This window comes from Poecile atricapillus, chromosome 1 (assembly GCF_030490865.1).
Source record: "Poecile atricapillus isolate bPoeAtr1 chromosome 1, bPoeAtr1.hap1, whole genome shotgun sequence".
In the NCBI taxonomy this organism is placed as follows: Eukaryota; Metazoa; Chordata; class Aves; order Passeriformes; family Paridae; genus Poecile; species Poecile atricapillus.
Window position 1 is genome coordinate 151993652 of NC_081249.1, and position 144179 is coordinate 152137830.

Here is a 144179-nt window from a genome sequence, read left to right on the forward strand (position 1 = left end):
GAAGTAGGCAGATGTAGGCTGGCATTTAAACTGTTACACTCTCATGACAGTTCTGGAGTAGTCAAGGACACACAAGTAAATGTCTAGGCTGACATGAGTACCCATAATGTATTTTAATAACTGGAGGGCTTGGCAGGTGTGTAGAATTTACCAATTTTCTATTTTCTTCTTTTTGTTGCTCATGTTAAGGTAATTTAAAGCTGAAGTCAGAAGGGTGAAGCACTGTGAGGTGGAAAATATTTTTTACCTTAATATCCAATCCTACAGATCTTATGCAGGTAAATATCTAGCCTTAGAACCAAAAGGGTATTTTTCTCCAAGCTAATAATTTTACCATTCCTGCAATATGACTTTAGTTGACATTAAGCACATTTATTAAATTTCAACATGTTTCTTGAGTTATCAAGTAATTTCATAATTTGACCATTTGATTTGCAGTGTAGATAAAACTAATTGTATTGACAGGAGTTTTTGAGCAAGTCAATACAGGGGCACTGGAGTTTAAGAATAGAAAGGATTTCATAGCTCATCAAATCCAATTTCCTGGTGCCACAGGTGGTCAAGTGTTTCATGTTCTACTGTTGTTATATTTCTGGGAAAAATAAACATACAGTTTCCTAATTGTATCACTTCAAGACTTACAAGTTTTGCTGCTACTTAAGATTCTCAGTTTCCCTCTCTTTTCACCTACCTAGTGATCCATATTGAAAACTGAGGCAAAATATTCATTGCATTTTGAATATTCAGTGCATTTTGAACAATGCATGGTTTATCCTCCATTGCTCCTTTATCTTCAGTGAACAGAGATGTCACTTAATGTTCTCTTAAATTTATGTGGATGACAAACCTTTTGTTATCTATTTTTTTAAGATTAATAATGTTTGATTTTCAGTAAATCTTATTTCATCACTATACTTCACATTACTGATGTTTAGGTTTTCTTGCTAACCACTATTTGGTTTAATTAATTCTAATTTCATGAAATTAACCCTTTCTTTTGAAGTCAATAAACCTGAAGACTAGCTTCTATTAATCCACCAGCTAATCAAAATATCTGTATGTGATCACATAAAAGGTTGTTTTTATGACCAGCTATTTAGCGCACATAGCACTCCAAAAATCAAATGCTAATCAGTTCTAAAATAGAATCAGCTCTATTTGATTCAGTAATCATTCAGTATTGTCTACCACATCTGGGGATAACTGATTCTGAATATTCTTATTGACACTTTCCTCCCAGGGAGCGACACAGAAACTGATCTGTCCAGCAGTAATTTTTACTATTGTGTTCCTAGCTAATTTATTTCTCCTTAACTAAAGCTGTGGTTCCACGGAACTAAAAGACAGTTTAAATGTTAGATCCTTTTGTCTTTCAAACCTCCATCAGCTCCAACTACATTTAATTTTGTCCCTAGTATCTCCAATGATGGAGACCTCACAACATCTCTGGACAACCTCTTCCAGTGTTTTACCATTTTCAAAGCAAAAAAGTTGGGGATTTTTTTCCTCATCTTTAGGTGAAATTCCCTGAGCTTCAGCCTGTGCTTCTCGCCTCCTGCCCCTGCAGTGGCAACCGCTGAGGAGTCCAGCTCCAGCTTCTTCCCTCCCTGCCTCCCACTTCAAAACGTATTTAAACACATTGATCAGATCCGTGCTAAGACTTCTCTTTCCGAGGCTAAACAGTCATAGCTCTTTGAGCTTCTCCTCACAGAGCAGATGCTACTTAATCATCTTAGTGGCTTTTTGCTGGACTCATTCCAGTATTTCCAGCTCTACCTTCTACTGGGGAGCCCAGCAGTGGGCACAGTACTGAGAACATGTTTTATTTTCTCCATATCTGTTTTTGTTTATGCTAATTTTACTAATTCCATGAAAGGAATTATTTCCATTTAATGAAAGGCCAGTTTTAGCTCCTGCATGCACACATATACCTTGGAACTGTATTGCACAATTTAATGTTTCAGTGATGTCAGGAATATTTATCTATCACTCAGAGGTCACCTAAGCTAGCAAATGGCACTGGATGTGCAAAGTCAGAAACTCAAAACTCACATATTAGACACAGCATGTGCAATTTTATATTACATTTTAATTTTTCACTTCTATATCATCAGAAACTTCTTTTAAATTGAAACAAATGAATCTACAGGAAGAAGGTGAAGAGAAGGGGAACTTTCTATGGAGTATTTCAATCTGTAGATTAATTAATACATTGATTCCATTTGAGAGCCTGAATGTACCTGTCTTCCCACTGAGATACCCACTGTGCAATCAGTGGTAATTTAAAAATCAATTGCTCTTCTGTAGTAATTAGGTTTGTCCATTTAAACAGATAAAATTGATAGAGCCGGCAACTAATTTCAAAGCAGGGATTCTTAAGGGATTGCTGAGATTAAGAGCTGTGAGCCAGCAGCTTGTGGGTTTTTCACTCAACAAATGAACATTCACATCCACTGGTTTGTCTATAAGTTTCAAGTACATTACACCAGATAAGAAAATTATTTTGAAATATTCTGCTAAACAAAGCAAAATATATTGCTAGACAAAGCCAAAAAGTTAATGAAAGTGATTCTTAAAGGTACTGAAATATAATCATTCTTACATCTCATAGAATTAAATGTGCTGTCTTTGAAATGTCATCATATTCTCTCAAATTTCTCTTTCTTTTCCCTATGTTTTGTAAGTCTGGCTGAATAAAGTTTATTTTCTCAAAAATTTCATTAAAAGTTCATAAAAAATTTCATAAAAAGCATACAGAGAGAATTTACAGAGCTCTTGACACACAGTGCTTAATCAAATAAAATATGATACTTGCGCATGTAGAATACATATTTTTGAGATTCATTAAACAACTATCTTCCCTCAAGGCAATTCATTGTTATGCACCAGAGGGCTTTAAGATGGGCTATTTAGGGAAAGAAAAAAAAAAGCAAAAAAAAAGCAGAAAATAGGACAAGAGAAAAATGAAGAAAACTAAGACTAACATGAAATGCATATTCACAGTTTTAAAAGCCTTTGCAATTTCCTGCAGCCCTGAGGTGGCATTAATTGACACATTAGCAAGTTATATACTGTGTTATGTGTCTATTTAGCCTATAACACAATAAAAATAACACCAGGGGAATCGCTGTAACACATTGCATATACAGCTTGCGTTTAAAGTAGGGAACACCTTTCAAAAGCATACAAGAGCAGATTAATGATAATGTGTTGCAGTTAACTCACAGACTGTCCCTGCAACTCATGTAATTGAATTGCCAACTGTCAGCTTGCAGAGGAATCTTCATAATATTTTAAGGCAAAATCTTATACTTCCTAAAAATTAATGGCAACAGAAATTCATTTGAATGAGGTCTGGCTTTCCATATCAATAGATTACAACATATACCCACAAAAAGACTAATCACTCATTTTCTGCTAAAATTGAGACTGAGATGCTAATATATACTCCAGATAGTGTATACTATCTTCTTCTACAAGAAGTGGAGCAATATGCATTTAGAATAATAACATAAAAGGATTACACAGCTTATGTTCTTGTGTAAAATTTTCTTACATAAATGAAGGAACAATTCAGCCTTTCAGGACCTTGAAATTCAGCACTAGCCAGTGAAACTGTGCTTTTGCACTTTTTTTTTTTTTTTTTTTAATTTAAGGGGAAGTTTAGGAATTTTTTCATTGTTTATTTTTTACATTTCATCTTCTTCGAAAAAAAAAATTAAAAAGGATCTTGTATGTAACACTATAGCTATCACTAGAGCTAATTCTGTATAACCTCTCAAGCACCAGGTTAGATTACAATCATGCAGACTGTTGCACTATGTTCCTGGTTTATTATCTGTTAAATGTAACCTTATCTAGATAAGTAAAACAAGGATAATATGTATACCAAAGCATGCACACCCTGAATATTTGGCATATTCTTAGCATGTAGAAAACTGCTACAAAATGTTAATATTAGTGTGCAGGGAGAATGAATAACATCTGTGTGTGGAAACATCAGAAAGAAAAACCAGCTGGAGAATAGTTACAAGAACGGTGTGTATCCACAGTACCTCGATTAACAGGTCATCAAGATCGCAGCACATATCTACCTACAGCTTTGAAGCCCACAAGATGAGGCAAAGGGCAGTGGGTAGATCCCAATGACTTGCTGAAGTGGGGCAGGATTGTGAAAATAGGTGTGATCAGTTACAAAAAGACATATCCACAACCAAGATGTGGGAAGAAGGCATGAGTGAATAGCTGAAATCAGTTTAGATTTAAAATGAATCCACTTTCCACTCTTAGAAGCTCTTGCATTGTTGCTACAGTGTTGCAACATGATTTCCTACAAACCCCGCCCATTTTTTCTCTGGCGTCATAAAAACATACAATTGACTCCGTGTGTTTGCAGTGTTTTCTACGAAAACATATTGAATTAATTCACCTGCTTTGTTATAACTGAGCTAGGGTTGAATCTAGTGTTTTTGGATTGTGCTTTGTGGTAACTTCCAGAACTACACAAGAAGATTCTCAGCTGGTATTCATTGCAACAGCTTCGTTAAAATCAAGAGAGCTACAACAATCTACACCAGCTGTGAATCTGCTATACTAGTTTGTTACCAAGCACATACAGAACTCAGCTGCTTGTGTACTTGCTTCAGACCACACCAGAGGTTTCATGAGCAGGCTGCTAAGTCTGGATATGCTTTAAAATTAAATAGATGCTTTAAAAAGAAAAAGATACCTATTGAGGTGATCTGCAATTATTAAATGATGAATAGTATTTCTGAATAGCTTTATGAGATGCATGTGGCAATTTTTATGCACTTTTTATAGCTAGGGGGACAGCTAGAAGCCTAAGTGACTTCCCTTGGTCATATAGTGTTCCCAAGCTTTCAGCTCTAGGCTGTCCCAATCCCCATTTTAACCACAAGACTTGGCTCCCTTTCAGGGAGGTTAATATGTGACTAGTTAATATGTTGGCTAGTGAAGCAACAATCAACACTAGCTAAGCTGTTTCCTTGAGCATTTCAGCTTAAATGGAAATAAATTGTGTGTTGTAAACTAGGTCAGATGTAATTTATACCACTGGTGTTGAGAATTATTTGATTTCTAACATTGCTAAGCTAAGAAGCAGTGATTGTTCTATAGACATTTGTTTCTAGGTATCAGAAAAGGACATTTCTAGGTATCCCAAGAACAGTTCTTCACAGACACCAGGGCCTTCAAAATTATCCTTAGGCTACTAAATGCTACCAAATTCTCTTTCATTGATGCATGCAACATTCATGAGTAAACGATTACTTTTTTATATATACAGCAGTTGTTTGGAGTTTCCTCAGCACAGATGTTTTCTACTGAAACTCCCAGTAGGACTGGGAGAGAGGATTTAACAGCCAGAGCAGAAAGACAATTTAAGTTACTGCAGCCTTTTTAAAACTTTATTCATTTGCATTTTTGATGTATTTTGGTTCTGTTCCTCCTCCTAAGAGTCAGAACCTAGCCTCATCCAATATACAGCGATGGAGTGTCTGTAAAAGGACAGCTGGAAAAAGATGAATGAGCTGGCAGTCATGTTTCTCTAAGAAATTAATGTTGTACATGCAAATAATTATTTGTTTAATTTCTGCATGAGAAAGGAAAATAAGCAAAGCTCTTAGGAAAATGCATCTGTATGAAAAAAAATAAACCTCTTACAAACTTTATCTCAGGGAATGACTTATTTTGCCTTCAGTGGTGCAACTTCACTCACAAAAATGGTCAAATCAATTATCTGATGTTTTAAAAGGTTGTGTTTGGTGAGTTGTCCTCTTTTTTTAAAAGGGAAAAGGAAAGCATAGAAGACATCTACTGGTCCTCTGTAATTCCTGATATGGCAGATACCTTTTAAAAAATAGAAAAAAATCTGCAATCTGTCTTTATGTGTTTTCAATAAAGAGTTTAAAATTTTACTAATAGAGTCCATATTGAGCTCTAAATGCAGGTGGCTAAGTCAAAAGTCTAGTGACTAGAAATTCTTTGTCCCAATGGGGACAAGGTAACCAGCCTCATCCATGTCCTTGTGTTTTATTAAGACATTTATGATGAATCTCTTACACTTTGCTGTGCTATTTGCATATACTTTTATGAGGCAGAATCACAGAATAGTGTGATTTGGTTTGGCAGGGACCAAACCCAGATTATCTCGTCTACCCCTTGCTGTAGATAGAGACATCTTTCACTGGACCAGGTTGCTTAAAGCCCATTCAGCCTGGCCTTGAACACTGTCAGGGATGGGGCATCCACACCTTCTGCACCAGCACTACCACTCTCATTTGTGCAACGTGTATTTCTTATGTCCAATCTAAATCTACTCTCTTTCAGTTTAAAATGTTTGCTCCTTGTCCTGTCACTATAAGCCTTGGAAAGTCTGGCAAGCCTCCTTTAAGCACAGCAGGGCAGCTGTAAGGTCTCCCCAGAGCCTTCTCTCTTCCAGGCTGAACATCCCCAACTCTCTCAGTGTGTCTTCATAGGAGAGGTGCTCCAGCCCCTTTTCGTGGCCTCTTCTGACTTGCTCCCGCAGGTCCTGTGCTGGGGACCCCTGAACTGGATGCAGGACACAACTGTAAATGGTTTCTGTCTTTTTCTGTGTGTCTTCAGCACTTTGCCGGCCATTCCTCTGAGGTAACCCCGGCCAAGCTGTGGCCCCCAAGGGAGATCTGGCTACTGCTGGGCACGCATCCTTCAGCTCCACGAGCTCCTGCCCTTGTTTGTTCCCTCTCTCCGGCAGAGGAGGCAAACCTGTCACATTCGTGTGCACGCGTTATTGAAGGTGTTTTTAAAATTCCCGGGCTAGCGTCTCTTTTCCCCCTTCCCTCCCCGGTACCATTTCCTGGCCTTTTAGCCTGGTAGGTTTGGCTTTACGGTGCGTTTAACACATAACAAGAGTATAACTCTGCCATCGTGCTTTGCTTGCAACCCTGCAACCACCGGGAGTTGGTTATTTGCTTTTAGCCTGCTGAAGTAGAAAATTCGTCTTATTAGTACGGAACAACGTGCCACACCAACTAAGAATTCATCAGCAGGGCCGGGGGCATTTTCTGCCTGGCCATAAATGAAGCCTTCCCCGCCCCTCGGCCCGGCCCGGCCCTGGCTGCGGCCCGGCGGCGGCGGGCGGGGCCGGATTGCGCGGGGGAACGGAAAGCACCGGCCCGGGTTTCCCGCTGTCCCGGTGCCATCCGGGGAGAAGGGTTCCGGCGGCAGCAATCCCGGGAGACATGAGGAAGGTGGAGGTGCGGTGGCTGCTTCTGCAGGTCGCTCTCTTCTTCGCCCCCGCCCGCTGCCCTTTCCCTGGGCCGAGCGGTGCCGACCCCGGGGCTCCGTGGGGCCGGGCCGCGGGACCGCACGCAGGGAGGGGGCGCGGCGGGGCCGGGCGGCCCTGCAGGGACCCGCTGTGCGCTGAGGGACAGCCGCCCCGGGGCGGTGGTGTCTGTGTGGGTGTATATGTGTCAATGTGTGTCTGTACGGGTGTCTGTGTGTGTGTGGTGCGGGCTGCTGTCCCTGAGGGCCACCTGCTTTTAGGTTCCTAACTGTATTTACGTGCGTCCTCTTGGGGGGGTGTTGGTGTCAGCCAGAGGTCTCAGGCCCCTGAAGCAGAACGTACATTTGTTAAACCGGGCCTGCTTCACTATTATGCATCTTTTACTTTGTTTGGCTTCACGAAGTGTATCGGGAAGTTACAATGAAAATAGGAGAGAATGAAGTGTGTTAGCTTTGAGGAGCCATAATGCCTGATGTTGATTTCTGTGTAACTGGGGAGTGAAGGTTCCATTTCTGATGTGAGTTGTTCTCCCATTGTAGCAATCTAAACTTTTCTCTCGGGAGAGCTGATGAGCAAATCCAGTGGGCAATGTGTTTGTCTTGGTGCTCAGGTTCCTCTCTCTCTCTGGCATGCTGTGTTTCATAAATCAGCAGCTAGATTTTCACTTTCTTGTTGTGTCATTAGTGTTATTGGAGGTTCCTTAACGTTTCTTCACACATCTACTATTATACTTTGTTTTCTTATATAATTGTTTCTAGGAAATTATAAGCATTAACATGCCTCAAGGATTTGAAGTTATACTAATAGTAATGCAGAGGAATCCTGCCTGGCAAATTTTGAAATACATTGAATTTTCGATTCCTAAATTAAGTGTTTTGAATTACAATAATGAGTCACCAAAAAACAAGCAAGAATGTATTATTTTGTATAGGGTCAGCTGTATGGGTGTGGGAATTTGAGAAGTACAACCTTCTTTGCAGACCTCCAATGCAGGCAGAGCAATCTTCCCACATAACTTATTTGTATTTCTTTCATTAAGAAACAGCTTGCAGCTGTAAGGATGATAATATACTTAAATCCTTTCTATTGTAATTTGAAGCCATTTTCATTCACAACAATAAATGGTTTGGGAAAAAGCTAACTTCTGTCATCCTTAAAAGTGATTCTTCTGCTTTGTCTTGCAGGAGGTATGTGTGTTATTTTTTTATGTCTCCTCTTTTTTAACCTAAATGTTCCCACTTACTTTAATCTTTTCTTGTATATTTTGCATTTAAGCTCAGGTCATTCTTGATCCTCTTCTCTGAATTCATTCATTCTGATCAGTTCAATGTTTGACTCAATTTGAAGGGCAGTATTCAAAACTGGATAGACTACTCCAGCTGAATTCTAAACAGTAGTAAGTAAGTAAGGAGAAAGATTTATGTCCTCTCAAAGTTTTACATCTGTTCACTCATCCTGGTATGGATGGTAGCCTTTAACATATACACCTTCTGTTCCAACTTAGACTCTGGGTCTTTTCTGCACCAGGAGATTATTCTGTCCTAAACTGAAGAGCTTGCTTTTCTTCTTATTTAAGTACCCTCTTCCTGATTGCTTGTTTGCTAATTTGTTGGAGCTTTTTCTTTAAATAAACGAAAAACAAAAGCAAAACCAAAAAACCACAACAATGTGAACTTTTCTGATTAATAAAGCCTGGATTAGAATTCAGAATTTTCTTCCATCGTGTTTTCAATTTGTTGCAGCTTGTTGCCACGTGTAATATTAGGGAAACAGCTAATCATTAAACAATACTACTTAGGAACGTCCTCTCTGAGCTTTCAGTGGCCTGCGTAACTCCTTGATTCTATTTTTCTGCATGACCTTGCAGCCAAGATGAAAAGTAGTGACAGTGTAACATTAATGGACCTTTGCCATAAACTAAATCCTTATCACATAGTGAGTTAGGACAAGCCTCTGTACTTTCAAGGCTAGCAGGAAGCAATATTCTTCCAAGTTTGTCTTTTGCTCTTTGATCTTCAGCAGCAGCATGTTTATTCTTTAGATATTGAAGGCACAGAGCACTCTGAAATAGACATGGAGATGCCTGTCCTTAGTAAATAGGATTTGAAAATATATTTGGGCCGCACAGTAATGCCCATCTTGGCTCCTTTCTCCTTCCCTTGCATCCCCTTAGTTTAGCTTATCTGAGCCTTCAGTCTTTCACAGGGCAAGAAGATCACAGCAAGAAGCTCTGCTCTGCTTTTGACACCTTGTACTACAGAGCATTTTCCTCATTCACCAGATAGAATCTTAAAAAATTCATAAGCTAAATACAAAATCCCTTGTGTAATATGCCACAGCTGTCTCTTACTTCGGACTTTTTTCTTTGCATGTCACTGTAGTGTTTGAGCATTTTCCTGATGTGTAAATTAGGTCTGTATGACAGTATGTTAACTGAAATTCATCACTCTTTACAGTTCTTCCTCAGGAGGTTTTCTTTCCCTGCTAATAGAGGCTGCCTTGAGCTGCACAGAAACTCAGCATAGCAGAGTCTTCTCTCCTTTCCTCAGCCTGCCTGTCTTTAGCTTCGTGGTAGCACAAACTAGAAAGGATGTGGTGTCACACACTTACTCTCTCTAAACTCCCATCTTTCACATGATGTGACAACTGGGAGGAATAGGGGGTCTCCTAAAAGTGTTGTGTTTTCTTGCATCTTCAGAAGAAGACTGAAACTGAGTAGCTGTTAAAATTCTACAGGAAAAGAGAATTGGAAAGGAAAAGTTGACTTTCTCAACTGCTTTATCTACCCTGAACTGTTTCAGTGAGATTAAGAAACTCCTCAGTGTAGTGACAATCATATCTGAGGCAGACATCCAAATGTTCCTTATTAAGACCCACAGTTACATAGGAACATATCTGTTAGGGGGGAACAATTCTACCTTATGACCAGGTTTTCTTTCTATTATGCTTAAGAAAAATCTTGATTCACCAGATATTTTCAGTCTTTGTGCATGTTTCTTGAATCTCATTGTAACTTGCTTTCAAATACAGTAGGCTTTTATTCTTTGCAATTACTTTGAATAGACCCTTTGGATACTTATGATTTTTTTTTAAAATAAGGACGTTATCTCTTTGTGAAGTGGCAGGGGTTTTGGAGACACTGAAAACATTAATTTTTTTATTCTACTGGTATGTTGAATGAATATGCAGCTTGTAATAACTTTGAGATACACAGGACATTTCTACTAACTACAATTTGTCATAGTTTGATAATACAACTCACAAGTGCTGACTGTTACGCTCTTGCTTTAAAGTTTGTTCCCTTCATCCCTTTTCTTCTGTATTGGTAATATCATAGAGGTATTTTTAGTCTGTTGTTTGTAGTATGCTTGTGGGCTGGAATACTTAATCTGTCTACACATGGGTTGGCCTCACAGTGGAAGGTTTGAGCTAAATGTTTGTTTGAGGTACTTTATAGCTGTTCCTATGAATATTTTAATAACTTCCCATGCACTCAGGAGCTTGTGAATTATTTTTTGTAAGTCATTGAGCTGAGACACAGTAGCTTGCCCAACAGTGTTCCATGTGTAAAATTCCAAGAAAATTAGAACTATTTAATTTTTTTGGTTTAGACTACAATAATAATTGTGATGAATTATGAGAACGACCTTGGTATTCATGATGACTTTACAATATATGCATGGTTAGGTATCACAACCCTGATATTTTAGCTTTATGGTGAGATAACAAACATGGCCTGTGTTTTCTCCATGTTCTGGGAGTTGTCTATGTAATGGTTATAGTTTGTAGCTAGTGTGTTGCTCTTGCTGACTGGCTCCAGCATTTGCCATTTTGAGAGAAATCAAAATTTATTTTACTGCTGGATAAGTTGATAAGATGCAGAAACATGAATAGTAAATTTAACAATATACTGAAGCTAAGTGTTTTTCTTTTCACTAACACTGCATTAATTGAATGTATTTCTGAAGTGCAAGAAATCTTGCACTTATGAAGATCAGAGAAAGTTCTTCTTTCTCTGATCTTCATAAATATTATATTTGGGAATTAGAATTACTGCTGTAGAGAAGGCATTTATTACAATAAGTTATTGAATTTTTTTAATTAATATTATATAGCTGAACTGTGTATTATTTGGAAGAATAGATGCAATTATTTATAGCACAGATGACTTAAACTTGTTTTTCTTCTAAAAAGTAACCTGTTTTTTCTGTATCATGTAACATAACTAGTGATTACTCTGTTACAAGGAAAGTATTTTATATAGGAAACAAGAGACAAACTTAGCAATTATGTGTTAATATAGGCTAAATAATACTCTCTTTCTTATTTTAGGGACCAGTGGGATTTAAGAATCTCTCTCCTAAGAAAATTTGCTGCTTCTACAGCTTTGCATCTTAGTGTGCACTTGATGATTTCACTTGAAATACTTATCTGAAGAAATAAAGAGTAGGCGAGGTATAATTACCTTTTAAAAATGTTAAAAGTTCAGCATTGTGTAACAGCTGTCAAGATACCCAAGAAAAAGCCATATATTTGTGATATGTGCTATAAACAGTTTGAAACTCCATCAAAATTAGCTAGGCATTATCTCATACACACTGGTCAAAAGCCATTTGAGTGTCATGTATGCAATAAAACATTTAGGCAACTAGTCCACCTGGAGAGGCATCAGTTAACCCATAATCTGCCTTTTAAGTGCATTGTTTGTTATAGAAACTTCAAAAATGTAATCACTTTCTTAAAGCATCAGCAGCTTCATAACGAAAATTATGAGAATGATACAAAGCAAGCACAAAGCTGTGTGAATCCTGAGCAAGACAGAGTCACTTGTGGCATATTTCACTGTTCTGTGTGCTGGAAACCCTTTACAACTGAAGAGAGGTGGATGCTGCATCAGTGTCTCAAGTCAGATCATCTACATGGTGCCAGAAGGAGGAAGAAAACTCACACTTGTGAATCATGTAACAAGACGTTTCCATCAAGATCCAAGCTAGAAAGACACTTCCTTATTCACACTGGCCAGAAACCTTTTAAGTGTTCTTCATGTGGCAAATCTTTCAGACAGTCAACACACTTGAAAATTCATCAGCTCACACACACAGAAGAAAGGCCTTTTCAGTGCTGTTTTTGTCAGAAGGGATTTAAAATACAGAGCAAACTCATGAAGCATAAACAGCTCCATGCCAGAAATAAGACTTTCCCCAATATTGTATGCAAAGCAAAGACTCTTAAATATCCCAGACCTCACAATGTGTTGGAAGGAAAATGGGATAGTTTTGAGAATGCTGATACACAGGAGAATGACCCACATGATGTGCACTCAATTTATATTGTACCCTTTCAGTGCCCATCATGTGAGCAGTGTTTTGAAACAGAGCATGTTCTAAACTTACACAAATGTTGCTATTCAAAAGACAGCAGAAGTTCAAATAATGGTACAACAGCAGGCAGACACACAGTCAACAGGAAAAATAAGACCCTGATGAAAGTGAAACATACTGGAGGAAAGGCAACAGATTTTTCTTTGATTGACAGAAAAAAAATTAAATCAGGTCACGTTGGAAGTCCTGACCTGGTTGCAGCTAGAGATCAGTGTTGTGATCAGCATGTGTCCACTAAACCTTCCAAGGACTGCCAGAGCAGGCGTGACGTGCACAGGTCAGCTTGTAATCGGATGAAAAGAATGTTTGCTGTGCCATTACCTCGGCAAGAGTACCCACAAGCTCCCGACTTGGGCAGTAATTTAAAAGGTGTGCTTCCTAGTGAAAGCATGTTAAATATCGATAATTCACTGGATAATAAAGATGATGCTTTTTATGGTTCATCAAATGATAGTTTTTTTGATAATCCAGAAGTACTTCACTGTGCTTTTTCATCTTCGGCTAAAAATATACATAACAGACACAAAGTGTGTAAATGTGACAGATGTGAAAAAATTTTTCCATCTTCATCCAAACTTCAAAGACATTATCTTATACACACGGGACAAAAGCCCTTTGGCTGTAATGTTTGTGGGAAGACATTTAGACAGTCAGCTCACTTAAAAAGACATCAGCTCACCCATACTGAAAAGAGAGCCTGTAAAAGCCCCATTTGCCAGGTAGAATTTGAAAACCTGAACAAACTTTTCAATCATAGGGGAGATCACACTGAATATAAGTCTTCTCAGCCTGTGGGTTATTCAGGTTATTCTCAAACACCTTCACAACCATCTGGCTTTCAAGAATTTGAGCTGATTCAGTCAAACCAAGCAGCTGAAATCAAAGTTGAAAACGAGTCAGGGGATTTTGTTGTTGACACCAGCAGTAGAAACCCACAGCCGTATTTGTGCAGTAAATTGTTGGAAACAGAGCAAAGCTGTTACAGCTATTGGCATGATTTTTCTGAAGGTACTGGAAAAATTGAAGCTGTTAACAAATTATATCAATGCAGTATCTGCTTTAAAACTTTTAAATCTCCTTCTAAGCTTGAAAGACATCACCTAATGCATGCTGGACAGAAGCCATTTGAATGTTTAGTTTGTGGAAAAAAATTCAGACAGGCCCCACATTTGAAAAGACACCACCTTATTCACTTTAAAGAGAGCTTAAAGCTTAGTTCCACTGAGGAACAAGCAGAGAATGTATTAGTTTTATCAAAACGGGATAACGTTCGATGAAATAATTTTTAAATTTTTGGTTGCATAATTATAAAAGATTTATATTAGGCCAAACAATTAACTGAAGGGGATTATATTCTCTGTTACAGAGATGACCTGGTGAAGTTAATTTACTGTCTTCAGAACTGTCTACTTGATATAATTTGTGAGATATGTTGAGATGTTTTTTAAAAATGCAACAAACCTACACACACACTCTTTGCATTCTCTTCGGCTAAATTAATTTATAAATACACATTCATTTTGTATCAATAGTGTTGCAGGAATTTGCAGTGTTTCATGGATAAGATAATTATCACTGAACATAAAGTACTATATGGGAAAGCCTAACACTTCTAAACTATCAGAAAAATAAAGAGAAAAAGTTAATTTTGAGAATATGAAAAAAAAGGGTCCTTTAGTTTCTTCTGGCTCCCCATATGTTCCAAGCAAAGGTTTCTTGCTGTATTTATCCAATACTTAAAAAAAAAAAAAGGTTATTTTTAGATAGAAGAGAGTAGAAAAAGGGGGGAAAGTTCAATGAGAAGAATGTTGATGTGTTACAGAATATTCTATTTTCTATAGGATAGAAAAAAACAACTGCTTTTTTATTTAGACTTAATGTACTTGGAGAGTTACGTAAGGAATTAGATAATTTCCCTTTTTATATAAAATACAAGGAGACAATATATTAGACAATATATTAGAATTTATAATCAATTTATCCATTTCACCACTTCATTAACTCCACTTCCTTGTAAACCCCTTGCCTTACATAGTATTTTTGGCCAATTTATACTTTACTGAACTATTTTTCTATAAGAAAAGAAGACAAGAAATTATCATTAAGGTTACAAATGGGCTTCCTCTCTGTTCAGTCTCCTTTCTTTCTAGCATACATAGGGAAGCAGTAAAAGAAATGTTCTCTAAGATGTGATAATAACTCAGATGAGCAGTTTTGTCAGGAAGTTATGTTCTCATTACATTATAAGAGACTGAAAATTACTTTTAGCTGAAATTAAGTAATTCTGATTTTGTATTAATAGAATCTGTAGTTACACTTTCTGGTAAGTACATGGTTTTGTCCATTGTGCATGTGGGGCTGGCAAGAAGTGCAAGTGCAGTGGAGCTTCGTAGATAGTGAACGAGAATGAAGTTTGTTTCTTTTTGTTCTCTGAAAAAACTACCTTTTAGGATACTTTCTTTGTTATGCAACTTTTGAATAGTTGAATCCTGAAGTTCTTATTCCTGTTCCTAAATTATCTGTAAGATATCTGTAAGATACATGACATTGTTTTTAGTATTTAAATATTTATTTAAGTAAAATGGGTTTTTGTTCTTGTTTTTTTTTATTTTGAAATAGCATGAACTTTGTGGTTCTTGGTGAATATGAAGGGTAAAAGGAGTTTTGTTTTCGTACATGTTATTCCATTTTCAGCAACAATAAAACCAGGAAAAATACTCGAGAACAGTTTGTAGTTACTTTGCTTTTTGTATGACAAACAAATTCGGTATATTAATGATGATTATAGTTATATATTGAGATTTTTTTCTCCCTATGTAAATTGTTTCATATTGAAAGACAAAATGCTGTATAAAATGTTTTGAAAGCATATTGTAGAGCTCTTTTAAAATACTTGTAATAAACTATTTTATTTATATTGTACTTTCAGAGCGTGCTTTATGTGCAAACCAGAGTTTTGAAACTACCTAACATTCATTATGCAGAAAAGACTGCATATCAAAATAACTTTCTATGTTAGAACAATAGGTGCGGTTTCAGATATTTTTTGTTATAAAATATAAATATGTTTAAAGATAACATCTTTCTTAAGGAGTTTATTTAAAATTTTTTAAAAAAAATAAAAATGCTATGAGAGTAATGTTTAGAGAACACAAAACTTTCATGTTTTGAAAATAACAATTTTGGTAAAATGAAGGGAAAGTAATACAAAGAGATATTTTTGAGGGATGACTAGACATTTGTGGGAAGTGTTACTCTGATGAATTTGGAACGTAATGAAATCTTTGGGCTTGGATTTCAGAGCCACAATGTCTGTCTGGCTCTCCATCCCTTCATAAAAAGTTTTGTGTCAGTATAAAATCATGATTTTATGGGGATTATTCCACAAACTAGCTAGAAGGGGGTTAATGGTTTCTAAGAGTCAGGAGAGAAAAAACCTGAGGTTGAAATCCTGCCTTTTGCAGTTAACAGTAAAATTCTTACAAGTGTCTTTGAGAATTTGAGCTAGAACAGTTTTCTGTGTTCACAGTAACACTTCTTGTTCATTAGTATGTCAGTCATTTTCCATAACACTTCAAGGCAAGTTCAAGCCATCAATCTTTTAAGTATCTTTGGTGGCAGAAACAGTGCCTGTGGTTTTGTTAGAATGAACTGATGGCTAATACTAATGATCTGATAGTACTGAAGTAGTGGATTTTTTGAGACTGTGCAGAACCAAAGCATATTCTACAGAGGAAAACAGGGGTCCTCCTGTGTTAACAATGAGCCCCTGCTGAGGAGGACTTCTCCAACAGCATGGGTTTAACACAGGTTGTTCTGTGTGGAATAGAAGGGTCAAATATTTTAAAACAAGCAGGAAAAAAAACAGTAACAGGGATTTTTTGGGAAGACAAATTATGCAACTGCAGTACTAACTGATCACATCATCCATTTTCTGTCTAGATGTGGCTATGAATATCTTTAAAATGTTAATTCTGCACTATCATTGCAGTGTGTCACAAGTGAGTGTTTTAGGTGGCTCAAGGAATCACCGGCAAAGGTAACATCAAAAACAGGTTTAATGTAAAAGTGAAAGTGCAACAAAGTTTGCTGGCAAAATTCACTGTACTACTTATTACATGGTTAAAGCACAGAGACAAAACTCAGACCAGAATCTAAAATAAATCAATCTATAATTAAAATCAGCCTAAAATGTGTGTGTGGAGGCTGGTGATGGGATGGGCTTAGGATGGGAAAGGGTAAGGATAAAAGTAATAAGGGGACCCTCCAATTGAGTCACAAGATTCAGAGGGGAGCCCCTTGCCACACTTAGCCCCAGATTTGACCAACAGTTTAGGCCTAAAGTAACAGCACATAAAAGCACTTAAATTAAGTAATTTCCAAAAGATTCTGTAGAATTTATATAGCACTACTACAGCAATTCACTGTCCTAACTCACAAATTTAACACTTCAGTGTCCAAGAGAGCAACATTCATGCTATGTTTGCTTCAGCATATTAACTCACACACGCAGAGAACTAAGGAGTATGTTCAGGCTATATACATGTGAAAACTTCCCTCAAGTTCAGTGAAGTTTTCATGTCAGATGCCACTGCATCTTCCCAATGGGCAAAGGGCTGAGCCTGTGGGGTATCAGCCCAGGCTCTAGCAGCAGTGTTCAGAGTCCTCAGAGTGTAGGAAGCTTGAGAGTTCCCCAGCTGAGAGCCATCCCACTCAGAGAGCAAGTGCTGGTTGAAGCCCCCTGTGGTTCAGGAGAGCTCCAGGACTGCTGTGTATAGGGTTGCTAGAGAGCTGCCTTTAGTCACAGTAACTTTCCATCCTGGATGAAATTCGGCTCAGTAACTTTCTTTGAAAGTTTGGTAAAAAAAATTGTTCCACTTGAGTTGTTATGCAGGCAAGAAGAATTAGTTCCCAAGGCTATTTGTTAAAGAACAGGAGCTTGTTAGAGAATAAGTTCCCAGGAAGAGACTGTGTTTCTGATAAGCTCAAGAGGAGCTCAGCCTCAGTGCTGTTTGTCAAGGCCAAGGAACAATTCTCTGGCCTGAGGTGTGGGTGGGTGGGTGGCAGCTGTAACCCCACACAAGGTTTGCAGAAAGTCAAAACACATATATATATGTGTGTGTGTGTGTGTGTCTGCAGAAAAAATCAAAAGAGGAAAAAAGCAATAATAAACCATCGAAAAACTGTTTAATCACTGAAACTGCTTTTCACTGTGTGCTGTGTTTCTCACTTGGCTGTGGTCTGCTCTCATACACTTGGAGCCAGCAAGAACATCAGTGAGGCAAATAGGAGATAGACACAAAAGAAACTTAATTGAAATTAATGACACCTTAGGCTTCAAACCAAGATGCTGGATCTAATGTTTAGTTTTCCTAGCTGCCTCCTAGTATAAATGTAAAACTCCAAAAGTCATAATCTCTGAATAGTAGCTCATTTGAGTAACACCTAGGTACAGCTGCATGACTCTTAAATCAATAAAGACTATGGATTCAGTCCATAGTAATGGCCCCTTGTAATGATGTTGAAAATGCCCAGACCTCCTAAATAACTGAACTGGTAATGGTTCATATTCCTAGCACAAGGTTTTGTGGATTTTTAAAGTGTAAGCTTTAACTTAATAGCCTGGTTTTATGGTCTGATGGCTGTGGATGAGATGTATCTGAGAGGCAGTTATCATAAGGAAAACTGAAATTACAGAAGTGACTTTTCTATGCTCTCCTATAATGTTCTTTCTCCAGGTTAAACAGATACATTGTATTTCTTCATATAATGACTACTTCTGTCAAGCATCTTTTAAATAGCTTTTTTTTAGCATCTGTTAAAAAAAAGTGAATCTTCAAAGTCCAAGCAAGTGAAGGAGAAATCAGTGTTATGACAACAAAATCACTCACAAATGAACTGGTATCTCCTTGTTATGAAACTATTCTAACATGAAAGTGTTATTATGTCAATGCTGAGTTATCATGGGTCTCTGAATGCTGTTTTACTCCTGTTCTCTGCCATTCCAGTTCCTGACTGCTCTCAGGATATCCTTCTGTGTGGTTTGACTGTTATACACCTGACATGATTTGGATATGTGGCTGAAATTTTTCTTCTTTGCTGGAATCCTTCCAGTGTCCCTGGAGCCAATCTGTATGGATCGGTGAAACCCCACCTGTGAGTTCTCGTCCAAGAGTCACAGAGCTGGCTGTTGCACGTGTGCTGCCATGGCGTGCAAAATAGTGCCTGAGGATGTGAGTGCAGGAAGATGTGAGGAGCTGACTGGTGGTGACGTAGAATGTGGCCTGTCATTCTCCACTAAGTCATCTGGGTGTGTAAGGTAGTAGGAGCACATGGATATGGTGACTGTCCAGCTTTGCCTGTGGCACTGGAACGTGCCTTGCTGACATAGTGAAAGAGGGGAAACAGAATTGTGTGGCCACTGCTATTTAAAAAAGTAAAAGACTACTCCTACACTGAAGAAGCCAGCTGTGCATGGTATCTTCCCTTTTTACTCCTAATGTACTGCACTCAAATCCTATTGACATGAAGGTAAACACTATCTGGATGCTAAGTGCCATTATTTTATCCGTGCAATTTTTTTGAGTAATAATTTTAATCCCTAGTATGTGTTTGCGTAAGTAGCTTACTGAGCTACAGAAAAACAGGTGATTCCCTCAATTTCTAGTTTATTTTGTTTCTAAGATGACCCTGAAAACACAGCAGAGCAGAGAGATTCCTGTTAGTGACAATACAGTCCTACTGAATGAAGCAGAAATCTGCTGAGCTATCTAGACACCGAAAGTGTAGCAGCCAGTTTGAGTATAATTTTTAAGATCAAAATAGGTTAGGATTTTTTCATGACACTGAGAGCAACCTTGGATCAGTATCTTGGCAACCTTGTTTGCTGTGGAGTACTATATCTTGTATCTTATACCCCGGGTCTTAAAAATAGCAGGTACTTGGGTTGTGAGAATAGCTCCAGAGGAATCCCCTCAGGTGTTGAATAATTTGTCTGATGCTAATGCAATTAGCAGAGAAAAAATATCTATTTGCTAATAAGCTAAAATGATATTTTGAGTAATATAATTGTTTATATTACAGTAGAAGGGGTTTTTCAATAAAAGGAATTACTAAGAGTCAAAACATTTTTTTGGTATTACACAGGTGTGAATTTGCTGTTTTCAGTAGGTATTCTGTTTTATTGCCATTTTATACTCCTTTAAAATCCTAATGCTAATGGAAATGTCTACCAAAAACCTAGAAAATGTAGAGAAAAGCAAGGATGAAAGCTTTAGGAAACTGGAGCTAGCTCTTAGCATCCTAGAATTGCTGTCTTGATTGAGTTTTACACTACATATTAGATATGTAACAGTTTTGTCTGCAATGTGTATTTTTTTTCCTTTATTGTGAGAAAAGAGACATGCTCAAAAACTTACTTTTACAATGATGCTGCAAATAGACCCAAATTTCTTTAGCACTTATCATGCCAGCATTAGAAGACAGGAAATTATTTACCTTAAAATCTCATTTCAATGATGAAATTTCTCCATCAAACAGATTTATTTAATATTCATTTTTTTTTTCTACATAGAAACTTTATCACATAAAGGCTTCTCACAGGATTTTTAGCAAATTTTGCTAGAGCTTTTCTGACCACTGATCACAACTTCTTACCACTGTTCTCCCTCAGCTGGCAGGAACCTAGCTAGAAGTCTCCAAAGAGAATTACAATAGTTTAGATTCTGCTCTAACTTGAGCTGTTACCCAAATGTGAGCCCAGCAACAGAAAACTAAGAATGACACAAAGTCTCCTCTTTCACCATCTCCTTCACTAGAGGCATGCTTGCTATTCTGGGATATAAAAGCAGCTGGGTTGCTGAATTAACCATATTTTCTTCTAGTCATGAGCTCAGAATATCCATTGAAGTTGCTGTAAGTTTTGCACAAAAATCAAGGGCAGTACATTGGCCAGAATGTGTGCTAAATAAATATTTATACACAAATCAGAATGCTACTGATGGCTTCTTTACACTTTAAAATTCTAAATATTTTAAGAAGCATCTGTTACTAAACTGAGGCATCATTTTTGAAAGTACCCATATTTGCTGAGTGGAAGTACACATATTTAATGAGATGAACACAGTGATAAAAGTCTTGGACTAGAAGAATGCACATAAATAAAATAGGAAAACCAACGTGACATGATTGAATTAAAGCTGTAATGAACAGACTGAACATTTAGTTTATATGAATATTAATTGCTATGAGGGGTGAGCTATAACCAAAGCAATAACCCCCCGTCATTGTGCCTAAACTTTCTATATTGTAAAGGATTCCTCTAATCTTTTTTGAGAAGATTTTCAAAATTTTATTTACCTGAAAGGAGGTTTAAATCAATATATTTCTTCTATAATTTCAACAGATAAGAGACACAGAGATTTCAGATCTTCTTTGCTTAATGTACATATTATTCTATTTATATGCCATTCATCCCCTCATTCCTTTCAAAAACTTATTTTATAGATATATATTCATACATATAACTTAGCAAGAAATATTTCAAAATATTGCATATTCATAGTCACTTTCTGCCTTTGGTTAGAAGAAAAGCTGTACGTGCAAGTTGGTATATATACATGAGGCATGATGACACTTGAAATTCTCATATGTGGAGATTTCGGCTTCAGAGCTTTTCAGAGGGATGCCTCTTGAAAAATCTCATGTGTATGTGCAAAAGTCAATAAACTAAGATAAAAGCTGATTTTAAAGTGATGTGTTCTCCCAAGATTTACAGACTCACTTCACAGAAAGCCTAGCCAACATATGGCTTAGTGTCACTCAGGCTGAGATTCATCTGCTTTAAATTAAGGTGTGCAGTGTGCAGTTAGGTACCTCCCCAAAGCTAAGTGTACACATGGAATGGAATGCAGTGATGATATTAGGCCAGGCAACACATTCCCATACAGCAGTGAGTTGCATCCCAGATATTTCGACCCCCCTTCCTGAGAAGCATAGTTCTATTAAAAACCACCTGGACCACCTCAATATTTGTAAGTTGTACACAGAGAAAGCACCATTCAGCCATCAGAACTTAGCTGGTTTTGACTTTCTGCACACAAAACATGGCTGTCAGAACGGCTCACTTTCAAAAAGGGAATGTAAATTTCCCTTGGCCTCTGAGTTATGGAACACATGGGCCAAGAAACACTAAGGGTATTCAGTATATGCATAAAGGAGAAAAAACTACTGTTGAAAGGGGAAGTAAAGCCACAGTCAATGATTTGGGAAGGAAGAAGTGTCTCCATCTATCAGGCCCCAGTATCTCTATGAAGAAGCAATTGAGACCAAAGACTCAACAGCCTTGGTCATGTTCTGAAACTTTATGCCCAGCTTGAAACTGTACAGGTGGACAAGGAGCAAAGGAGCCCCTGGATGGGAGAGCATGGGGAGGTACAACAATGCTGTCCATCAGTGAGCCGCTTTTCTGTTTTATGAGAGCGGTGTTAGCATGCCCTCAGCTATGAGGGAACAGGGTCTTCACCCTGGAAAGAAATTTTGAAATCTTCAATTCCATCTTATGTCAGGGGGACATTTGTTCTGCTCCCCATGCCACCTGGTCTGGTGACAGTAGGGTTGTGATAGTAGCCTATCGGCGATTGAGAGACTGGAACATCCAAGTCAAGATCAGAAGCCCATTTTATTGCATATACGAGGTGCATATATAGGGTTTTACTTGTATGGCACTTATAGAGGGTTCTATTTTTGGTAACAATTTCTCATTGGCTACACATTCTCCATGACATCACTTCACCCAGTAACATTATCTTATCACAAAGTTTCACGTGTTTCTTGGTCACTTACTGCCCAGGGAGCACTTACCTGTGCACTTATCTGTGCACTTATCTGTGTCCCACAGTTTCTGTTCCATCAGACCTAAGATATCAGGCTCCTTTTTCAGTTCCACTGTACCTCTCTGTTTTATTCCCCATAGTAGCCACCCCATCATTCCAAATTAAAGAGCCAGGAATAGTCTGCTGCTGTGCTGCAGTGACCAGGCTGGGGCACATGGGGATTCACCTATCCCAGCAGAATGCTTCCTTGAAGGAGAACAAGTCAGTTGTCCACCAGACAAGATGCCTGCCCATAATTTTGAAAAAGTTTCATGATTAGATTGGATAAGATAATGCCATTTTGCATGCTGAGTACAGTACTGGTATTTCTAACCTGCTTTGGAACACAACTTTCCCACCAGAGTATACAAAAGTGCAAGAGGATATCCATAGAGACTCTGCATCTTAGTGCGGAGTTTATTTATGTCTAAGGAGCTGAAGTCGAAATCTCTGTGTGCTAGACAGACAGTCAAAAGTGAGACAATGTTTAAATTACAAGTATGACCCTGCTGAATCTGCTGAATTCACTGGTCATGTCTCACTGATGACCCTAAAAGAGTAACAAACAAAATCAACTAATGCTTGAAATCTTTATCTATGAATTGTCTGGAGTTTTCATTGCTAGGAATTAATATTTTCTGTGACTCTAGGTAGAATCTAAAGTAATCTAAAAGGTAGAAAATAGAGAACATAGACTCAACTGCTGCTGATTATCACTAGGTACTTCTTTTTCTGGTGGAACTGTGCTCAGGAGAGTATAATAGAAATAAAAGCAATGTCCAGCTTGGCTTACATGGTTTACAAAGAAAAGGAGAAAAGCATATTTTTCCTGGTTACAAAAGTATAGAAGGGGAAGCATCCAAAACAAGAGGAGTTAATTACACAAGAAAGGAGCATGGAATATAAATTGACCAGGACTGTATGCAGCATAGAAATGAATCATACTCTTGAAAACTGCATCTACTCAAATATGTGGCTTTTAAATAATGCATGTGTTCATGAATGAATTAACAGGTTTTTGAAAGGAATATTTGATTTTCTTGACATGTTAGGCCAATGAGTATAGAGAGATGGAGAACTTCACAGAAGGCTGCTGGGATGATGGGGTACAGGGTTTTATTTCTCCTCAATTACAAAGGAATTTGGAGTGGAAAGTGTCAGATGTGCCTCCACTCTGGGGGAAACTGAGCATAGGAATTCAAGAGACCAGTCTTAATAGACAGTTGTGAGCTGGGGTGAGTTTGCAGATGGGGACAAAGGTACAACACTGTGTCATTATTCTTGGTCTCACCACATTTCTTTAAAGGTTCCCCTGTTCTTGGGGATGAAAGCAATGTATTTTTCCAAAGTGCTAATTTATGCTTTTGTTACTCATCTGTAGCCCTACTGTCCCAGCACTCTCAAAATAAACAATACCCTGTATAGAGAAAAATTCAATATATTATTTATAGGGAGGGGATCTTTGCCACTTTGACATTTTCACCGAGGAATGTAATTATACTGCCTAACATTAGGCATCTAATATTAGTTTCTGACATCAGAACCTCCTTCAGAGAATGAGAGCACTTAGTTCTGGTTTGCCCTTTGGAAGGACCTCTGTTGCAACATTGACTGTACTGAGATTGAAGACAACTGATCTACCCACTGGGATACCCAAATGCCAAAAGTTAGGTAAATGTGGATTCCTTCTTGAGGTTTCAAAGCTTTGATAACATAAGGAAATTTGCGGGTTTTGACACAGGCCTGATGATCCATCATAACCAGAAGATTTAGGTTAGCCTTGCAAGGCTGTTCTAGAAAATTCACAAATTTTTTTACAAAATTTACAAAGTCCAAAATGCATTTGCCTCTCCTAATTGTCCCACCTTAACACAAATCAAACTTTTGGCTTCCATCTGAAAGCCAGTTCAGAAACTTTCCTATTTTCACCCTATAAGTAATGAACTTACATTCCTTTGTCCTTTCTAATCACTGTTTTGTAGCTTCAGTTTCAGTCCTTGTTATTTACAAAATTTGATACTGGTACTTTTGTACCTTTTAAATTTTACAGGTTTTCATCTTTATGGATCTTCTAAAGTAAAGGCATGCAGTAGGCATATTTATTTGAATGCAGCTATTGTCTGATCCTATCCAAGGTACTGTCATTACTTTTCCCATTCCCATTGTACATTCTAATTCAACTTCAAAAAGAATATTTAGTTTAACCTCTGCTTGAAGAAATGAAATGGAGATCACCTTGATATGAAAACAAAGGAGGTCATATTCAAACAGACTTCAATAGGACCTGCCTGGAAGTTTAAAGTATTCAAGTGGCAGGTGATGGATAATGAGCCTAAAAACAAAGCACCGTAACTTCCCTGGGGAGCCTGTTAATTTCCTCCTTAATTAATCTGTTTACCAAATAGAATAAGTTAATTGCAAAGCGTTCTAAAGCATTACCGAACTGTTGACTTCCTTGAGCATACAATTTCCCCCTTGTACCTTTGCCTCTCTTCCACACATATCAAGAGATTCACGGAGTATTCTGAGTTAGAAGGGACCCCATAAGGACCGTCCTGTGCAGCTCTTAAGAAAATGGCCCTCATTACGGGCCTGTGGATGGGACGGAGCGCCCAGCCATGCTCAGATGTCGGTGGCAATTGTTTGACGTTAAAAAGAGTGTGTTTTTTTCCAAGTTAGATGGACAGAAAACTGCGCTCTAAGTGACACATAAAACAAAAGGAGACTCCCTAAGCGGATTCACTGAGCGCTGGAAGGCTGAGTGCGCTGACAGCCCCCTTCACCTTTTCCCTCAGCCTTTCAACAGCGACTCCGGAACTCCGGCCGGCTGCAGGGAGGGAGCTGTAGTGCAGGGAGGGAGCTGTAGTGCAGGATGGAGCTGTAGTGCAGGATGGAGCTGTAGTGCAGGATGGAGCTGTAGTGCAGGGAGGGAGCTGTAGTGCAGGATGGAGCTGTAGTGCAGGATGGAGCTGTAGTGCAGGATGGAGCTGTAGTGCAGGGAGGGAGCTGTAGTGCAGGATGGAGCTGTAGTGCAGGGAGGGAGCTGCAGTGCAGGGAGGGAGCTGTAGTGCAGGATGGAGCTGTAGTGCAGCAGGGAGCTGTAGTGCAGGGAGGGAGCTGTAGTGCAGCAGGGAGCTGTAGTGCAGGATAGAGCTGTAGTGCAGCAGGGAGCTGTAGTGCAGGGATGGAGCTGTAGTGCAGCAGGGAGCTGTAGTGCAGGGAGGGAGCTGTAGTGCAGGATGGAGCTGTAGTGCAGGGAGGGAGCTGTAGTGCAGGGAGGGAGCTGTAGTGCAGGGAGGGAGCTGTAGTGCAGGATGGAGCTGTAGTGCAGGGAGGGAGCTGTAGTGCAGGATGGAGCTGTAGTGCAGGGAGGGAGCTGTAGTGCAGGAGGGAGCTGTAGTGCAGGATGGAGCTGTAGTGCAGGATGGAGCTGTAGTGCAGCAGGGAGCTGTAGTGCAGGATGGAGCTGTAGTGCAGGGAGGGAGCTGTAGTGCAGGATGGAGCTGTAGTGCAGCAGGGAGCTGTAGTGCAGGATGGAGCTGTAGTGCAGGGAGGGAGCTGTAGTGCAGGATGGAGCTGTAGTGCAGCAGGGAGCTGTAGTGCAGGATGGAGCTGTAGTGCAGCAGGGAGCTGTAGTGCAGGGAGGGAGCTGTAGTGCAGCAGGGAGCTGTAGTGCAGGGAGGGAGCTGTAGTGCAGAATGGAGCTGTAGTGCAGGGAGGGAGCTGTAGTGCAGCAGGGAGCTGTAGTGCAGGAGGGAGCTGTAGTGCAGGAGGGAGCTGTAGTGCAGGAGGGAGCTGTAGTGCAGGATGGAGCTGTAGTGCAGGAGGGAGCTGTAGTGCAGGATGGAGCTGTAGTGCAGGGAGGGAGCTGCAGCGGCACGGCGGGAGCAGCAGATGGCGCGGCCGCCGTCCGCCCTCCCCTCAGCCGCTCCAGCCCTCGCAGCCCCGGAAGCGTTCCCGCCTCCGCTGCTCCCGGCCCGGAGATCCCTCCCTCGGCCTGGGCTGGGTTGGCAGTGCCGGGGGATACGGCCTGTGCCGGGCGGCTCCATGGCGGCGGCCACGGCCACGGCGGCGTCCTCGGCGCCGCCGAAGAAGATCGTGGCGCCCACGGTGTCGCAGATCAACGCGGAGTACGTGACACAGGTAGGGCCGCAGCCGGGGCTGGAAGGGACGTTCTGGCGGCGGCGGCGCCTCGGTGTTTATATAGCCTTTGTAGGCCGTGGGTGATGGGGAAAGGGTCTTTTTTGGTCGTAATTGACGAGAGATGTACGGCTCTGTCACGTACGAGAGGGTGTTTCCCCCCGCGTTTCCTGAGCGGCGGGATTTACAAAGCAGCGCTACCAAACGCATCAGTGCAATACACTATAGCGCTCGGCTATAAGGCATGTTTTAACATGTGAAAAACTGCCCAGAGTTCCTTGTTGGTGAAAGTTTAAAGTGATTTTCTATAAGTAGTTCTTTAGTTTGTTTGTTTTTGGTGTTTTTTTCTTTTTTTCTTTTTTTTTCTTTTTTTCCTGGAAATCTCGAATAAAGTTGCACAGGAAGCTCTTGGCATCATCGCTCAGGAATATCGGTGAAGTGATGGCTGCAGCAAAGAGCCTTAAAGTGCTAGACTTTCATATATAGCCCCTAGTTACTTGTCAGGTTCCTCAAATAAGCGTAATCACTTGTCATTTGGGATTTGCAGTTCCTGAAAAATCATGGTTAATTTTTGATGGATTTGTTAGACATAACTTAAGAATAGAAAATGTTTGTTAGATAGCAGTCTATGCATCTGAAATTTCTCCAAAGATTTGCATTTCTGTTGAAAGAGGTTTAGGCATAAAAGCCCTAAATGGTTGATAAGTATTGCTGTTAGAAAACAATTTTGTTACTCGTAGTTAACATAATCTGAAATTAAGCAAGATACTAGTGAAATGAACTTTGAGGATGGGCAATGTTGTAGAGATGTATCATTGACATGAAAATGTATGTATTTAACCTTTTTTTTTTCCTTGTGCAGTTAGCAAATAAATACTGGGCTCCACACGTGAAGAAAACATTGTCTTTTGATGTAAAGGTAATTACTTCTACTGGAATTTTGTTGGGGGTGTAAAAGAATGTGGATCAACCATTCTGTCATGTGCCAATATTTAGTGTTGCTTATTTTATATGAGACTATAGGAGACTGCTTGGAAGGTCAGCTGTTACTTGAGACACTGTAATTTGTTATGTATTTGTACTTTATAAATGTAGGCACTGTTAGGAACGTGTGCTGTAGCATGCCTTTTATTTTGTTTTTTGTTATTTTGTATGCTTTTCAGTTTATTTTGGTCAATAATTCATGAGGGCAAAAGACTGTTGAACATCTGGTTTGAGGCTGAAAGATGCTTGAGGGGATTTTACTTTTAGAAATCAAATAGGAATTAATAATATTCTTTCTAAATAGAATGGTGTTCTTTCTAAAAGCTTCTTTGGTGAGCCTCCATCAGACAGCTTTATTGCCATTCTGGTGGATATGTGCATTTTGAATTTTCAAAATTTGGCATGGTGTGTTTGATTTTGTGTACTGTAGGGTAAGTTTCTTTTCCTTGTGGATGTTTGCCTAAATCTCCCTGTTTAGACTCAGTTTATTTTGTAGTATTTGTGATAGAATTTGTCTGTGATTGTTAGAACTGTAGATTGTTAGGATGTACATAAACAGCTGAACTGAATCTCCACGTTATGTGATGTCAAAGTGTGCTTGTTTCAACTTAAAGTGCAGATTCTTTTAATTCTTGTTGGAAAAAATATTGAAAGTATTATAATAGCAGTAAGCAAAGAGTAACTAATTCAGAATAAAATGTATTAATGCATTTTGAACCACATTAGTGGGTATATAAAATTCTCTAAAAATATTTTTCCATAGGTCATTGAAGATGTATATACAAAAGAAATTGTCAGGTCAAAGTAAGTATGCCTGTTGCTTTCTCTTATTTACCACCATTCCAACATTATCCATGCTGGAATTGTTTCTAATGTTTGATACTTTAAAACTCATCTATATATTGAAAGTAGATGAAAATTACTCAAGTACATTTAAGTAATTTAATCATTATGGTATTTCAAAGTCTGATTGTGGTAACAAGAGAGTTCCTAAGCCCATAAACCTTAAATGTGATGGTTGGAATTAATATTTTTCAGACCCTTTACCTGGTAGTCTGTTGGCTTTCATGTTGGTTTTGTTGTATAGAAGGCTGATCTCTTCTTTTGTCACTAAGGAATGTAAAGGAAGAAAAAAACAAAAAACTGTTGCACAGTGCACTGCCTCTAGCTTCCTTCTCTGTTCTGGCTGCTGTTACTGGACTCATGAAGCAAAAGTCTAGTTTCAGTGAATTGTACTGTTAGATGGGGGAGACAAAGCCAAGATACACTGCATCCTGCAGCTCTCTGTGCAGACTGTAGCTAGAGCTTTTTGGGAAGATAGAGCTCTGCAGAGAATTCTCTGTATTATTCCTGTATGAAAGCAATCTAAGAATTTGTCATATGGAGTCAAAGCAAACTTTCATTTCCAGTCACTAAGAAAAATATATCATTATGAGCAGATTAAATATATAATTGTAGTTTTCCAGGAGACACTCTCAGCTGCTAGCAGTTCATATCATCAAGGCTATTGGAAGTGGTGACTTCATATTTAAAAGACCTACATGAATTTCTTTAAAATGTGAATTTCATTGCTTAATGAATCTCTATGAACTTTAGCTTCTGCAGTATAACAGCAGTTGCTTCTGCATCCAAGTAGTTGCTCTTGTATGGAAATGTCAGGACAGCAATAATTACTGAGTGTTTCTAAAAGTTACCTTATACAATGAAATAAGGGAAAATGTAGCCATTTTCTGTGCAGCTTTGTGTGGGAGGCTTTCTTTCTTGTGTTAATTGATTAATTTTTCCTTTTCAGGTTTGCGATTAGAAAGATAATGCTTCTTGAATTCAGGTAAGCTAATGGGAGGGAAATTTGGAGAACCTGTAAAGGTGAGAAGCAAGTGCAGGGCAGTAAGACAGTTTGAAGGTAGTGTACTCATTCATACTAAGTAAGGCCTTGAATTGTGTGCTGAGGAAAATTAAGTGTGGAGAGCTTCATTTAAAGAGCAAAGAATTCCATAAATGTAAGTAACATGTCAGAGTATCTTGTTTTATGGTTCTCAATTTCTAGTGGAAGTGGAGCACCAAGAAAGAGAGTATGAATGAAATAAGTGAAAAACTGTTATTTAGAATGTATCATTAAGCCTTAAATCAGAACTCACTGAAATCAGAGAAGTTTTTTGATTATGTGTCTTACCATGAAGTTAAAAATGAATTGTGCTGCAGCAGCATCATTAACATTTTCTTTTCTTAAAAAAGAATGGAACTCTATTTAAACAGTAGTTTACAACTGCTTTAGACTTTCCTGGAAGAACTTCTAGAGTATGTCTAAAAAGATGTAAAATAATAGTTGTAATATGTACTTAAAACCACAATATTTTATGTTCTGTTTGGCTCTTTTATCTCAAATCTTAAGAAAAAATACATGATGTTTTTTGTCTGAGGTACATTCTTTGTTTCAAAAAAGCTCAAGTCCGTAAGTTAGTACCAGTAACTACAAAAGGACAAACTTCCCTCGAATTTTTGCATCTTAATTATAAAAAGTGCAGAAGAGAAAATGTAAATTATGGTTAAGGGTTTGACACTGACGAACAGCAGGCAATGGACTTCTGGAATTTGTATGTCAGCAGTAGCACAGAGTTAGAGGTTCCTGTCCTTTCTGTGAACATTGTTCATGTCATCAGTTACTGAGTCTATCAAGTTTTGCTTCAGTGACCTAGATGAGAGGTAACTTGAAGAACTACTCACAAACTATGAAGATGGCTTTCAGGGGTAGGAGATAAAAAACACCTTGTGGGTAACTGCTTTTTTTAAATGAGTGACAGATTATGTGGGTGGCTGCAACTAATGAAATACTCTTTATCTCTTCACAGTCAGTACCTTGAAAATTACCTATGGATGAATTATTCTCCAGAGGTGTCCAGTAAGGCATATTTAATGTCAATCTGCTGTATGGTGAATGAGAAGTTCAGAGAGAATGTCCCTGCGTGGGAGGTAACTTATTTCAATTGCAGCTAGAATTGACTTTGATCTGCAAGTTGCAGCTTTTACAGTGTGCTCACTTACAGTGACAAGGTAGAAGAGCTTGTAGTGTTAAAAGGAAATGGTGCCTCAGCTGGAATATCTAATATGGTGTTTTAAACTTTGTGTCCTTTTTTGGAGAAAGTAGAGGACAGGTGAAAAATTACTTGATCGCTTCTGGTGTGAAAGCCCTTGGTTCTGCTGTGAGATGCTGAATATTATCACCAGCATTTGTTTTTTTTTGACACTTGACAGAGGCTGGGTATTTGAAGAGAAGTTTTTGCTCTGATATTGAAAGAAAAAGAAGGATTTATGTATCTGTATATATAAGAAGGCACCACTGGAAGTCTTGTGTGTTACCCAGTAATGTCTTGCTTAAAACTTGTGAATTTTGGTTTCCAGCTTTTTTAGCTTTATACTCAAAGTCTTACTCTTCTTTTGTGTACATTATTTGGTTGGGTTTTTTTGTTTAAGTTTTTTGTTTTGGGTTTTGGGGTTGATTTTTTTGGTAATAATAGGTTTAGAAATTATTTAATGTTTTTCCAAACATTCCAGGTTTTACAGGCTGTCTCAACAGCGGAAGTCTAGCTGTACATTTTATGCAGTCATCATTTCAGAAGCACACTGACTTCAATGTGTGCCATTAATTGAGTGCTGGCAAAGCACAAAGGTTTAGTAACTTGCTTTAGTAATGTATGCTTTTCTTCTGGTATATGTGCTAGAAGTAAAATGACAGGTGCTTGCTGTGTTCCAAGCAGCTTAGTTACATTTATTTGATACATGATTATCCTTGTAAAGGAACTATTTTATCTTGGTGATTATTCAGTTTATCTTTTTTTCTGCTCAGGTAGCTGAATGGAACTTCCAGGACTATAATTATTTTCTGGTGGTTTTTATTTGCTCACTTTTTGCATGTCACTTAGAGCTGCCATAGCTTTGGCCAAAACCTACCATTCCTTCCACCGGGGAGATTTTAGAGTATTTCTGTGCAGTCACCAGGTGAACATTCCCACAAGACTTCAGCTGTGCTTCTTGTTTAGTTTGTCCTGTGCATCACCTGTTATGCAGAAGGTGTATGGAGAGGATCCCTTGTCAGGAGGATATCATTAGTCTGTTTTACTTGTGCTGCCTGGTCAGAATAAATGAAAATGAGAAAAAATAATCCCTTCTCTTATAGATTTAAATGAATTTAGAGAACTTCAGCTATGTTATGTGAATGAAGATTGAAATTATTTGTATTGACCTGACTCAAAATTGCCTTCCTCTTCTATTCCTAGATATTCAAAAAAAGGCCAGAACACTTTCCTTTCTTTTTCAAACGCATACTGGAAGCATCGCTGGTCGAAGATGAGAGTGAGTACTCTCTGCATGAACAGACAGTCCTGCTGCTTTTCCTTGATCACTGCTTCAATAGTTTGGTATGTTAAAAGTAGCTGTAAATATTTCCAGTGTGTTTATGTTGCTCTGTGTTAACAGCAGTTTAGTTTGAGCAATTTCTTCCTATAAGGCAGATGAAGCAAAATTCCGATTTAAAGAAGACACGGTAGCAGAGGGCTTTTACCCTCTGTTTTGACTCTTACTTTATCTCTCTCATCACATTTGCTTTTCTCCGACACAAGGTCATAGATAAGACTTGAGACTGTAGGATTGGCAGTTAGACAATTAAAAGACAGGATTTAGTACAAATTTTTTCTTTTAAAAATAGTACTTTAAAAATTATATATTTATATTTGAAAATATTTACATTTAAGCTTTGTTTTTAAAACAGATTAGTTACTACTGTGCTCTTTTTAGTTTGCCTAGGAAATAGCGCAAAAATTATTTCCATTGACTATTGAGAACAACAGTGAGGCTTTTTTCACTTTTGAAACCAGGTTTAGATATGATTTTTATCTTCAGTTCTTGTGAGTTAGTTTTAAGAGAGCATTAGAGCAATTTGTGTTCTCAATTTATAGTTAAAACAGGGTTATAGATCCTAAGGAGTAAGCAGGAAGAGCAATTTACAATTACAATTTAGCAATAGCAATTTACATGAAGCAGTGCTCTCCAACCTCTCTCGCTACTGGACTTTTTCCTTATTTGCATTGCACATGCGGTGTATTATTCAAAATCAAGGTCTGTACAAACAACAGAATTCTCTTAGACAAAACAAAATAGAAAATGTATTATTTGATTTTGGGATTAGCAATGATTTTGGGAGCCAGTAACCATCTTGAACTTTGTGTGTATAGTTCATTGAGATGGTATTTTTCTGTAGTGGCCATGGGACAATGCATCCTCATTTTAAATGGTTTGATTGTTACTACAGAATCCTTCTTGTAGGGCACATTTCTAATACAACATGATAGGGAAGCTGGTGAAAATATGCCTGTAAAAGCATACTGTTACTCGAAGGTGCCCTTTTTTGTGAAAGGCAGGAACAGTCACAGTAGTGTTTTAAGTGAAGAGCACTGTAGTTTGAAGTTTCAGAGTGCTGAGAATGGAGCGTTTGTCCATGAAGACATACTTAAGATGTTAATTGAAATTTTTCAGTTGCTCCGGAAAGAGGGAAAATTTTGTGGATCCAGATCACAGGCATAGTTGGAGAGGCTACATTTGAACTGACATGGAGAAAATTATTTGTTTCAGACAATGGAAAGAGTGTAGAAGAAGTGAGAGAAACTTGATAAATTAAGGGCTTCAGGAGACAGTAGCTTAAAAACAAGTAGAGAAAACACAGTGAGTTCAAGAGTAAGAAATGACTGAAGAAGGACTATCAGTTCTCAGCAGCTTTTGTGCTAAGAATGCTTGCATGGATGGGGCCCCTGGTGAAGTATTAAGAACTGACAGCCTCCATGAAAAGAACCTAAAATACAGAGGTGCCACTGGGTAGGGTTAGGTCTAATCTAATAGAACAATATAAATATATTTTGTCAGATGTTAATGTACATTGATGTATTTTGTAAGACAGAAAATCATATTAGAAAACATAAGAATGTTTTTAAAATTTTTATCATCTGTAACTTTCTAACAGGAGGTGGATTTGATCAGAGGTCAGGTGCAGCAGCTCATTTCCTTGCCGATGTGGATGGCTCTACAACCTGTAAGCATAACACTGTTAACTGGCAGAGCAGTTTCCTAGGCATTATCCAAGTTGTGTGAAGTAAATTCTCATGGAATTCTGTTAAGGAACTCTAATATTTACAGTGTTGCTATGGAATTTCAGTTTTGTGTGCTTTGCTAAATTCTTTCCTGTTTGTTGCAAATTTCCATATAATAATGTTTATATGTAATTTTTCAGAAAATGGAGCTTTTTTGTTTATTGCTTCTTCAAGCTACAATTTGTAGACAAGGCCATGAGATCACAGGGAGGCAATGGAGTTGTCATCTAGTTGTAGCTGGACTCTCTAGCATTATTATGTTTTTGTTTTACAGTGATGCTGAGAATAGCCAGAAACAGCTCTTTATTTAAGTTTGTTATATATTTTTTAATAATAAGACTGGAATGTATTTTTATCTCATGAAAACAAGATTCCTTGGTGCTGAATATGATTTTAACTTTTCAGAATCGACTGGAACAAGAGTTGAAAAAGACACCAAAACTAAAAAAATTCTGGAATCTAATTAAGAAAAATGATGCAAAAATGGATGAAGAGTCAAGAATGCAGTATGTACAGAAGTATTTTTTTCTTAATGCATTAATTGTGTTTCAGCTAAAATAAGTCTTTTCAATGAAATAGGTGTTTTCTGAAAACCCATGGCCAATGAGGATTGATCATATGTTGCCTCCTGGAAGCTGTTCTGTTTTACAGTAGTATTTATGCAAAATACTATTTTAGAACTTTGTATTTTATTTGGTCAGTGAATTTGTGATATCAAATCTTAAAACTGAAGGATGAAAGCATAAAAGAATATTCATGTAGCTACTCGCTTTTTTTTATGACCTTTAGCAAATGTTTAGCTCTTAGGCATATAGCTTATGCAAGTATTTCAATAAATCTGTGTCCATCTCACCAAAATTAAGTGTTCCAGTGCCTTTGTGTTGTAATGTGGTAAGGTGTAGGAGAAGACTTTTGTCTCTTTGACGCAGTAAGAAGCATGGGTTGTTGCCTAAAAATGTAGGCTGCTAATCTGTCTGCCTGAATGCAGAGAGAAAAGTTATCATCTAAACAGCTTTGTGTTTCAAAGCAACCTACGACCATTATATGAATTTTGAAACAGCTAACTTTGTATTAATGAAAGTTGCAATATACATCTAGTCTGCATTTAAGCGGTATTAATTTTTTTTGTCACATGTCCCATTTTAGAGCATATCGAGAGAGAAGATTTCTTTCACAGCTCATTCAGAAATTCATTTCTGTTCTGAAGTCAATACCTGTCTCAGGTAACTGTGATTCTTATGTTACTTTGGTAATCTGTGTGAAAATCTTTTTGTGTTGCTGAAGGAACTAGTCCTTCGGATATCAGCCTGAGGTTGGGGACCTTGTTCAGGCTTGTAGTGAAATCTATGCCTGCCTCCATGGATTTCAGATCAAAATTAATATTCAAATCTGTATATACTTTAAAAATGAAACGGTGAAAAGCTACTTTAAACCTTCTTCTGTTCAGTATATACTTAGTAAAAACAATATTTCTGGGAACTGTTACTCTTTATTGTGTGCTTAGAGCCTTATGGCATTAAAGCATTTCATACATACTTAGGTACCTTGTTAAATGGGTGGCATAAATGGATATCTTAAGGCTCTGTCTGTTCATACTGTTGATTTACAGTAAGAACAAAAACCTAAGTGAAGTGAAATTCTGTAATATTTGACTGCTCTTTGAGTCATTGTGACAAGCAAAATTATCTCCTTGCCTGATTTAGAAAGGAAAAGTGTTTGTAGAGGAAGGCATTAGCCTTTTAACAGAAAAGGGTTATTATGCTCTAAGCACAGCACAATTTGGGTGAAATCAGTTCCCAGAGTTTTGCTTTTGAAAAAAAAAAAAACTTAAACTCTTAGCAAACTTCAGCGCTTACCTGAGCTGTAAAGGTAAATTTTGTAATGTGGCTTCCTCAGAAAGGATACTTACCCCCTCTGTTTTCCTAATTATGCTAGACCTGTCTCAGGAGAATTTACTTTAACAGTTCTTTGGAACCTGTAAGAAAATTATTATAGGAGACTTGGTGTGTTCTTCACAAGGCCCTTTTGTAGTCACCACTGAGTACCTTTGATTATCGTCAAGGCCTTTTGCACATATCTTGTTTGTAGCTTTTAAAAATGTATTTTTGAGTACCTGGAATTAATAGTTTTTAACAAACATAATGGGCGAGTGATATCTCATGGAAGTGAGCATTTTTGCATGTTAGGTCCAAGGTTTTTCAAAGCTGATAAAATAACTTCTGAAATTCTGGTTCTGTTACTCTTTCATTGCTAACCAGAAGAATTTTTAATATAAGAAAGGATTGTTTTAAAAAGAGAATAATGTTTTAAATAGCTTTTAACAAGATTAAAATTAATACTTTTATAGTTGTAGCATTTATTTAGTTTTTAAGGAATTGTTCAAGTGTAAATATATTCTGATGTGGATCAATTTAAACTTTTTATTTTTTTTTTATCTAGGTCCTATTTCTATGGACAAAGTTCATTATTGTGAGAGGTTTATTGAACTCATGCTAGACCTTGAGGTAAGTTTTTTAATTGATTCAGCCAGTTTCCAGGTGTACTTTTCTGGGGTTTAAGTGCATAAATTAATTATTACAGCCTATTTGGAATAAGGTGATTATGTCACAGCTATGCATATGATTGTTTAATAGTGATTTTCTATCTGTAAATAAGAGGTTATAGCATCGAATCCATATTGGGAACTGACCAACAATGTTGATAAGCCAATTGAATTCTTAGACAAAGCTAGGATCCTAAAGTGCTCAGTGAAAAGGATTTAATTAGAGTAGTGGTAATAATACTGGCAATTTCTGAAAATGTGTGATGCTTTAATCTTTAATTCCCAGTGTATAACAAGTCACTTAAAGTTTTGTGTTGTTGGGTTAAATCCCAGGAAGCAGCAGTAGTTTGAAATGCAGCCTGTTCCTGTTTGTCTAGAGTTCATTATTCAGAAGTACCAGCTCTGGTGATCTGCCGTTTGTTACAGTAATAAGGCAAGGAGCAAGGTTTTGTGAAATTTTTCAGCAGATACTGAGAAGATGAGACAATTTTAAGCAATGCAGTACCAGTATTAAAAGTAAAAGGCTCTCATTTACAATTTCTTCCGTGAGTAATTATTTAGAGTAACTTCAGATTCAGAAGGCATTGTGAAGTAACCGAGTTTTCTGAAACAGTATCATGGGGAACTTTAAAATGTCTTTGTGGTGAATTTCTGCAGGCTGACTGTTAAATCACTGAAGTAGTCTGTGCTTGTAGTTGCAGTAGATTGAGTAATTTAAATTAGAGCTTGCTGTCTTATGTATGTAATACTCTCTGGTAAGAGAAAATATGTTGGAAGGTAAAGTCTGTCTGACTTAAAATGCTTAGAAGCAGTGCATTTAATACTAGTTCTCTCTAGATATTGCAGAAAGATTAGAATTCAGACAGGTTCTAAAGCCTGTTTAAGTGACCAGAACAAGCAAATGAGAAATTAGCTGTAACTCCAAGTCTTTTTGCCTTTGTAGCATGTATTGTGTTAATGGGCTTTTTTTACTTGTTTTAAAGCCTATTTCAGAATATTACTGTTTCATATTGCAGTGCATACACTGCCATCAAAATTGGTGATTTGGTAATTTGAAAGTAATGATTCAATGGAGAGTTCTTACAGTTTTATGAGTTTGTTTTTGTAATTATTGTGCAGAGCAATCAACATTCTCTACTACAGATTCTTTTATTTTTTCATCTTGGTTCTAAACACCATGCTGATGCTTTTTGGCTTTCTAGATTAAGTCTGTAGACAACAGCTAATTTTTCTCTTGAATTGTTGTGATCTTTTACTGTATGCTGTTCAACAGTTGCTACATATAGCAGCTTAATCTATTTACATTGAGAAGAAAAGATCTTTATTTTGTTGTTATTGGAGATTTGAAAAGTACTTGAGTACTTTGCAATGAAGAGAAGATAACCCTATCATATTTAGAAGAAACAGTTTGCAATTTTAAGGAAGACAAAAATTCATTAAATTAGTGTTGAAAACAGACATTTAAAACAATGCTAAAGCAGTTTGATATATCGTTTGTAGCACACAATCATTATGTAGACACTTACTAGTGAAATAATTGCTTTGTTTAATTTACTTTTTTACTGGTGGGATGAATTCTCACTAAAGGCAGATTCGTGCCGTGCTCCCCGTTACATAAAGGACTGACTGTTCATAGCAGCCTACCTGCATAAATCCAATGTCTTGGCATACATAAATGCTGCTTTAATACCTCTGTGAGGGTATTAGATATGCAAATAACTGCAGCAATCTAACTTAATATACCTTCTTGAAATAGAAAATTCTGAGAAGCCAGGATTTCTTACTTTTTAAACAGTTGCTTGTATTAACATGTTGTTATTTACCACAGGCTTTGCTTCCCACACGGCGCTGGTTTAATACAGTGCTGGATGACTCCCATCTTGTTGTTCACTGTTACCTGTCTAGTCTTGCTAAAAGAGAGAAAGAGGGTCATCTTTTCTGTCAGGTGAGATACAAAGCTCCTGAAAAGAACTTTTTTGTTCCCTTTTTTTCTGAATGCTGCAGTTGTTTTATTTTTTATTAAAGGTAGCCTTTTGTTTGGGTGCAAAGTACATGTTTATTTATATCTTTCACACAGAAGTTCTTCCTTACCTGTACCTATGAGTGTGACTGCTCTTACATTTCATGAAATCTCTGGATGGCTTGGGCTGGGACAGACCTTAAAGATCATCCACTTCCAACCCCCCTGCCATGGACAAACACCTTGCACTGGATCAGGTTACTCAGAGTCCCATCCAACCTGGTCATGAACACCTCCAGGGATGGGCAACCAGAGCCTCTGTGGGAAACCAGTTCTAGTGCCTCACCATCCTGACAATAAAAAGTTTTATCCTAATATCTAATCTCAATCTGCCCTCCTTCAGTTTAAGGCCATTCCCTCTTGTCGTATCACTACATGTCGTGTGAAAAGTCCTTCTCCATCCTTCTTGTAGCTCCCTTTAGGTTCTGTAAAGAACTTAACTCTCAGCCTGTTGTTACAGAAGAGGTGCTTCAGCCCTATAGTAAACTCGTCTGGACATTTCCCAACAAGTCCATGGGTATTTTTGTGTTGGAGACCCCAGAGTTGGACACAGTACTCCAGGTGGGGTCTCACAAGAGAAGAGTAACATTTCTACTTCTGTTTTTGAGAAGTTCTTGAAAGCACAAGCTAGAAAACAGTACAGCTTTTGGCAGGCTTTACCACACACATAGCAAAGTTGTCATCACTGCTTTCTCGTTAATTTTTTTCTCACTGTTCTGCAGTGCAGCTGTTTTTCACTCCTGTCTTTCAGTTTACTCACTCATAGCTAGTACCTTGTTTTTTTATGGCAGGATCTGAAGATCTGTCCTCTTTCCTGCATCTCAGCTGCTTTTCCTGCTGCTTGCTGTCCCCCATCTCTGGCAGTTACTCTTTTTCTCTGAGGGTCAGTATTGTTGGAACATAAAGCCAGCAGCACATCTGAATAATTTTCTTCCTCCCAGTTAAATAATCCCATTGAAAGGTAGGATGAATTCCAGAGCTGCATCAAAGAGGGCAGAAGGGCACAAGGCCTCTCCCTTTTGGTAGCAGCAAGCTGTAAGTTGGGTTCAATGACAGCCTCTGGCTTGATCACCTTACTGTGATCAGCTTCAGTTTCAAGTCCTAGTATGTCAAGAAACCGTATTGCTTGTGGACTGTACTGGAATTCTGATGGCTTGCAGATGAGGTACCTAACAAAAACTATTTTGTGCATCAGCGAAGTGTAAAATTTAGATGCCACTCCTTAGTCTAATTCTTCTAGAACTTTGAGGAGTTCTTGGTTGTGCATTTGTCCTCTTAAACTGTGGTTTTGTTTGTAGTAGGGTGTCTCTTACTGTTAATGCGCTAATTTATATGGATGATGTCTCAGCTTTTAGATATGCTCAAATTCTACACTGGCTTTGAAATCAATGATCAGACTGGAAATGCTTTGACAGAGAATGAGATGACTACAATTCACTATGACAGAATTACTTCTCTACAGGTAAGGGGAAGATGAAGTGTTTATGAGAGACAGATGATTTGGTTTTGCTGTTCTAGTCTTATTTGCATCTGCAATAGGCATGAGGTTATTTCACCAATCAAACCCTTTATTTTCCCTGTTGAGTCACAGGAATAGCTGTAGCTTGACTGCCTGTACCATATTAAAGACATGTAATGCTTCAGTATGGTGGATGTAGCTACAATTAAATAATACTCTCTAGTAAAGCATCAGCATTTTGGACCTCGTGTTACCAAAATGGATTGTTCCCATTAAGCCTGTTGAGAAGGGAAAGCAGAATGCTGTAGGACCCTGTGGTGATGCAGTAGGTGGCAGCATTTCTTCAAGATCAGGCTGTACATGTGCCTACAGTGGTCCCTTGAACAAATTCACTCACACTCTTCAGAATTGTTCCCATCAGTTTTAATGGAACAATTCAAGGTGGCATGGTTAAGTTAAACTTGTTCCTTGCTTTTCTTAGTTGCCTGCAAAGCTACATATCTGCTCCCTTATGTTTTATTGTAATGACAGCAAATGCTGGTAGAAAGGTGTGTAAGAAAGATACTGTGTCAGAAGTGGAGGAGTAACAAATAGACGGTGTTGAGAAAAATGGAGATTTAATCTGGCTTGTATTTCTGTCCTGGTAGAGTGATTCATGTTATGAACCAGAAGCAGCTATGTTTTTTTATAAGTATTTAAACTGTTATTAAATAGTTTTATTAATATGCTTACATCCAGTTTTCATGCATGGATCTTTTTATAGAGAGCAGCGTTTGCACATTTCCCAGAGTTATATGACTTCGCGCTGTCAAATGTAGCTGCAGTAGATACTCGTGATGCTCTGGTGAAGTTGTTTGGACCTCTTAGGTAAGTTATCAAATTGAAATTGGAATTCTTGCTTCTTAGTATGATTAAATTTAACAAATTTACAGCCTTTTTTCCTTCTAACTTCATATGTGCGTAACCAGTAGTTCGCCTCTAACTTTAGTTTATTTTTTTGAACTCTGTTCTCTAGAAGAACCATAACAGAAATCATGAAAGCATGCCACTGCATTAACTGTACTATATTGTAAATGCTGTGGATAAAAGAATAGTAGTATGTATTTTGACAAAGGCAGTGTGTGCTTTATTTAGTTCCTTGTCAGGTCTTGAAACAATAAAAAATATCCGCCCCTTGCCGTGTTTACTGTAGGTGAGAGGTTCAGCTTACACCTTATATACAAACTTCACTTAAAAGCCTGGCCCGTAGTTGTTTCTCTGTGGTCGGATCAGACAGTTGGAGTTTTCTTTAAGGAAAAAGCAGCTGTTTTCTCTCTGTTTTCAGTGTGACAGAGGCTTTTTTTTCCTCTCATTGTGCAGCTCCAACGTTCTCCACCAGGTGGCGTCGTACCTGTGTCTGCTGCCGCCGCTGGCCGAGGGCCAGGACACGAGCCACGAGAAGGAGTTTCTGCTGGAATTGCTGGTAAAAACATGCTTAATGTATTTTTTTCCTATTCAAAACTCGAAGCATAGCTACGTCCAGCAACTACACTGTAGTAAAGTAGTCATTGAGGACGTTTTGTGAACCACCTGTGAACCACAGCTGTATTATAGCAGTAATTGGCATCTTAAGATGGGGTTTAAAACTATAGAAATTAAATATTTGCAAATGCCTGTTCATAAATATAGTTTCCATGAGAAACTAATGTGTGGGGTTTTAGGTCAATAAGGAGAGTCTTGGAAATGGTTTTGAGTTCTTTGGATAAAGTTTTTATCCAATCCAAAAAAAAAAACACCATCTGATAAAGTGGATCTAGATATTCAGTACCTATTTGGGCTTCAAACTAATTTGAAATATTGTTTGATGCACATCACGGTTGTTTGGATGTTCAAGGTCTACCAATATTACTGTAGCCTTCTAATCTGATAGCAGTATTGGAATAACATAGCTGTTTTTTAAAGTCTCTTTCATGAGTTTGTTTTGTGATTTTTGATTTCTTAAAAAATTGTTCATGTTGTAAATGTAGTTTTCTAAGGATCAGAGGGTAGTGATATGCTGCCTATGCATGCCATGGAGAGATACTTGTTCAGATAACATATTATAATATTGGATAGACTTTTTTGTGTCCCAAAGAGGAAATAAAGACTATAACTGTTATTGAAAGAGCAGTGTTAGTTAGGTAGTGACCATATTTTTAATGGAAAGTAAGGTAAGTTTTATTTGAAGTTGATTCTCTGCTGAGTCTTGACTGAGTATTTTCAGTTCTGTTGTGGGATTTTTGGTCTGCTGAATAGCCAAATGATTTTTTGATTCTAGTACTATGCCAATAGTTGGAGTAGGTCTTGTTCATCTTCTGATGTCACTGTGTGCATTTAGTTATATTAAAATATTTAATTTGAAAAATATTGATGGAAAAAATGCAGGTGACCACCTTATGAATTACTGTCTATGTTTCAAAAGTATCTTTATTGTTCATTTTTGACTTAGAGAGGTTTGAAATTCATTCTTTCTTTAGGTTTCCCGTCATGAGCGACGAATATCTCAAATTCAACAGCTCAACCAGATGCCTCTCTATCCCACAGAGAAGATTATTTGGGATGAAAATATTGTACCAACTGAATATTACTCTGGAGAAGGTATGATTAGTAGTTCAGTAAATGCTGAATAGAGCTGTAAATGCTGCAATAGAAAAAGGAGTTCTGAGGTATTATGTTTATTCTGTCCAAGAAACTTACACACAGTACTTTGGCATCTTTCAGTATCTTAGAGTAATATTGGGGTAGGGGTTTAAGAGTCAGGAACTCTTTAGATAAATTGTTAGCAAATATATAGTGGATTTAAAGAAAAATCAAAAAATCTGTTTTTACACAAAGATGTTTATTTGCTTCTGGATAACAGATGTGCTATACTGCTGACTGAGGTGCAGGGAAGGTGAAAAAGGTTGGAAACAGCAACAGAGAAGCTGTTGTCTGTGCTTTGCGCTGAAGTATGTTCAACAAAGCCTTTCTAAAAAGAGGGGAAAGGTGGTAATGAGAGGAAATTACCACTACTTGTCTTACTTCTATTTCAAGGTAGAAGTACAGGAACCTAATGTACTCATGATCAAGGAAGCAAACTGCTGGTATTGTAGACAGGAATCATGTAATTTTAAGATTTGCAATAAACAGCACATGTATTTTTGTTCAGCTACTTTTAAAACCTGTTGCTGCAATGTAGATCGTGAGAAATTTTATTAGAAATGTGAAAAATTAAATTTGGAATGTAGCAATTTCCAATAACAACGTATGTCTTCAAAAACTAGTATAAAGTTTGTTTCAGGTGTTAGCAGCCAGTACTCCATTCTCTTTGCTATGTAGGTTTGATTTAAATGGGTTTTTTTTGCATAGGTATGAGCTGTAAGTTCATCTGCTTAGCATAAATAAGTCTTTTTGGATAAATACTCCGTGAAACAAGCATTAATGAAAAGAAAGACATGACTCCCTTTAGATAAGGGAGGGCTATAGGCAACAAAGGACTTTTTTCTCAACAAGATATGATACAAGTGTCACCTAGAGATCTGCCCCAAAAGAGGAAAAAAAGTATTTAGTATGATGCAGTTTCTTAAAAGCTGATTCAGATTCTTCTGCTGATGTGGTTTAATCTTCAAAAAAAAAAAGACAATGAAAAAGAGTCTGCCCTTCTTTCCCCCCAAAAAAACCCCAAACCAAAACAATGGGAAAAAACCCTGGACCAGAGAGATTGCTGTAATTTCTATGAAATTAAATAAACCAAGTATTTTCTTTTAATTTTCTCATTTGTTTCAGTGAACAGCACATAGTTCTAATGCTCTGAAGCATTCAGGTTTTTAAATGCAGGTCAGGGCAGCTCTGCTGTCATTCATCCTATATTGGGAAGTTGACTTGTGTGTGCTATGTGGTTATGTTTGATTAGCCAATTATATTAATGGCAGTATGGGTTACAGTGGGGAGGGGAATGGAAGGGGGGCAGGAGAAGAAAGCAGCTTATAATTTTGACTTTTTAATAATGCATTAAAGAAATTTTGTTAATGATGAAATGTAATTTTGTCAAGTAACACTGGTTCCTAGTGGAAACATTTCCTCCTGTGGTGAATGCTTTTGGAGTTATGGTATTGATGGTGATGTTGTGAAATATTTCTTTTGCTGTCAGACTGTTACAAGTATTTTTTTCTATTTTGCTTCTCATAGTTTAGTATACACTTTCTCTTTTTCATCTCCATGTATTCTCCTGTTCTGGTTTCAAACAAGAAAGTGTTGCTTTTGTCTTGTTTGTCTTAAGGTTTTTTTTTTTGTGTTCTTAAAAGTAACTATATAAGTTTCGTCCAAAATTTATGTAAGAGTAATTTAACCCAAGGTTGTTAGGAGTATTGTTTCTATTTCCTTTTAGAAAATGAGGGAAGAAGAATATCACTCTGGTGAATATTGTGGTTCACACCCTGCCCTTTGTGAATATAACTAGCTGTACAGGACAGGATTTGTTACTTGCTGTTGGGAAATGTGTTAAAGTATTTTATATCCAGCAGGATTTCCACAGTAGAAATTACTGTGTTCTGCTGCCTTTCTTCACTGCTGTTGTATCTCAGTGCATGTGAAAGTCAATATGTAGTATCTATACCAGAGAAAGGTTTCAACAATGATATTGCAAGTTTCAAAAGCAAGGTGCTTTCACAGGTCTTAGACATAGGTATCAAAGTGGAATGATAGTCCAGTAATGTAAGATGAATAACTTACAGGAATTTTAATTATGGAAAATTTTAAAAAACAAAGCAGTAACAGAAACTTCAGAGATATGTGTTAAAATTTGATTTCTTGGCTTAAAGCTTTTTTCTACATTAACGTGTTTCATGGCATCTAATAAACATAAATCATGGGAATAGGGGAATTGGTGGATGCTGCATGTTTTTTATTAGTTTATGAGCCTTTTTCATCATTATTAAATGCTAACTTAATTGTTGCACTTCCAAAGACCATTACTTTCCTGTGCATTTGATTTTACTAAACTTAATTTTGTTATAGTTTGAATGCATTGATGGATTTAATATTTAAGTAGTTCACTGTATTACTGCTAGTAGAAGGATGAAAATTCCTTCAATCTTGCACAGGTTCTTTTAGAGAGAACCTGAAAAAGACATGCTTTTTAGAGGTGTGTATTGATAAAATGGGTAGTTTTTAGAATCTCCAAGGATAACAGCTATGGCAGTTGTGCAGTAAAGTGTGTATGTATGTATGAATTCATAGAAACAGTATATTAATTTGTCTTTTTTTTTTTTTGTTTATCCCTCAAATACCTCTTTCCTTTTACCCTTAAACCTTTAGGTTGTCTTGCACTCCCCAAGTTGAATCTGCAGTTCCTAACTCTCCATGACTACCTGCTGAGGAACTTCAATCTTTTCCGCCTGGAGTCTACCTATGAGATCAGACAGGACATCGAAGATAGTGTCAGTAGGATGAAACCATGGTAATATTTATTAACTGGTGCAAACCAGTTGGTTCACTTCTAATCAAAGTGTATTTAAAAATCAAAAACTGATACTGTGTATGTACTAAATACATAGTAACGAATATGTTTGAAATGATTATACTGTGGTTTATACTTACTCCTTCCAAAAGGTGTTGGCATCACAAGGGTTGGTATTTTAAGGGCTTGTGGATATATGTCCCTGTAGGTGTGTTAAAGGCAATATGATGGATGCTAACAGCCTTTGTTGTGTTAAGATGGATGAGTTAATTTTCCATGAGTATTAAGCCTTGACTGATGTTACAAAATATGCAAACGTCACAAACTCCTCTATTTGTGGGAGATGTTACTGAGTATTCTTGAATTTGCTGTCTGCCACATTTTAATCTTCCTTTCATTTAAAAGGTTTATTTGGTGTGATATCTTTTATACTCAGGGTTTTTTTGTTACCTTTCCTTTATCTTCTGTCTCTGTGAGGGTTTTTTTTATAAATGCTAGCATAAGTTGCCTTTGTTTTTTGAAATAGAAGTTAGTTCATGTTATGCTTTGATTCTAAAATGCAGGATTACATTAATCTAATTCAGTAGCACATAAAGTTAAGACTTCTACTTCTGTCTTAAAACTTTCTGTGTGAAAATTTTTTCATAGTTTAAAAAATAATTGAATCTATTACCAGCAAATGACTAACAACTTTGGGGTTTATTTCTTAGGTTATCAGAATATGGAGGTGTGGTCTTTGGTGGATGGGCTAGGATGGCACAACCCATTGTCTCTTTCACAGTGGTGGAGGTGGCCAAGCCCAACATTGGTGAAAACTGGCCCATGCGAGTAAGAGCAGATGTTACAATTAATTTGAATGTCCGAGATAACATCAAAGATGAGTGGGAAGGTACTTAACATGCTTTGAAATAAAGTGCTCAAAATAGGTGCTCCTCAAAATATATTTTGATGTAATGTTATATGTAGGAAGAGAAGGTTTTAATCCATGATACAGATTTGTCAATCCTACTACACTGTTTAGAAGCCAGTTACTCAAATTCCAAGTTTAAGAAGTTTATATTTTCATAAAGTGAAGTTTGAAATAATTAAAGTACTTAGACATTCATTGGGAACAGAATGTTTATTACTTCAAACTGATGGCATTCATGGCCAGCTGTTAACTGCTGTCCTTTACAGGGACTGTGGAAAGTTAAATTAGCATTTAAAATAATGTGTATGCTAAAAATGTCATATTGAAAAGTGTGGGAAATGTGATGTGTCATACACAAGTGGTGAGGACAGATTTTTATTTAATTTAAGCCAGTGCATTTCAGTAGTTTTCAGTATGTTTGAATGTTACATTGAATGAAAGTGCTGACTGTACCAAATACTGTTTCTTATAAATATCCACAGGCAACACTTCCTTTGTTTGGAGATTTGGACTTTAATTGACTGTGTTGGCAAGTGACATAGAAGCATGCACTTGTATTATCAGTAAACGTCACTCCTTTCTCTTTTGTTAGAGAAACCTGATAAATGTGCTGGAACTGCGTAGAGCGATTAAAAGTCACGTAGCACAAATGCTAAAGCTGGACTGTATGATAAATGACCAGATACCAGTTTGGGACTGTAGATTTTTGTTAAAGTAGAAAATCTAGGAGGATGGCTGAGAATTCACTATACTGAAAGTATCTATATAGTGGTGCACCTAGCTTTTTAAATGCTAAAATAGTCTCCATGATTTATAAAAAATCATGTTATAACTAAATCAAAACTGAGATGAAGAATTCATGAATCATTGCCTGACGTAATGGGATGAAACTGCCTCTGTTGAGTAATATCTGGTGCTTAATGAGGAATTATTTGTCTCATGAAAAATACAGCATGTTTTCTGAACTTGGAAGGTGTCTTAGAGCTCTGAGACTCTGGAGTTACACTGAAGAGAAGGTTTAATGTTGAGAATTATGTTAATGAATTGGAGAAATGGCATTTTAAAAGTAGGATGTAGTTCAACAGGGATGATTATTAAGCAAGAACAAGTCACTGTACAGGTGCATGTTGGAGGAATAACTTCCCAGGCAGTACCTCTGCAGAATGGAAATATTGGAGGTCATCATTACTCACAACTGAATGTGATTCCCCAATACTGTGTTGGTGCTGAGGGAAAAAGAAAAAACCTCAAGTTATACTGGAATTTATAAACTGGAATGTAGCAGTAAGCAAGTAACTTGGTTAAGTGACCTTTCACTCTGTTAAGTGGATAACTAAAGTAACTTGGTTTAGGATTTTGTGCCCAGTTCTAGGCACTGCACTTGTAAAAAAAGGTTTATCAAGAGGCAAGCAATGAGAGTAAGAGATTAATGCCACACTTCTTTAGAGATGATTGAAAAAGGTTATGTAACTGGAGTAAGATTATTGGGAGAAGACTAATCTTGAAATAATGTTTGTTTTTATGAACAAAAGTATTCAACTTCTACTTTTTACATCTATTGTATCACAGTGGCCTATGGTTTTGTATTCTCTAAGTTCAAGGCATATTTTGAAACAAAACAAATATACTCTACACATACGTATACACTCTATATATATGTGGGATTTTATTTAAAATAAATTTTAGTGCATTATTTTGTATATATGTTGAGGAATTCATAAAGAAAATGGCATTCAATCACTGACTGTTCCTTTTGGGGATCAGGTCTGCGTAAGCATGATGTCTGCTTCTTGATTACGGTGCGTCCCATGCAACCTTACGGCACCAAGTTTGACAGGCGACAGCCTTTCGTTGAGCAGACTGGCCTGGTGTATGTTAGAGGCTGTGAAATTCAGGGCATGTTGGACGAGAAAGGACGTGTTATTGAAGAAGGTATGATATACCAAAACTTGTTCAAAAGAGCCATCTTTTATTTCTCTCTCCATTTTTTATTTTTAACAGCCTAATTGATAATTTTCCCCTCTTTAAAGGAATGCTCATTGAATTAGTTACGTACTTGGGAAAAAACAAACCAATTCCATAAGCAGCCTGAGAAAGGTCAACTAGTTTCCTCTGGTAAAATCTGATGTAGATACATTAATTAAATAAATCCAGTATGTTGGGTTAAGGAGTAAAATAGATTCTATTCAAAAACTATTAGAATCGTGCAATGGAAATGTTTATATTGCTATGCAGAAATTAGTTTCATTATGAATTTGTCCAAATTCCATTTAAAGAACAATTATGGATCACTTATTTGAATGATAATTTGCTTCTAGCACTGAGTCCAGTTCTAACCTTGCTGTATCATTATGGGCAGGACCTGAACCAAAACCAAGACTTAAAGGTGATTGCAGAACATACAGAGTATTTCTGGACCCAAACCAGTATCAGCAGGACATGACCAATACAATCCAAAATGGAGCAGAAGATGTCTATGAGACATTCAATATAATAATGAGGAGAAAACCAAAAGAAAACAATTTCAAGGTAAGGTACTTGCTCCTTAGCTTTCAGGTAAGAGTGTGTCAGAATATGCTGTCAGTACTGAGACTTTTTTATTTTAGCTGAATATAGTTAGGCTTTTTAGGTGGCAAGGTTTCCCTGCAGGAAGCTAGAGTATGTCAGCTGGTAATAACTTTCCCCTGCAGGTAACTCTTACACAGAAAATCAGAACACTGCTACTTTGCTTGAGTATATAATAAAACATTAGTTTATTATTTCAGTCTTCCAACAGGAAGCCTACAGATTTGGACTTTTGGATTAATGGAATATGTGGAATGTTTTTGTTACCTAAAGTAGCAGTGAACTATAAGAAAGGGAATAACCAACCAAAATTTGAAAATCAGAGGAGCCTGTTTGCTTTTGGGAGGGTCACTGGATCAATTTCTTATTGAGCATTGGAGTGTGTCAGATCCAGAGCAGCTCTGCTGAGAAACACTTGGAGATACTGGTGGATGATAAGCTTGATAGGAGCCAACAGTGTGCGCTCACAGTCCAGAAATCCAGCTGCATCCTGATCTGCATCAAAAGCAGGGTGGCCAGCAGGTCACGGGAGATGCTTCTTCCCCTCTGCTCTGCTAAGACCTTACCTGGAGTGCTGCATCCAGTCTGGGCTCCCCTACACAAGAAGGACCTTTTGGAGCAAGTCCAGAGGGATGACAGGAAGATGATAGAGGGATGGAGTACCTTTCCTAAGGTGAAAGCCTGAGAGAGTTGGAGTTGCTTAGTCTGGAGAAGAGAAGGTTTCAGGGAAATCTGACTACACCCTTTCAGTAAGGGGGCTTATAAGAAAGATAAGGACATGCTTTCTAATACTGATGATACAGTGATAATAGTGGTGATAAACTAAAAGATGGTAGATACAGACCAGATATAAGAAATTTTTTATTATGAGAGTGGTGAAACACTGGAACAGGTTTCCCAGAGAGGTGGTAGATGCCCCATCCCTGGAAATTTTTGAGCTCAGGTTTGACAAGGCTCTGAGAAACCCGGTGTGGTTGAAGATGGCCCTGCTCATTGTGGGGGGTGTGGATTAGATGAGCTTTGAAGGTTCCTTTCAGCCAAAACCACTATGATTCAGCATCAACAGTGCTGAACAGAAAGGAAGGGGCCCCTTCCCTTGACCCGGCTGGGCAAATTCATACTGTAGCACAAGGTGCTGTAGGCCTTTTTCCCTGTGAGGGTGCATAATTTTGTACACCTAAAAATATTTCTTACTCAGTTTCTTTGCTTTTTAGACCCCTGAATCATTAATGTTCCGTAAGTTTTCCATTATGAAAATGCAACATAAATGAAAAACTACATTTCTTTTGGTGCCTTCAAATTGTGCACTGCATAATTGAAGAGATTTTCATTTTAAAGGATTCTGTAGCAAGTTCTGTGTAGGTGGACAACGAGGTAGGCCAGAAGACTTGGACTTTTTTTTCTTTCTGTGTCTAGAAAGATACCTCTGATGCGGAGTGGTAGCTTGCACCCTGCATAGACCACTGTGGTGCCATCCGCCTGTGGGTTGGTATATTGAAAGTACTTTCATAGCAAGTCCTTTATAAATGCATTCGAAAAAACCACCAGAACTGATTATTTATGCTGTGTGTCTGTGGCAGGCTCCTTTCACATCATAAATACAAATGCCTTCTGCCAAAGCCTCCTGGTGTACAAGCATGTAGACATGTTTTTTAATTCATATGTATGTGCACTTTTGTGTAGTGAGAGAGAAAGTTCTGTAGAGTATGCTTAAGTGTAGCTTTCACATTTGTACTGTCTTCTTGCAGCTAATTTACAGGCAAATCCCAATGCAAGCCATTCTGTGCTGGCATTTGCTAAACTCTCATACATTCATTTTTCAAGACAATCTAAGGTATTTCCACATTTATCACATTGCTGCCAGTTTAGGTGCATGCATTCCATGTCATTTGCAAACCCTTCTAACTTCAGTTGGAGAAAAGAAAACAAGATGATGCTGTGATTAGTGTAGACAGTATATGCAGCAGATAGAAGGCAGCTTGAAGTTTATAAAGCTGAGTTTGTAGGAGAGAAGACAAGAGAAGTCTTGTGCAGTCCTTGTAAATTAAGCGGATGAGACAGCAGAGAAAGTGCAAATACAATGTGTTTGCTGGAGATGTCAGCACTGTGTCACTACGTACAGTTGGTCAGCAGTGTTAGTTCTTACAAGAACTTACAAGAATGAATCTTACTATTTTTACATGCATAGAAATTACTTTTTGAAAAGCTGAAGCAAAGTTTTTGTGATGTAGAAGCAGTACATTAGCTGTTAGGAACATATTTCTTGCTTCCTCTTAGAAACTGATCACTAGGTTTAGAAATACTACCTGAAAATGTGACACTGTCTGATTTCTTTGTGCTTTCCTTAGCACAAACATATTATGCTGTGCTTCACATATGTTTGAGCCAGACGTTCTATATTTGCAATAAAAATATATAAATTCTTAGTTAATATTGGACTTTTCCATCCATATATCTTTGAAGTAATTAAGTAGCAGGAACTTCATGCTTCAGAAGTGCTAAGATGCCTTCGATTTGGTAGCTTTACAGGTAGGTTCATAGAATCCACAGCATGATTGTGATTGGAAGGAAGAGATTCAGAGAATAGTTGAGGGACTTTTGGAGATGATCTAGTCCAAGTCCTGTTTAAAGCAGAGTCAGCTAGAGCAAGTTGCTCAAGATCTTGTGGCTATGCATTTGGCATTGGATATGTCCAGTGATGGAGACAATACAACCAGTCTGGACAACCTGTTCTGGTGTTGCATTATCACTACAGTAAAAATGCTTTGGTGTATTTAGGTGGAATTTCCCATATCTCAATTTGTGCCCATTGCCCCTTGTTCTTTTACAGGGCACTACTGAGTGGACTCTTATTCCATTGACCTTGCTTCCTCTGTTATGTTTTTATACAAATCAATCAAATTCTCCAATGCTCCTTGACTTTTGTATTCTTGAGGCTCAACAAGCTCTCAGCTTCTCATACAACAGATTCTCCAATCCCTTAATCATCTTAGTGGCTCTGGATTCATTCCAGTATGTCTTTGTCTCTTGTCCTGAGAAGCCCAGCACTGGACACAGCACTCCAGATGTGGTATCACCCATGCTGAGTAGTGGAGAAGAATCAGGACCTTAATAGAGGTTGACTAAGTGGGGATGGTGGTCACATCACTTGACTCCTTGAATGACACAACACAAGCACGAGAAGAAAATCCTACCCTTTGGAGATGGATATGTAAATGTAGACTAAATTCTGTACTTTGATTTGACAGACTATTCTTTTTCCAAGATTGGCATTTGGAGGTTCTGATTTATATTCTGGTATGGATGGCTGATGTGCTGTTTGCCATTCATTTGTGTCCGTGTTTGGTGGCATGGCAAGTCAGAGGATCTGGAAATCAGTGCAGGTCTGGTATCCTGTGGTCCTGCTGCTGCTGAGGAGCAGATACATGGTGTCCAATGCCAAGTTTCAAGTGAGATGTTTCTTCAAAATTTGCCACTAAAGTAGCCCTTTAACAGGAAGGCTAAATTTCAGCTACCTCATAGTTAAAAAGCACTCCCTCTGTGCAAGTCTGGGGTCTGGAGCATTGGTGTTTTCACAAGAGGAGAAAGGAGACAAAACTTACATAACCACAGATTATTAGATAAATTAATTTGTGGGTGAACAGCAAATGCTTGAAGGGAAGATAAAGCTGACTGCAGGGATGAAATTTATAGGCATGTAAGAGGAAACCTTAAACTGCATGAGGGTCTTCTATGTGTTTCCCCCCTGCTGTGAGTGTTCTGGAATGAAAACATCACTGATGATTATGGTCACCTTTACTAGCTCTTAGTTTGAGAATTCTGTGCTTTGATACAGGTGTTTCATTGCATATGTACACTGTGTATATAGTGACTCAATCCAACCAAACACCATCAGTTAAAGAGTTACATTCTATCATTTCAAAACAGATTTGGTTGATCTTCAGTGTGATTTTTACTTGTTACAATGTCAGTCTCTTCACTCCTTTTTTTTTTTTCTGGTTTTTTTTCTGTTTTTTCTTGTTTACAGGCTCTTTTGGAGACTATTAGGAATTTGATGAACACAGATTGTGTGGTTCCTGACTGGCTGCATGACATCATTCTTGGCTATGGAGACCCAAGTAGTGCACACTATTCAAAAATGCCAAATCAGATTGCAACTCTGGATTTTAATGACACTTTCCTGTCCATTGATCACTTAAAAGCTAGCTTTCCTGGGTACAATGTTAAAGTCACTGTTGACAATCCAGATCTGCATGTACCCCCCTTCAGGTGATCTCAATATTTCAAGTACTTCTGGTCTGGTGTTCTTGCTGAAATGTGTTTTTAGGTGGAATTATGTTCAGGGCTTGAAGTGAGATGCTCCTTCTTTTAAGACAAGAAGGAGATATGTTAAGGTTTAGATAATTACATGATAGAGTTAACTGTACAACAGTTAGACCCAGGGCCAGCTTCTGTTCTACGCTGTACAAAAATGCATCAGAGCACTGCTTGTAGATCAGTCTACAGAATATATGGAAAAAACAAAAGTATGAGATAGAATCAAGACACACAATACTGTCTTCTGTGTTACGGTGTCTAGACTCCTCAAGATCAGCCTAGAGAATTTTAATCATATAGTTTCCTTACATGTCTCGTTACAACAAGCTAAGAACAGCAATTTCAACATCAGTTAAAATCTGAGCTTTTGGAAACACCATTCAATCAACACAAAGGATTAAGTCTGAAATGCCATATTCCTTATTTTCATAAATGATTTCTGAAATAGTATGCCTAGCTTCTTGGCAGCTAAATGAGATTTACTCTTTTTGTTTCAGTGGTGCTGTTGTCCAGCATTTTTAGACTTGACAGTTCTGTCCCCCTGATGCACTTCCTTGAGTTTTGAAAACTGACATTCACAGTGCATAATATAGGAGAACAGTTCCTTCAGCTGAAGAAACTACATCTTTTTCTTGTGAAGGAATTAATCTGTGGAGGGAAAAATGCCTTTCCCCTGAACCAGTCAGCTTTTATCATGGCTAAATTGAATCTTGAAAAGCAGGGAGGTAATCTCCCAAGCTGTTTTTGGAAACACTGCATGGAGAATTTGTGTGGAGAAGGCACTAACACTGTATAATGATATAAAAATAGTCTGAAGGTATTAGACAAAGATCTCACACAGAGTTTTCCTCAATGACCTACTGTTCAGTTTCAGTTCCTATACTAAGAGAGATACTGCTCTTTATGAAGAGCTGTTGCTCTTCCTAATGCTACATTTGTCCTGTAAGAGATTATTACTGTTAGAGGTACTGTTAGAGGTATCTGCATTTTTGTCTTGAGATATATGGATAGGCATTGGGATTCCTTCACCTGTAATTTGTTTCTGAATTAGAGAAGCTTACTAATATATACAGAAGGCTGTAAAAAAATTGAAATGGGAGGATAAAGTCTTAATCTTGGAATAGTTTAGAATACTGACACAGCTTATGTTCTATGATAACTTTTCTCCTGTCCCTTCCATCTTTATTTATGAACTTCTTGTTTTCAGTGGTTTTCCACCTGGTTGTCAGTACTTCTCCTGGCTTTTCCAGTTATAAAGAGTGCTTTTGTATGTTTGACATACTTTTTATTTAATTAGCTTCATCAATTTACTTGTCATTTATTTTCTTTATTCTCCTTAAAACATTTGTAGAACTTGTTTCCCTGTTGTATGAAAGTTTGTCTTAATGGTGAGAAAAAATCTATCTCTATCACCTTCTTGTGATAGTAGTTGTCTATCTGATGGTAGTTTTAAGTCTGTGTTGTAGTGAACATGTTGAACTGTAACCTTAAATTATGTGTTACAGGATAACTTTCCCAATGAAGGGAGGTAAAGGAACGAAAAGAAAAGAGGATGGAAGTGAAGAAAACCCTGAAGAAGCTAAAACACTGATTGTAGAGCCTCATGTTATTCCAAACAGGGGACCATATCCATATAATCAACCAAAACGGTAAAAAATGGGTGGGAACTTTTCTTGATATGATATCACATGCATAGCAGTTCATTTTCAGAAATGAGACTGGTTTGTTTTATATTTAAATCAAAATACTCTGTTGTCGCCCATCCTTTAAAAAAGTCCCTTGAAAACAGTGTCTTCTAGTGTTTTTTGTCTCAGTAATTTGAATACTAGGAAAATAATACCTAAATAATTTTACAACATTCTCTGCAAATAATAACTAAAGACAGTCTTTTAGATGGAATGAGTTTGTTGTCACATGAACAACATGATTTACTGTCACAAGAAATTACGAGACAGTTGTATCTACAAAAAAGATAGTTGTAATGCTGATTTAATTTGTACAAAAGTTTGCAAGTGTGTAGTTTGGGAAAGATATAAACAGTTATAATGCTAATATATATGTTATATATGTTTATATAATATATATATTAACTTTGTTAAAACAATGGCTTCTATCAAAGCTGTTGGCAAAATCTATCAATTATCTGGTCTTGTTTTTTTTTGTTACAGCAATACTATTCAATTTACCCATACTCAGATTGAAGCCATCCGTGCAGGAATGCAGCCTGGACTAACTATGGTAAGAATGTTTTTAAGTACGGTAAGAATGTTTCTAAGGATTCTGTACTCTTACTTATTAATTCTGGCCTTAGGTACATTCAGTGAAATACTAGTAAGGCCCCTTTCTGTAGCCTTGTTGAGATAATTTCTATTAATAGTTTAAAGATATGAAAAATTAACAATTGAAGGTTCAACATCCTTCAATCCTCACAAAATCATATGGCAATATATATCTCTGTACCCTGTGTTTTGGTGGCTGAAGGCTTTCCACAGCAACTGAATTTGCTTTTGCAGTGGTTGGAGAGTCTTTAAATAAAGCAGGAATGATTTTATAGCAATGTGTAGTTTTATGTGTAGATGCTCATGAAAACTGGTATTCTGTGCTTCTTAATCCTGAACAAATTATTTGAGATGCTTCATAATACTTGGATACCTTTAAAATGTCTGAGGTGTCGGTTTTGGTGTGTTTGTGGAATTGAGACTATGAAAACATTAAATGTTATTCTATGTTTGTATCATCAACTGTAGATTTCAGAGTAAATAGGATTGAACTCTCTTCTTATTTTTCCTGTTCTTTATTTCTGTTTCACCTTACTCTTTTTCCATTGTGTGTCTTGATTCTCTTTTCACTATTTCCCTCCCATTTAGCCTGTTCTGAGGCTAAACTACCTTTTTTCTCTGAGGATGTCTATTTTCATTAGTACTTCCTGTGCTGGATTAGCATATTCCTTTTAGTCAGGAATATGCCAAAATAGTCTGAAGGAGTCATTTATATTATGTTGTATTTGGTCTGAAATTTCACCAAAGCCAGGAAGCAATGTGTAACGTCAGTGTCTTGTGAGACTGTTGTGGGTTTTTTTCTTCCCCAGCTGACTCTGGTTTTTTTTATTGTGAAGTATTCTGATAAATTGTGTATTGATTGATTTTATTTTTTGTTTGTGTGTGTTTGATTTTAGGTAGTGGGTCCACCTGGTACTGGAAAAACTGATGTAGCAGTCCAGATAATATCCAATCTTTATCATAATTTCCCAGAACAGCGAACTTTAATAGTTACCCACTCTAATCAGGTAAAGTGTCAATCATGTGTGAAATTTTCCTGTAATTACAATGTATAAGAACAGTAGGTATTGAGATCAGTAGTTTGGGAACGGAATTTGTCTCCTAACAGTGAGTCAGCTTGTGTGCAGTTTTGCTGGTTTTGTAATGCAAAATTAAATTTTTTGAATTTCAAGTGTGTGGTTCTAAACTATTTGTCTGAAGTTTTCAATGTGTTTAATTGGTTGGAGATCAAAAATAAGAAAGTATTTTGAAAAGAAATCTCTGTTTAGTTCTTGTAGTTGCACATGCATTGTACAGTGCATGCCAGATTCTTGCTAATTAGCTTTCTCAGACAGTGGTTGCTCTGTGCTTTAGGCTTCTAAGGGAAGGCTTCTTCAGCTGAATATTTGCTTCCCATTCATAAGAGATGGAGTCTATCTGCTATTTCTCAAGCATATGTAAAATAAGAAACAATAATAATAATGTTTTTAAGAGTCTCACTCTTAATTTTTCCACTGTACTCTACACTGGTGCAGTCTCACCTTGAGAGCTGTGTGCAGTTTTGGGCACAACAATATACAAGAAACATAAAGCTAAGATACTGTTGAAAGGAGGGCAACAAAGATGCTGTGGGACCTTGAGGGGCAGCTGTATGAGGAGCAGCTGAGGTCTCTTGGTGTGTTCATCCGGGAGTAGAGGAGACCGAGCAGAGAGGGAGACCTCATTGTGGTCTACAACTTCTTCAAGAGGGAAAGAGGAGGGGCCGGCGTTGATCTTTATCTGTGGTGCTCAGTGGCAGAACCTGAGGGAATGGCCTGAAGTTGTGCCAGGGGAGGTTTAGGTTGGATGTTAGAAAAAGATTCTTCATCCAGAGGGTGGCTGGGCAATAGAACAGGCTCCCCACACCAGCCTGACAGAGTTCAAGAAACATTTGGAAAATGCTCTCAGGCTCAGGTGTGCTCAGGGTGTGACATTTGGGGTGTCCTGTGCAAGGCCAGGAGTTGGACTTTATGATCCTTAGGGGTCCCTTCCAATTCAGCATATGTTATGGTTCTATAAAATCTGCATCTGATTTGGAATGTTTTTTTTGGAAACCAGGGTCAGCTGTTTCCTAGTCTCCCTGATTAGCTTATCCTGTCTCAATTATGAGTTACTTTAACTGAACATACTATTGGAAAACATTTCATAATTTTTCATCAAAGTAAGATTAAAGACCAGTTGATGGGGGAAACGTTTTGGTGAGGAGTCACAGCCTGGAATAATACAGGCCAGTCTGCAAAGGGTTGCAGGAGAGTGACAGGTTAGAGCTGGGGGAAAGTGTTGTGAACATGTCCATTGAGGAGAAAAAGAAGGAAATACTTTGAGGCAGATATAAGACTCTTCTCACCAGACTAGACTTTCATGAGGACATTAGCTTGAAATCGTACCCTGGGAAATTAACTGTATCTCAGCAGGGTACATTACCCATGCCTTGATGCTGCACTTTAAGATGTTTACATGACTTGCAGCTGCAAGTGGAGCTTGCTTATGTTTATTCTTATATTCAAAACTTGATGGTCCAGTGCTTACAAGCTTGCTCCTTTGAAATACACAAATTAATTGATAGTAAGCCACTAGATAATTGAAGAGTTTAAGGCAGAAGATGTAGCACACCTAGAACATTCAAGTTAAGCAAAATTCAGTTATCCAGAATGGAATACTGACAGTACCTGACAGTCAGTACCAGATTATAGTTCTGTAATGTACAGTGGAAGTTAAATTGTTTAATGTCATCATACAAAAATTGGTATTTGTGAGACAGTTTTGTAAATTGGTATCTTTATCAACCAAGTTAACTATGTGATAGAATTAAATTCTAAAATTTTAAAATCAAATGTAATTGTTATATAAAATAGGCAAATAAAAGGATGTTGGGCTAATTTCCCTGTTGTCAAGATTAGGAGTTTCAGTATTAACTTTGTTTTGTTAAAACAAAATTAACTTTTGTTTGTTTTGGCTTCCATTTATACTAAAATAGGCATAATCTCCTACTTTACTTACAAGTAATTCCTCAGTTTTCCCCTGCAAGAGCCTCTGAACTTTCTAAAAACTACCTTTTCTCCTGTTCTTGTCAATCTTTAGGCTTTGAACCAGCTGTTCGAAAAAATCATGGCTCTAGACATTGATGAGCGTCACCTTCTGCGTCTGGGTCACGGAGAAGAGGAATTAGAGACAGAGAAAGATTTTAGCAGGTGAGAAAGGAGATGCTAATGATAAACTCACTTGTATAAACATGGCAGTAAGATGTCTCTGTTGAATTCACTCTACCTCCAGTACAAAGGAGCTGTGTTGCACAAGTTTTACCCTTCTCATATTATTGAATCCCAGTAACACAGAGTGCACTATTTTTCAGTACAAGGTTTAGTAATTTTGGTTCTTATTCTGTACAGAAGCTGTGCTCCCTTGAGCATCTACAGGAAGAATCAGTCAGTTGCTTGTTCACAAACTCAACTGCTTGAATAATAGATAATTATATTTTTTGGACCCTTATACCTTTCGTACAATTAATCTGTGAGAGAAATTAGAATAATAAGGCAGATTCTTCTTAATTTTTTTTTTTGTAGAAGCATAGTATCACTTCTACTGTCGTAGTGATTTTTGCATTAATAAACATGAAATTATACTTTCTGCTTTGAATTCTTCAGGTACTGCTTAATCTCAAAGTTGCTAATTTCATTGATAGCACATTTTGAAGTATACATAACATGAGGAAATCTATCAACTCTGTATCAGTATGAAGACTTAAGAACCTGTTCTTTTAAATATTTGTATGTTTGTCATGCATTAGGCCAATTGACGTCAGTAGGATTACACACATTCATAAATGTAAGCAGGGTATAATGGTCGTGCACTGGAAATATCTGAACTGCCCAGTACTGGATTATCATAGCAATACTTTGACTTCAAAAGCTGTAGTAAAAATTATATATAGTCACTAGAAGCTACCCACATATACATAGTTCAGTATTTAGCAACACAAATACCTTGTGATTTTTTTTCTTTTAAATTGGATGCTTTGACATGGTCAAATTATTCCAGAAATCTGATAGCCAAAAACTTACTGAAATGATGCCATAGCAGATATTTATTTGGTAATATCCATAGTTTAATAGATTCCTTGAACTGTAGTGTTCATCATTAAAAGGAGTTTTCTTTAAGACATTACATTGTCTATTTTCACACTTTCTCCAGATAACTCCAGACCTATGGGATATTTCTGCAAACACTATGGGTTCTGGCAGTTCAAGAGGGAGGAGTAAAGGTTGAGGAATATATCTGAAGTTGGGCTGCACTGCTGTGAGAACTCTGTTCCTCATAAGCTTGGCTTTGTGAATTGTTAAGGCTAAACTGATAGAAATGCTCAGCATGGAGCAAATTCTTAGGTTTTGGAACAGGGTTGTAGTTGTGGGGGTTTTTGGCAGGGTGCTGGGGATTTTTGTGATCTCTCATTTCGATACTTAGATACTATTCTGAGTTTAATAAAAATTATATTTTATGTAATCCATTTTGTAGATATGGAAGAGTTAATTATGTGCTGGCTCGAAGACTTGAACTTCTGCGAGAAGTTGGGCGATTACAAGAGAGTCTTGGAGTCCCAGGAGATGTTTCTTACACTTGTGAAACAGCTGGCCACTTTTTTTTATACCAAGTAAGGACTGAAATACTTTTGCAGAGACTATGACCTAAATACATTACGAAACACTTTGTAAAACTTGCAATGAATTTTTCAGTGTTAAGAGTAAAAGCAAAAAGCATTTTCCTTGGTGATTCACAATATAGTATCAGCTAAAGTTAAAATTGCAGCATGACTTGCTTGTGTTGCTATTGTTTTAAATCCTGCCTGCTGACTCACCAAGTCATTGCTGCCCTTCATGAATGCTGGCAAAGATTCTAACCTGAAGCTTCTCCTTCAGATAGGAAAATCTGTGGGCTGCTTTATATTTTGGACAAGCATTACAACAGCTACTTGATGGTCCTGATAGGAGGCTTTTATAGCATTTAATATCAAATCAAATGTACAGAGTACAAAATGGTATGTTGCATGTCCCTCATTTCTTCTCCATGAAGAAATTCCATTCTTCTCCACTTCTTCTTTCAGTGATGTAGTCTATGTTTGCAATTAGTGTTGCATAAGGAGACTTACAAAGTGGTACTTAGGACTGAATGCACGTACTGTGTATGTTTTTACAGAAGTTACTCTGGGCTAGCTTTAGTGTGGCCCTTAACATTAAATGGACATTAGGTGTTGAAGAGTGCAAAGAACACTGCTAGAGGTCATCTGCTTCAGTATCCTCCTAAATGAATCCCACTTGATATTTAAATCAAAGCAGTCTAAGTGGAGATAATAAAGTTTACTTCTGTATTGGATTTATGTGGCTAGGTTTTGGTAGCAGGTGGCTGTAGGAATGAGTTCTGAGAACAGGCTAGGGGCTGCCCTGTGCTGGACACAGCCAGCTCCAGCAAGACCCACTGCTGACCAAAGCTGAATCCACAGCGACACAGGTGGTGCCTCTTTGAGAAGAGGTCAAAAGCCAACAGCAGCTGAGGGCAGAGAGGGGAGTGTGAGTAACAATCCTGTGCACCCAAGTCAGGAGAAAATGAAGGGACAGGAGATGCTGCAGGCATCAGCTTCCCCATAGCTTGTGGAGACAGCCATGGTAAAGCAGGTTTTCCACCTGCAGCCAATGAAGAGGCTGTGGCAGAGCAGATACCAACACTGCAGCCCCTGGAGTACCCCATGCTGAGCAGGTGGATATATCCTGAAGGAAGAGGCCACCTGTGGAAGTCTCATGCTGGAGCAGGGAAGAAGTGTGAGTAGGAAGGCGTGGCAGAGATGTGGTATTATGGACTTAAATGACAGCACCATTATTTCTGTACTGCTCAGGATGGGGAGGAGGTAAAAAAAATTGACTGTGAAATTAAGCCTGGGAAGGAAGAGGGAGTGGAGAAGAAAGGTGGTTTTGGTTTTGTCTTTGTTGCTCACCATCTTACTCTGTTTTTAATTTGCAATAAATGAAATTAATCTTTCCTGTTTTGCCTGTGATGCTATTTGCTGAGCAATCTCCCTGTCTTTATCTCAACCCATAAGCTTTTTCATCTTACTTTCTCCCACTATCCTGTTGAAGAGGGAGAGTGAGAGAAACTGGGTGGAAGTCTGGCAGCCAGCCAAGCTCAACCCACTACAGCCTCAAAAATGTCGTCCTGACACAAGGTCAAATGCTACCTAAGACATACCTTACTTTTGTGATAATTTTTTTAATGCTATGCTGCAAGCCTATACATTACCAAAAACCTTATGATATAAACCCACTTTGCTTTGTCGTAGGTAATGTCTCGTTGGGAGGAATATATCAGTAAAGTGAAAGTTAAAGGTGGAAAATCGCCAGATGTTGCAGATGTCTCCAGTTTCTTTCCTTTTCACCAGTATTTTGCAAATGCTCCTCAACCAGTTTTCAAAGGCAAATCATATGAAGAGGATATGGAAATTGCTGAAGGGTGTTTTAGACATATTAAGAAAATATTCACACAGCTTGAGGTAAGACATGTTAAAGGCAAGAAAATGAATGTAAATCTGGCTAATCCTGTAGAAAAATTTATGCAGTTCCAAAATTCTCATTTTCCCTATATCCTAGAAGAAATATACACATCTAGGCAGCTTCATTACCTTGCAAGGTGAGAATTTCCACCTTTGAGTAATATAGGTATGTTACACAATAGGAGCAAAGGTCTAGTCTCTTTTAGTTGGATCATGGGAAGCAACCATTCTGCGTCCATTTTTACGGATGAGGTTACAAGGTTTGGTATACCTATCTCTGATTCTCAGAGGGTCTTTGTATTTACAGTGAATTGCCTTTAGTCAGATAACCTAACAGATTATATTCTGGTTTTGCCAGAATTGCTTAAGAGGCTATTAAAAGTTAGGTTAAAGGTGATTTGTGTATCATTTGATTATATTAATTGTAGTGGTCTTCCTACTACTGAATTTGATGTATTATCATGATGCAGTAAGTATGAAACAAGAAGGTATAGTAAAAGAAAATTTGGGGGGATTCTCAGAGGGTTCCTCAGAATTATTTCAGTATTTGTCTGCAAATTTATACGTACATGCAGGTTGGAAGAATATTTTGACAGGTTTTTACAAGATTGTTTTTCAAAATGGGCTGAACCTGGAAACCACAACAAATTGTCCAGATGGGATTGTTAACAGTACATACCCTCAGAACTTTCTTGTTTAATTATATTAAGATGGTGGCCACATAGTTTGAGTGGATTCATTTTATAAGTGATATTTTTTCATATTCTGACTTTCAAGACTTTTCTTTTGTCCTCCATAGGAATTCAGAGCATTTGAACTTCTCCGCAGTGGCCTGGATAGATCCAAATACCTGTTGGTGAAAGAAGCAAAAATCATTGCCATGACTTGTACTCATGCTGCTCTGAAACGACGTGACCTGGTTGAATTAGGTTTCAAAGTAATGATTATACTAGTGCTACTGTACTGCTTGATTTTGGTGTTGGTTCTCCCCTATTCTCCACCCCATATGGATCATTTTATCTGTCCCAAATGTAGGCAAATGGATTATTTAGGGTTGCATTTTTTTAACTTAATGTTTCAATTTTTTTAATTTTACTGAAGAAAAATGTAACTTCTGTAAGTAAAAGATTAAATCTCTTAAGTTATTGTATATGGAAAAATGCTTAATCGTGCATTTTTTAAAAAGTTAGTTTTGCCATAATACATTATAAACAGCAGTGATAGGATTAATAAAATAGAGGCAGAACTGGGTAGAAAAACATGGCCTTTACAGCGTTGTTTACCTAAAAAATTAACAATTTGAGGAAAAAAAACTATGATGCAATGCTTTTTTCACTCTGCAGTGGTAACTATAACTATTAATTTAGGGCAGGTTTTTTTTCAGACAAAAGCCAGCCACCAGTAATTCTTTCAGTATTATTTTTTCACTGATCATGTACTGTATTGGATCACAAAATGGCTTCTCTTCAGCCCCAGTGCAGAGATCCCAAATTAGTTTGCTCCACTGCACAAAGATTTTTTTCTTGTGGTTGTGGCATATAGGAAGCATGTAATGTAATCCAGTCATGGATTTCTTCTAGGTATAAGCCCTGTCTGGTACAGAGAGATCTGCCATTGGTGTAGTAGGACTTCACATTTTTGGTAGTACTGATATATTGCCTATGAGGCAAAATCCTGCTGTAACTGTCCCACACAGCAAAATCTGAAGGAGTAATAGATGCTTTCTTTTGGTAGGCTGAATAAATATGTTCATTTGTGTTACTGTATTTATGGACACCTCTTTTTTTTTTTTTTTCTCAGTATGACAACATCTTAATGGAAGAGTCTGCTCAGATTCTGGAGATAGAAACCTTTATACCTCTCCTGTTGCAGGTTAGAAACATAAAAGATCTTTCAAAAAAAAAAAAAAAGATAAATAAGTCTCTGTGGTCTTAAACAATATTGAATATTAAAATGAAAAATGTCATGGGCAGAAAGAAATCCAGAACTGATTTGCTAGTAAGAGCTTTCACATTAATTATGAAATTATTTTATTCAATGAAGTAAGCAACTTAGTTTTTTTCAAACTTTTAAATGAGCATTGAATAACCCGATGCATCTGGCAGGTGAGGGAAAATGGGTGAAAAATTCAGAAACTGAAGAGTTTGTGTAATTAGAGTAGACCATTTCACCATAGAGGTATATTCTGGGGGATATTCCATGAGCTTATTTATGTGAGGCATCCAAATAGTCCTTGAAAATTGAGTGGGGTTTTTATTTTAACAAAACCTAAGGATCTAGCCTTCCAGAGTAGCAGTACTTGATTTCTTCACTTCCAATTCAGTGGGAAATTTTTAAAAGCAGAATTTTTGGGGGGCTCTTTGTCCAAGATTAAAATGGCTGATAGATACAGAACAACTGTATGGAATGCTTGGTCATCTCCAAAGCATAAACTTTCAGGAGCAGGTAAAAAAAAATTTTTTTGTGTGTTTTTTTACTCTTTCCAATAAAAATTATTTCCATCCTCTTACTTTCTTACTAAGGCATTTTCAGGCTTGAAGAATTGGACAGTCCAGAGTTCAGTTTTCTTTCCTTGCTGTCTGATCAGAAACAGCTTCAGATCTCTTCCACTTCAAGTGTCAGGAAAAGGAACTTTGCATTCTGTCTCAAACAGTATTCCCATGGGGAAAGAGAATTATCACAGGAGTGTGTAATGAGGATTTGACAGCTGGAAGTCTCCAGGATGCTAACTGGGAAGTGCATTCAGTCCAAGAGCCAAGATAGGAATTAGTTAAGGGCACATCCTGGCCATGGAAGATGCTATTTGACAATTACAGAAATAAACAGATGAAGCACATGAACTAGAGACACTTGAAAGGCAGGTTCAATTTTGCCTTAGACATGTGAACACTAAAAACTGTCTTTAGATGCTACATATTCACTACCTCATAATCCAAAAAATAAAATTCAAAGGACAGTTCTGTCCTATTGTATAGTAATTGGGTTTTTGGCTTTTAAAGCAATATAATATAATATTTATTCTGATATTTCTCTACTAGTTTTAGATAAAATAGAATTTAGATAAAGGTACTTGTTTTATAAGAGAAGAGATTTTATTTTGAATTCCACTCTGATTCGATGGAAGCTAGTAGTCTGTAAAAAGACTGCAGTTCAGTGTAGCTTAAAAACAAATGTTGAAGGGCTTAGACAAAGGCAGACAATCTGACTCAAAAGTTTTGAGTGCCTTGATGATATTGTAATAGTTACAATAGTGTAATTGTTCAATTCTAGAACCCCCAGGATGGATTCAGTCGTTTGAAGCGGTGGATTATGATTGGTGACCATCACCAGTTGCCACCAGTCATTAAGAACATGGCTTTTCAAAAATACTCCAACATGGAACAGTCTCTTTTTACACGGTTTGTTCGTGTTGGAGTGCCAACTGTTGATTTGGATGCACAAGGAAGAGCAAGAGCAAGGTAAGACAGAAAATCCTTGTATAGCTTGTAAGAAAGTAACAGGTTAAAAATGAGAGAAGGGCACATATAGTTACGGAAACTGTTTCTTGTTAAGACAAGAGTTTGCAGAACTGGAATTTAGTTATTTGTTCTGTTCATTTCAGTTTAGACTAAATTAGACTAAAATTTCAGATTTTACTTCCCTGAAATGCAGTCAGAATAATTTCTTCATTGTTATTTTTATATAGTAATACTCTGCTATTGCATGAGTACTTTAATGAAAATTTTATTCAAAGGTATTTAATCATCTTAAGTATTTAGGGGTTTTTTACAAATGAGACTTTGCAAAAACTTTATTTTCTAAACTAACATGTAGTATATTCAAAGTTAAATAATAATAAATTATTTATAATTAAATATATAATATATATATATATATAATATTAAATAAATCTAATTAATTTAGCATTGAATATATAATAATTCCCTTAAAGTCTGTAAAAGGGTGCTTTTCTGTAGTGTTTCAGGAGAGATGCATCCAGAGATTGGATACGTGCAGGTTGTCCTCACAAGAACATAAAGCCTCTTTTATATTAAAGGAGATACTGCGACTCTGTAGTGTAATAGGTTTTCTATCTATGTATTTGTCATTTCTCTGTGATAATTTAAATACCAGATTTATTGATTGTGTAAATTGCATATTTGTGGTATCAAGTTAAGAAGGAAAAATAAGACCAAATAAGAGAAAATTGCTCCATATAAAATCCTGCTACTCTAGGTTTAGTTTTAAATCTTTATTTTAGACATAAAATGTAGTGAACAATATGAAGGATGACTTCATTTTTTTTATGTAGGAAATGTTGGGAATCTAGAACATTATTTTCTAGACTTACGAATGACAGTTCAGTATGATTTTTAAAATTAACATCTTACTGAATGTCATGGTAAATAAAGGTTATTTCACAAAATCTTGGTGAACTTCTTAGTGATAAGAGAGCTGAAGTCCTTCACTTTGCAAGTGATTTCTTGATCAAGGATTTTTTTTTGTCCATACCTTCCTATGCTTTGTCTTACTTGATCACAGGTAGCTTCCCCATGAGCTATCTTAGTCTGGTCTGGATATTGCTTTGCATTTGTGAACGAGGCATTTTGTTAGTATTAATAGTCCCTATAAATATCAGGAATCATTCAGAATTAGGTAGATTTTGTTTGTTTGCATTCATGTCTTCTGTTAATACTAGGCAATGCACAAAATAAATAAGGAAATCAATTTCTTTTTACTGTAAGAAGCTTTACCACAGTTAATGCAGAAACTTTTTTTCCTTATTCCTTCTGTTGGTAAAGAAGCATTAATATTCCATAAGTTTTGTTACTCATGAAAATTTTTGCTAGAATTCTTGCAAAATTTGTTCCTTGATCAAGAGGGAACAGACTTAAAGCTGAATGTGCCACACTGACATGGCATCTGAAGATAAAGAGCAAAACAGAATTACAACCTAAAAATAATATTGCTGGATAGATTGTTCGAGTGTGTTCATTTATATATGTACAGGCTGCCTAGCAAAATTATTCTTTTCACTGAAAACCTACAGAAGCATTAATCTTGTATGCATCTGAGCTATTTTGAATGAGTGCAAGAGCCTGCTGTAACTCACTCTTTATGGTTTGTGTCTCTGGTTTTGAACAGTTTGTGCAACCTCTACAACTGGCGCTACAAGAACCTGGGTAACCTGCCTCATGTGCAGCTTCTGCCAGAGTTCAGAACAGCCAATGCTGGCTTTTTGTATGACTTCCAGCTTATAAATGTAGAAGACTTCAATGGTGTAGGAGAGTCTGAACCCAATCCTTATTTCTATCAGGTAAGGGAAATACTACATGTGTAATTTATTAACCTCAATAGGGCTTGTAGGATTTGCAGTGAAGACAGACTCTCAAAAACAGTAAACTGACATTCAATTCATGGTCTCAGATAATTGAGCCATGTTTATTATTTTTTCCTCTTTTTAATGAGTTTTGAATGTTGAAAATGAAAACATTATGTTAGGGCTTTTACTTAGTGAATGACTTTGATATCTGTTTTCTCATTCTTATGGGAGGGATAAGACTTGGTGTAACTCATTACAAAACATCATTTTGACCTAAGGCAAATTAAAGTCCATTGTAATTCAGCTGTTCTGCCATGATAGTGAAATAAACAGTAGCACTTCCCCTGAGCACAAAGAGTTGAAGTTTCCTTGGTAGCTCATACCTCAGTTTGAAGATTCACTGTGTTGATTTGATCTATATGTAGGAATCCTAAAATGCCCATTCATAAAAGAATAAAACTACTGCTAGTAATACACATAAGAGGCATAGAGACATTAAGGATGAAGTAAATTGCCAAAAAACCTTACTCTCAGAGTTCCTCAACTAAGTTTTCAAGCTCTCAACTAAATTTTGAATTGAAGCTATCAACAACAGTCTCATTTCTCTTAAATTAGGAAAACATTTTACACTTGTAATGAGATGCTTATATTTTCAGTCCTTTTATTTTTCTTGTTTTAAAAACTGGTGAAACAAACTGTGGTACCTAAAACATAAAACTTGGCCTTTGGAAAAGTTAGAGCTGGAGCGATGTGCAAGTTAGGGAGTTTAATTCAAACATGGAATTAGTACCTTATGTTTTGCTTAATATTATGGAAAGCAAACAATATACTTTGTGATGATAATAATTCATGTTGATTTTTCCCTCTGAAGATCATTTAGATTTATGTGAATCTGTATTTTCAAAAAGGTATAAAATATATTTGTAGCTTTTTCTTGGGATCTTCTCAAGACTTTTTCAGCAGCAAAAGTCTTGAGAAGATTCTCAAGACTTTTCAAGACTTCTCTAGCAGCTGCTAGAGGGTGCTGCTAGAGAAGAAAGAAATGGTAAATCATAAGCCACTTCATCCCATTGCTAGGTTGAAGACAGAATTGTTTGGAGAGATTATTTTGATTTTGTTTTTGAGACTATCATGCAAGTAGTAAAAAGTTGTCTGGTGGAACACAAACAGCTGAAAGGAGTGCCTGATAATGGAGACCACTCTTTGCCTAAAGAAGATTAAGAACAGTGACGTGAGGACACAGACCACACTTCTCATTATTTCAGTACTTCAATGTGCACACTCTTCTAATGCTTTCTACCGTTATTTTATTTTTGGTGATCTTGAAAATTCAATGATGTTTAGCAGAGTATGTTGGTAGCATTCATGGTTTTTCATGAGGTAACAGATTGCTGAAATGTCTTATTTCTCTTTGTGAATTTGAGCTTTTCTTTCCAGAGTTAAAGGGGATTAAAATTTGTAGAATAGCTTTACACCCACAGGTGTTTGATATGCCTGGCAACTGCATTTTCCAAGTAATGCAGAGCCCACTTAGTAAGAAAAAATAAATGAGGCTGGTATGTCCAGCATATTCAAACATATGCCAAGTGGGGATAAAATTCCTTGTATAAATAGAGCAAGAGTAAATGTCAGCATTTGAGAACAACTTTTTAACCTGAAAGATAATTTTTGTTGACAGAAAATGGATTTAAATAGGCTATGAATAACTTCAGTTTGGAAATAGAACAAAGCTTCCTGTAGCCAGAAGAGTGGTACTTTGGGCCAGACTCATAAAGTAATGACAGAGAGAAAGTTACAATATGTGAAATAACAGCTGGTAATTTGTAATTGAATAGGATGGCTTGCAGTGGAAATAACTGGATTTGATAATCCAAATGTCTGTCCCCTAATTAATACTTGGAAGGACTTTATTTACACTAGTGCAACTAGTTGTTACTTTCAGTTTACTGGGGAGTGAGTCACTGCAGCTTTTTGGACTGACTGGAACTTTTGAGTAAATATTGTAAAGTTTCAGTCAGTGCCTAACAATAATCTTGATGTAGATATTTTTAGCAGTTCTCTGAAAAGGAATGAGAATGAAGGTATTAAATCTACTTGTGGTTCTTTTATTCTTTCAAAATGGCTTGTATGAAGTGAGCAAATAATTGTCAGCTCTATGGAAATTTCTCTCAGCACTAAAATATTTGTCTGAGTACCTGACAATGTCACAGGTGTTATTCTTTCTAACCTTACAAGATAAGTAACCCTTTTTTTGTCTTTTTCTCTTATTTTAAACTTTAGAATCTGGGTGAGGCAGAGTATGTTGTGGCAGTCTTCATGTATATGTGCCTGCTTGGTTATCCTGCAGACAGGATAAGTATCCTGACAACATATAATGGACAGAAACACCTGATCCGCGATGTCATTAATCAGCGATGTGGAAACAATCCTCTGATTGGACGGCCAAACAAGGTGACTTTGAAAATATATTCGTCATTGGAGTAGTTCTGATGTCTGTGTTTTTAGATTGTCATTTTGCAAATCAGGCTAATTTAACCTACAATTGAACAGCTGAAAATATTGTGAAAATACTTAAACTGCTTAAAATACAGTGGAAGTATTTCCTGTTCAACCATTTATTTATGAACCTACATTCTGCGGAATTTCATGGATTAGTGCCCTTGTTTTTGCCAGTTGATAATTTGACAGAATAAAGTCAGTGAAGGTGAAAAGACTATTGACTTTGTGGGACAGAATAATTCTTTTTTTATCTTTTGTTTGTCCTCAATAACATCATTTCCCAAAATCACATCTTTTGAAAGATCCATGCAGAGTGGAAATTGTTTGATAAAAGGTACGATCACGAATCTGAAGAAACAAATAAAGAATATAGTTATAAATGTCTGGTGCTAATTCTGCAGGTTAAAACTGTATTACAAAACTAATGGCTTTCCATAATCTTTTGGTATTAGCACCCCTGCTTCTAGCTGTCTGAATTCAAACAAAAAGAAATAAAAGTAACAGTACACAGTCAGACAAAAGCTCCTCCCAACATACTCCAGAAAAAAATCTGACTTTTTGCTGGAGGCCAACTAAATCAGTTAAAGAATTTTCTTTTCTTGTTTACTGCAATCCCCATTCGTAAGTTAAAATTTTGGTGTCATGTTTTAATTGAAATGGCAAAGATTAACCTATAGAGGTTGTTTTTTTTTAATTCTCTAGGTAACAACTGTGGACAGATTTCAAGGCCAACAGAACGATTATATTCTCCTTTCACTAGTGCGTACCAAAGCTGTAGGCCACCTTAGGTATGTAAGAACATCTTGTAGTGCCATAGCAGAACTTGTATTCTGTATCAGATACAGAAATGTTTATAGTACATTATACAAAAAATTCTATTGCATGAGTATGTAGTAGAAACGAAGTTCAATGCTATGTGTGTAATGAAGTTCAGACAGACTTCCTTTTATAAGTGTCTGGTACCCTCTTCTCGGCCACTTTATCCTTTTGTAATGGCTCTTACCCTACAATTAGTTTATTTTGCTGCAGATCGGCTGACCTTGGTTTCACCCTAATAGAATGATAGGACTGTAGTATTTGTTGAGCAAATGCAGGCTTAAATTTTCTCATAGATCCTTTGTTGTAATAGAGATTTTTATTTTTCATCAGAAGCGTTTGATCGTTGCATATGTTGCATTATTATGTGTAGTTTTAAATATTTGCACTTTTGGTTTGGGATGTGATGAAGAAAGACTTGTCTAATCTTAGGTAGATGAGTTATCAAATTCATCTTTACTTATTCAGATACAGAAGTGCTATTGGGATTTTTTTCTCAATGTTTACACTCAACTTTACTTTTAGAGGTGTAGAAAAATAGTAGAGGGTGGTTTTTCATAGTGGTATTGGTACAGTGAACCAATATATTTATGGTTCTATATAACTGTACTAGAATTTGCTAGTTATTGAAACAATATGTAGGGGAAAAAAATTAAAGAAAAGACAGTATTTTGGCAGATGATTTGATATTTAATTAAGGCTCCCATGTACTTCTATTTTTTTTTGTTGCAAGTGTGTCATCAGTGAAAAAGAACATGATTGATTTTGTTTTCTGAAGGGATGTCCGACGATTAGTCGTTGCCATGTCAAGAGCCAGACTTGGACTTTATATCTTTGCAAGGGTATCACTGTTTCAGAACTGTTTTGAGCTAACTCCAGCTTTCAGCCAACTCACAGCTCGACCACTTCACCTCCATATTGTTCCCACAGAGTGTTTTCCAACAGCAAGACAGGTAGGAACAGCTGCACTGGATTTTGGTATCTATAATGGGTGCTTGTGTTTGCTCACTTTTTTTGAGAGGGCTGTAAGAGGTGAAGCTGTTTTCTCTGCTAGACTGGAGTATCTGCTTCTTGGACCAGGATGCCCAGAGAAATGATGGAATCACCATCCCTGGAAGTATTTTAGCAAAGGTGTGGATGTGGCACTTGAGGGTATGGTTTAGTGGTGAACTCAACAGTGCCACTTGATTATTGGATTTTGTTGATATTGGAGGTCTTATCCAACTGTAATGATTCTACATTTCTACAATTAACTCCTTAGAGTTATCTTTTATCATGATAGACATCAGCTAGTTTTAGTTGATGTTTCCACAAAAGTTAATTATCAGTATAACTTAGGTATCAGTAACTGTTGTGCCTGCTTTTTCCTGAGTTCTGCTTTTGTGATTCAGTATTTTTTTTTTGTGATCAAAATAATTTTTCAGTTTTTGCATGTTTTTAGTCATGTTATGAAACAAAATAATGTTATTTCTCAAGCAAAACTATATGAAGCTACTCGTTTCTCATTTGAAGAGGTAGAGTTACATGTAACCAAGTAATTCAGGATTACGAGTTAATTGTTTTCCTCTTAAAATTGGTTCCAATATCACAAGAGTTTTGCTGCTGAGCTAGGTTCATAAGTACAAAAACCTAATTTGTAATACTGTGCTAGATCTTTAGGGAAAGGTTCATGTTGAGGATCTATGGACAGGGCACACAGAGCAGGATGCTGAATGAAGACACAAAGGAGCATACCCACTCTGCTTTCTAAAGCATTGAGAAAGGAGACCTGCATGCACCCAAAATTCAGTTACAGATCTTTCCTTGGTCTTAAATGCTGTTAACAAGTTTGGGAGGGAGCCCTTTCAGTTGAAACTTTCAGATCAACTATGCAACAAGAATGCAACGAGCATGGTCAGTGAGTGTGAGCAAGGAGCTGGGCTGAGACAGGCAAGAGGCTAAATCCTAATCTGATCATAAATAATTTGTGCCTTTAATATGTTAAATTACTCAAATCCAAAATGTACTTCATGGAGTAAGAATCAGAACCCAGCCTCTCCTTTTGAAGTTTCTTCTTCAGGTTGCAGTGTCATGATTAATCCAGTTCCCCAAAATGTAAGACCTATGCTTCCTAACTTTCCAAAGAATTCACCTTTTTTTTTTTTTCTTTGAAAAGCATTATTTAATTTCTCAGGCCTTTTGACTTCCCATATTGTTAAATAACCTTTAAATAGTGGTTGTTTTGCTTTGTTTGCTAAATATCAACTTTTTCCCCCTTCCTTAGAATGGCGAAAGACCAGCTCACCAAATACATGTTATTAAGAACATGCCTCAAATGGCTAACTTTGTGTACAATATGTATATGCACATGATACAGAGTACACGCCACCATCAACAGGTAAGGATCTTAGAACTTCTGGATTGCATTGAAAATGAAATCAATTTTCAGTAAATGTCATGAGAAGCTGTTGAGATTTGAATCTCAAATAAATAAATATTCTGTTATATTTAAAATTCATGAAGTGTTTTGACTGGAAGTGAGAATATCGAGGTCTTGTAAAAGGTTGGCATAGTAGAAGCTGTATCTTCTAGTAGTTTAAGACCCAGTTTAAGGCCTCAAACCTATCAGTGATTGATGACAAGTGCATTGGTGGCTCTGTCTGGGCCAAAAAGTACTATTCATTAATACTAAAGAGCTAGCTTGTCCGGTATTAATTTGAAGGAAACTTGTGTGTTACGTTTCAGGTAAGTGTGGGATTTCAGCTAATGGGATTATAAGACTATAACTGCATGATGTAATAATGTTTTGTAAGAGAAAGACCAGATCATGTCTTGAAACCATTTTAACCCTTTTAAATCACCCTATTATCCAGGTTGGATTGCAGCTGTAGTGCTTTTCGATCTGGAACAATTATTTTCAGCCCTACTTCCACTTCTGTACCTAGTTTTGTCAGTGATTAATCCCTGATCAGAATTCAAAACCCAGCAGAAAGTAGTCTCATGTGAGTGAGTGGAGCATTAAGGTAGCTTAGTATACTGAGCAGGAAGCTGCCTTTACTCAGCATACTTGGATCTGTAAAACCAAGAAGTAGTTAAACCAAAAGAGAATGGTCTTAAATGCTACCCCTCAACTGCATCAGCTTTCACTCAGTGTCTGGGCTCTGTTATGTCTGTATTACCTATATGTTATTCTTCATATATTATCATATATTGTATCATATTATATAATACTGTATTACCTATAATTTATTCTTTCATGGTACTCTGAAGTTCCCTTATTGGTTTTTGCTCTTCTGAAAGATTTCCAAAAGTGGACAAAATTGATGTAAAAGGACACCACTTACTCTGTATTAGCTGAATGCGGGAAGAGAGTGTGAACATGACTGTCCTTGAACAGATAGTCTAAGAGATCTAGGTTCTGTTCTTTAATGCAAGGATGTCTCTGTCACATCCTCTTCCTTTTCTTCCTTCACTTCCATGTTCCATATAATATGGAACAATGTAATCAGTAGAGATCAGAACCCAAACTTCTTCTTTAACTGAATTTCAGATTTTCAGATAGAAAATTTATTCTTCTCTGCAGTTCTTACCCAGTGGCTTCCGAATTTTATTTTTATTACAGAGAGAAAGCTTCAGCCAAATTTGAAGTGTTTTGTTAACCAGAAAAAGCCCTTTCCAGGCTGTCTGGACAGAGAGGATACTTTCTCACTATTTTGGAGAAATGCTGTAATTACCTGTGTTCTTTAAAGAAAAGGGGATATACAAGGAGGACACTACTAGAATTGCTTCTTACACTGTACCTTTTTTTTTTTACTAATAGTGAAGTAAGCTCACACTTTTTTAGAAACCCGGTCCTATAAACACCTGACAAGACTTGCTTTGAAGCCAGTTTGCCTAATGTTGTTGGAGATATTTCAACCATGCAAAATGTTATGTGATGAAAACTTAGTAGATTGTGCGGTAGATCGGCCACATTTAGGTGTAAATGAATAGCCCTGTCTAAATGGAAGTGTACACATGTCCTGAAGAGCAGTTGCTAGCATCTAAATTTTACCAAAAAGCATCTGTGTGACACCTTAATCAAATATGGTTTTCTCCAATTCTCCTGCTAATACCTGTTACTCTTTTTGCCATCCTAATCTTATCCATTGCTAGCTAAAATTAGTTACAAAAGTGCTGTTTTCCTACTGCAGCAATGAATCACATTCTCCCTTGCAGGAGAAGCCAAGAAGTGAACTACTGAAACAAAGCAAAGCTGGCATTAAATTTCTTTTATTCTATTCAGTACAACATTATTATTTTCCTTTTCTTTTACACTAGTCTTTAAAGTAGTTGTAAACAATGTGCATCGAAGTAAGTCACAGAAATCTGAGTTTGTCTCGTATGTCAAGAATGTATTTTTGTAAGATCTTTGGTTTGGAACTGCACTTCCCCCTGCACAGATGGATATAGAGACCAGTCTGATAACTTCAAAGTCTACAGAAAATGCTTTTTATTTCGCTGCTGGTAATCATAATTGATTTGTAGATTTGACAATGCAAATTTGTAATATTGGTGTCATAATTGAAGGTAAAACTTCACTGTAATTAAACACCTCATTTGTCATGTGATACAAAGTTGTCTTTTGAGCAAAACAAAGCTAAACAATCGTCAAGTTTTTCAAGATTGCATGTCATTAATTGATCCAAAATATTCTAAAGAAATATCCATTATATCATTAAATAACATCAGGCTGCAAGAAGTATGAGCTTTTTTAGTATGAGCATTCATCCATACTCTTCAGCTTAATGGATTCCTGGTATTTTTTGTCCAGTTGTGTTACTTGGCTACCGTTCCAGCCTTTAATGTTTTGCAAACTACTTTTTTGGTTGTAAGCAGAGCACTGAATACACTAAATTACTTTTTCAGAAGTGTTGTGTGGAAATATTTAAGTATTGTTTAACTGTTAGTGAAGCTTGAATTGTTCTACATTTACAGTTGTGCATGAAACTTGTTTAAGTACAGATAACATTCACATGGTATTTCAGAAGGTGTTGCAAGGGGAAATTATGGGTATGAGTTATTGAAGTCAGACCTGTTGAAGGCATCAAAAACCAAGGTAAACCTATCTAGGAGTTTGAAATGGTAACAGATGAGATTAGGGTAGAAATATGCCTATTGTTCCAAGTAGAGATTTAGCATAACCCTATTTTCTGAGTGTTTGGGATAATAAAATGTGTTTTCTGTCCTTGAATTGGAAGTCCTGAGATTTTAACACCCTCTTTTCCAGAAAAAAATGTATCTAAGATGACTGTATTGTGACCATTATTCTAATTCATATATATAGGTATGAAGTGTTTACAAATGGCTTCTAAATTTTAAGTGTTTATTGTTAACTTGTTATCTAATGCAAAATCCTAAATATAAGATGAACAGTTCAAGCTAAAGTGTACAACCTTAAATTCCTTCCTTTTTCAATCATCCAGTATTTACTGCCCCCACCTGCCATGATTGAAGAACCAGAACCGACACAAACTGGAGAGACTGAAGTAGAAGGTGAAGGTCAGGGCATGCAGGAAGATGCAGCAGAAGGAAGTGAAGTGGTGGAAGAAGTGATGAAGGAAGGAGAATTGAATGTGGATGAAATGGACGAACATCGGAAAATGCCAGAACACCCTGGAAGAGACAGTGATAGTGGAGACAGTGAACCTGAGAATGACATTGAAAAGTGATTGATGAAATCCTTGTCCTTAATGCATTTTCGAAAATTGACGGGGAAAAGAGCAATTAGAAAAATAATTGCTATTTTTACATTGACTTTCATTAAATGGTTGCCTGTGTAATACCTGTTTGGCATATTTTTCACTGAATAATTTGTGGACAAGCAAGGTGTTTGGCAAAATAGTTCTTGTCACTATTGGTAATGTAATTTGTTTAATGGCCTCAAATTATATGCATTTTCCTTTTTATAAGTTGTTCAGTAAAGATGCTTTTTATACCAGTTTTGAATATTCGACTCTTAATTCAGTCACCCATTAAACCTCACTAAGTATATTCAGTATTGGTCAGACATGCTTTATAGTTTCCTTAGTGTTTTGCCATGGAGAATTCCTTATGCAGAGCTGTGCTTGTATACTCTGAGATGATGTTTTAGGCATAGGCTCAGGTTCATTAAGATATTTGGTTGTATGTCTGAGAAATGTGAATTGTCACGGGGCTTTGAAGTGTTCAGAAGCTTTTGACCTTAGTGGATTCTTAGGATTTCAAAGGCCTTTGAATTGAAATTGTAGCAATTTCTCATCCCTGACTACCGATGTTTTTAATTTATTATTCTTTACAGAAGCAGGAAGGATGCAGTTTTTCAACAGCACTGGGTTCTAAATTAGTGTTTTGAAATAACAATATTTTCAATAATTTAGAAATAATTTATTTGCTTGAAGAAGGCACAGTAATTGCCCAGGCTAAAGCCACATAAGGAAGAAAAGTGAAAGTAGTTCCCTGAATGCAGGATATGTAAAACATACAATATCAATATTAATGACGTAAGGGTCGAGTGGGTTTTTTTCGGGGTGACTTCTGAGTGTGCACATTTCATAAAGTGATCAGAGAAAGGATTTTCTGACTCATGAATACTTGTCATCGTGTCAGATTAGTCAGTGGTTTAATGAGATTTAGGAATTTCCAAGTAGATTTTCAAACACAGCAATAGCCCTACCTTTTGCTGGCAAAGGGAAAACTCTCGGATTTCAAGTGTTGCAGTTGTGAAGCTGCCAGATGGACTTGCTAGAATGAATAATTAGAGAATAATTAAGTCCCAAGCTTTTTTAACAGCATTGAAATTTTTTATTTTTGTTAATATTTTTAAAGTATAATACAGGAAAAAATAGTATCAAGTTAAATGTATGCCAAGCTCCATGAAATGCACCTTTTGCATACCAGTATGTGTATCAATTGCATACCATCTGTGTGTGCTGGGATCTCATCTGCCCCTCTCCACTCATTCTCTCCCTTCTCTCAGAGGGGAGCTCAGAAGTAGCAAATCTAAGTACTTACCTTCGGTACAGTGTTCTTCTTCCTTTGCTGAAATTAAGTTTTCTCAAACAAGAAACTAATAATAATGCAGAATTTGTGTTCTATCCTTGTGTGTTTTGATTTAAGGGAGTGGACTGAATTCAGTTTATTACTGAATTGCCTGCCTTGGAAGAAGGAATTGTGTTGAACATATGGTTATTAAGTTTCAAGCAGTAACAATTGTGTTCATGCAGAATTGAAAAATACTCAGGCCACAAGCAACTAGCTTGAGTGAGGGTTGTCATCTTTGTTTTCCAGGTAATTTTCTATAAATATTGAGTCTGATAATCATTTACTTGCTTTAGTATTTAAGGAATTTGAAAAGGATTCTGTTTTTTTTTTTCTAAAATGAATAATTTAACTGAGAAAGATTCTGTAGAAAATTAGGACAGAATGACTCTTAGCAAGCAGCCGAAGCTGAAAGGGGCTCGGAGACCTTTTTGAGTTGTGCAGTTTGCAAGAGCCAGGGTCCACACCTGGCTGTGCCATGCTGCGTTCTGTGTGCAGGCTCCAGGTGTGTCTGGTCACTTTGGCTCAGTCTTTGGAGAGCAGCAGCCAATTATAGACTTGTCCTAGACAGACCTCGGGGCTGCCCTAAAGTCAGGAGTGGAGTTGCAGTGGAGGTTGTTTCTGGCTAAAGTGCAGGAAGAGCCGGTTAACTGCAAACAACTGTAAAATCTTGAACAGCTTTAATGTGCAGCTTTCTGAGGCACCAAGCACCTCCTGTAAAAACCAAAAAAGGTTTTCTTGAGCAGAGCAGGTCATTCATTATCCTTAATGCCATCTTCCACATGTTAAACTAACTTGACTTTTTTCAGAGACATGGAGGTGTGAGGAGAATACATTTTCAGGAATTTGGGAAAATTGTGTCTTTGTTCTATCAGTGGTTGGAAAGTTCTTGAGGCTTTGCTTTGGAGTGTGAGGTCAGCTTTGGGGCCTTTTACTTCCAAAGCTTTTTAGTTCTGTCTTTAATTTTTGGTAAAGGATGAACTTTGTCTTTTCCACCAAATTAGGTTTTTTATGATTGATTTACATTTTTGTTCAAGAAAGGTGGGAGAAGTGAAGGAGTCTAAAACTGTAATTTTGATCTACATCTACCTGGTTTGTTTTCCAGTGGCAATATTTGCTTAGGATTTAGCATCTAGTGAACAACAATATCCAGTTGTTAAACTAAATGTATTGAAATTAAAAAACAACAACACAAATTTAATTACTTTGAAAAGAATATTTGAATGAGCAAAATCACTGTTTAAATAGCTTTTTAAAAATTGTTTTTAAACATTATTACAAAGAATTATTATAGCAGTGCATGAAAACCTAGTGACCAAAATTTAAATCTTTCTGAGGGCAAGATCCTCCAAAGATATGAACTGGAGGAAAATATATAAAATTACTTTATTTTATTGTTCCAAAGCTGTAGAATAAGAAATCCATTAAGGACGTTTGAGTGAAACAAACTGTTAGTGGTTTTTCTTCGTATTTATTTAGCCAACATGAATTGCCTCATTTTCCTCTTACACTGAGTCTGTAAAACAACTTAGTTACTACTTTGCAGACCTGCTTAGAGACTAGTTTAGAAACAGCTCAACCCTTGGATGCTGATGTAGCGCTAATGTAAAAATGATACTGTGGGGCAATGTCCTGTTCATTTCTGTAACAGCCAGAAAAAGAAAGGTAAAGAGCAATTTACTTTGGGTTCTGTCATCCATATATAGCTGAGATAATGCAATATAAAAGCATGCTAGTTTCCATCTGTGACTGAAATAATGCAGTAAGCGCAGGTGTTGGTGTTATCAAAGAAAATACCCTGGTAACTCTCAGAGTGAGGTTTGCTTTTGCTTTAGTCTAAATGGACTGTGAAAGAGCTTGACAAAGGTAGTGGGTATGTCAGGACTAGGACATTCAGGAGCAGTTTTGCCAAAGGGAAAAGAAGGGACAAGTAAATGTAAGATAAAAAATATATATAATCTATAATATTAAATATAATAATATATTATAAACTTCTGAAGATAAGGCTGTTACTTTTTGCTAACCTACATTATATTTTCTTTAGTGGTGGATACCAAGTACTGCTCTCTGTGCTCTGTAACTTCCTCTGGAGGGGAAGCAAGCACTGGCAGTTTCCCTTCCCTCTTGGAATGGATCTTGTAATTTCTTGGGATATAAAAGGCTATGAATCCTGAAGGAAAGTATCCTTACGAGGAGTAGAAATTAAGTAATTTTTTAACAGAATGGCTTTGCTGACAGGACAAGGGAGACCAGCTTTCTGAAATCATTGAATTCTTTTAAAAGTCCTAGAGGTGGTGATCACATGCTAGATAAACATGGTGACATACAATTCTACTGAAACAAGAAGTAGGTAACGCTTGAAATCTTGTAGCAAGCGGACAAAAGTGAATGTCCTGGTCAGCAAGTGAATCACAGCCAGCAGCAGTCAAGAAGCTGTGAGTGCTGCTAAGATATATGACAGCATAGTTTCCTTTTGCCAAACATGCTTATGCTCTCAGGAGAGATAATCAATTGAAAATGAATGTCTTTGTGGGAGTTTTGGAAGCTGTTTTTATGGCCCTTAGTGTTTCCTTTGCTGTGCGGTTTCTCAAGCATAGTTCTTTTACAATCCTTTTTCTTGAAGTATTGGTTGCTTAGGTACCTGATGGAGAAGCCCAATAACAGTGTGATGTTCATATGCTATAATGTTTTCAAAGAATGCTGTTTCCATTGCAAATTGCAAAAGAATGTTCTTGAAAGACTTTCAGCTAAGTATCCTCTTAAGTCATGTGTTTTCCTAAGTTTTTGGGACGTATCTGAAAAAGTACAGTACTCAGAGTTCCAAAATTTGCAAACATGGGCATCTACAAAATTGCTACATTGAAGACAATAAAAGAGAGAGAGAAAAAATAATTGCAGGTACTCCCTCTCAGTTTCTAAACAGTACTATTTCAGACTAAACACTACTGCAGTAATGAGAAAGTGATTTTTTCCCCACACTTACGGTAAGAACAAGGACAGATCATCTCTCTGGGCCTTACTCTGGCAGGGCTTTAGCTTAATCTAACCAATATAAGGGATAATGTAATATATTGCTATTAGGAAAGATAATGTGTTTTATTTATCTGCCATTCTGATTTTTCAGTCACCTTGAAAAAGGAGCAAGGGCAAGGATAATTGAATCAAATAATAGCATTAATTAATTAATTATGCAGAGTAGTGTGTTGCTGTATCATTATATCTGGAAAACAATATTCAAAAAGAAGCTGAAGAGAAGTTGTTTCAGATGTAGGTAAAAAACTTTGCTGAGTTCAGGCATTATCTTTCTGCTTTACAAACACTGTCAGAGCAGAGTATGTTTCTGTATAAGTATGTTTTAAGAAAATGTAGACCCAAACAAAAGGTTGAGCCAGCTGCTGACAATGACATAGCTCACCTATAGCTGTCAGTGAAAAAGCTATGTACAATAACAGTGCATGTTTGCTTAATCAAACATTAGAAATTCGTGATTCCAGAGGACAGCATAAAAGAAGCCAGCTGGATGGCCAAATAAGGATCAGGAATACATCAGTCCTGGCACCATTTGCAAGAGATAAAAAGAAGCCGCCCTTATTGCATTTATCAAGTGTGAATTCCTAAATTGCTGCAACCCCCTGTAAGAGAAGCCCTGCTACACATCTAGAGACGCTTCAGCATCCTGCTGTGCTAGTCTGACATCTCTTGTGTGTCAAGAGCACTTATTTTTAGATGGGACAGTCGTTAGGGACAGAACGTATCTTAGCTACTGTAAAGGAAGAAAGGAAGTAGTTCAGGGGCAGCAGAAATGGGTAGGGAGAAGCTCAGTATAGAGGCACAAAGATTCTGTTTCTGACCAGAAGCCACAGCAGTTTAGGCTTGCCCTATTTTTTCAGAGTGATTTTTGGCAGCAGCAGTCATGTCCTATTGGGCAATACCCTGTTTTCTAAAATGAGACCATGTTTTGTAAGCTGAATCAGAGAGGGGAAATCGACTCACTGATAACCCTCCTCTGCTGAGGACACATTCAAGAACATTGAAACAGGACTAACTGGGATGAAAGAAGTCCAACTGTGGAAAGGTTTTCTTGCTGTCTATCACTGACAACCCCTGGAAATGTGATCAGGGTTAAGTAAAAAACTGCTGTGTTGTAATTATGCAATGTAATGCATGATCTAAATTTGAAGAGAACTCGTGCAAATCCATATATTGCCTCTGTACAGCTCTGAATTAAACCTGATAATGACCAAGTTTAAGATAAGAAGAGATGATGGTTTTTGCAGATGAGAAAGATATACTGAAAATTACTATTCTTTGATCAGTTGAAATATTTACTGAGACTAAGTCTCTATTAAGAGTTTTGTGGTTTCATACTGATTCTAGTGGAGAATGCTACATATCACCTTCAAGAAAATTTTGAGTTCTTATTTTGCAGGCTGCTTTTACTGATTGCCTGCTGTGTATTGGTCTGGGTTCTCTTATCTCTCTTGATGTGTAGTAGTGAGAAATCTTATGGAGAGCAAGGCCAGAACCTATGGCATTCAGTTCAATTCTGTATTATAACTGTGTATATAGATTATTGCAACAGCTGTATTTTACATAAACTTTACGTGATGAACTATGTGTTTTCAAACATAAAATTAATTGCATTATTTGGAAATTTCTGTGGGATATTGTTTTCAAAAATAATGGGGTACTAGACATGACAATTTTCCCAAAGCAGTGCTTTTCCCAAAAATATTGCAATTTGTTGGACACTTATTTATAAACAAACAAGAACTGTTTAAGCACTTGCCTTTAGTAATGTACTTTTCCCCTTACATGAATTATACATTTTTAGGAAGTCAAAAGGATGAAATAGAAAGTAAGAAGTGAAGTATTTAAAAACATCAAAACCAATCAAACAAAAAACCCCACCCACATCAAAAAAACACCCTAACATATTTGGTTGCTTAAAATTTCTGTTGTTTTGTTTTGTTTGTTGATGTAATTAGCACTGAAAGAAATTTAAAATTTGGAATTTCACACAAAAGGAAAACAAACTGTGACCAGTTTGGATGTTGAACCATTCCTGCACTACCACTTGAGTTCCAGTTTTGAAAAATGCCAACCTATATGCAGAAGTGTCACTATAATCTTCATAAAGTTCAAGCTATTGAAATTGTCCTAAATGCCCTGCCTTCCTGTCCTGGTAAGAGATGTGGTATCATTCTGGTTTTTCCCTTGTCCAGACTGTCCATGTTTGAGGCACCTGCTAGTTTTACTCAGCGCTAAGAAACGCTCAGAAATTTTCACAGGCTCAGTTCTTTATCTCATTTGATCTCTAATGTACTATGAACTAATCTTGTTCCTGCATACACAGATACTTCAGTGATGGGACAGTTGTCCTGGATTGCTCCCTGCTCCTGCAGTGTTCCCCCACTGGCGTTCTGTCAGTCTGAGCTGCGAAATGAGATGAGACACTAAGGACAGCTGCTGCTCCTGACTCATCTCGGTGCTCAGTACCTTCCTGTAACTCTGAGTTGAAACCATCACTGTGCATTGGAAACAAATACTGAGCAAACACAGCAGGTATAATATTTTTATTTTTGTTGATTTAAAAGCAAATATCAGTGGAAGTACACGTGCATATCTCATGGAGTGGTAAATTTATATCAAGCTGTTTCTAAAGAGAATTTCTTACTGTAATCACAAATGTAGTTTTGTCAGTATGAAGCCTGAGATTTTATATAAATATAAGGTAAAGCCTATTTTGTAAATTATTAGTTTTTGATACTATTTCAATATAAGGAACTATAAGTGAATATGTTCCTAAGCTTTCTTTCTATGTAAATACACAAAAAGTCTTTCAATTTAAACAACATAAGAGGGTTTGGCCTGCAAATTTAAAGTTATTCTATTTGCATTTATTTTATTACATTTAAAATTGATGCCTTATAGTGTTCCAGAATGAATACAGTGGAATAAAGGGCCAATGCAAGTTATTGTTATTGCTGATGCTCTACCATGGAGGAGGAGGTGTGGAGAAAGCAATCCCTCTCTTACATTTCTGAATTCTCCCAGGAAAGGAGAGTACTAGAGGAAAGCATGTTTCACCCAAGCTAATGAGGCTTTGGGTCAAGAGTATTTATCTTGATCTGCCTAAATGTTAGAAAAAAATGATAAATTTACCCACATACAGATTTGTCCTAGAAATTGCTACCCAAACTTTTGTGTTAAACCGGGACCTGGAAGGCAATAGGTATAAGCTGGTGAGACCATTAGATCAGAGGTACACAATATGCCATGAGCACAGTGTGAGGAGATGCCCAGTAATGTGTAGCAGTAAGCTAAATACGTACCTCAGTGGTTTAGCTTTAATTTATGAATGTAACAACAGCTCTGTGTTTCTTCTGGCAAGGTCTGGTAAATGAGCTATAAATACATCTTCTTTGATAAAATATTTTCCCAATTGGCACCTGTCTCCACCTTAGGCTACTTTTCTCCTTTGAGAAGTGAGAGAGGCAACTGTGTTTGTTACTGTTCTCACACTGATGCCTTCAGAGCCGAGCTCTCTTCCACAAGTCAACCAGAAAAGCTTTAGTGGGAATCTTCCCCTACCCTCTGCCTTCTGCCTCAGTTTGCTGTTAGTAGGAACTTCTCAGCTCAGAAACTTTGCTGAATGAGTTTTGCAGCTTTTTGCACTTGAGATGTGGCCACATTCAACACACAGTTGAAGGGAAAGACATAAGCTTCACCTTGCAAGGTGAGCCTCTGAGAGATTAATGTGGAAAAGAATGAATGTGCTCAGAAATCTGTATAAGGTTTATAAGGGTAACTGTAACAGTAAAGAACCAAACTGCCACTGCCTGACTCAATGTCAGCCATGTACATAAAGGTCTCTCCTAAGCCACACAACCCCATGGCTTTAGGTTTTCAGGTTGTGGTTTTAGATTTGGATGTTTACATGCTGTTGTATTCACAAAAGTTTTGGATTGGGTAGGGGTTTTTCCTTTCAGATCTACCTCTATGCTGTATGGGTATCAGTATCTTTTCAAATCAGCAATCTTGAAGACAAGGAACAATTATTCATAACAATCTTTTGGGTAACTCTGAGAAAATACTTGAATATGTTCATAATGTTTTCACTGAATTTTTTGGGCTTCCGCCATTTCAGATACTCTTGTAAAATCTGCTTTGTTGGTGGGATTCCCTCACCCAATAGAATAAGAAAGACTATACTTTCTTATCTTGTTCTAGCTTGAAGTCAGATTTGGGACATCTTAAATATATTCATAACTGAGAAGTCTGAAGACAGATTTAATTAGCTATTTGACTAATTTGTTTTGGAAAGGCAATCAGAAATTAAGCACTAATTTACAATATTATTCTGTGGGTACATGTTCAGAGTGAAGGATTTGTTTGTTTCCTACTGGAAGAAAAAATTCAAACCATCTCCAAATTAATTTTAAGGGCCTGTTCAGCAAATATGAGACTGAAGATATAGTGCCACTATTTTCCTATGTCCTGTGCATTTTCTTTATTTGAATTTGTTCTTTTGCTTGACTGTGTGTTTAAAATTTAAATTTTCAGCTGGCAAGCTGTCAGGCTTGCCAGCAGCATTATAACTCTGAATATCATGACATCCGTATACTTGAATTTTCAACCAAAATATTTGTTTAGCAGCTTCAGTGATGAAATAAATTTATGAAAAAACCCCCACTTCTTCATATACACTGTGAAAAAAAATGTTGACATAGTTCAAATTGACATATATTTACATTGACTATAAGATGTTTTGTTAAACTAAATGCTCAACTTGTGACAGAGAATTTCTTTGAGATATCTCCACAAGAAGAAAGTTACTTAGAATATCTTACAACATTTCGCTCTGATGTGATTTAATATAGTCCAAGTGGGTTTTAACAGAAGTTTTTGAAGCATAAACATAGTTGAATTATAAAAAAGCTGTCTATACAAGTGTCTGTTAAATGCCTTTTAAAAAATTACCAAATGCGCTAACAGAAATGCACACTGAACATTCCCTGGAAGTCATAGAATGTCCTTTTCATCCAGCAAAATGATGGCAAAGGCAAGGAAATTGGAGGATTTGAGGAAGTGCTTGTATAATGAATATAAGCAGAAACTTTCCCATAGGGATTCTGGGACGTGATCCGTCCCTCTCTGGTTTTTCCTGTTTCTTTGGTATGCCTGTACCAAAATCACAGAATTGCAGAATGTTTTGGGTTGAAAGAGTCCCACAAGGATCACAGACTCCAGCTCCTGGCCCTGCACAGGACACCCCAAGAGTCACACCCTGTGCCTGAGATCATTGTCCAAATGCTTCTTGAGCTCTGCCAAGCTGGTGCTATGACCCCTGCCCTGGGGAGCCTGTTCAGTGCCCAAACACTCTCTGAGGGAAAAACCTTTTCCTGATGTCCAGTCTGAACTTGCCTGACTCAGATTCATGCCATGTGAATGACATGAGGAATATACTCTTTCACAGTGATCACAGTGGAGTTTTCTGTAAGATCACTGCAAAACTTTTCTACTTATTTTTCTATTCCTGTCATGGAAGGAGTGGAGGGACTAATTTTTAATATCTTGATGTGTGCCATGTCTCTTCTCCAGAAGTTTTCACTAATCAAAACATGGCATGCATGTGCATTAGTGTTTATCTTTAGTTTCCCTGCCTCATGTTTTTTGTAGCTGAGATCAGAAGAAACTTACTGTATTCACTAAAATGCATCTGCCAAACCATGGCTCAGGGTGGAAGCTGCATCTTCAGCTCTTCAGAATAGGTGACATACAAGGGTCTTACCAGGGCAGCCATCAATGCCTCTTGGGATGTGCAGTCTCTGGCTGATGCTGGTGACTTCTACACACTTCTGTGCTTGCCCAGCAGCTCCAGATAGCCCAGCCACCAGCTGGGATTCCATGAGCCAGCACAAAGATGTTTCCTGCCATGGTTGCCAGTTGTCAGGTGTGAGTGTTGGGGAATGTCAGGCTCAGGAGTGCAGCTGGTCCTGTTCAGGTGACTCAAGAGGAGACAGACCCATGTTGAACATTGTATTCACCTGGGCTTCCTGCTTTGGTGGGTGCCCGCTGGAGAAATTATCATCATTTAAATAGTCATAAATCTGTGCTGTCAAGGTAAGGAAGGCTGTTTTCCATATATTTTTCTGCTTTTACTCATAATTGATAAATTTGTGTACTTTACAGTATGATACTATAAGGCAGTAAAAATTCACACCTGGTAAATCCACACCTTTCCATCTTTGAGTGCTTCTTTGGTCCATTTTCATTAACATGTATGATGAAAACTGCATAAATATGTTAGTGTGATCATGTGATTGTGTTAATATGATTAGTGTGATCGCTATGAAATTTGTCCATGAGCTACACTCTCTAGGTAAAGCTATACTGTTCAAGAAAACATTCTTTCTGGTTGTACTTTAAATGTTTTGTAAGAAGAATTTGTCTGAAGAAATAGAACTGTATATGTTGACTATACACCCAGATACTCTTATTTTTCACATCATTGTTTACTTTGTTATGATTTTAAAGAGGTACCTCCTGTGTGTTGTTCATGTATTTTATTAACACCTGAATTAGAGCAATCTGTTTAACTCAATAATACTGTAACATACCCAGTTATCTCTCATTAGGCTGAGTAATACTGCATTTACTACCCCAACTTTTGCTTTTCTTTCTCTCTCCTTGATGTCTAACCCCTTTATCATTTTGTATATATAAATAGTTACAACAGTCATCTGATAACCAAGAGTGCACAGAGTTCTTGGATTCTAATTTTAATGGAATTTTTTGAGCAGTTTGTATTTTTACCACAAAATCACAATTATGAATTATTAAAAATCAAACATTGAGAAATGTCTCAGTATTTTAGATATGATGATTTATTTTTCCATTGCATCCTTTTTCTAAGTTTATTTAGTTGTTGGACCTCTTACAAGACCATCAGAAAACGGCAGGTTGTGTTTTCAATTGTGTGGTGTTATCATACTTATAAATATATCTGCAATTTTCCAGTCTGCTGGACGAATGAGCAAGGCAGAAATAAAATACTCTGACAGCTCACAACACATCTCAAGTCATTGGGGAGATAGTTGTTAATAGTCTTGGTGGATAATAGGCTTGATGGATCTGTTAAATAGAGCACGTAGTCTCAAAGCTCATCACAGGGAGTAGGTGATAATGAAAAGAACCAGCAGATATGCAAACTCAATTAACCTGCTACTAGTTGTGTGCAACCTATTCCTCATTAAACCAGAAAATAAACAATGTTGTGAACCTGAGATATTCTGCCGCTTTATGGACCATCCATAGTCTAATTCTTGGGATTTTATTAATGTATTATATTCCAAATATGTTCTCTTCCAAACATTAATTTTATTCTTCATATGTAGACATATTTTTTCATGCATTGAAGGGACATTGAAACCTATCTCTGCAGAGCTGTGTTAAAAATTTGCATCTAAGTCATTCTGCTAGTCTAGAATGCTACTCATTAAAGTGAATCTGGTATTTTCCTTTCTTCCTCAGGAGGAAACCCCAGAAGTCATGTGTGACTTGGTATTTTTTAAATTAGGCTTTTGTTAAATAGAGGAAACAGATCGTTCTTGGCTGAAAATATCTTTCACTCACTCCCTCAAAAAAAAACCCAAGAAAACATCCAAACAAAAGAGGTCTATCTATGTACCTCTCTATGCACTTGCAGTCAAAATCAACCCCTCTTTTCCATGTCAGTGGTTTCAGATGGCAGACTGCAACTGCGTAGTGTGGAGATTATTTTGCCTCATTGTGCTGGTGTTTCTTGGCTGGCCCACAGGCGTAGCCTTGTGTGGCCTCTAAGGATTCCTTTCTCCTCTCAGCTCTAACAGGACCTGGTGAATCAAGTGAAGTGTTGCTGAAGGGCGCGCGTCAGGGGAGGCATCATGCTCAGAGTGCATGCCATGGCAAGCTCCTGTGCTAGGCAGTCGAGACAGCTTTGCATCAGACAAGCTCTCAGCTGTAGATTGCTGGGTCTCATAGTTTACTCTGCTAATTCTTGCTTTTCAGTTGTGAACAACCTTTTCTCAGTTTTTAACTGAGAAATTTGAATTTCTCTTGAGCATGTCACGGAAACCTTAAAAATCCTAAAATATACAATGGAAGCTATTGTACTGAAAATGAGTAATGATACCTTCTACTTAGAGAAAGTAGCTTACTTGGAAAAGACAGATATAGATGCATTTTTCAGGTTTGGAACTCAGTGTCAAAACTTAATTATTTAGAAAAGATTGAAAACAGGAGGATTGGGCAGCCAAGGTTATATTGTGGAGATAGACTTGAATGTAAGTAAGAATGAGATTATAGGGCTGATGAGATGTTGTTGAAAGACTTAGGGGAAAACAGTGCACCCAGGAATGATACCTATCTCCAACATGGGTGTGGAAACCTGTTACTACTGTGACAGTAATATTGGTGAAAGTAAAGACACAAGCCTTGCTGGGGAAAAAGCATTATGGTGCTATATGATGTTGCTACTGAATTTCAGCTTCCTTTTTTAAATCTCCCTGAAACCTTTGTGCCAAGACAATTCAGTGAAAGTATACCATGCTTGCAAAGTCAGGAACCTAAAATCAGGAATGTTTCTCTTACAGTTACTGATTAAGTAGAAGTTAAATTACTGCATATATTTTCTTCAGCAGGGGTTTTAGTATCACTCTGGGTACTACAGGGACATGTTTTGAGTGTGATACTTTAGACTTTAATTTATTCAAACCTATTCCAGAGCTTTTCTGGGATATGTAGAGATTAATGTATCATCTTGTTCTGCAGGACCCTTGGAAAACTCTGTGGTGAAGAAGGGTATGGGAAAATGCCTGAGGAAACCAGAGTCCATCTTCTCCAGCCTACAGCTTTACAGAACCATCACCAAGGCTGGTTTACAGTATTGATGTAATGCAGTTACTTGCTAAGTACTGATAGGGAAGAATAGATAGGGAAACAACCCCCAAATATCTCTCATTGTCTGTTTTTGAGGATGTACCTAACCATTAGGGTATAGTGAGAGACTCAGTCCTTTATATAGCTACCCATAATTACTCTTGCAATAGCTTCTGTCAAGAACTGCCTTGAACTTGGTTCTGAGTGGTAGTGATATGTATTTCTACCTCAGAAGGAACACAAAAGGATTACATATGCTATTTATGAACAAGCTACTGCAATTAAAAAGCCATTGGAAAATAAAGTTGGACATACCTGATAAATTTTTGCCATTACTTTAGAAAGTGGTTTCAGGCTGTGAATCCAAACTGGCAAAAAAAAAAGCATCTAAGCTTTGAAGATGAATGGTATTTCAGAAATACCCTTGTCCTCATTTAGCCTCAACCTTCAAGCATCATCTTATGCTGAATTGGGTGGTGATACACAGGAGAAATTTAATATTTTAGAGGATAGGATCAGAAAAAAACACAATGCTGACTGAGGTGATTCACTGGGAGGCTTTTTTGCTGATTCTGTTCTCTGAAACATTTAACTTCCCCTGTGTATTAACATGGGAGCTGTGAATTCTGCTAGGGCAGAGCAGACAGATAAAACTTACACATTAAACATTCATCTAACATTCATGTTAATATATCAGGTGGAAATATGAGATTTAGATTGGGCACAGTATGTGTTCTTGATATTAAAAATAAGAGAAATAAATGCACCCAAACTCAAACCCTAAATTTAGTATGTGGTACATGTGATGGACTCCCTGTAGGTCAGCTTCTAAGTGCTGGAATGACTGCATATTTTTTGTTTAACTTATTTAGCACAGACAGGATGACTCAGATATTTTCTCTTTTCTCCCTCTTTTATAGTTCCATAATAATCAAACAGAATTGAAAAAAAACTTCTGAAAAAACAGATTTTCTGTTGAAAGCTGATTTTGAAATATCTGTATGTAGTTACTTTCTGTTCTGCATAGAAATCCACTTTTTAAAAATCAATGTTGTAATTAGATTTCCTTCTCAGTCATAAACGTTGCTGCGTGACTGCCAATGATTGTGCTGGCTGGTAAAATGGAGCCTCCAATGTACAAACATCTTGAAGTTACTGCTCAAGCCCAGCAGGTGCCTCCTGGGAGTACTGGAGCATTAGCTCTTCATGTCATTTCTGTCACACATCCAGTTACAGACCCACAGGGTACCAACGTGTCAAGGCTGTGTCTGTCCCCAGAGTCCCAGGAGCATTTGGGAGAAGTACACTGTGAATTAGGATGTTGAATGATCTCTGTGAGCACCTCTTTAATTTGCTCTTCCTTCCCCATCTCTCTCAAATTAAAAATTAGTAGGTGATTTCTCAAGAACTTTTGGATTGCAATGAGTTTTGGAGCCCACCAGTCAAGACAGATGTGAATGTCAGAATAGCCTCCGTATTTCCCTTCCCTTTCACTCTTAATGTCTTATCCATCTTTATTCTCTTTAACTCTTTCCTCTATTTTTTCCTGGTTTTGTTGGGTTTTCTTTAATTCATTATAATTTGCATACTTTTTTTTTCCCAGTAAGATTTTTTTTTTTAAATTTGAAGTTTCATTAATTGATTTTATTTTCCTTCATGATATTTTCTACCTTCTCCATTACACACTTTACTTTGCTAAAGTCCCTTTTTATATTTAAAAAGCTGTTTTTATGCATGACATAACAGTTGTAGAATTCCTTGTGCTGAGTATGTCTTAAGGGGCTGTTGCATATTGTTTTGTGTTGTTGTGTTTTGGTTTTTTGTTGTGTTGTTTTTTGGATCACAGTCTGTTAAACCTTACATTATTAAGTTTTCTTGTTCAGCCATCCTTGATCAGATTTTGGACTGCATCCTATTGTTTATTATTTCCTAGTTGGAATGGGCCTCCAGCATTAAGTGTTCTAGGCTGGTGGCATCCAAACTTTTTTGATTGCACACCTCTGTCAGTAAAAATTTTGAATGGGCACTTCCAATCTATGTATATTTATTAATGTATGATTTACGTATGAGTTCTACTATAATAACACATTCTGTACACTATAAAATGTAAAAAAACCCCAAATTAGAAAATGAATGAGATAAAGATGAGACAAACACTTTTTTTTTTTTTTAATCTTATCTATTAATAATAGAAAGAGTATTTTTCTTCTGCACCCCAGTGGATTGTGTTGTGCACTCCCTTGGTTCCTTGCATCCCACTTGGACCCCATAGCATTTACTTTTTGTAACATTCTTTTCCCTTACTCAAATTTAAGTAGAATCAGGATAATTTCTTCCATTTTCCTCTTAGTTTCCTTTTAGAGTTCATCTTTATCTCACATGATTTTTTTCTCTGCTAAGTAATTAATCTCTCATGATATCCTATGGGTTGTTTTGGTAGCAGTGACATTTTTATATCCAACGACATTCTTCCAGCAGTTCCAGAAGCAGGAGGTAAACCAAGAATATATGTTAAGCTGTGATTTTCAACCCCCGTGTGCTTCTGTGCACAAGATTTTATTTTTAATTTTCATTTGAAAATTAAAGAATTTTTAAAATACATAAATTTATATTTTTAAAATAAAATTAAATAGTGCAGAGATAATTTTCCTAAAGGTAAGGTTTCCAATATTTAATTTCCTTTTTATTAATAGTCGAACTCAGAATCTTACTGCTCTTGGGCTTCAGGTGGGTATAACTGCTGGAACCAGCAGTACTTTCTAAGGCTTTCAAGCAGATCAGCTTGGAAAATAATGGCTGAGCAAAGGAATTTCTTCACATTGACATCTATGTCATCGTGTTAAAGTCACCCATAAAACTGGATTCCCCCAGGAAAACACCAGCAGGAATGGGGGATAATTAAGAAGTTTGAGGACTTTAGGACTGATGCTTAAAACACTGGAGTGCTACTTCTAAGAAGATTTTTTCTTTTTCAGATTGATGAACAATTTCCTGTTTATCAGTAAGTCATCTAACCTGTACCTCATTGCTTTGTGCATAAAAGCCTCATAGGAATTTTGGGAGTTTAAAATTCACTAAGAAGCATGATCATCTCTGTTATATCAAACTAGAAGACCTTTGAAGATCCAGAAAACTACTGACTTTAGGACAGAGGCAGGTTGTTAGCTAGCCCAGGACTGCAATTACAGTGCATATTCTATCTTTTTCTCTTAATGTTCAGGCTTTGAGACCTCATTTAATTTATATGCTTCTTAGTGTATATGCTTCCAGGCCAACTGGAATTTTCAGAATATATTTAGGCACAATATTTTCAATATTCATTCTATTATTTATTTAATCTTGAATTTATTTTATGCTTGTACGAAAATGCATCTTCTTCCTGGTGTTATGAAAATTGACTCAGCAAAATAATATGTCAGTCACGTAGTTCAATAGGAATAGTCCAGTTTCTGCTGTGGTTTGAACTCTCACAGCATCCTTTCAAGGTGACAACCTAGATTAACATTTTTGTAGGGTACACAGAGATTCATAATTAATGGCCAGAGTAAATATGCTAGCTATATTTCTACCAAATAAATTTTTCTTTATCCTTGGGCATTTATGCCTTCTATTTAACTACAAATAGTTGTTGTGTCCTTCTTAATTTGATAGGAGAGCAATATAACTAGACAACTCCTCTTGGGCTTATTCCAAAGTCTATAAATTCAGTGAGAGTTTATTAAGAATTTTGGTATGGTTTTTATGAACTCCTGTAACTTTCTTCTGAAGATTTTCTCTCAAAAATATCAGGTTTCTGAATTTGCTGGAGTTAGTTCCCATTTTTCTTGGGCTTGAGTACCTAGATCCTGCATTCTGAGTGCAATAGTTTAATTCTTACAGCAGCCATTATTTAGGTAGTTTTCATCTGAGTTGTCATAGGGTCCTCACTGGGAATCAGCTTGACCATGAATGACAGAAAAAGGAAAACAGTGCAGACAAATCTTACAGAAGACAAAGTATTTCTTTTCAGTTTCCAAAAACTTTAACAAAATTTACATTTCAGAAGAGATTCTGTATTTAAGGCCTTAACCTTTAAAATGGTATCTTTTTTGAAGGCATCATAGATTTTAATTGTTATTTTCAAAAAAGTATGTGTGGTGTGCTATATGTAAGGTAGGCTGGAGGTGCTGCATACCTAACTCTTAGTTGCCTCTCAGTCAGCAGGAATCTAGAGAATTGGCACAGATGGGTTGGTTCCACCTGCAATATGTGAGATGGCTTGGAACCCTCAGCAGGTAACTGCTCTTTTTTACTAATTTTTGATTAATCCTTTGTCTCAAGGCCATTTTATCTCATTTTGAAATGCAGTATGCTATATTTGAAATTTTCTTCATGTCAAGCTATGTCATGAGGACAATGCAACCCAAGGGAAGACGTTTTGCACTGGGAAACAACTGCTTATCATGGGAGTTCCTCTGAGGAACATCATCATTCCTCTGAGGGCAACCTTGTGGCCTGCTAGTTTAGATACCATTTTGCAAAGCAGGAAAACATTTAGATTTTCCTTGTGGTGACTGCCTTTGGTTGTACTATTTGTATTATTTTAGAAAATATTTTATGGGGAAATAATTGCTTTATGAACCATTGAATTGACCTTTCTGTTCTTCCCTTAACATCTACTATGCTTAAGGCAACCTATTAAAACTGTATTTTCAGCAACATTTTCCCCAGTTGACTTAAATGATGAACTTTTGCCAGTGAGATATTACTGATTTCCATCTGGTGCTTTCTCTGATCTTGAATTACTGAGATTTTAGGTAGGTTACCTGTTCCTTGAATATGCATTTAACCTTTCAATTTTTACCCTTTTTTTCCCAGAAGTTTTTCCTGGGTTTTGCAATGATTCAAAAATGGATCATTGTTGCCAAGCTTAGAATAGTTCCTGTTTGTCAATTCTTTACTGGATGAATGATAATCAATTGAAATTTTAGCTATGCCTTAACAGTATTTTAAATGGAAAATTCTATTGTTGCTGTCTACAACTCCTACCTGTAGTACATACTAGTACATACAAAATGCTAATTGAAATTTGAATTTTGGACATCTTTGTACCAAGCATAAATAATTACCAAGTTTGATGAGCCAGTAACATAACTTTCTATATTAAGGATGGCAGTAGCTCAAATAAATTATTCCAATACATTGGAAATCCAGCATTCTGTTCTACAATTAACTCAGAAATTCCCCATTTTCAATCATGTTAATGAAATGTTGGTAAGTGCTTAGTCTTGTATAAAACGGGGCTTTTTAGCAAGAAAAATGAGGGACACCCCGAGTTTTTGTTTGTTTTGTTTGTTTTTTTCTCTTTTCTGTTGCTAGGACTTTGAATAAATAAGTGACAAAGTAAGTACTGGTAGAAAATATTTCCCACTATCATTCTAGAACATGATTTAGAAAATTATTAAATCCTGAATGTAATCCCCCTTTAGTCCACTGAAATTGTTTCCATTACCAAGCATTCTATAATGGCCTAAAATGTGAAATTCTCATTTCACTCTGATTTTTTGTTGTGGTTTTGTGTTTTTTAGCCTGTAGGTACTTAATACAAGTAGCGTAATAAATGCTCTCTGAGATCTTAAAAGTCTGTCAGTACTGTTAAAATGTTACACATATATTTTACTGATAAAATTCAAAATGTCAGTCTGCTATGGATTCTTGTTAGTTGTAGTGAATATATTATAGAAATTCAGGATTGGAATTAAGATTGCATTACTGAAGACAGCTCATTGTAGGATATTGATTTTGTAAATATTTGGATGTTCCTTATAAAACACACTAGGAAGTAACTATTGATAAAATCTGGTAAAAAGCCTAATCCATACCTCCCCAAAAATGCAGCCATAATATATTTTCCCTGTGAAAGCAAAATTTGTGATCCAGTGGCTGACTGCCAATTCAGGAAATGGAACCCATATTACATAATGATTCCTTCACCTCTAAGCGTAGATTTGTGAACTCTGTCTTTCAATCTCTCTCTTTTACCCTGCATGAGGAGAATTGAATGGCATGAGTTGAATAAAATTTGCAATGATATGCAATCACAATATATGAATTTACAAGATTTTATTTTATTACACATAAACTCTCTTTATAACATAGCGTTGATGAAGCTTCTTCAGTCTTGTAGGTAGTTGCTTAATTGCTAATTGTTCAATTTTCAAGGAAATCAAATGGTCAGCAAGATTCCAGAGAACTTACATTTTGGTTATCAGAGTTTTAGCTTTGCTTAATAAACTGTTATGTTTGAGATAATTTTTCATCTTTTGAAAACAGTGAGACGAAAATAATTTTTCTATTGAATTTTTCTGGGGGACAAAAATACAGAAAATACTTAGAAACAAAACTTGGGAAAAAATAGTTTCTATCAAATAAATTTTTTTTCTTTGTAATTCAGATAGTTTTTTCTGCAAAGTAAATCTGTAGTTTCGTGGATTTTTTTTTAAACTGTAAGAAAGTGAAATGAGCTGACTTGAGAGCATTCTTTGAAAAATGGAGTAGCAAACTTTTGGGGTAAATGTATTTTGAAGGAGCTTTGGTTTTTAGCAACACAAATAATTTTCCCAGAAAGTTCCAAGCCAATCTCTGCATCATCTGGTTCTACACCTGAATCTGGTTACTTCAACTCCATGTAACACAGTGCAGCTACACCCTCTCTTAATAACTGAGCTGGTTTTATTTAAATCATCTCACAGCTTTGCAAAATTGTATGTGGGAACCATCACAGTTTTATGAGACTCATCAAATATCTTTGTGTTCCTAACAGCATCAGCAGAATCAGTGGGTCTTGTAACACAACATTTCTTCAGAAAGATGTATCTATGAATTGTGGCAAAGCAACTCTCTGCATGCCACAGATTCAGGAAATCTTACGTACTCATATCTGAGAGCAATGGAGTGCTTCTTATTTAATGGCAGAACTGGACTTCAGAAGCAGGATTCAATTCTTACATAAACTGCTAATTTCCAGTGTGACTTCATCCTGCTGAAGCTTAGCTTCTCATCTGTAAAGCATCACTTCTTTCTCTCCTCAGTCTATGCAGATCAAGAAATGTTGGTCCTCCTGCTTTCGCACACAATACAAGCAAATGCATGTAGAAAGATTAACAGAAGAGCAAGTATTTGATGGTTTCCTCTATTAAAGGTTAATTCTTAGTGAGAATGCAATTAAAACAGACTGTTTAATTGATGCTTTTGTTGTAATCATGAGACATCTGTCTCTGATTCTGGAAAACTAAAAGGCAGCTGAGAAACAATCTGGAATCTTGCACCTTACTTTGCAGCAGCTGGTAGATTCAGGGTCCTTTAGTTTAAAATTAAAAGAATTTCTTCTTAATGTCTAATCTAAACCTATTATTTTTCAGTTTGAAGCCATTCTTCCCTGTCCTGTCACTCCAGGCCCTTGTAGAAAGTCCCTCTCCATTTTTCTTGTAGGCTATTTTCAGGTACTGGAAGACCACAGTTAGGTCACCCCAAAGCCTTCTTTTTTCCAGGCTGAACACTCCCAATTCTCTCAGCCTTTCCTCACAGGAGAGTTTCTCCATCCCTCTGATCATCTTCAGGGCCCTCCTCTGGACTCTCTCCAGCAGGTCCATGTCCTTGCTGTGCTGCACCCCAGAGCTGATGCAGCACTGCAGGTGGGGTCTCAGCAGAGCAGAGCAGAGGGGCAGAATCCCCTCCCTGCCCTGCTGCCCTCACTGCTCTGGATGCAGCCCAGGACACGTTTGGCTCTCTGGGCTGGCAGTGCCCATGGCTGGGTCATGCCCAGCCTCTCACCCAGCAGCACCCCCAAGTCCTGCTGGGCAGGGCTGCTCTGATCTGTCCATCCCCAGCCTGTGCTGGTACCGGGGGCTGCCCTGACCCAGGTGCAGCGCCAGCACTTGGGCTTGTTAAAATCCATGAGAATCCCGTGGACCCACTTCTTGAACTTATCCAGGTCCCCTGGATGGAGCCCATCTTTCAGGTGTGTCAACCATACTGCTCAGCTTGAACATGAGCTACCAGAGGTGATTGTGGCTCAGACCTTGCAGAAGGGTGAATGTGTCTGCATTGGGAGGATACAGCAGTGTTTTGGAAACACCACTGGCAGTGGATTTGCATCTGTGCAGGGCACTGGTCTGGTAGCAGTTTTCAAAGTGCTAAATTTGCAAAGCAATACATGGATAGAGCACAGATTTACTTGCCCAGTCTGGCACACTCGCTTTCCACTGCAAAGGGGGCAGAATGGATGAAAGAATCTCATCCTTTTTTTGGGACTGATATGTGGCAAATAATACTTCTGGAGAGTGAGAGACTTAGAAGAACAAATTCCTTTGACTGCCACTCACCTCCACTTATGCTGCCCGTGCCTAAACCTCTCAGCTTCATAACAAGATGTTTTAGCTGCATCTCTAACTCACAGTGCCCACCTCATGATTTTCAGAGCACACTTAAGATGTTTTAGGTTAATTATAGAAGTGCAGCAGCACATGAGTGAGTGAAAGACACGTAGAGATGATAAGAGCCTGCAATTATGTGAAGGGTTTAAATGTTGAGGAGACAAGGAATATATAAAGCATGAAACATGGGCTAATACTAGGTGGATGAGACATAACTAAGAAAGGGGAACACCCAATGAATTCTCTGGAAATGTTTCCCAGACAATGTAATTATTAAACTGGGAGTCTCTCTTCTAGGAGAAAGATTTCTCACTTGGAAGGTTCAAGGCTTCAATAGTTTCATAAGGAACAATTTCAGATTTGTGGTGACTGCGGAACTGTCTTCTCTGGCATCTCTTTGTATGTCTGCACACACAGAGAGATTCAGAACTGCACAGACATTGATAACAACACATGGCTCCTTCGTGACAGTGACTCCTTCATGACTGTGATTTTCATCATATATTGCATGTTTGGCATTCCCATCTCATCAGGGCTTCTGCCCATCAACAAGATTCTGCTGCAATGCTGCTTATATTTCTAAAGACCATATAGCTCCAGACAGCTGTTGTGAGACAAAAGAAAACCTGTCAGAATGGCATTTTCTTCTTATTCTTGGAAATGTAAAGTTTCTTTCAAAGACTACACTGGCCTGGGGCTTAAGAGAGGTAACATTTGGCTCTGTGCTAGGACAGATTTTATATGTCAACATCTATTGGATTTAGAAATAACAGATTTTAAATGAGAAGTTGCTCTAAAATCTGCTCAGTCAGGATATACTGTATATGAAATTGTTTGGTATATTAAGAAAAATGTATTGATCTTATTGGGACATTTACAGAAAAAAAAAATCTTAAACTGAAAGGCTGAACTAAAAAAATACAGAGAGAACCTAATCCTACACATTTGCAATTTCTGGACACGTTGCTAAATACTGTAAATAATCTGAAGTCTGTTGTAATAAGTGTTCTATGCTTTAAAGCTTTTAAAGAATCATGGTGATATTTTTAAGCTTATGTATTTTTCTTTAGCCAAAAGCTGAATAGCAGTTGTCAGGATTTCAAGGCATCATAAGATCACAGTGTGATTTTTTTGTTCACATTTTTACCATGGGTAAGGACCCATGCTCTGATTTTGGCTGTGGCCACAACAGTGTCTTGTTGTGTTGAACAACGCATCTAGTTTTGCCTACATGCATATGTCTCCTATATATATATATATACATAGATATAGATAGATATAGATATATAGATATATATATAAATAGATATACACCTCTCTCTATAGATACAGACATACATATATTTAATTTTGCTCTCCTATTAATAATCATACACTCTGAGTCTTCATGCTCCTGTGTGTTCAGGCTGTTCTAGGGACATGCAGATCACGTCCACTGCAGATCTGTCTGCTCTCTAGCACCCTGTGTTTCCCTTATCTCTGGGGTCACTCCCAACATATAAGTCATGGGAAATGTACACAGCATGTGGGGGGCCCTGGTCAGTCAGAGCTAGAGTGTTTTCCGTAGACGACATTGCATAACATACCTCAGTAGGTTTTTTGCTTCTCTGGTTTACTTAAGGCTGTGATAGCACTTTACTGCAGAAAGCTGAATTATTTTGGCCAAAGGAATAACTTTAGCTGGGCAATTTTCAAGTAGCAACAAGGAAGGAAATGATATTTTGGAATTACGTACGATGTGTGGTGCCCTTTTCATTTGACCTTGCAATATATGGGTGAGTGTTGGTGTGTGGACTGATGAGTTCTCAAGTGCCTCAGGATCCTAACTGTAAGTCCTGCTGCAATAGAAATGTAAAACTTGAGGAGATAGTAGAGAAAGCAGAAATTTAGTTAGAAAGTAAACAAGAAAATACAAATTGTTTCACAGATTTTTCAGTGAGAGCTGGCTGTCTCTCAGTTCCAGGAGGGTCTGTCTCTTTCTGGCCAGAGGGAATGTAGGATGTGTCAGAGCAGGTCTGATTGGGGAGGAATTCAATGCAGCTATCAGCAGTGGACTTCTATGTAAATACTGCAACACCTCTGAACCGAGCAACAGCTGAGATAACACTGTAAACTAATCTCTAGTGCTGGCAAAGTCCATCCCTCCCATTATATGGTTTCTGTAGAAAAGATGTGCTAGGGGAAAAAAAAACCAACCATATTTAAACTATGTATGGTAACTAACCAATGACTTTTTAAAACTGAAAGCAGCATATGGTATTTTTTTCTTTGAAAGGGTGTTCTGTGCCAGGGTGTATATGCTTAGAAATCCTTGCATATATATGAATTCTTGTATAAATAGGCATCACTATCACCAAAGTATTTCCAAGTGTCTGTTTCATGTGCCTGATTGATTTAGAGAAATATATACTCACTTGGGGTCCTTATCTCACAAGTATTGATTTTGGTTGATTTTCCATCAAGACAAAGCAAACAAAGAGCTGAAGTTTGTCCAGAGCAGAGACATTGAAGCACAGTGTTTTGCTGCTTTGACCTTTTGAGGTCACGGCATTTCACAGTCCTACACAGCCTTTCTTAGATAGCTAAGGAAAAGAAAAAAACAATACATAAATATATCAATACATAAATATATATGTCTATGCACACAGATAAATGCATGCATATAAAATATATATGTGTATATATATTTATATATACACTGATATATTAAATATACATATACAGCTCTGTACACAAATGGTGTCTCACCTGGAAGAGCTTCTCTTTCCTTGCAGCATTTAAAGAAAAGCAGGAGCTATTAATATCCAAGAAGTTTGCTGCTACCATCTCTTTCAGAGTTGTGCTCATAATTGGGCACAAACCCAAGACAAACTGGGGTTGGGGTGGAGCTAACCACCTCATTAATTGTGCTAGAAACAAGGAAACTGATTCCACAGTCTGATTTCAGAAGAAATTCAAGTCCGAGGGTCTCTGACGCCCCCTTTGGATATCGTTTAGAAACAAATAACCATTTCCAGCTGTTGTCAGAGCTAAACCACCATGCGAAGATTGCTCTTTCCCTAGGACTTCTCAAAGCCCCCAGACTGCAGGTTGTATAGAATTCACAAGCTCTTTCCTCCTACATAATTTAAGATTTATATACCCATGTGATGTCTGCCAGCCTTTGTATGGCATCTCATAAACTGGACCTGTGTTTAAGCAGTTGATCCATTTGAGTGTTCCTCTCTTGACTGAACCTCACCATTCCCTTCTGTCCCAAACCTCAGTCCTCCCTGCTGCATCCTGGCATTGTTTCACAGGCAGACATAGGGCACTTTACAAGCAGAGCTCCTGGAGGACACTGTACTCCACATTATAATGAGTTTCTCTGCGACATGAGTTGACAATCTCTGCTTTCACATACCAGGCCAAACCCACTCAAGGGATGCCTCTCCAGTCTATTTTTAACAAACAAAAAAAAAATTCCTGAAGACACATGGATTTTCTAGGTTCCACCGCTGGAACAAATTATCAATGTGGATGTTTCAACAACTGAGCAGGAAAACAACTGTCACATTACATTAATACCATAGCTGGGTTTTGTCCAAGCTATTCCCATATCTTGTCCTCTGCCCCAGACATATCACTATCTCTTACTGATCTGGTCTACATTGAAAGAGCAAAAATGAGGAGTTTATGTATATGCATATTAACATAAATGAGCACATCCCTTTTTGTGCTATAGATGTCAGCCAAAAGCAGAGAAAAGGGTGATTGTTGCAGCACGTGCTCATCAAAATTTAAAAGAAGTTGATTGTGCACTGCTCCTTCCTGAGGCAACACAGAGAGCAGATGCCACCACCACGCAGGAGAGGAGCCTCAGTTGTTGGCACCGAAGTAACCCACCACTCGTAGATTAAACAGAAGCTCGACTGGCCTTTTTTTTTTTTGGTGGAAAAATGAGAAAGCGGGAGAGGAAACACCCGTGCGGCTTCCCTCGCACCCTCCGCCAAGCCCGAGCATCACGAGTCGGAGGCGCCGCACCTGGCGGGGCACCGGCGGCTGCAGACCCCGGGGGCCGAGCCGGCCTGCGGGCTCGGCGGCCCCTTCCCGGCCCTTCCCCGGCCCCTTCCCGGCCCTGCCCGGCGGCGCTGACCCCCGGGGGCTGCGCTGGGCTCCCTATTTGGCCATGCGGCGGCCGGGGCCGTGCTGCCCCGCGCCTGCCTTACATGGGCCGGGCGCGCCGGGGCCGGCCCGGCTCCATTCATGGCTGCGCGGCCGCTCCGTGCCGCGGGGCCGACCAAATAAGGAGAAGGTGGCTGCCCCGGCCCGCCGCGGCCCCGGACGACGCTGCCCCTCGGGGGGATATAAATGGGGCGTCTCCGCCGAGCCGGCAGCCAGGGTCTCGCCCGCTGCCCCGCCGGTGCCGCTCCGGTGAGTAGCGCGGCGGCACCCGCGGCCCCGAGGGGCGGGCGGGGAGGCGTCGGGTGGGACGGAACGGGACGGGACGGGACGGGACGGGGTGGAAGACGTGGGAGGGGTGGACGGGAGGCACCGCCGGGCGGCGGACGCCGGTCGTGCAGGTGCAGCCGGAGCTCGGGCCCTGCAGCTCCCGGCTGAACGCTGCTTCTGCCGGGGACACCGCCCGGCCCCGCGCAGCACCGGCCTCGCCGCCCGCGGAGCGCTCTGGGCACGACAGATCTCTGCCCTTCAAAGAGCTTTCCCTCCCTTTTCGATCCGCGGCCGGCCAGAGGGATCCGCTAATGACGCCCTAATTGAGCGTCTTCCAAGCTGGGACGGCTTTTAAAGCGCGGAGAAGAAAGCGTCTGACGGATCCCGTTTAGAGCCCTGCCCACGAGCCGTCGAGCATCCTCCCGGGACCACTCAAATTTCCCGCTCCCGATCCGGCGGTGCTCTCCGGGATGGCGGGCGGGAGGGCGCCGAGGGGCTGCCCGCGGGGCTCTGAACGTGCCACCGCGCTCTTTTCCAGGGTCGCGCTTCCTTCCGAACATGTGTGACGACGAGGAAACCACCGCACTGGTGTGCGACAATGGCTCGGGGCTGGTCAAGGCGGGCTTTGCCGGAGATGATGCCCCCAGGGCCGTCTTCCCGTCCATCGTCGGTCGCCCGAGGCACCAGGTAAATTCAGAGGCAGGACCGAGGCAGGAGGGAGCATCTCCCTCTCTCTAGGCATCGCTTCCACTTTCCCCTTCCCTCAGTATTTGCCCTGCCCCAAATACCCTGCTCTCTCTTCTGCTCACCTCTTGCGATAGTACTGGTGATTCATTCCCAGGTCTGGCCAGTGTTTCCTTAACTTCCGTGTTTGGCTTTCCCATATCTCCTTTTTATCCTACAATTTCCTTGTTTAAAAGTTCATATTTTTTTAAATTATTTTTATTATTTTTATGAAAACGTTTGCAATTTGTATTTTTTTTTATCCTGGATAAATTACTGCTGAGGCTGCGTAATTATATGAAGTATCTTCGATCACTAGAATGCTAATTTCCCTCTGTATCTTCCCGTTTCCAAGCTTCTTTTCCTGCTCGTGATACTGTGCAGCTTATTGTCAGTCAAATTTTTGGACCAGAAAGAAACAATTGAAAATAAGAGATGTATTATAAATAGGGAAAAATCCATTCACCTCATCGAAGGAAAAAAGATGTTATGAGAACACCTCAGATTCTATTGACTTAATATTTTAATAATGTTAAATTTATTTTCCCAAACAGCCTTTCAGGGGTGTGACTGTACCTTTCTTGAAAATAAGATAGAATTGTAGAATCATAGAATATCCTGGCTTGGAAGGGACCAACAAGGATCATCAAAGTCCAGTTCCTGGCCTTGCAGGAAGTCCTTGGGAGTCCTTGAGAGTCCTTGAGAGTCTCACCATGTGCCTGAGACAGATGTCCAAATTCTTCTTGGGTTGGTGCTGTGACCACTTCCCTGGGGATCCTGTTCCAGTGACCAGTCACCCTCCGGGTGAAGACCCTTTTTCTAATATCCAGCCTAAACCTCCCCTGACTCAGCTTCAGGCCAGTTCTCTGTGATGTAGTTGTTTGGGCTCTGTGATGTTGTCTTCCTCAAATAATGTTTTTCTGTGTTTTCTTCTCTTTTAGGGTGTTATGGTTGGTATGGGTCAAAAAGATTCCTATGTGGGTGATGAAGCTCAGAGCAAAAGAGGTATCCTTACTTTGAAATATCCAATTGAACATGGCATCATCACCAACTGGGATGATATGGAAAAGATCTGGCACCACACTTTCTACAATGAACTCCGTGTGGCACCTGAGGAACACCCTACTTTGCTCACAGAAGCCCCCTTGAACCCTAAAGCTAATCGTGAAAAGATGACCCAGATAATGTTTGAGACCTTCAACGTACCTGCTATGTATGTGGCAATCCAGGCTGTCCTGTCCCTGTATGCTTCTGGTCGTACAACAGGTAAAATAAACAAGTAAACACCATGTAGATTCTATTTCCTTTCAGGAACTCTCCTTCCTTTCCATTTCAAATAGGAAAACACACCATAACTCATTCAATTTACAGAAAAATAGGTATTTTTAGTTTATAGCAATTAATGATAACAGTAGCATAAAAGCCAGTACAAAGTAAGTCCATATTGTTCTTTCCACAGACAATTTACATGGCTTTTGGAGAGGCACCATGGAACATGGAACATGCCATTGCTTGTTGTGGTGCAAATAAGGAGACATTCCCATAGGGATACTGCAGTTACAGAAGTGTTACACCAGTTTAAGGGTTTAAACTGGACCAAAAGATGCCCATTATCAGATCAAGACAGTCACTATTGCAAATATTCTTACTGCTCAGGGTACTAGTGGTGGAAGACTGGTCTTATGGATTAATTTAAATTATGTATGGAACAGCTATTCTGTGGGAAAATTCACACCCCATGGGCATGTCCAGGCAAACAAAGGCAGAAAGAATTGGAAAGATCTTTGTGACCAAAAAAGAACTATGCTACTTTATCCTGCCTGAAAAATCCTTTACTTTGTTGTGTTTCTTGCTACTTCCTGTGTGTAAGGGCTCTAAGCATTTGCTAGGTGATTGCAGCTGCTCTCTGACATTTCTCTCCCAGGTATTGTTCTGGATTCAGGAGATGGTGTCACCCACAATGTACCTATTTATGAAGGGTATGCTTTGCCTCACGCTATCATGCGTCTGGATCTGGCTGGCAGGGATCTGACTGACTACCTCATGAAGATCCTCACGGAGCGCGGCTACTCCTTTGTCACAACAGGTCAGTCCTTCCTTCAGCTTTTCTCTGCTGTGAAAATCCTCACATCTCTCTTGGCTGATCATCTTTAGTATTGTGCTTATCCAAAGCTTGATATGATTTTCCTGTACCTACAGCCGAACGTGAGATTGTTCGTGACATCAAAGAGAAATTGTGCTACGTTGCACTGGACTTTGAGAATGAAATGGCCACTGCTGCCTCTTCCTCCTCTCTGGAAAAGAGCTATGAATTGCCTGATGGTCAAGTGATCACAATTGGTAATGAACGTTTCCGCTGCCCTGAAACCTTATTCCAGCCATCCTTTATTGGTAAGTGTTCACAGGAAATTCTCCTTTCTGTAGGAGGTATGAATGAATCAGAAGATTTGGGAGGTGCCCCACTCCTCTTCCTGCTTACCTAAATTTGGCACAAAATCAGACATGAATGAATAATAATTTATATCATTTGGTTCCTGTAAGATGGGCTTGATGTGAGCTCATCTGCTAATTAGCTGAGTTCCAGGCTCTTGTTGCAAGTTTTAGATCAAGTTTTATGGTCACAATTTTTTAATGAAAAAACATACAGTTACAATATCATCATTAAGGAGTTGGACTCCATGATCTTTGTGGGTGCCTTCCAACTCAAGACATTTTATGATTCTGTTTCACTGATGGCAAGAATAGCCTTCAGTGCTGTATTTGTAAGGCTCACACTCTAAACAGTATCTATTTCCATGAAGAAGTAAAGTGTCAGAGAGGGGAAGGACATGGAGTGAAGGTGTGTGTATATTTATATACGCTGTAATTAGCATTGCCATGGTCGAGATGGTAAGCCTTGCTGGTTGTGCACGCAGCTGACGGATACAGCAAATGTTTATACTCTTAAGTCCCAAGCTGTGCGTGCAGTTGTTCATCAGCTGACATCTTACCATGGATCCAATGTCAGCCCTTTCAGGAAACACCTGTTAAAATTAACAAATTGGAATGCAACCTACAAACTCTTGCTTCTTGTTTCTTTTTTCTTATCATCAAGCACCAATATCTTATTCTGTGTCACAGTTATGTCTTGCTTTGATGATTCTGAATAGTACAGTAACTGAAGAAATTACTATTGTCTTCTTTAGCTCTACTCTATTTCTTTAGCTCTTCAGTTCAACTATTTCTATTGTCTTCATTTGCTGTCTTTACCATATTCAACTAATGCTTTTAGTGAGCCTGACATAAACCCATACTCACTTTTTCTGTTCTTGATACCCTTCTTCCATTGCCATATACTAAATGAGTTTATCTCTTGTGTTTACTTGTTATCTTACTGTATATTTTGAGTCTCTTGCCTTTGCACATGCATTATGATTCTTACCTTTTCTAACAAATAATGTTCACTTCCTAAATTAGTTTTGTGATTCTATTTTTTAATATTTTTCTGTAACACTTTATAATCAGGAAGCATTTTTGCTGGAAAAAGGCCACAGAAGTTCATATTAATGATGATGAGAAATGCCACAGTTTTGTTTCATGGAGACCTCTTGTATAATTCTCTGGCCTACTGTCTTTCTTTTTCTCAAGGTATGGAATCTGCTGGTATCCATGAAACTACCTATAACAGTATCATGAAGTGTGATATTGATATCCGTAAGGATCTCTATGCTAACAACGTCCTCTCGGGTGGTACAACAATGTACCCTGGCATCGCTGATCGCATGCAGAAAGAAATCACTGCTCTTGCTCCTAGCACTATGAAGATCAAGGTAGGGAATTTGTGTTATGAAATGTGGATGAAGATGGAGACAATGTCCACTTCAACTAAACTGGGATATAGGAACAACTCAAAAATGAGATCAACAGCTGATGAGCCGATGAGCAGAAATTCTATTTCATCAGAATAATTATGTTGGTTAGAAGCAAGTGTTAGAAAAGAAGAAAATATAATTACAGATATTTTTAACACATTACATGTATTGTAAGAGCTGCTGAAGATCAATACCATTATAGAGAAGTTCTTTACTTGCTTAAGGAAATATCTAGTGGGGGGTAGTATGTGGATTCATTGCTCAGAAATGAGGATTTTGTTCCTTTGCTTTATCCTAGATCATTGCCCCTCCTGAACGCAAGTACTCTGTCTGGATCGGCGGCTCCATCCTGGCATCTCTGTCCACCTTCCAGCAAATGTGGATCAGTAAACAGGAGTATGATGAAGCTGGTCCATCCATTGTACACCGCAAGTGCTTCTAAGCACTTTCCCCCTCAATTTACTTCCCACTCAGGATGACGACAATATGCTTCTTGGAGTCTTCTGGCAAACCTTCCCGAACTCTTCAGTCATTGTACAGTTTGTTTACACACCCGTGCAATTTATTTGTGCTTCTAATATTTATTGCTTTATAAATAAACGAGATCTGGGACTTGCAACCTACAAATTATTGTCTTTTGTTTTATTTTAAGTATTTTTTGGTCAGAAAAATGAGACTAAACCCCTGGGATTTAATTTTGAAACTTGGAAAAAAAGAAGCAATATCTTTCAAGGCTTATAAAGAAAAGGCCTTAGGGTAGACCCAGTAAGTGGAACAAGTGAAAAGAAACCTCTCATACTCACTCAGTTTAGAAAGATTCTCTATCACATTTATTGTAGCACAGACATTTTAGTATTCATTTATTAAAAGCCAAAGCTTCTGTGAAAGAATTATGTTAATACATTTAGACTGTGATTTATAAATAATTAGCTCAATCCTAAAGAGTCATGCAATTGTTTTCCGTGGGCTATAAATATTTATGACAAACCATTAATTGAAACTGACATCTTACTCATCTTCCCCTGTCTCTTCAAAGCCAGAGATAAAGAAGTGAAGTCTTTATTATACTAATGCACAAGAATCAAACTTTTGCTGTTTAAACCTACAATTGTTACAATCACAATTATTTTCACATCATCATTCATATGTCTTAGGCAATTTTTAATCCTTAAACTTTGCTATACTTTCTTGCTATTTGACCCAGATACCACAATCATAAAGTGCACACTTTCCATGGGCATTTGTGTTCCTCACCAAGACTTCTTGTAACTGGGCTCTCTGATTTTTTTTATTTTTTATTTTTTTTTTTTTTTTAAGAAGTAGTAACTAAAAAGGGAAGTACAGAATGATCTGGGATATTTTCATAAAAGTAATGGAACCAGTCAGTGTCATAGTTTGAACTATGTACAGACTGGAATACGCCCAAGTTTGATTTAGGAAATCAGCACATATCAAGCTCTGTATATAGTTCATTAGCTGAGTTTACCAGAGCTGCTTAAGAAGGTAAGACTTTATACTATTTTTTTTTAATCCAGTGCTAATTTAAAAAAAATAGTTTACACATTTGTTGGGAAACTTTATGTTCCTCTTTGCTCTTATTTTCCTGAAAGACATTAAAATAGTCATTAGATGTGATCTGTTATTATACAGAATTAATTCTACTCTTTCAAAAATATGAAGATATATTTAATGTTTGTCCCCAATTTACTTTTATCATTAGAAGGCATTTTACTGGGGCACCACTGTAATTTCCTACCATCCCCTTGCAATTGAAATATTAAAATGTTTCTAGATATTTTTGGGGTTGGGCAGAGAAATTGGATGGAATTGTCAAATATTAAAAATTTTAAACAGAAATATGATATGTAAAACATTTTACAATTTGGACATTTGTTTAAATATTTTAGGCAAACATAAAAATGAAATTTTAACGGTATGAAAAGTTAAACATAAATGTGAAATACTCATTGTAATACTACACACACTATTACTGAAATGTTGCTGCAAATAGGCCTTTCCATGTTAAAATACAGATTTGTTAACCTGTGAATCTTTTAAGGCAAAGTCAACAGCCTCCACCATTCTCAAGAAGGTTCCCAAAGAAGATAATTATTCTGAAGTTCACACCATGGAGAAATTTTGTATGTCTTGAAAACATGGGAACTCTTCCAGATGTCTGAACAACACAGATGTTTGCCAATGACTTTTGCATATTGTTGTTTAGAACCATTGCACTTTTTTTGCTTGACTTGCTTGCTAATTTGAAAGATTTGGCTGGGCACAAAGGTTATCTCAGGTATTAGTGTGAATTAATGGGGTGATACTGGACATAAATTGCAACTAATTAGAGCTTAAAACGTTAAGCAAGTATGCAAAGGGCATGCAAAGTCAGCCCTGGTGGATGCCTGCCTTGGCTGATAGGTCAGGAATGGCAGGCAACAGTTGGCACCGCATTCACAGCTCTGATCAGGGATTCAGCGTGTGGGCATGAGCAGGGAATTGAAGGAAGCCACTGATTACAGGACTGATGGAAACATTCCTTCCACAGACATTTTGGGGTTTGTAATTCACAGTTTGTGGAAATGGATATGAGAAGCAAGGATTGCACAAAATAGTCGTGTGCTTGCATATAGGTAGGACAGGACTAAAAAAGTATCAATGACTTCCCCCTTTCCTGTTCTTACAGCATTTTTCCAGATGCATTAATTTTTAGTGCAATAGTCCCATATTTGGCCATTGAAAATTATGTGTTCTCACTCAATGCAGTGAAAACTAGTAATTTATTTACATGGGAATGATAATAACTATTTCTGGAAGCAAAACTAGATCTAATTTGATTGAGAGGAATTTGAATATTAAGTCACATAATCTAGGATTCAAAATACTGATAAGAGAGGCCACTGTTACCTTTTGACTTCTGTTTGCATTTTACAAGGCTTAAAGTCTTACACATTTTGCATGCAAAATGAAGATAGTGGAATGGGATGCAGAAACTGACTGCAGAGCACCTGTATATATGATAGGTAAAACTGTTTTGGGTGTTTCCTTGAAAAAGGTAGATTAAAAAATATCTGTACCCAAACCCTGTTGTGGTCAACAATCTTCACCTCTGAAACATCTCAGCTAACGAAGACATTGACATTAATTTGAAGACTAAAGGAATCCAGCTAACCTTCACTGCTTTTGATGAGATGCCCTTTCAATGGAAGAATGAGAATTAATGTTTAGCCAAATTATAGATTCAACACACACATTTTGAAAGGCAGTGTGAACACGTGGCAAAAGATCTGTCTGCCACACTGAAGGGTGTCTGGTTGTTTGACTTTGCAGCTCCTTTCTGCTCTGTATATAAAATGGAGTGGAAGGAATTCTGTGGAAGTCAGCCTGACGTGATTTTTAAGCTAGAAAAAGAAGTTTTATTCAGTAAGAAGGGCTAAATAGTAATAAGAAATACTGACATAGACCAGTAAGAGCTGAGACAAAATCTTATTGCCTGTTCTGGCAGCCAGAACAACACTGCCCAGTACTTTTGCTTTTGACTGAAGGGCACGGAGGTATTACCACTGCTGGCTGACCCTCAGACCCCTTACAGAAAACTTTCCTTGCAGACTGACAAGCATGTTGGCCTTTGAGGGGTATTGAGAACTATGATCAAAACACGATGCTTTTAATATCTACATTAAGTATGTGCTAAGGATCTGAAAACATTGCAATTCTGCTTAAAAAGATGGTTTATTTTGGGTTTTTTTTACAGGAAATAAGGAGATGTTTCAGAACTCATTTGTTTGTGCTTAAGGTTTCCTTAAAAATTGGTAACAGAGTCATAAATTTGATAGAGTTGTCTACTTTGTACTAATCTTCTCTTAAAAGGCTGTTTTAGCTAAAGCTTTAAGAAAGTCAGCCTGAGGGAAAGCACTAATAGGAAAATTTTTGGCTTGAGTAATTGAATTCTGTAGAGTGATAATTTTTTTAATATAGAATGAGAGGGGTTTATACTTAGAAATCATTAAGTGACTTTAAATAAATGTGACAGTTAGATTAATCTACAATACTAACACTAAAATAGAAAAAAAAAAAAAATAGATAAAACCCTGCTGGTTGGATAACTGTATATGAGACCTGGGCAGAGATTGTCTGTCCTACCCTGAAGCAACCTGTGACAGAAGTCTTTGTCATTATTAAAACACAAGAAAGAAAATAAAATATTATAAGATTGAGTGATTAGTAAATCTTACTCATTACAGTTCAGAAAGAAGCAATTCAGGAAGTTAATATACTATCAATTATCTTTGGTTTTTATCCTGAGGATGGCTACAATTACTGAAACACAAAAAGTAAGCAATCAGAAATGTTAATTATTGGAAGAACGTTGTCATGCTGTTATACATTTAAAGGATGGGTTTAATTTATGATTAAGCTGTCCTGTGTGAATAATATTGGATGAAATTAATATAGTAGGCATTAGCACAAATTAATATATCTGGCAGGAATTTCATGTTTCATCGTAAAGATGGAATTCACAAAATAAAATATATATGTTTTCTACCAAATACAGGGTAGTATGCTCTTCTCAGGGTAGAGAAGATGAATTGCATTTTAGAAACATTTTTTAAGCAGGAGATATATATTCATACAGAGAAAAAAGTGGATGAGGCACAGCTTAAAGCTTTATTGACATAGATTTGTATAACATGTAAATGATATAATAAGTCTGGGAAGGTACCAAATGAGATGAAGGTAGCAAGGCAGTAAGAAAGAGCTTAAAGATTAGTTCTGAGTCCTTAATCAGGTTTAGATCACCAGAAAGAGTGATTAACATTATCATTGACATTATTATTGTCAATGATAATGAGGACTACATGAGCTTTCTTTCCAAAGGGTCCCAAATGCCTTAGGAGTTACACTGTGGCTCCTGGACATGCTTTTGCAAAAAGGTGCTGCTCAAAGGGAGGGAAATCAAGGAGCTCCTGAATGTCAGAGGGGCCCTCCAAGTCCAGCTGTAATAGAGAGAGTGGGAATGCAGCAGCACAGCCCCTCCTGTCACACAGGTATCCCCCTCCCACAGCTCTCTGTAGCTGGCTGAGGCTGCCTCAGCTGAGCCAGCAGGCACATGGGAGGTGTAGCTGATTGCCCTCTGGGAAGGAAAGGGGCTGGGAGGCACACAGTGCTGGGCCGGGAGTTGTGGGGACATCTCCCACAGCATCCAGAAGCACAGTGATTTTACAGTATCGGCTGTCAAGGAATTCTTATTTTTATTTATTTATTTATTTATTTATTTATTTATTTATTTATTTATTTATTTATTTATATTTAGGGGATACAAGCCATATCCTCATGTTTATGTAATAGATGGGTTCTGGTGCTAAATTTCACATTAAATCTTATTTATTTTCTATTTTGATTATATAAATTATTTTCAAGGCACAGACTTCTATCTTCAAAAACAGTCACTATTTTATATTAAAAACACCCCAAACAAGCCCCAAACCTAAAGAGAATAAGAATCATTAATCTTAAACAAGAAAATCATCTACTTTGGGTCTGTGTATGTATGTATATTTATGTTTATGTATGTGTATGTATGTATATGTATGTTTACAATGCCCTGATTTCTGATAAGTCAGAAGGGAGAAGAGTTCTTGCAGAAATAGAAATCTCAGCAGATTTTAAAGACAAACCACTGAACAAGTCATAAGGAAAAAAAACCAACACTTCTTTAGCATGAATTATGTCTTGAATTTAGCACCTAAACTGGCTGATTCTTCCTTGTCAAGAAACACCACCTACAAGAAAATGTTGTTTTCCACCAGATAAATCAAGGACATTCTGTATCTGTAAATTTACTTTGGGTAAAAGATTATAAGGAATCATCTCCTTCCCAGTCTTCTACTACAGGTTAATCAGCAGACATCTTTCTTGCGCTAAACTTCTGACTTCATGATCTAATGTTATAGTTGGACAATTTGAGTAACTGATTATTGAAATTAATGTCATTAACCATTTGAGTTACTAATTCAGCATTGGCAGTGAATTCATGTTCATTACCATATTGTTCCCCTCATTGTTAAAGCACTGGACTCATAGCAGGCATCCTGTTTGTATGTGCGGAAATGGGAAAAATAAAATAAATAAAATTAAGAAGGTTTTATTCTTAGAAGTGCTTAATGATTTTTTGATCCATACTTAAAAAGCAAAATGTGTTTTCAGGGATGAATATGTAGTAGCTATTTAATGTTAAATGTCCCAATCCATTGTCAGTTACCACAAAATGCCCAGATACACCTTTAACTTACAAAAGAAGGTATTGTAAAAATAGAAGTTTTAATATGTGATGCAATGATTTACAAAATGCTCTTAGGCCTTACTAGTCTTGCTAGTGTGGAAATAATTTTAGATTTATTTTTAATTGAATTTGAGCTCTCTTGTGCAGCTCATCTCTGTATGGCAACCAGACAAACTGCAGTAATGCAGCAGCTTCTGATCTTTTTCCCATACACTTTGGCAGTTAAATTGAATGGAATTTGAAAGAGACTTGCATGGAATTGATATCTTCACTGTACACAGGAAAATGAGTTATTATGCTATTGATGGTGATATTTTCTTTCACACATTTGTTTCTGGATTCTCCAAATTTTTTTCTGTACTAACATATATCTATCTATATCTATATCTATATATATACATACATACACTCAGAAATATATTTATGCATATTTGTGCATATTTATGAATACAAATATTTGCCCTAAGCCTTCTCTTTAACTTTGCAATGGAAGAGCATCCCTGACTTGGTAACAAGTTTCAGAGACCACGTCTGTACCACACAGCAAATGAGTACTCCTCTCTGGAGTATTAGCATAGTTAAAGTTGGAAAGGAAAATATTTCTGGTCAGGAACATCACAGAGGTATTTTAGTAAGACAAAAGTGTGAATGTTTTGCAGCTTTTTCCTAAGACAGAAGTTAATTCCTAATTTATTTTTGTGCTCGGAGGAAAACCTCAGAACTGTGTAATTCTGAGATCAGAACTTAAGTGTTTTTAGTGACACTGTGAAATACTCTTTCCTTCTTACAATCTGCAGTCAAAAAGTGCCACAGAGATGAGATTTTCAGATGTAACCTCAATATATCATATACTGCTGAAAGTGTATAAAATGCCCAGAGAAAACTTCTGTGATGTCTGGTGTCACATTCTGCGCTGCAGCAACAGTTTTGTAGACTTTTCCTTCTGATGAAACTTGTTGTCATCAAACTTTTTCTGCCATTTCATTTAGACTAAGATTGTGAAATCTGTCCATTGTACTGGCACCTAACAGAAATAGGAAACTACACTCTCACCTTATTTTTGTAAATAAAAAGCACGTAAAATCATCAGGAACAGTAAGTATCCTGCAGGCTCTTCTTTTTGCAAGAGATATGCAAGGAGTTCCATTGCTTATACAAAGCTAATATCTTGCCATTGAAAATGCTGTAAGGCTATTTCTTGTGTAAGAAATTACACAGAGGTAGTGATTGTGCAATCTCCTAATAGGGTCATGTGGTGACAGAGGGACAGTGGGTGCTATTAAAAGCTTGACATTTATCACTCACAGTGTTTAAATTTATCATGGAATTTGTGGCATTTGCCAATCTAAGTATAGAGAATGCCACAAATACCACAGAACAGATAAATACTGCTATACAAAACCCAACAAACTGCTGGTGGTTCTTTGCTAAACCTACAGCACTCTCCATTCTGGAAATGCACTGCAGGTGCTACTGGCTGGAATTTCTCTGGAAAAAAAATGGTTGTTGTGTATTTACTTTACCTTGACTATTTAGACTAAAAGGGTTTATGTATAGGAAATTTTTCAGTGTGTCTGTCTGTAGCCTCCAGGGCAATGGAGTCCTTATCAATGTTTAAGTGTCCTAAAATTAACAAAAAACAGATCATGGAGTAACACTTCGTGTTATAGTTTAGCGGTGATATTTGGGCAAAGGTTGGATTTGATGTTCTTGGGGATCATCTCCAACCTCTATGATTCTATGACACTATGGCATGTCATTCACACAGACAAAATGTACATGGATCTTACGAAATTTTCCATTGGAAAATGCATTATGTAACTTGTGATGAACAATTGTAGAATTCCTGTTGGAAAAATTACTTCTGCAGAAAGGTGTTTGTTCTCTAGGACTCTGAGCTTTAGAGCTCTGTCTAAATCCTGAAGGACAGAATTGATATCATCAATCACACTGTACACTTGTTCTAAGAAACACACAAAAGTCATCATTTGTTTCTTTGCAATAACTGCAGAAAAGACATTAAGATAATACAATGTTTAATGGAGCTATATTTTCCTCATCTAATGAAGCAGCTTCAGCGGCTGGTGATAGAGGAGATAAAGGCTTTGCCATTGTCTTACAACTTTAGGTTTATGGAGTCTAGACACCCAAACCAAACTTGTACCTTGGAAGATATTGTTTCTTGACTTCTCTTTCCCAAGTTCACAAGGGTGAACATGAAACAGACAGCTGCTCTCAAGTCACACCAGCAGGTGCAGTTCTGCCCCTGCTTGGCTGCAGGAGGTGCTGTGTTGCCCGAAGAACAATTCTCGTGGGTGTAAATTGTGGAATGGGTATTTTGCTACAGCTTAAGAAATTGAGGGAAAGTTGAAAGAATGTGTCCATAGTTGTGACCAAGTTCTTAATCTTTGGCAATGATGTGTGTGCTTGATTCCTTAATGGGATTCTAGCCTTGTAGGACAGACCTAAGCCTAGAGTTAGATAATTTCCCTGCCATGCAGATATTGAGACTGGCTATTTGATTATCTCTTAAGTTTTTGAATGCATCTGGTTACAGCAGATGGCACTGAAGAGTATATAGTGAAATTCCTGAGTATCAACAAGACCTGTGTGTCACAAGTCACTCCTGCTGTTAGTTCATGACATGAACCCTTCACATTCATTTGCTATTCTCTTCCAAATTACCTGGTCTTTCCAAAACCACAATTTGCTTGGTGAAAGCAGTGGAGGGAAGTGCGCTAGGGAATGGGGGGTACTGTGTCCAGCTTCAACCATTTTTATAATGATTTAAAATTTACACAAATCATAGGCAAGTTGATGTCTTGAAAAATCTCTTCAAGAGTCTAAAGTATTTTTGCTTCAGTGAGTATTTCTTTGGAGGACTAAAACTTCAAATATAACTTAAATGTGGAACAAAAGGGCTGCACAATGTTCTTACGTTCATTAAATAAAAGAAAAAAAGAGAAGAAAGGGAAAGAAAAAGGGCCCAAAATCTCAGGTCAGATAAGTCGAAACACTGCTCTTGTTTTGAAGCTTGTTTTGATGATACTAGTAGGGCTGCCTAAAGTAGGTGAGGGTATGGCTGTTTTCCAAAAAATTTTTTTTCCTTCCATGCTGTAAATCTCCAGTGCATGCTTCTAATCAACCACTGAATATAATGGCTAAAAACAATAAAGTGGATATACCCTTTGTCTTTGTGAAAAGGCACTTTGTGTGGATATTTCTGTCAATCTAGATTCTAGTGTAGCCTGATGCATACCTCTGAATATACTCTCTGTCTTCTGAGAAAATGATCTTCATTATAAATATCATACATAAGAAACACTTTTGCGCTCTCTTAAGTAAGAAGGCAATACCCAGTCACAGAAGACCACTTAGAATTTGGGTTGTGCACTTCTTCAGCTTTGCCTTTTCTGTGTGTATTGTGATTTGGTTTTCTTATCTACACATTTGCTTAATGAAAAATAAAAATATTTCAACAAGTTAATTACAGCCATTGTAACAACATGCTTGATTTGTTTCAGAGGCAGCTGTGATAGGTCTCTGCAGGACAATCATCATGCCCTGTGAAGCAAGTATGTTGGCACTTCCTAGTTCTGGAAAGACTTTTTCCCTGCTGCTGGGAAACAAACAATTAAATATATTTTATTTATTTATTTTGATTTATACACTTGATATATTTCTCTGACCAACCCTCCTAGTGAAAAGAAAGCATTGTATTTTATTTATGATGTCAAAATCAATGTCTTTACATTATACTTCCTCCTGCCCCCACCCCAATCATAAAAACTGAAGCAAATCACATTATTGAGAAGGGCTGATCAAGAATGACTTTCAGAAGGGGAAACTCAGACCCCACTCCCCCCCATGTGAGAATGTTTTTACAATCATGGTGCAGGTACCCAATCAGGCTTGACACCAATTTAGTTTCTCTTGTTGGCCTCACTGTCCTTCAGAGAGAAACCTGCGGTGTGGTGTTAAGTTGCATTTTCCATTCAGCAGAAGCTGTGCCTACGCTGTGTGTATGACTCATCCACCTGTCTAGTTGGTGTTCTTTGGATTAATTGATCTATCTTTGAGCTCATGTTTTCTCTCATGCTTTGTTTGTTTTTGTGGCAGTCACATTTGGATTTCACACATTTATTTTTGGTGTGCATTGTGCCATCAAGCCCAAGGTACAGTTTGCACTGACGTTTCAGGTAGCATGACTTTGGACTTTGATAACTAGTTGGGGTAATTAAACTAAATATGCTTCACAAATATTTATTAAAGCCCTGTGGGGTAGGTTGTCATTTTTTTTTCTCTTCCCCATTGCACTAGCATTCCTCTGACCCTTTTCCCTTTGTAATACTCTTTCTGTCCCACGGCTGATCCTTCTCACCAAGGAAATAGCTAAAATGATGAAATGTATCAAAAATCAGCAACGAAACAAATCAGATCAATAATTTATCTATGGTTTTTTTGAAATATTACTGATTGAAATATATTTTAAACAGATGAAGCCTTTAACTGTTTATCAGAAAATACTTGAATCACCTTGCATGATTTTTGTCCACTAAACTGTAGGATAGAAATATTTATACAGTGAAACCAGGGCTGGAAATAAATTGATTTATATTTTTTAAAATCAAAAGAAGGTCTGTTTTGAGAAAACACTGGGGAACTATGTCTTACCATGACGTCTTGAAATTCCCATCTGAAATTTGTGTGTAATTTTCATCTATTTTAAGCATTGAAAATCTTAATTACATCAAAAGATCGGGAGTCCTAGTCCTTCTGGATTTTTGATTCACTGTAAACCCTCTTTTCTTTTTAGGCAAAGGGAAGCCTCTGGGATGCAACAAGTGCTTCACAGATTCATTCTTAGAAGTGTCCGCCAAGAAGGATGTGTTTCATCCTGCCTCTGTGCAGTAAATCAGGATGGGGAAAGGGAGAGTTACTGTCCCACGCTAGGAGGTATGACTTCCTTACGGGCTTGAATACAGTCTGAGTGGCTCTGTCATTTTGTGTGTGAAATAAAGGAATTTGTATATGAAATGAAGATATTATGTAAAGTGTTATTGAAGAAAATATCATTCTTTTATTTCTTTTATTTTCTTCTGGCAGGTACAGACATACAGACACATACAGGTGTAAGAGATGTTTGAAAATCTGAAAAAAACCCAGAAAACATAGGTAAAACCTAATGTAGTATTGGCAATACAAAGACTGTGTGGTTCAGGCTCTGGTTTAGGTGTTGAGCTCCACAAGAGGTGTGTAATGTAGGGTGTGCAATGTAGCCCTTCATCTTCCCTTGATCCTCAGCAAGGAGGGGACCTGGGCAAGCACAAGTAGGAAACGTAGCCAGGGATGACTCCAAGAGATGCTTGGTGCTGCTGGTAGGGTGAGCCAGCCTGCCCACATCAGGCCCCAGCTCCTGGGAATGTTGTAAAGATGTGGATGGAGTAATGGAAGATACATCTCTCCATGCTGTTTTACACTTGTAGAACAGACACAGCTTTAGATTAATGAAATCATGGAACAAGGTATTGTGACAATTTTTTTCCCCCTCTATAAATCAGTGATAGTTTGGATGAGTTTATTCAGTGGAAAATAATCCTCACATTCTTACAGGAAAGTGTGGAAGAGGTTGCAAACACTGCAGACTAGAATTTCTAAATCTAAAATGAAAGTAAATACCTGATTCAAAGGACAGATTTGCATAGGATGTACATAAATCAGTGCAGCCCTTGAACAACTCTAACCTATGCAAGAAATTATGTGGGTTTCACTGTCATCTAGAAAAATAAACTGTAACTTCCAATCTTTAGCAACATTACACATAATGCTGATTTGTCTTTTTCTTAAAAACACAGAAATAAATTACACACATTTTCAGCTGTTCTACAATGTTTTATGAATGATTGAATTGATCTTTCTGTCTTCTTGTGTCACAGATTTCTGCATTATAGTTGAAAGTACACCATCTCTAAGAGATTCTGAAAAATATATTTATGAGTTGAATATTCGAGAACATGAACATTTTTGCAAAACCTATAGATAAGCATTCAATTTCCTATGGGATAAAATGAATTGATATTCTGAATTTGATTTTGCTCCATTTTGAAATGGAAACATTACAAACATTTAATTAAATACTCATCCTGGAAATCTTTTTCTTTAGGAAAGATTAACAAATGGTGTTATGAAAACAAAGCATGTTGCACAGCACTGAGCAGATGCTGTTTGTTAGAAACAGTTGTGGAATTCACAAAAATGTCAGTTTAAATCATCACCTGCAAAATTTCAGATATGCATGATTGGGATGGGTCTGGGAAAGCATTCTGGGTCTATAAATTGGTAATTTCCAGTAAAAGTATGTAGCTCTATACACTGGATTAAAGATTCTAGACTAAAATACTGATACTACTGAATATTTATAAACTTACATTAATTTGAAAATAATTAAAAAAAATATTTAATGAACTCCACGAAATATTTCATATTCTTTTCTCAAATCCATGACTATATATTATTGGTCTATATGTAAAAGTTTCTGAAAGACAAAATTCAGCAGCTCTTACCTAGGATCTTACCTGGGACAAAGTCTAAAATTTCATGGAATTTAAATATATTTTCCCCACAGAACCAATTTAACTCACTTCAGTAACCTCATAAAAGAGGATTCCTAGAGAATTCCCATGGATGGTTTGCCTTTGCTTAATCCACTCTTTCCCTAACACTTTCCCCACAGGCTCTGTGGGGTCTCTATCCCCTTCTGTGGTAAGCAGGTTCTGGCTGAGCAGGGCCAGCTCAAGAGGTGGAGCCTGTAGTGTTAACTAATCAGGTGTTAACTAATCAGGTGTTAACTAATCAGGTGTTAACTAATCAGGTTTAAACTAATTTTCACTAAAATGTAAATTTCAATGTTTGAAGCCACACTACTTTCAGTGTGGCTTTTTAACACTCCATTGTGCCATTCAGTTTTCCCAGAGATGCTGCATGATAGAGATTGTGACACACCCAATCAGTACCGTACTCTCTGGTCCAGGTGTCTATGAGGTTATTTTGAAAATGAGCTCCATTGTCCAGCTCAGTTCTTTCCGGAGTGCCATGTCTACACAGGACTTGTTTTTCAAGGCCCAGAATGGTGTTTTTGGCAGTAGCATGAGGCACAGGGTAGGTCTCCAACCATCCTGCGGCTGTTTCAACCGTGGTCAGGACATAGCACTTATCTTGGCTGGTTTGGGGAAGGATGATGTAATCAATCTGCCAGGTCTCCCATACTTATATTTTTACCATTATCTCCTGCACCACAGGGCTTTACCCACTTGGCCTGATTGATTGCACGTTTCACATGATTGATTTCACTGATTGATTCACGTGTTTCACAGTTTTAGATAATCTGGATTATACAGTCCATGGTTAAGTCATGAGCCTATCTGGATGTTGCATCTCTTCCCTAATGATCTGTGGTGTCATGGGCCCACCAAGCCCGAAGTAATTCACCCTTATGTTGTCAGTCCAGATCCACCTGAGACACTTTAATCTTGGCAGCCCAATCCATTGTGGTGTTCTTCCATAGCCCAGCTCTTGGGCACATCTCATGATGTACTTTTATAGCCAACTTCGCTACCTGAGCGGCAAGGTCTTGCCACAATTCATTAGCCCAGAATGTTTCCCTCTGCACTGCCAATTGTCTCTTTCCATCGGTCCAGCCACCCCCACAGAACATTTGCTACCATCCTTGCTCCAGTGTAGAGGTGGAGCACTGGCCATTTCTCTTGTTCACTGATGCCCAAATCCAGCTCAATGGCTTTCAGCTCTGCAACCTGACCTGATGCACCTTGCCCCTCAATAGTTTCTGTCTCGCCACACAGGACTCCCCAGCTAGGACACACATGCATAAATACATACCTCTGTGCACCCATAAACATGTGTTTATATCTCATATAACTGGAATAGAATTAATATCAAATATATTTCACAAATTTTTGTTGCAACTGTAGAATCTTTGAATGACAGAAGGATTAAAAACCCTCTGCATTTGTTACTGAGCTCCTGCTTTTTCACTGACATAGTTTACTTTCAAGTCAATCACTTGACTGCCCTAGTTATTTCAAGGGATTGTTTCAGCCTGGCTTCTGAAGGGAAGCTTTAATGTAATGTGAATTCCCTTCTGTGACTGGTGAGATGGGGAGGGAGAGGACAAGAGTGAGGGGCACCAGGAATACTGAAGACATATGGTGCTATAACAATCAAAACAAAGGAGAACTCCAGTAAATCACATCATCGAGCTGAAAGCAGCTGGGAGTACAGAGATTCAGCATTTGGTTGAAGACAAGTGTAGACAGGGCAGAGATAAGCAGTAGGTCTAGAAAAAGTGCTTGATGTAATGCATTCATGCTGAAATACTGAAGCATGGTTTCTCATACTTTATTTTATTTTTGTGTATGGAATAAGAAAAGCATCAAAATGCTTCCAGGAGTTACAGTATAGAGGACTCTTCTTACTACTGGGTCTTATTTTTCTGTTGTTCTGAATGTTCTGAAATAGTCAATAACTTTCTCTTAATTCATATTCTGTCATAGGAAATTTTAAAAAGTTCTGGTATAAATATCTTCAAGGTTTTTATATTCTGGCTCATCTAAAGCCAGTGGGAATTGCAATTAGTACAATGAAAATTTACTACCACGGGATGGAGATATTATGATATAATATGAATTTTTAAAAGGTATTATTACAGTTAAATTTAATTATGTTTCTTCTGATGAAAATCTGTTAACAGTTTTTGATGGAAAAGAGAAAAGTAAGGTTTGCCAAACTGAGTCTAACAATATTCTGCATTGGCTCTGGTATCTGGTGGTGCAATTGGCTGGTATTTTACTACAAAGCCCCTAATCAGTTATATTGGGCTATATTGATTTTGTAATATGTATCTTTGAAAGAAGAGACTCTAGGAATAAAATCATTTGTTCAATGGTGAAAAATTTTCACTCCCATATTGAATAAATTATTATATTAGTATGTAGATATTTTTTGCATCCTAAAAAATTGTATTAAATTGGTTTATATAGGAATCCTTCATACTCTTGTCTGTCTAAGATATTTTTGAAAGGCTCTTTCATAAGTGTATACCTAAACTTAAAGAAAACTGAAATGGAAACCCGCATAATGTGGGCTCACAAATTTGTACTTAAGACATCATAATCCATGAAATGGCACTAATGGATGTTTGGATGCTTTAGCACTATGTGAGTGCTTTTTGCTTTTCCTTTCTGGTAAGAGTCAGAAAGGAAACTCAACAGACTGGCAGCAGATGATCTGGTCACTAGAATATCTTACTTCTTTTGTATTTCTTTGCAGAGCCTGTCAAGTCATAAGTATTTGTTTTAATGATATTTTCCTTCCCCTTGCTGCATCTTTTCTGCAAATAAATCTGAGTTTGCAAGAAATGCAAATGCTTCTGCATTAGGAGCTGTAAATATGCCAGAAGTAAATGCAGTTGTAATTCAGTATATAGGTCCAAATTATTTCCTAGGAAATTGATTTGAGCTGTTAATTTGTGCACAGAAAGGTCCCTGCAGACAGCTTACAAGATCCCCATAAAACTTGGGTGAATTTTTTTCTGCCAGAAAATAAAAATATTCTGTAACTAGGGAAATATAATACTTAAAATTTACTTTCTAGTCACAGCAGTTATATTTCAATATTTTAAATTCCCTTAGTTCAGCAGATTGTGGAATATTTACTTAGTACCTGCCCCCATTGTGAATATTTCTTAGGGTAGCCCCCCCACCCCTTTGCAAGAATATTTAACTATTGATGTTGTAACTTCAACATGACTTATGAACCCTCACTTTCAAAGTTCATGACTATTCATAGATTTATTCCTTCTTCACTGATTACATTCATTGTTTTCCTGAATAGCTTTCCGTTTATTGCATTCTTCATTTGTAGATATGGACCTCTGATGCATAATAGAGTCTTAATCTGATTATTAGTTAACTGAGTACTTTGTCCATGCATTACAGGAAACCCTGAATTCTGTGCACTTGACACTGCTACTGTCAAGCATGAAGCACATAGATGCAGGCTCTATTCCATGTTCACAACAAGGAGCACAAGACCCCACCCTGCGACTGACAGCTTTGACACAAACATTATTGACTGGATGGGAAGAGTGTGCTACTCATGTCTTGGCAGAAAAATGAGCATTCTTGCAACATTACTTTCTCTTGTGGAGGACTGAAGTCGTTAGCACATCCAAATCTTTTAACTTTTGGGAAGTCATGACTTTTGAAACTGTAGGAAAATACACTTTCTCTGCTGTGATATGCTAGAGTTATCTTTTGAGGGAACTTCATTTGAGGAAAAGACACAAAGAGGGATTTCTTATTAAGGTCTACATACAGCAGCTAACTGCAGATGGAATTGTACTTATGCAGTGGGGAGGGAACATACAAATGCTCATTGTAATTGCAATGAGAAAGTGTAGGTAGAAGCAGATGACCTAGATGATTTTATGAATAAAAGATTTAATCTGATGCAATCATTTCATTAATACACACATGGCACCAAATGAAAACAGAGCATAGCAGATGGCTATGAGAGGTCTTAAAAAGGCATTTTCAGTTTAGTAGCTAATGACTTAGATTTCATGGACTGCACCAAATACTATCAGAAATGAAACATTCATCATACCAGTCTTCTGAAGAATGCTTTATGAAAGTAATGCAAAAAAAAATCTCCCTTGTGACACTAGTTAGAAAACACAGTGACATTATATACTATACAGCTATAGAGCAATATAATTTTTTCACAAAAACTATTGGAAGAAAGCCCCACTATTTTCTTTATTAATAGTCTATATTTACTTAATTTAAAGCTTTTTCTTTGCTTCCAGTTTGCTACAAATGGTGGAAATAGTGGTTTCCACTACAACAATGAAATAGGGTCATTTGCCATGCAATTTTAGAATATAAATATGACATATATTCATTTTCTATGATGATGGATCCACTGCAAACAGCTGCAAAAAATTGCATTGAGGATGACTGTTGGCATAGAACTAATAATTGATTTGATTTATTTTAAGATAAAATATTTGGAAGATATTTGGAGTGAATGTTTAATCTTAAAAGGAGACAGTAAGTGTGGAAGGCTCATGTAAGATCTGCATTGTGTTTTTACATCAGTAAACCTGAGCAGAGAAAGCAGTGAGGCAGGGGAATAACCCTGTTTAGCACACTGTATGACAGCACTGGCCATGTGGCTACCTCATCCTGACCCTGTCGTGTCACCCACGTCCAGGTTGCAGGGGGTCTGACAGACAAGCTAAATGTGTCAGTTCTGCTCTCAGTCTGTTCTGCTCCATCCTTGAGGAATGTGCATCCTGCAAGATTTGATTGCTCTCCAGACCCTTTACAAAACCAGATCAGGGCAAAAGGGCTGGATTTCTTAGAGAGAATCTGGCCTACAGCTTCTTACAGACAGATTAACCTCAGTTTGGCTTCAAACTGAGGACACATGCAGTCTCATTCTTCAGACCTAATCCAAGATCAGCAGTCTATATTATTTCATCAGAAATTAATATCACGGCACTGGTATCTTTGAACACGGGCAGACCGAATTTTCTTTTTGCAAAGCTTGTTTGAGATCCTGTTAGGAATGACAGAGTTTATACTGAATTTGGACAGAACAGGAAATTCTTTGAATTCCCTTTGAATGCAAAGCAAGAGGAACAAAAATACACCCTACCCCCCAAAAGCCTATGTGTGGAATAGCAAGCTGATTATGTTTCCTTTCTATGCAACCGATAAAAATATTGAACAAACAAGAACAGTTGCAAACTGTTACTGCTGCTTCATTAGGAAACATTTCTTTGTCAGCCAGGAAATACAAAGTTTTTATAATCCTGAATGTTTTTGAATGAAATGTGAAATGTAGGCATGGGTTTTTAATCTGAATATGTGCCCTGTATAAGATACATCCACAGCATCTTTAGCAGCCTGCTGCTCTGCAAATTTGCAAATTTGCAGATTTGCTCTGCAAATCCTGTCTTTACCATTGGCTGAAGCATTCAGGGGAATGGTGTAAAAACTAAGATGAACCTTTAGAAGCTGAAAATCTTCTTATGTCTACAACTTACAGTCATGACTATACATAGTCTGAGCACTTTTTGATTTAGACAATTTGTCAGATAAGTCCACAGGTTGCAGTTACTCATGTAAAGGTCAATGGGCATGCAGTTAATTGCATTCATCATACACTTTTCACTGTTGTGTAAAACATTCAGAGAACATCATGTTGATTCTTATTGCTGCTATTTTGACAACAAGTGAGGCCTCAGAAAAAGGAAAGAAATTCATAGCTCAGAAATTGTACATGTAAATTTGAGATGTCGCAACTTCCTTTGAATTTGTTAGCCACTTAAAATTAATGTTGGCCCTGTTAAAGAGACTCACTGAATTCCTTTTTTCCAAACTCACCAAGGTCTGAAGTTCTGTAAACTTTCTCAAGAGGAAGGCCAAGTATCTTGCACGTGAATGTGGTTGCAGGCTGGCATATGAGGTTACTGATAAAAAAGGAGATGTCAGGTATTCTAGAATGAGATGCAACTCCTGTAAAAAAACGTCTGAAAGAATTTAACTTTAAACCACAATGAAATCAAAAGCAATTTAATAACAATGTTTATATGTTTGCAGCATTCATTTATGGTATTTCACCTCCTTGTCTTCATGACTGGACTGTCAGGAATGCAGCAAACACTGACTAACACTGATTAATCACTGATCAATCACTGATTAACAGATGTTAATTAATAGACCATGTGTTTTATATGATCAGAACGTAATTCCTTTTCATTTAAGAGTCCTAAAAGTTCAGATAAATGGATTTTCTATGCCAGAACCAGGGAGCAGCTTTCTTTTGTAGAAATTCTGTTATTTGTTTATGAACCAAAATCTTCTCTCTCTTCAGTAACTTCAATCATGATTTTCCTTCTGTTTGGTGTTCTAAATAGGATTATCATCATTAGCTTCTTAGCATATTCCTTGCCCTGTCTACTTCTACACATGCGTTACTGCTTCTCTTACTGCTTTGATTTCTCTCTTTTTCAGATCCATCTGCAACAGACAATTTTGGCCTATATGAGACACTCAGTTGTCAGGGTAGCTGGAAGATACCACAGTCCTCTTAAAACAAACTCCAACTTCTTCTTTTTAGCTTTGGTGTTGTTGCAGCAACATTTTTTAGAAACTATATACAAAAAGCCAAATTCTCTCGACTGGGAAAGAATAAAAAACTCTCAATTTCTGTGCAGAATTTCTGTGTTCACTGATCCTCTCTTGTTTGATACTTTCCTAATTCAATCAGTCAACTGACCCAGTATCACGTGAAGCAGAGACCATCTGCATAGTCCAAATGAAAAGACAACAAACCTTGGGGTGTCTAAAGCATACAGATGCTCTCTTCCACAGATGAATCATGGTCCCATTTACTCAGAAAACACTTGGCATCTTTAATATAACATGGAATTGGTTCATGAGCTACAAAGAAAAAAAAAAAGGACTACACTGTTTATTATGGCTTGTGCAGTTCTGATTTAGAAATAATTTGATTTTACTGAGTTCAGTGGTAGGAATATTATGATAAGACTAATAAGAATTTTTCTTATGTTGTTCTTGAGTGAGGTTAGTTGAGCAGGTGTGAAGGTTTACTTGATGATTTTGTAAATATACAGAGTATGGGAACATATTTTACGCTGCTTCACTGGAGAAGTCAGTTCCATTTGGTGCCAATGTTTTGTGTGGAGATGTCTGGTGATGTGCGAGGTACAGTCTATAAGGGTATCTGTAAAATGAAAAAAACTATTTTAAACACAGTTGTTAATGAGAATAAGCGGACTGATTATAATGCAGGGATTTATTCAAGATGCTTTTTTCTTGTACTGTTTAGAGATGCTTTGTATGAAGATTTGGTGTCTTTTCTAGCATAAATACAATCTTATTCTCAGCATTCTCTGAAATGGCTATATAAGAGTTTTATTTCTCCGCAGTGATTGTTGTAACTGTAATCAGGGGAGAATAAAGATGCAATTTTAAGTCAAATATCTTCCAGGGCTTAGCAGTTCTAACAAGTAAGGTCACCGCTGTTTGACACCGCCGTTTTGATCTCTAGGAGTGAGCGAGGCAAAGCTCCAGCAAGCCCTGGGGACCCCCTGCCGGGGGCCGGTGGCTGGAGGGGCGGCGGTGTCACCCTCCCTCCCTAGAGCGGGGTTTGGGACGGGCAGCCGGAGCGGCGGCGGGCGCGGGCGGGCTGCGCTCCGGGCGGAGCGGCGTGTGCCGGCGGCCGGGGGCGGAGGGGCAGCGGGCGCCCGGCCGGGGCGCTCCGGCAAGCAGGGACTGGGCTGCACAATGAGCATTGTGCCTGCCGGGGCAGCTCGTCCTCCGCCCTCCCCCCTCCTCCTCCGATTATTTATTTCATTTCTTTTTATTGCATTTATTTGTTTGTATTCACCGGAATAATAAAAATGAGAAAATCCGAGCGCTGCTTTTGGCTGCTCTCCACCAACCTGTCAGTGACGCAAGCGGAGACTACTTAAAGGCAGATTAGAGGCAGCAAGACATTAAAGCCAACCTTCCTCCCTCCACGCCGCCGGTCCGCCCGCCGCGCCGCGCCACGAGCCGAGCGGGCCGGGCCGTGGCGGCTGCCGAGCGGCGCCGAGCCCCGCGGAGCCGAGCCGAACCGAGCCGGGAACCCTGGGCAGGGCTGCGCCTCCAGCCGCCCTCCCGCCACCGGACTGCGGGCGGTACAGACGGGCTGCTCTTCGGTTTGTTTTCCCTCCCCCTGAAAAAAAAAAAAAAAAAAAAAATAGGAGGGGTGAAAAAAGGCAGAAGTGAAGAGATCCCCTACGCTTGCCAAAGTCTTTGTCTCCGGATGAACAGCGATGGGGGAATGGACTATTCTAGAGAGGCTACTGGAAGCTGCCGTGCAGCAGCATTCTACTATGATAGGGAGGTAAGGGTCGCGGGAGAGCTACGGGGAGCCCGGGGGGGATCCCCTCCTGTCCCAGCGGGCCTGCCGGGAGGTCGGCGGAGTACGGCGGGTCCCGGCTGCGCGGAGCCCTTCGGCCGGGCTCTTTCGGGGTGTGCTGGAGCCCGTCTGTGTGTGTGTGTGAGTGTGTGTGTGTGCTGGGAAGGCTGGAATGCGGCACGGGGCACGGGGACACGGCGCACGCCGCCGTCCTTGTCCCCGAGGACCCACGCGGCACCGGACGGTCGTCGGGGAGACCCCACTGCCATCGGGGTGCCGCTGCCGGCTCATCCCCCCGCCTTTCCCGGCCGTGCTCTCGGGGACCCCAGCGCCCCGCCATCGCCTTGCCGCCCAGGGGCCGGGTGGGGGCCGGCCCGCGGTCTGTGGCACACGGCCGCACCGAGGCCATGCCGCGCAGCCTGCCCGCCCCCCGCGCCCGGCCGGGGCTGCTTCCAGGTGCCGGGGCCGGTGCCCGTGCTGGTGCCCGTGCTGGTGCCCGTGCTGCTGCCCGTGCTGGTGCCTGTGCCTGTGCCGGTGCCGGTGCCGGTGCCGGTGCCCGTGCCCGTGCCGGGGCCGGCCCGCGGTGCCGCGGCGCTGGGGCCCGCTCAGCACTGGACAGCTCCCGGCCGCGCGGCGGCGGCGCGCACTGACCGGCTTCTCTGTTGCAGGATCCTGCTGACCGTGGTGGTGATCTTCAGAATTCTCATTGTGGCCATTGTAGGGGAGACGGTGTACGATGACGAGCAAACGATGTTTGTCTGTAACACGCTGCAGCCAGGCTGCAACCAGGCTTGTTATGACCAGGCTTTCCCCATTTCGCACATAAGGTACTGGGTGTTCCAGATCATCATGGTGTGCACTCCCAGCCTGTGCTTCATAACGTACTCCGTTCACCAGTCTGCTAAACAAAGGGAACGGAGGTACTCCACTGTCTTCCTTACCTTGGAAAGGGACCAGGATTCAATGAAGCGTGAGGACAGTAAGAAAATCAAGAACACGATTGTCAATGGGGTGCTGCAAAACACTGAGAACTCCACCAAAGAGGCAGAACCAGACTGCTTAGAAGTGAAGGAAATCCCCAATCCTGCTATCAGAACTACAAAATCAAAGATGAGGAGGCAAGAAGGCATTTCTCGATTTTATATCATCCAAGTGGTCTTTCGAAATGCCCTAGAGATCGGATTCCTAGTGGGACAGTATTTTCTGTACGGATTCAATGTCCCTTCCATGTACGAATGTGACAGATACCCTTGCATTAAAGAAGTAGAGTGCTATGTCTCTAGACCCACTGAGAAGACTGTATTCTTGGTATTCATGTTTGCTGTCAGTGGGATTTGTGTGGTGCTTAATTTGGCAGAACTGAACCACTTGGGCTGGAGAAAGATCAAAATGGCAGTGAGAGGAGTACAGGCAAAAAGGAAATCCATATATGAAATCAGAAATAAGGACCTGCCAAGAATGAGCATGCCTAACTTCGGCAGGACTCAGTCAAGTGACTCAGCTTATGTGTGAGGCTGTGACAGAACTGAAACACTGTGCCAGGTGGAACAGACCCAGATACCATTAGAGAAAGGTACATTGCTTAGGCAAGCATTTTATCAAACCACCAAGAAAGCCATTAAGGTATTGGATCTGCACTTACTGAACTAGCTGCAAAATGCAGTGCTATGTAAAAGACTGAGAAAACAGCTATAAAACCATGCTTGACCTAGCCTTACAGCACAGCTACTATTATTCCTACTTTTCTTTCTAATGATTGGGTTTTATCTGTCAGTGAAGCAGCTTTTTGATCGTCATTAGGATGTTTACAGTTTGAACTGTCTGACTAATTGTTGTAAATGTGTAGAATGTTCATATCAAAAACTCTGCAAGGATACTCTATATGGGGCGGGGTGGGGTGGGGGACACTGTTGCAATGTGCAGGCATAAGCATGTTTTAAAAGGAGGGTAAGCACACTGTAAGGAACCTAACCACAGCTCAGTCAGGATATCTGCGTTCACCTATCTCACAGATGTCTTATTTTGTTTGTCAAAATCACAGACTTTATTCCTGGTGTGTATTACTAGCTATTTTCTAGTTTGTGCATCAGTTAGTCACGCTAAAAATAAATGCTGAATATGATTTTGCCATTTTTTCTTTGCCTGTCCACACACACACACACACACACACACACACGCACACACACACACACGCACACACACACACACACCAGAGACCTTAATCATCTTGCATTAGTTGTGATCTGCAGAATATATACCAGTACATTTTGACTGATTCCCTAATATGTGCATGAATAAGATGGAGTTGTTTCATGCCAGCTGAGTTATGCATTTACCTATGATCACTTATGATGACACACATACCAAAGGAAGAGAGTTCATTGCATTTAACTGTGAATATATCATCTTTTCTCTGCTCTTATTTATATAAGTGCCATACTTGAAACAGCTTACTCTGTACTTAGTCAAAAGGTTGTTTTGGGATACCAGCTGGAGTGAAATGATTTTATACTCTCTTTTGTTTATTTTATGGTATTTGTTTAGTCCTTGCAATGGTGTAAAAAGCAGCTAAAGTATCTATTGATAAATAAAGTACTTGCCTTTTTTTTTTTTTTTTTTTAATTTGTAAGCCAGAGAGATTTGTTTTTCTTTATTCTTGTATACAATAGTAAAAAACTTTACAGGGTTAAAATAATTGACCTGCAACAATTATTCTTCAGGGTTTAAAATGTCTTGTTGGTATTCTAAGCTCTAAGCAACAAATCCTGGGAAATCAGGACTGTTTTTTATGTCTGTTTTCCTCCTTAAGCAAGCTTTCTCTGTCTTTAAAGCCTGATCCAAAGCCCACTGACACCAACAGCCTTCTTTCTGCTGACACTAAGGGCAACAGAGTTGGCTGCCAAGGTCACTCCAGGAATAGCCAGAATACATTTAGCCATAAAGGAAACAATTGCAGCTTTTCATCAGGGAAGCCAAATGGTAACCTCAGCTTTTCTGCCTTACAGCTGGTTTAAGAAATACAGTGTTCATGTCCCATCAACTTACTAGTAAGCCACTGGGGCAGTCTCAAATGAATCTCTGTTAACAGCAATTATCTTAATACAGAATAGTTTTACTATTCTATGCTAAGTTTTACTTACTGATTTTTAAAACATTTTTTTAAAGTTCCTTCTGAATTCAACAGAAAATATTTCTCTGGCAACAGTAGGAGTTGGATCAGGACTAAAAAACATACAAGTGCATTTCTAACTAAATAGTATCTGCCCTTTAAAGAAAAGGGCCAAAATGGTGCTGGAAAATTTGGGGTACTTTATAATATAAGAAGGAGACATGGGCTCAGAGTCACAAATGGCCTTGTGATTGTATTTTATGCCAAGCCTGAAAATGGATTTTATCATGTATTGGCTTGGAGATGATGCATATAAATCTTTTCCTCTTGGCTTACAACAAATACCTTAACATTCCATTCTTGTCGTTTGCAAGCATTGTCACTTTAAAAAATGTTGATTAATTCTTAGATAGTCTATCCATTATCACCTTCATCTGTTGTCTTTTTTCTTCCTCTGTGAAACATTAAAGGACTTTGAGATGTGTCATGTTTTTAAAGATTTTAAAAATATTTTTCCTTATGTATAAATTTAAGAGTTTTCCTGATTCGATTATAGAAACCTCTAAAGATGGATTTCTCAAATTCTTGGTGATAAAAACGCACACTGACATTGCTAGTTGACTGCATGCTCACTGGAAATAACTGCATGTTATTTTTAGAAGGACAACATGGCAGCTAAAATCTCCATCTGCAAAATAACAAGCTTCTGAAGATTATTATTTGACACAAAAATCCAAGTCTGATTTTCATTTTGCAGAGTCCTGGGATGGTTTTCAAAATCTCATTTTGAGCAGATATTGAAAGGAAAAATATTCTTTGACAGTTATAAGCACTCCTCTAATGTTGAAGAAATGAGAGATTGTGCGCAAAGCACTTGACCCAATGCAAATTAAAGTTGAAAAAACAAAACTCGTACTTCATTGGGCTTTGGTTCATGTTCAGCATAATTTCCTGTTAGGCAGAAGCCCTAATGCAAGTTTTTTCCAGTGGCTGCATAGCAGTTTTCAGTCAAACTCTAGTGAAGGTGCATGTCTTGAAAGCGATAGGATTTTAATACCTTAAAATTCTAAGGTCATATTTAGAAAGTATCTGTTTATATTAGTCAATGCAAATGACTCAGTTAATTTAATTTTTTTTATGTAGTTGCACATTTGTACTCCAGTAAGTTGGGATTCTTCAGATTTGTCCGAAGAGAAGAATATCAGGAAATGTAAATGCTGATTTATGTAACTGGATCAGTGATAAAGTAGGCAAAGACTTAAATTTTGATCAACAGAAACATCATCCACCGTACTTGGAATATGGCTTTTCATATTTCAGATGAGAGATGAAATGTCTCAAGAGATCAGTTATTCTAATCTTCCTTTTAAATTGTTATTTTTCATTTCTTACCAACTACCCATTTGTCATGGACAAGAGAAATATAGCAAACACTTTTTTTGTCAATGTATGTGAGAATCATATGATTAATGCTAATGGACTGTTTGCATGAAAGCTGACTATTCATTTACAGAATAAATGCTTTAAAATTGTCACAGCAATGGAAAAGTGTGTTGACTGAGCAGAACTGAATGAACATGAAGCTGAAGGACACATTACTGGCTACTTAGGTCTTGTTCCTGCCTCAGTGAAATTAACTAGTCTCACCATTGACACCTCTGTAAGGATCAGACATTAAAAATGAAAATTGAGTTGATGTTTGTTTTGTTCATTGTTTACATTGTTTTGCACTGGTGGACAACATTAAATGTCATGATAAGTGCAAACATAAATGCTATGTTCATTAAGCTCCTATGGAAAATTGCAATAGAATCTAATAAACTGTTAGTTTAATGGAATTCTAAAATTTACATAACATAATTACATTATTTCATTTTTATATATACTCGATCTTGTGCTTTCCACACCTGTGTGAATTTCAAAAGCTATTTACATAAGGGTTATGAACCATTTCACCAGATACATACAAAACACAATAAGTGTATTAATTTTTTTTTTAAAAGAAGATTTTTCATAATGAAAACTAGCTGCATTTTTACGTGTAGCATTTTTACATGAGGAAGCTGAATTAACTCATCCCATAAAGAGTTTAGTTTTAGAGACCTCTGACTTTGAAGAAATATAAGGATTAATGAATCACAGAAGTGGTCAGATGGATTTTACTTTGTTTTACACTAAAGGAGTCAGAAACACTCAGAATCTTCAGAGTAGGTGCAGTGCTCTTCTTGCATTATACCTAATAGGGTAGGACAAAGCTGCTGCTATGTAGAGAACCATAGGAAAAGATATAAACGAAATGTTAAATGTGAAGAAAAATTTTTTTCCTTCATTTGTAAAAGAATACAATTTTCAGGGCAAGAGCTTGGATTGGGTGGACATTGTACCTGCATCCTTTTGGCTCTGTTTTGCCTGAATATAACCGTTACACCTCACTTTTTCAGCAAAACAGGTTAGAAGCTTTTGTTTGGTGTGCAAGTATAGAAATGGGAATTAAAAATTGGGTCATATGAGGAGAACACAAGCATATGTTTTCAGTACTTAGAGTCTGGTCTGGTTCTGCATGAATTTAATGACAAGTCTTCATTTTCTGTGAGAACAAGTCAGTTCCCAGCTGGGTGAAACACTTTTATTTCATGAGATTAACAGGAGAGATTACAGCATTTCTGTATTGCACACTCATCCCTGGTCATTTTGAAATATTATTCCCAGAAATTCTATTTTATTGTAAGCTTTCAGGAAACACAGTAAGTTAGTATCAGCTACTAGTACCAGCTCCTAAACATCACCATCCTTTCAATAAAATTCTAATAGTATCACTGCAAAGAAAAATTGTGCTAGGAAGTGCTTCATATTATGTCTTTTTAAATGTACTAAAGAAGTCAATCAAGAGTCAGCAGCCCATTAGATAAGTGAAGATATGGAGCATTCACTGGCACTGCATTAAAAATAAACCATTCATATAGACTTATATATGAAGATAAATATTTGCAAGATTGTTAAAAGATTTTTCCTCAATTGAATTAGTGTGTTACAGATTGAATTTCAGAGATGGATACAGAAATCACACACCCAGAGGCAGTTAGAAACTGAACTAGATGCAGTGACCTGACTGTATATTTACCAAACAAAATCCCCCATCAATCACCCTTTTCCTGTGACTTCTGCGGCTGTGGGCTATACCAATTGCTTTAGAGAGTTTAGCTGAGCAGGTCTCTCTTGACATGATAGCTTTAAAGAGGCTTGTCTTCTCAGCATTAAAATCTATCAGCTTTTTCTTGGTGGTGCCTGGAATACAGCATGAATCCAACCTCTAGGTTATGGAGACCATATAAAATGACTTTCTGATATCCCCTCAAAGTGAGAATTGCTCTTGTATTCAGAAGAACGTGAAAGCAAGGTAATTTGCTATTAATCCACCTATTTTTTGGACATGTAATGTGGCAAAAAAGGACATAGAAGGGTTACCAGGACCTGGATAATAATTAATGCACCCTAAAGTGATTAAGCAAATCTTGACTTCTGTTTCTTTCACTGAAAATAGCATATGATCTACCTGTAAATATATTTCATGTCATATAATTAAGTGTAACTTTCATTTTTGAAATACTTTGTGAAGTTTCCAATGAAATCATGGTTGATGTTTTCATAATTTTCTTTCAGAGAAAGGTTAAAAGATTATTGTTTGAAATCAGCTATTTTTTGAAAGATAATAATTAATCTTATATTTTAAATCTGCTAACAATTTGGGTTTTTTTTTTTGACAAATGCTAAAGTAGAAAATTATTTGAACCAGCAAAGCAACATTACATTTGGAAAAGATGGTTTCCTTTTCAGTGACAAGCTTTATCTGTCTAACTATTTTTTTTCTTTTTAATTTACACTGAGCAGAGATTTTTTTAACATATTAGAAGTACATATTGTGAAGAGATAACTTTAAGGAAATGTATAACAGCCAAATTGGGGCAAAAAAATGTAGGATTTATGGGCATTTGAGAAAAGTAGGTGTGATATGGACTTACTTTTCCCTACGTATTAACAGTTTAGGGATTAAAGCATATTCAGAGTATATTCATGAGCAAATATGCAAGATTCCTTACCTTGTCTTTTATGGAAGTAAAATGTTTATAGATATTATTTTATTTAACTATTTTTCTGATATTACTTTGAATAACCTAAATAGTGCATTACAATGTCCAAAGCCATCATCAACACTGATGTCCCCATTTCTCCCCTAACTTTAGGGTTTTTTTTTTTTTTGGAAGTGCACCGCTGCTCTGTAATGAAAACCATTTTGCCATCAGGTAATTTTCCCATCAGAAAACAGGTGGTGCTTGACATGGGTATCAAGCAGAATGTAATGGAGCAACCAGAATTAAAGCTGCACATTAAAGGGTGACTTATGATGAGCACGTTATGAATGGAGTTACTGCAAGGCCAAAACAAGTCAAGTAAAGGGGTCTCCACATTTGCATTGCATGTGATATTCAGGTGCAAGGGATTCAGGGGTTCTGAGGAAAGACAAGGGCCATAGGAATTTCTTTATTTTCTCCTTTAAAAAAAGAAAGACAAAACCTGTTCTAGTAATGTTCTTTGTGTAAGAACATGTGAAATTCTACAGATGTACATACGTACAACTCTGAGAGGAGTCCACATCTGACATTGTTAAATGCCCACCAGCAAGTGCAATTGAGCAATATTTAGTTTACATATATAGAGAGATAACACATTCAAGTCTTTATCACAACTTTCTCACATGCATGCAGACACATAATTTGAAGGACCAAGGAAATAATTTATTGCATCTCCTATATGTTTTTACCAGTTTCCCAAAGAGAAATTCTTCATATTCCCCTCTCATGAAACTATTGAAGTTCCTCTGTTTATAAAAAAGGTAGAAGCAGATTTTGAAGAAAAATTAACATGTCTACATTAAATTCACAACTTTAGGTTTGGTTTTTTATTTCTTTTTTTTTTTTTTTTTTAATTCTGTGTGGTACAAATTTTTTTGATGTACTCTTCAATTTAATATTCTGGTTATTGTTTGGATTGTGTCTCATACAGCTGCAGGGGACTGTAATTTTTCTGGTTTTCTTTTTTAATTTTTATTATTATTAACTCAGATTCTGCACATATGTTGAAGTAATGTAATTCTCAGTGTCAGAAAATATAGAATTTAAAAAAATATATGTACAAGGCATCCAATTATGTTTAATTTATTTTCCTATTTTAATTTATTTATATTTATATTAAATTTATATTATTTAATTAAATTTATTTATTAATATTATTACAGGGATTTTGTTAAAAAATGGTAAAACATAAGGCTTTAATTGATCACTTTAATTATTGTTCCATTTTTAGAAATTGTATCTCCTGCATTTATTCATGTAATTTTTATATTAGTGGAGACTGAAAATTTTATCTTCCTTCAGCTATGTGATCTATAGCTCAAATTTCAGCTTAGTTTAAACCAATAGGACTGCAGAGCATGAACAATCAAGAGAATCACAATCATTAGCTCAATGAGATACATTGAAAAAGAAGTGAACTTTAGAGTGATGTTGATCATATAAATAACATATAAAGAATTAAATCAGTGTTTATGACCTAATCACACATAAATGAATGCATTATCATTGTACATTGTTTGGAGTCATACTAAGAAAAAAACAGTATCAGTTACTAATAAGAAGACTTTCTTAAAAATCATTACATTTTTAGTTTCTCAAATAGTTGTTTAAAAATCCCTTAAAATGATGTAAAGACTGAAATGTAACTGACATTCACCCATCTTAAGTCGTTGAAGCACAAATTATAAATACATCTTTATTGATAAAATACTTCATAGGATCACAGAATATGCTGAGTTGGAAAGGACCTGTAAGGATCAAGCAGTCACACCCTGTGCCTGGGAGAATTTTCCAAACACTTCTTGAGCACTGTCAGGTTGGTGCTGTGACCACTGCCCTGGGGAGCCTGTTCAGTGCCCAAACACCCTTTGGGTGAAGAATCTTTCCCTAATATCCAACCTAAACCTCCCCTCAGTTTCATGACATACCCTCAGTCCTGCCCCTGCCACCCTAGAGCAGAAATCAGTGCCTGCCCCTCCTCTGCCACCCACAAGTGACTGCAATGTCTCCCCTGAGTCTCCTTTTATTCAGGCTGAAGAGGACAAGTGACCTCAGCTATTCCTTATACAGCTGCCCCTCCAGAGCCTTCCCTATCCTTCTGGCCTTTCCTTGTACATTCTCTAACAACTTCATGTCTTGTGTATATTGTGTTGTCCAAAGCTGCACACAGCACTCAAGGTGAGGGTGCCCCAGTGCAGAGTGGTACTTCTTTGTTCATATGTGTGTGCTCTTCAACTTTGCTTAGCAGGCAGCCAAGAGAGAAGAGGCTTTAATTGTACAAGTTTTATTAGACTGCAGTAAGAGCATAGACAGATAAAATATTTATAGCATGATTTTTGAATTTGGCAGCATGACTTCTATTAGCATTAATGGAATTTTTACAGCTGAATCTTTGTGCATTAAGTAAAAAATATTCATTCCTGCTGTTTGCTCAACAGCTTGACCTTTCTACTGTAAATGAATACAATATTTTGAATTAATTTTAGACTAATTAAATTAAATTAAATTTTAAGCCCTCTTGTACTCTTTCATGAAAACACATATCAGGGAGAAGCTAGCCTGTCAGCATGAGCATATGGTTATCTAAATTTAGCCTATTTTATTGAAAAGGTGTCAAATTTGATACATTGAAACTGTGGCACCTTTGGAATAGCACCTTACACTTTGCAGTATTAGGGTTTGTAGCGATACAGTGTGCCAAAGAACTCTGCAGCATTAGATATTTGATTCCTTTCAGTACTGAAAAGTCTATGAATATTTGTTACAATGACCTTCTGCTTTGAAAAAAGGAGAAAGAAAGGAATCCTGCCAATATTGTGGTCAGGAGGTCCTTGACCATGCTGTCTCCTTAGCAAATGTGAGAGCTTCTGAAACAAAACTGTATAAATGGAACTGTGTTGAGACTACCAGTCCTATTCAAGCAGGAGTTTTTCTTAGAAATGTCTCCAGCTAGACTATGAATGATGCAGAGTGGCTGTGAGAGCTTCTGCAAGGCTGCTGCAATCCTGTATGAAAATATTTAATTGTAATTAACACCTGGGTTGTCACTGGTTGTCTGTCTGTCTTGAAAGTACTGTATGACTTGCTTAACTATTAAAACAGCTAATCTCTCTATAATTTGCTTTGGCCAGTGTTGCTTCACACAATATCTACCAAGAGGAAAACTCTCACTCAGGCAACCACGCTTTCTCAAATTTTATCCTAGGACAGTGGCTCATATCCTCAGAGGAACTAAAGAACACAAAACTGGCTCCAGCCTGTTCAGCAGCATAAGCAAAGCCACGGGGGAGGGAGGGAGAGAGAACAGGAAGAGCTGGCTTTGCCAGTTTTCTGCTGCTAAGGAGAAGTGGGAAGGAAAGCTGTGCTTGTCCTTGCCTTCACCCCATCCTCACTTCTCAGAGGCGGCTGTCACCTCGCATATGTGACCGTTCCCTGGACCCAGCAGCTGTGGTGAGCTCTGGGATTGTGCTTGCTGGTCTCTCCTGCCTGCTGGTGCCTTTGCAGGGGCTGTAATGGGCTCAGCAACTGAAAGACCCTGGCAGTTGCTAATTCTCGCTTGTCCAGGGATTCTTTCACCATCCTTCAGAACAATGTCTCACATTTCTCTTGTGCAAGACAGCTGAATTATCAAGAGTCCAAGGCGAGCCTTGATAATTCATGTATTAGCTCCATAGTGAAAAAAAAAAAAAGTTTATTAAACACAGGTGTTTTAAAATAAAACTTAGTCTGTAATTTGTCAGTTGCTAAGGGGTATACACAGCAAAATTCTTTATGTTGGAACATTCATCCAGAAATGCTGACTCATTACAGAATGAATACATATTTCAAATTAAATTCTACCTAAGGAAATGTGAGGATACTCCTGTCAATGCCAATTAGAAATCCTTAGACTTGTCTGGAAAAGAACATAATGTCACATGCAAATTAGAGAGGAGAGTGAAAGACAATAAGGTTAACATTTTCTAAAAAGTTCCACTATATTTACAAAAAAATTCCCACTACAGGTAAAACTCCTGAACTTACTTTTTTCCTTCTGATAAGCATAATATGTAATTGTCTCTATGCTATTTAAAAAAAAAAAAAAAATTTAGAAAACTTTCTTCTGATACTCATCATACTCAGAGCTCCAGGACAGCTCAGCACAGAAGATGAAAATACTTAAATAGATAAATATTTTCAAATGTAAAAGTCTTCCAAAGAAGAAAAATATTGTTGGCTGTACACTCTAGAAATACTTTGAACTGTTTTTTAAAACAGAATTTATCAGGACGATAATTAAATGAGTACCAGAAGAGACTAACTTACAGTGTTTAAAGAACTGGGGCAAAGAATTAAGATAGTCACTGAATAATGTTTAACATATTGTGTGGTGAATTTATACTTTGCTGAATCTGAAAGCCCTGAAGTGGGTAAGCTTCATGCCCCAGGTCCAAACAGTAGTGAGACTGAACACATATTCTCAGGATACACATGCACAGAGTGCACACACAGGAACATCACACATAAACGTGCCTGGCTAACCAGATCAGACACAGAGCACTTACATGGAGCTCATCCCACTTCCATCTGTTGTGTGGGATGGAGATACCCCAGTGAAAATATATGTGTGTGTGTATATATATATATATATATATGTATTCATATATATACATATTCAAATGTACAACTTGTCACTAGATCCCAGTCTCCTCAGCTGCTGTCACCTGGACACAGGAGCCCCCGAGGCTGCAGCCTCACTGCAGCTGCTGGTGCAGAGCCTGCACTCACACAGACACACACACACATATACACATGAAGCTGCTGCTGGGTTTCACTGGGGTCTCTCCAGCCGCTTCCACACAGGCACATGGAATTCCTGACTCTGGTCTGACTGCAGCTGCTGGCACCCAGACCCTGGTACAGACACACTCAGTAGAGAGTCCGTCACTGAAGAAAATTTTGAAAGATAGGACAGGCTGAGCTGGTCAGATGCAGCTCTGGCCAGAGAAGCGTACCAAGGAGAAAACTCTGCCTGACTGGCCTCTTTGTCTCTTCTTATCCTCACACTTGTTCCTTCTAAAATTTTCTAGATTGCTTCCTTTCCCCATCGTTGGCATGTCCCTTAAGCATCCCAGAATAAATCTTGAAATGAACTTCTCTTGCATCCCACGACATGTCCCATATCCTTAGGCATATTCCCCTGCCTCAGCCAGGGTAAAGCCATCAAATGATGCTGTAGTCATAACTCACAATGATGGGCTTAATATCCAGACTCTGGTGGTGAGGCTCTACTAGGGCAGTTCTGAGAGAAGCCTAGACAGAGTAACTCTTCCTTTGGAACTTTAATTTCTACCTTGCTTTTGTATTTCTGCACTTCTCTGGTCTTGTAGAGATGAGTATTTTATGGGCTGATGGCTCCTGTGCTGAGTGTGGCAGTAATCAGGAAGGGTGAATTGTGAGTTTCCCCACCTGCTGTTATCTCTATATCTTCTTTTGTGGGTGTGCAGTTGACCTATGATCACAAAAATCTTTTTTCAGGTACAAATGCAGGTTTTAGGATCTTTCCTATGATTGTCTGAGAGCTTATAGCAGAAATGCATTCTAGAAAAACTGAATTTGTTGCAACTGTATCTGTGCAACATCCTCTAGCAGCTTTCAAGGCACTGAAGGAGAATTAACTATAATGGTGAGCTTTTTAAAGAAGAAGTTGAGCTGTGCAAATAGGGAAGGTTTTTTTCTGCTAATTTTGCAAGGATAGTCAGTTCCTTTTCTTCAGTTCTTTCCTCAGCTAAGTGGAAGAATTTCACAATAACATGAGTGAAAGTTGGCTTAATACCTGTTAAAGAATTTAGTTCAGAGGAGTCTCCTGCACAGAAGAGCATCTGAGACCTGGCGCCAGTGACTCAAAATATTTTGGCTGGTTCTTCTGCACGCTTAGATCCCGTAACTGACAACACTCTTAGATCCCAATCTCAGCTAACAAAACAGCTTCTCTCCTTCAAAGGCATGCACTAAGTTTCTTTTTTGGATTGAGACATTAAGCTCTATGGCCAAACCAATAGGAAGAGTGCCATGATTTCTGTAAAGGCAGCAGGGTTTCTGAGCATTTAGGGTAATTTGCATTTAAAATTTTCGTTTAAAAGGCAAAATAATTTACCCTTTTATCTATAGTGCAGTTTCCATGATTTTATTCACATTGACAACTGTGCTATTTAAAGTAGATAGCAAAAACTTAAAATCTGGAATATTTTGACCAATTTGAGTTACGCTTTCCTAAAAACATGAAGGAACAGGTAGACCTGTTTTGTTACCTTTTTTTCTGGTTTCATTCATTTTATTAATCTGGTTAGTTCAAATGATAGACTGTATCTCAGCCCTTGCACTTTTTACTCTCTCCCTATTTTTCAGCTTGATGGCTGTTGACAGGCACAGGAGAAAGTATTTCGGAACATATAAAACGTCTCCCATAAATGTTCTGTTAGAATCCCAGCAATCGTCTCCTTGAACAATTTTGCAATGTTCTATTTCAGTTGGCAGGTCTGAGATCACTGGGAATCAGCAGCTCACTGCCTGCCCTCTTGCAAAGGCAGTGCACTAAGTGCAGCAGAAATGGAAAATACAGGAACATAAACAGCTAAATGATAAAAAAAGATGCAGAAATATTTGCAGCATAGGTTGTCTATTGTGGTCTGGGCACCTGTCACCTGTGTACAGAAGGGATAACCTCACTGAGATTAGATTAGACTGTGGAAAATTACATTTTCACCATGTCAACAGAGAACCAAATCTGGCACTGTTTTTACAGCTACGCAATGTCATAAAAAAATATTTCAGGTTATTCTGTTGTGCAAGTGTTACAGATTTACATTTACAGGATGAACTATAGAACTGTATGACAGCTCACAATGAGTAAGATAGCTTTTCAAAATTTTTTTATTCTGTTCACATTTTTGGTCAGCTTGCTAGTTCCCCATTAAACTCACATGTGTACCAAAATACTTTAATACATATATATACACATATACACACATATATATATGTGTGTGTGTGCATAGCAGAGATCTGAGTTTGTATTGACTCCATCTGTGTTTAAGGTATCCTTTCAATCCTTGCAAAAGGAAGCTTTATAAAAAGTCCTGTTTGTTGCACAGACATCCTAGGCCTTCCATGTGCACTGTTCTTTGACAGCTGCTTAGCCATGGGCTTCTTTTGGCTTCATTCAGGTGACTTTAAAAGCTAATGACAGAAACACTTGTTAAGAAAAGTGAGTGGCTCAGCCCCATGGCACAGCAGAATGTCTTGTTATCACAGTGAGAGAAAATCCAGTCACCTTTATTTAAGGGTTATTTTGTGCAACCACGCATGCTGAATCCAGCAGTTATACTTGTTTAGTTACTCTCCAGACCTGGCTACTTTGAGGAAATCTATACATCTCTGTGAGCCATCTAGTCCCTCTACACTTTGCTGTCACTCACTCACTCACTGGGAGTGTTTCCATGCTGCAGCTGCACGGATATGCTCAGATGCTGTGTTGACCTGGCCATCCTGTCACACCACCCTCTTGATGTCTGCTGAGTGCAATCCTGCCAAGGTTCAGTGGGCACAGTTTAAATGAACACAGGTTTTGTTATATTCCACTGTGGAATATAATAAAATTAGGAATTTAGGGACTCTGTCCTTTGTGAGCTGTGGGTTTTCCATGAACCTTTAGATTTTGGTATGACTACACTGTTATAAAAGAGAAAATCATGAAGTGAAATCCTTTTTTTCCTTTTATTATGCAACCATGACAAAACAAGAGGCCTCAACAGCAGTTTCATGAAAAGTGTATTTCATGTCACATCACAAAAATAACAATAATCTTAATAATCTGAGTTTATTCAAGGTAAGAACCTGTAGTTAAATAGAATTTATACATCTTTCTCCCACCCTTTGTCTTACTGTGCTGCACAAAAAGAAGATGGGAAGCCAAATTGCAGTTCTCTCTGCTTTCAGCTTCTTCTGTTATGCCTATAGAGGTGTTTATGACTCTACAAATATCCTGGAAAAAAAAAAAAGCAAGATCTGGGAGTGAATTAAGCCTGTAGATCAGTGAAAGGGCAAGACAGAGAGACAGGCAGCACTTCTAGTGCAGGATTAGCCACAGTGGAGCATTGTCTGCTTACATCAGGTCAGGGGTTGCAAGCAGTTAAAAATCTGACAGCACCTGGGAGTCCTGCTATCAGGACCTAAAAGACTAGTAGAAACTTTGGATTGTGTAGGAGATTATAATTTCCTAGAAGATCATGCAACATTTTCATGCATGATGAAAGTTTTCATACTTGCCGTGGCACTTGCTCATGGAGCCAGCATTTGGTGCTGTTGAAGGTACTATGATTTAGGACAAAGAACTCAGTCAGATGTAGGCCAGTTTTATGTCAAGGGGGTCTGACCACTATCTAAAACTCTGGACAAGAAGAAACATTTAGAATTTCTGTTCATTAATTTGCTTTAATAATTTGAATCCAACACAAGGATGCCTATAAGAAAGTAAAGGGTAATTCATCAGCTTTTCTGAGCAAAACCAGATGACTAGAAGTGAATCTCATTATGCAAAAATCTTGAAGGTGAAAGAACTGGGAATTCCAAAAATATTCTCCATATGTAGTGTGGTGACACCTGATGAGAACTTGATATCAAGGGGGAAAGTGAGATATGCATCTAATTGCAGCCTTCTAGCTTCTGCAAAATTATTTGTATGGATTATCATTTATCAGCTTTGCAGGCCC

General features: G+C 37.8%; 4 protein-coding genes and 1 long non-coding RNA gene across 8 annotated transcripts; 4 read left to right on the top strand and 1 right to left on the bottom strand.

Moving 5' to 3' along the window:
• Window positions 1-7152: 7152 nt before the first annotated feature.
• On the top strand, window positions 7153-15553 carry ZNF770 (zinc finger protein 770). Of its 3 annotated transcripts, none has more exons than XM_058829166.1 (2): window positions 7153-7256; window positions 11618-15553. In XM_058829166.1, exon 2 carries the CDS (start codon window positions 11760-11762, stop codon window positions 13941-13943), a length of 2184 nt encoding a protein of 727 aa, XP_058685149.1. In that variant the 5' UTR covers window positions 7153-7256; window positions 11618-11759; the 3' UTR covers window positions 13944-15553. The 3 variants fall into 3 exon arrangements, with proteins under 3 accessions (XP_058685149.1, XP_058685148.1, XP_058685150.1); XM_058829165.1 differs by having other exon boundaries at window positions 7158-7461; XM_058829167.1 differs by having other exon boundaries at window positions 7164-7277.
• Window positions 15554-26540: 10987 nt separating this feature from the next.
• On the top strand, window positions 26541-76475 carry AQR (aquarius intron-binding spliceosomal factor). Of its 2 annotated transcripts, XM_058855823.1 has the most exons (35): window positions 26541-26681; window positions 27541-27597; window positions 28426-28466; window positions 29455-29490; window positions 30512-30632; window positions 31937-32077; window positions 33673-33741; window positions 34205-34305; window positions 34946-35022; window positions 36239-36303; window positions 38170-38286; window positions 39710-39823; window positions 40584-40687; window positions 41180-41282; window positions 42316-42436; window positions 45134-45275; window positions 45986-46164; window positions 47950-48117; window positions 48545-48714; window positions 52778-53019; window positions 54573-54716; window positions 55236-55305; window positions 56243-56353; window positions 58446-58555; window positions 59877-60012; window positions 61690-61899; window positions 62699-62836; window positions 63700-63771; window positions 65170-65357; window positions 67024-67195; window positions 69482-69652; window positions 70403-70488; window positions 71295-71469; window positions 72780-72893; window positions 75961-76475. In XM_058855823.1, the coding sequence occupies exons 1-35, from the start codon at window positions 26586-26588 to the stop codon at window positions 76204-76206; spliced, it is 4407 nt and encodes a 1468-aa protein (XP_058711806.1). In that variant the 5' UTR covers window positions 26541-26585; the 3' UTR covers window positions 76207-76475. The 2 variants fall into 2 exon arrangements, with proteins under 2 accessions (XP_058711806.1, XP_058711812.1); XM_058855829.1 differs by lacking the exons at window positions 26541-26681; window positions 27541-27597; window positions 28426-28466; window positions 29455-29490; window positions 30512-30632 and having other exon boundaries at window positions 31954-32012.
• Window positions 76476-95932: 19457 nt separating this feature from the next.
• On the bottom strand, window positions 95933-101191 carry LOC131585997 (uncharacterized). The gene is made up of 3 exons (XR_009279071.1): window positions 100639-101191; window positions 100305-100472; window positions 95933-96575 (listed from the first exon to the last, which is right to left on the bottom strand). It is a non-coding gene; the product is annotated as an uncharacterized LOC131585997 (long non-coding RNA).
• A 953-nt stretch (window positions 101192-102144) lies between these two features.
• Window positions 102145-107522, top strand: ACTC1 (actin alpha cardiac muscle 1). Its single transcript, XM_058844844.1, has 7 exons — window positions 102145-102303; window positions 102860-103008; window positions 103986-104310; window positions 104969-105130; window positions 105244-105435; window positions 106672-106853; window positions 107194-107522. Exons 2-7 carry the CDS (start codon window positions 102880-102882, stop codon window positions 107335-107337), a joined length of 1134 nt encoding a protein of 377 aa, XP_058700827.1. The 5' UTR covers window positions 102145-102303; window positions 102860-102879; the 3' UTR covers window positions 107338-107522.
• Window positions 107523-127496: 19974 nt separating this feature from the next.
• GJD2 (gap junction protein delta 2) lies at window positions 127497-130066 on the top strand. The gene is made up of 2 exons (XM_058829347.1): window positions 127497-128178; window positions 128862-130066. Exons 1-2 carry the CDS (start codon window positions 128108-128110, stop codon window positions 129703-129705), a joined length of 915 nt encoding a protein of 304 aa, XP_058685330.1. The 5' UTR covers window positions 127497-128107; the 3' UTR covers window positions 129706-130066.
• Window positions 130067-144179: the final 14113 nt, after the last annotated feature.

Coding starts and splice junctions, on each gene's coding strand:
- ZNF770 (XM_058829166.1), top strand. CDS start 11,760: ATGTTAAAAGTTCAGCATTGTGTAACAGCTGTCAAGATACCCAAGAAA.
- AQR (XM_058855823.1), top strand. CDS start 26,586: ATGGCGGCGGCCACGGCCACGGCGGCGTCCTCGGCGCCGCCGAAGAAG. Junction 46,165..47,949: donor CATCAAAGATGAGTGGGAAG/GTACTTAACATG, acceptor TTTGGGGATCAG/GTCTGCGTAAGCATGATGTC. Junction 48,715..52,777: donor CAAAAGAAAACAATTTCAAG/GTAAGGTACTTG, acceptor TCTTGTTTACAG/GCTCTTTTGGAGACTATTAG.
- ACTC1 (XM_058844844.1), top strand. CDS start 102,880: ATGTGTGACGACGAGGAAACCACCGCACTGGTGTGCGACAATGGCTCG. Junction 103,009..103,985: donor TCGGTCGCCCGAGGCACCAG/GTAAATTCAGAG, acceptor CTTCTCTTTTAG/GGTGTTATGGTTGGTATGGG. Junction 105,131..105,243: donor CTACTCCTTTGTCACAACAG/GTCAGTCCTTCC, acceptor CTGTACCTACAG/CCGAACGTGAGATTGTTCGT.
- GJD2 (XM_058829347.1), top strand. CDS start 128,108: ATGGGGGAATGGACTATTCTAGAGAGGCTACTGGAAGCTGCCGTGCAG. Junction 128,179..128,861: donor CATTCTACTATGATAGGGAG/GTAAGGGTCGCG, acceptor TCTCTGTTGCAG/GATCCTGCTGACCGTGGTGG.